This window comes from Sander lucioperca, chromosome 13, assembly GCF_008315115.2.
Source record: "Sander lucioperca isolate FBNREF2018 chromosome 13, SLUC_FBN_1.2, whole genome shotgun sequence".
NCBI lineage: Eukaryota > Metazoa > Chordata > Actinopteri > Perciformes > Percidae > Sander > Sander lucioperca.
This window is the reverse complement of record NC_050185.1, coordinates 23400603-23544781: the sequence shown is the minus strand read 5'-3', so window position 1 is coordinate 23544781 and position 144179 is coordinate 23400603. Positions and strand designations below refer to the sequence as shown.

Here is a 144179-nt window from a genome sequence, read left to right as displayed (position 1 = left end):
ACCCTGATAGGCCTAGTGGGACGCCGGGTGGCGACCGTTGAGGGGGGGGTACTGTCATGGACAGCTGTCCTGGGAATGTTTGTTTTGTCTGTTTTTCCCTCTCCCCTTCTTGTTTTTTCTCTGTTTGTGTGTCTGTCTGGATGAGGAGCGGAATCTGGGTCAAGGGGCGTGGTCGGGCGAGCGACCTACCTGCACGGCTGCTGGCTGTTCTCCATCGCCGCCGCTCAGCTGTGACGGATTCACTTGATTGCGGCTGCAGCTTTTTATTCCGGTTGGAATCTGCATTCGGCGCCAGATCGTTTCATTTACCTAAGTGGTAATTTGGCTCTCAGCAATCTCCTCGTGTTATTCTAATGTGTAATCTTAGCCTGTGTTTGTTCCTCGAGCTCTGTACTCACCTGCTCCCTTTGTTCAACTCCAGATTGCAGCAACTCCTGCTCGCCGTTTGCCGCAGCCCTCGCCTCGCAGCCGTGCCACCATTCTCCTGGATTCCCGTGAGCCTGCTACAGCTCCTCGCCCCTCTGCAGTGCTACCCTCAGCCTGGATCCCTGTGAGCATTCGGACACGACATCCTTCTTCGTCCGCTGCTATCCGGACCTCATCGCCAGCCCAGCTAGCTGACCTTCCTTTGTTGTCCTGTTATCTCAGATTAAAGACTCTATAAACTTTCCACTTGAGTTCGTGTTTGTGTGCCTCTGTGTTCTGGGTCTCAGACAAAGCCATAACAGTCTTGGTGGGGACTACTATAGAGTTGTCAATTGTTATAGTCAGGTCTTGGGTAGGAGAGCCCTTCCCTGGAAGGAAAAGGAGCTCAGTCTTGTCGAGGTTGAGTTTCAGATGGTGTGTGGACATCCAAGAAGAGATGTTAGTCAGACAGGCCGAGATACGTGCTGCTACCTGAGTTTCAGACTCAGGAAAGGAGAGAATTAGTTGGGTGTCATCTGCCTAGCTGTGATAAGAAAAGCCGTGCGACTGAATGACAGACCCGAGAGAGTTGGTGTACAGAGAGAAGAGGAGGGGACCCAGGACTGATCCCTGAGGAACCCCAGTTTTAAGTGGGCAAGGTTCTGAGCTAGACCCTCTCCAGGTTACCCGGTAGGTTCGGTCTGCCAGGTAAGATGTGAGTAATGAGAGCGCAGAGCCTGAGACACCCAGATTTCGGAGTGTCGAAATGAGGATCTGGTGGTTCACTGTGTCAAAGGCAGCAGAAAGATCCAGAAGGATGATAATGGAAGAGAGAGAGGTTGTTCTAGCGATGTGAAGCTGCTCAGTGACAGCAAGGAGGGCAGTTTCTGTTGAGTGGCCAGCCTTGAAGCCAGACTGGTGGGGATCAAGAAGGTTGTTCTGGTGGAGATAGGTAGAGAGTTGATTATAAATGGCACGCTCAAGAGTTTTAGATAGAAATGGAAGAAGGGAGACGGGTCTATAGTTATTTACATCAGAGGAGTCGAGTGTTGGTTTTTTGAGCAGTGGGGTCACACTTGCCTCTTTGAGAGCATCGGGGAAACAGCCAGTTGACAAGGAGATGTTGATGAGATGGGTGAGGAAAGGAAGGAGGTCCGGAGCAATGGACTGGAGAAGGTGAGAAGGGATAGGATCCAGGGGGCAGGTGGTTGGGCGGGCAGAGGTAATCAAAGTAAGAATTTGGTTTGGAGATAAAGGGGTGAAAGAGGAAAGAGTACTGGAAGTGATGGATGGTAAGGTGATTTCAGGAGGTGTGGTTGAAAATGAAGAGCGTATGTCATCTATCTTTTTTACAAAGTAGTTGACAAAGTGGGTTGGTAGGAGGGAGGAGGGAGGAGGTGGACTGGGGGAATCTAGGAGGTTAGAGAAGATGTAAAAAAGTTTTTTGGGGTTCGAGAAAGAGGATTCAATTTTGGTTTGATAAAAAGAGCTTTTGGCTGCAGAAATAGAGGCAGCGAAGGAGGAAAGAAGAGACTGATAGGTAAGTAGATCATCTGGGTGTTTAGATTTCTGCCATTTCCTTTCCGCTGCCCGTATAGTTGATCTTTCAGCACGTACTGAGTTAGATAACCACGGAGCTGGGGAGGATTTGCGAGCCTGTCGTGAAGTAAGAGGGCAGAGAGAGTCGAGAGAGGAGGATAGAGTAGAGAAGAGAGTGTCTGTGGCATCATTGGGAGACATGAGTAAGAAAGAGTCGGATGGAGGGAGGGTTGATAAAGTACATGCCGCCAGAGAAGAAGGAGAGAGTGAACGAATATTACGGCGGACAGGTATGGTGTCTCTTGAGATATGGTTGTGAGCTTGGGAGAGCGGGAGAGAGTAAGAGATGAAGAAATGGTCTGAGGTATGGAGTGGAGTAACAGTGAGGTTGGCTGTAGAGCAGTTTCTGGTGAATATGAGATCTAAGTGGTTGCCAGCTTTGTGAGTGGGTGGTGAAGGAGAGAGTGAGAGGGCAAAAGAAGAGAGAAGGTGAGAAAAGGCAGCTAACTTCTCTGTCTGGATGTTGAAGTCGCCCAGAAGTACCAGCGGAGGGCCAGTTTCAGGGATGTTTGAAAGAAGGACATCCAGCTCCTCCAAAAACTCTCCCAGAGGACCTGGTGGGCGGTAGATAACAATGATGACTAGTTGTACCGGATGGGTTATGGTGACAGCATGAAGTTCAAAAGATTGTGGAGTGAACTGTGGCAATGGGTAGAGAGAAAATCTCCACTTGGGGTTAATGAGTAGGCCTGTCCCCCCACCTCTACCAGTGGGTCTTGGTGTGTGGGTGAAAGAGTAGGCAGAAGAAAGGGCAGCAGGGGTGGATGTGTTGGTCGGTGTAATCCAGGTCTCAGTGAGAGCAAGGAAGTCAAGGGATTTCAGGCTGGCAAAGCCAGAGATGAACTCAGTCTTGCAAGTGGCAGACTGGCAGTTCCACAGGCCACCTGCAACATAGGTAAGAGAGGTGGGGTTGCGGAAATGTTGCGAGCTAATGCGTGGTTTGTAGTATCTCCGAGAGGAAACATGGACAGGAATGGAGAAGCAGCACATTTCCAGATGAAGACACCGAGCAGTTAAGTGAGATAAAGATAAGATAAAGATAAGGTTAAGCCCACTTAGCCCCCCACGAAGACTCCTGCGTAGATTCCTTTGTCTTTGTCCTCCGAGTCTTCGTCCGATGAGGCTGCCGCTTCACGCAATTGCCAACATTAAATCCAAGGAGGTGATTGGTGTTGGCTACAGGTGGGGAGGCCACACCCTGGCTAATCAGTCAAAAGCACCTGAGAGTCGTTAACCTCCACTCCCCAAATTCACACTTTACACTAACTAGTTTCACTTTAAGAAAATCCTCTAAATTATGCCTAACAACACAACCAATCAAGCAAAGAACACACAGCAGCAGTAGAAAGTAGAAAAGTACAAGAAGCAGCAAAAACCCAAATAAAGTCTGTACTTAACTTAATATCTAGCAGTCCAGTAGTCAGTTCCTTCAGAAATCAAATGCACTCTTTGACACTACATTTTTGAAGAAAAGCTGTTGTGCCTGGAACAGCTGAATGAAATAATAGCCAGCTATGATAATGGGTATTCAAAGACAAAAAAAACAAACAAGTCTAATCCTTAACCTGAAATCTGAGACAGCCAAACAAACAGCAGCACAGATGTGGTGTCTCATACAAAACTTGCCTTTTCTTTTGGGGGACATTGTGTGTCTGAAAGTCTGCACTGGCAGTTGCTAATTTTGTTACAAGGGATATGCAGCATTATATTTGCTCCTGTTGTAACCAGAGGTCTTGCAGTGTTCCTGAAACAGTTTATCATAGATCATCATAAGTTGTTCAAAGAACTTTATCCTGATTGACGCCTCATCCCAAAACACCACTTCATGACACATTACCCAACTATGTTGATTCAATTTGGACCTTTGTCAAAACTTTGGTGTATAAGGTTTGAAGCTAAGCATAATCCCCTCAAACAGCAAGCACATGCTGTGTGCAATTTCAGGAATATATCAAAAACTCTGGCTTATAAAAACCAGGTGCAGCAAATGTATTGTTGGAAATGTGGGGACCCACTAGATGTTCAACTATGTGTACCAAATGCACATCCTATTGTTGTTTGTTCTTTGGAACATGGCGGCCAAATAAGTGAAGAACTTAGCTCCTTTGCAGATGAGGCAACAGAGATGGTTTATGTGTCCAACACAGTCAGTGTAGGTGGACATACATACAGAACAGGGAGCATTCTGATGTTGTCAGCTAGTTCAGAAAAGGAACCAATCTTTGGAGAAGTTTTTCATTTATTTCCAAAGGTAGACAGAAACATTGTGTTGGCTTTTTTAAGGACAGTTAATGTTAAATATTTTGATGATTACTTTTACTCATATGCTGTGGAAAAGACAGAGGAGTACAAACTTGTAAAAATTCCTTCTGGTGTGTCAGTTTCCCGACCCCTTGATATTCACACCCATTTTTGGGATGATCAGATCTACATCATTCCAAGATACATAGTTTTGAAGTGAAATGATGTAGAAGGTGTGGTTATGTGTCATGTTGCCCAATGAAATTGGAAAAATATCTGTTCTGTCAGACATTTCTTTTACTGCTGTTGTGTGGGTTCAATTATGTGAATCTTTTTGCCAATATGTAATGATAAATGTATTGATATTAAATGTGTTGAAGTCATAAATTGTGTATTCCTTTTTCATTAACTAATTTTGTGTCAAATAACACTTTTTGTGTAGGGGTTTAGGTATGTTTCTTTTTGTGTATGTGTGTAGCCAAGGACAGCACATTATGTGTTAATATTACACATGTTTACACATCTTTGTGTTCACCTTCCTGACACCAGTGTTGGGCAAGTTACTTCCAAAATGTAATACATTATAGATTACTAGTTACTGTCATTTGAGTGTAATTAGTTATATTACAATATTACTGTCTCTGAATTGTAATGCGTTACACTACTTTTGCATTACTTTTGAGTTACTTTCACCAAAATAACAGGGGAAGTTTGATTTGGCAGCTAGCTTGTGAATTTCACCACCGGATCAATAAAGTCTCCTATTTATCCACTTTAATACATCATAGATTATTCATATTTTGTATAATTAATATAAATATGCAAAGTAACTAAATCTATAAAAAACAGATAAGTAAAACGTATAATAGGCAAGTAGGAGAAAATGAAAATACTCAATTAAAAGTATGGCATTGTTGTAAAATGTTTGTTTATAGCACTTGAATAAGAAATTCATGTTGTTTAGTTTAAAACACTCTAAAGAAAATGTTCAATTATAGTGTGATTAAAACTTACTATTTACATTATTTACAGTACTTGATTGAGTGTAGTGAGTACAGCTGGTTTGTGAAAAGGTAGCCTACACAACCTTATTTAACAGTAATTTAGTTTTACTGCGAATAGTCACAGGAAGTGCTTTTATTTTGAAGTAGGCTACACGGAAGTTATCTGTTGTGTAGCCTACTCTTGCTAGCTTACTGAGATGCAACCAGGATGCAACATGTCCGTCAGGCTCAAGTTGTTCACTTTCTTGTTTGTAAAACTGCAACATATTGAACAGTAAATGGTTACAGTAAAAGACAAGCGCTTTTGGTCGTCATTCGAAGCCATTCCACTACAGGCATAGTTACTCTCCACGGCTGATAAAATGCAATGATATTTATGTGTAGCAAGCCTCATCATTAATTCCCGACATGTTTATATCTGTCAGCCGCTGACGTACAGTCACCTGTTGGGACATACATGCTGTCCGTACTGTCTGGTTCTGACCACGGGAACAGAAACAGGACAGCTCACTTCAACGCAGCGTAATAACTCCTGAAAATAATATCCATCTCGCAAATGTATTTGTCTCTGCAGTCATCTCAACCATCGAATACAGCGACAGGAAAATAATACAGCTTTTTTTTTCCTGTGAAGAAATGTGTCGCGGTGTTGGTGAATTCTTAAAAAAAACAATGCACCACTAAATGTTGCGTTAAAATGCGTTGTAACTCGCGTTACTGAGATTGTAACGAGTATAATATTACCGAAATTTAATTAGTAATGCGTTATATTACTGCGTTACAGCAAAAAGGAATACATTACTGTAATTGCGTTACTTTTGTAACGCGTTACTTTTGTAACGCGTTACTCCCAACACTGCCTGACACAGTGAATGTGTCAAAATTAACACAAGGGTTGTCCCAAAACTCACCCATTGATGTGTAAGAATTTAACAGTTTGTTTAAGTTTTAACACATCTTTTCTAAGAGCATGGGCCGCTTTGGCAAGGACCGAGCTTTGGGGTGTACGCTCAACAAGGTGAGCTATCCAGGCGCCCTGAGTTTCATATTTCTATTGGTAAGTCATCAAGAAAACGGAGTTCTCAAACTAGTAAATGTGACACACTTTACAGATGTGTGTTGTCTCCATAACAACCAACAACAATTGCCATTTTCTCTTAAACTAGTCAAATGACCACGGCACACAGTGTGATGTCTGTTCTACTCATTCTATTTCTATGAGGGAAACAGCTAAAAAGCTAAATTATATGAAACAACAATGTAGCTGATGAAACACTGGCCAATCATAGTGGCCAGTAATTTAATGTACCTTGAGCAACAACATATTCCATTTGTAAATTGAAACCATTTTAAGGACTATTTCTACATATAACGGTCCAGTTAAATATAGGATATGTGAGCTGACCCTCATGGCCAGTAGGTGGCATGCTTAGCTTTAAGTCTACACAGCCTGCTGTACGTGTCTCTCCTAAAACTTAAGAGAAGTAGCATTTATTGTTTATGGTTCACATCTGTGAGCGTTTAACATCATTATCATCATCATTATCATCGGCACATTTCCTGCTCACTGTACACACTGTGCTGAATGTGGCGCTTCTGTGCTGCGACCCGGGCTACCTTGTGCTGTTGCCTCGGTGTTAAGTGTTCGTTCTGTGTGTTTGTATGTTGCACCTTTTTAACTTTTGGTGGCTTATCTCAACACGGTGCTCAACAAGTGCAGCACACTGCTGTTTTTTTTTTAATTGCGAGGACTGCTCGTGATCCCTATTGTCTGTCTGGTAACATGCCACTCCACGCCAGCGGGCCAGGGCACTATGCCGGCCACGCTGGCATAACAAAGGCAGCAGTACCTGTGTTTATGTCACGACAAGCATAACCCCGACATTGAGCTGGCATGTTTAAGCCTAAGACCCTTTATTATATAAACACACACTGTGTACACAAGTAATTGAAACACACTCCTGAATTTTAATCGTTGTAAACTTCAGTCTGCTTTATCGGGGTTCAACCAATATGTGGATTGTAAGACCAGACTTAAAAATATTATGGACCAATGGTATGGGAATGTCAAGAATGCGTACACAGCTAAGCTATGGTTAAACCCCCTTTAGGGTCTTCTGATCACAATGCTGTCCATTTAATTCCCATGTATAAATCCCTGCTTAAAAGCAGCACACCACAGGTTAAAAGTGTATATTATATATATATATATATATATATATATATATATATATATATATATATATATATATACGGATAATGATGGTATTGAAACTTTAAAAGGCTGCTTCTCCTGTAACAACTGGGAACTCTTTCATAGTCTGGAGTTAGAGGAGGCCACAAATACCATCACTGATCACATTAACTTTTGTAAAGATAATGTGATACCCCAAAAATTTATCACTGGGTACCCAAATAATAAATCTTCTATTTCCAAGTAAATCAAAGAGTGCATTGTAGAAAAAAATTGCATTTAAGAGTGGGTACCTTGTAAGTATGAAAAATATGCAGAAAGACATTAAAGGAGAATTCCGGTCGATTTCAACCCGTAGCTCTGTTGTCTGTAAATTTGGAGTGCTGTCAGTAGCGAGAAAAACGAAAATAATCGGTGCTGCCTACACCGTGTTATCCTCCTGCTAGCTTTCGCACCCAGGAGACTAAAACGGGGCAAGTTTTAAACATGCTTTTAGCCTCTTAACATGTTGGAGATGTCATTACAAGTGCCTACCCATGTGAAGTGATTCCTTCAGAGTGAACACAGTGAATCTGACTGCAGTAGATGTGAAAGAAATGCATAAAAGTTGACCGTCTACCAGTGGCGGATGCAGAACATGACAGATGGGTGGGCCTGGATTAAGTCGAGGTGGGCCTGAATCTAGGCAGTTGTCCCGAATCATCCACATAATTCCCGAATCCTGGAAATTATACTAGAGCAGCAGTCTTGAGTTGCCTGATGAAATATTTTTCACAGGGCTTAAAGGAGAAAAAGGGAATTCATTATAGATGGATTATCATTTTCGTTGTTCAAGATACTGCTCGTTCACCTTCCAATTATGATTAACTATCTCATATTTTTGACTAGGCTAAATAAGCCAACATATCAACAAACTAGCTACTATTTTCAACATACTAGGTCATAGTTTTGACCTTAACCAAAACATTATTTTGTCTCATGTATTGTTTTCTTGTCCCTGTAGAAATGTGTTTCTTTATGTTGAATGGACGCATTTGAGCAGAAGAGGACCATAAAGTGCTCTGATATTGGCGAATTTGCGTTTCTAGGATGGCGAAGGAATGTCCCGCCCTTATCCACCTCTGATTGGCTGGTACCCGCTGCCTTCGTTTGTTGGATTGGTTAGGTTTAGGCATGAGGAAGGAGATTGGTTAAAGTTCGGGTGAGAATACCAGAGTAAGCCAATCAGAGGCAGGGTAGGGCGGGACATGGCTTTGCCCTCCTAGGAAACATAAATTTGCCTCCATTTGCCGCGTCTTCTTCTGGACTGGTTTAAACCGACAGAAAGCTGCCGGAGCTTCTGACCTGCGGGGAGAAACACAGCCTTCACCCGCACACAGTGAGAGTTTACACACACACACCCAGCTGCAGACATTCACTCCCAGTAGGCTACTATGTCCACTTTCTGTGTGCTGAGCCTCAGCAAAAATGAGTGACATCAAGATACCATGACACTTCTAGCGAACGTTACCGTTGTTCGTGCCTATTTAATAGAGCTACATTGATGTTACATTGACCACTGAAAACACCAACACACTTAACTTTTTAAATAGTTGTCAGGCTTACTTATAATTTTACTGTTTTTAACATGTTATAGATAAAATACACCACATACAGTACTTATATCCATGTTTAACTATACAGAGTAGTATTTTTATGTTATGAATTTCTGGGCGGGCCAGCTGTCAATGTTCAAACACCGAAAAGAGATACAACAAAAATATTTTCAAAAATAGGCATATGCTTATTTTTTAAAGCGAAGCTTAATATTTCATTCAATAAAATTATGGTACAAAAGGAGCACTAACGCCACAGGTCTTATGTTGACAACGTAGACGCAGATATAAGAAACTCCAAAGGCATTCATAACATTTACCTAGCGGCTAGGCTAACGCTGTTGCGCTAACGTTAGCAAAACATCGGCGTAGCTTTAGCTAGCAGTCTAAACGTATCTCGAGTCCGGACCTTTAACTGTCTATGGTCCGGACTCGAGTACTACAGCCCTGACAGGTAGCTATCACTTAGCTGAACAACTGAATAAGCTGCAACAAGCTGACTGATCCAATGGGAGCCTGACTCTTGCATATGACCCCAATCTGCCCTTCTTATAGCTTGAAGCCATAACCTCTGCCGGTTTTTGGCAAAAACATGCTTCCCCCTAGGTATGTTAAACATCAGGCACCCATCACTGGCTCTGTTTTTACAATTAACCACGCAACACCTCCTTGTCATTTTGACTTACGCTATGCTACTACTGCTAGCTACACGAAACCGCACGAAACACGTCTTCTTTCTGCCTCCCGGTTGCGTGCGCAAGCAGTGATGACGTTGCCGAGAAATCCATGTATAGCATTGTTAGTGACACGTCTCATGTTATGCACACAGAATATGAGCTGCTGCCCTCCAGCAGGAGGTTTAGAGTTCCCCGCTGAAGACTAAACCGATTCAATAACTCATTTATTCCTGTGTTTATTAAGATTCTAAATAGCTGCAGAAAAAGCCAGGCCCAGGTTGATGATGGAGATTGTTGCGCTTGTGATCCCTGCACTGATATTTATTAATTTTTATTATTTATTTCTTGAGTAATGTTTAACTATATGCACTGTGTGCCACCAGGTTGTTTTACACACCATTAGGGTCATATTATGGTTTGTTGTATTGTATTGTATCATGTTGTACATGTTGTTTGTGTTTGTATGGCTGCAGCATTGGTTAAGTGGCCAAGACAAATTTCCCACCTTGTGGGACAATAAAGTTGATCTTGGTAAATCCTTTGCCACAGGTAAGTGGACTATGTACTGTGTATGAATGTAAAGTATGTACGTATAGAATATCTACAGTATGTTCTGTATCCCATTACACATACCAGCCTGTGCCTCTGATGTGTCCTCGTTAGTCTATACACAGCAAATATATGAGTGTTAAAATGTTAGGGACAGTGTTGAATAAAGAGTGTTGGTGTTATTTTAACACCAGACAGTTATAAAATAGCCTGTGACTTATTTACGTTGTCAAATCGGAGTGTTAAGCTTTTTTATACAGCCAACGGTGTTAAGGCAGATCTAAGCCACGCCCTCACGTAACTGTTGTCCAGGACGTGACCAAGACGATAAAGCTTTCTCCTGCGCCATTTTCTTTCACATGGGGAATACGCAAGACGGTAGAAGGTAAGTTCTTTATTTGACTGTCTGACTGGGTAATCAAGACTTAGTCACACTCATTATATTTTATGATAATTTATATTTGCTTCATAACTTGTGCTTATTTAAGTTGTAACTGTCTGTTTTGTATTGAATTCCACTTCCAGCTAGGGCAAAGTACTATCCGGTAACGTTAGGTATAGAGGGTTTTCACCAACGTCACGTTCTGGGCGGTAACCTGGATGCGCGGCCATATTGGAGGCACTCGATGTAAACAACTGAATGGAGTAATGGAGTATTGTGCGCTTTGGATACTTTAATACTTTATGTCTAAACAACAGAAAAGCTCATCAAAACACGTCCAAGATGCAAAGGCATATAGGGAAGGACTTGGACCACAAGAAAAGGTTTGATATTTCGAGAAATTACAGTTTACTGGCGGTGCAGATCCCTACAAGTTGGCTCCCTCTTCTTGGATCCATGGCGACCCGGTGATTCTTCCTTCAGTTGCATATCCCGGTATAGTCAACTACCTGGTTTTCTCGCTGAGCCCATACACAGCGGAAGACCTTAAATCCTACAAAAGTTTGCAGGCTTATAACCAGATGGTGTGTGGATGGGTGAGGGAGATGCATTAACGACCGTTGTTGTTGTGAAGGCCAAAGTAAGTAATGCAATAACGTCTTTAATCAACCTAACCTTAACTGTATGACATCATTGCGATACTCAAGGTGTAGCCAAGTGACTCTCAATCATTTTTTTTCATTTCAAAGACCAAACAAGACAGATTTTTCCCTCGTAGATCCTGGTTGAGCTTTGCCAACCACAAGCGCCTCCTTTCCTCCCTGTTTTTTTACTGTACAAGAAATAAATAACAGATAATAATAACAGATAGTAAATACAGATTAAACCAAACACAATTAAGTCAGAGTCTCTGCAGGAAGGAATGCAGTGGTCTCCAAAGACTCCGAAACCTTTCGGAGTTATGATTGAGGTCATAAGTCAGTTTCTCTAAAGGGAGAAGAGACGATATCTGTGACAACCACATACCGACCGTTGGGACTTGTGGGGCAGACCACTTCAGTAAAATATAACAATTTTTGTCCAAAGTATAGTTTAACAGATACAATGATGGGGATAATGTAAACTGTTTACCGATGACCTCCTGAACCACAGAATGAACCTCTTTCCAAAATGTCTGGATATGATCACATGCCCAGAACAGATGAATAAATGTACCCTTATGTGTTTTACACTTATAACAAAGATTTGAACTGTAGGGAAACATTTTCTGGAGGCGAACAGGTGTAAAATAAGTCCTATGAAAAAACTTGAAATTTTGTTCATGTATAGAAATCGAAATACATTTTGGGAATATTCCATTGCAAATCTTGGTCCAATCTGCAGAGCTAAATGTGACCTCCAGATCACGCTCCCACAGCAGCTTCAGTGAGTCATAGGCTGAAGAGTCAGAATAGAGCAGTAGAGAATGAATCTTTGAAATCAGCCCTTTAAGAGATTTGGCCGAAACCATAGCACTTTCCAACTCTGATAGCTCTAAGCATATCCTATTCTTCCTAACCAAAGATTCCACAAAGTGGCGAATTTGGAGATATTTGAAAAAGTCCTTACGGGGAATGTCAAAATCCTTTCTAATTTGCTCAAACGGCTTTACAGTGTTGGAAGTCAATAGGCCTGTGACATCAGGTAGGCCCTTGGATGCCCACTCCAGCAAACCAATACTCCTTATCTGCACCAGGAGGTCAGGGTTCAATGCCAGGGGGGACCAAGCAGAGATAACCGAGGGAATATTTAAATATTTTCTCACATCCCTCCAGACCTGTAGTGTGTTGTAAATAATGATATTTTTTTGAGAGAGTTCATCTGGTCTATATCATCAATAAATCATCAATTCAAGCCTTCTAGGATGACATGCCAGCGACTCAAGACTAATCCATAAAGAGTCCCTCTTCTTTATAAGCCAATTTGTCATCATTTTGAGTTGAGCCGACCAATAATAAAGGTTTGAATAATAAAGTTGTAGGTTGGGGAGGGATAAACCTCCCAATTCCCTCGGTTTGGTAAGTTTAGAAAATCGAACCCTCTGATGTTTATTATTCCAAATATATTGAGAAATATAGGAATTTAGCGACTGAAAGAGCGCTGGGGTCAAGTAACACGGAAGATTTTGAAATAAGTAGTTTAACCATGGGAGGATGTTCATTTTTATAGTGTTTATTTAGAGAAGGAAGTCGGCAGGGAGGTCCACTTCTTCAAATCATTTCTGATTTTATGAATCAGAGGTGAATAATTAGCTCAAATAGATTATTCAAATCAGGAGTGAGAAAAATACCCAGATATTGTAAGCCATTCTTCGATACCCGAAAAGGAGATTGTACGGTTTGGGGAATATTGAAAGCCAGCACGACAGATTTTCCTAGGTTAATTTTATAACCTGAAAGAGCACTGAATGAGGCTATAGAGTCCAGAACTGCTGGAACTGATTTCTCAGGATCACTAAATACAGGAGGACATCATCAGCAAATAATGAAATAACATGTTTTTTTTCACCTGCAGTAATACCAGTTATGTCCAGGTTAGTCCTGATGGCCTCAGCCAGAGGCTCAATAAACAGTGTAAACAGTAAGGGTGACAGCCTACAACCTCTACGCACTGCGAAACCCTCCGACATCAGTCCATTTGTATTAACACTTGCTATTGGGTCAGAGTAAAGAGTTTTAATCACATTGATAAAACTGGAACCAAATCAAATTTTTCTAAGACTGAGAACAAAAAAGGCCATTCCACGCGGTCAAATGCCTTTTCGGCATCCAATGAAATTATAAACGCTGGGGTTTTATAGGTATTAAGATAATGAATGACATTAAGTGCTCGCCGTACATTGTCTGTGCCATATATAGATTTCACAAATCCTGCCTGATCAGGATTAATAATATTAAGAAGAACCTTTTCAAGCCTGCGGGCCAGTACTTTTGCTACTATTTTATAGTCTACATTAAGTAGACTGATAGGTCTGTATGATGAACAGTCCAAGGGATTTTTGTCTTTTTTTTAAGATTAGGCTAATTGGGGCATATCTCCAAGAGGGAGGAATATCACCCTTCAGGATATTATTAATAGCAGGCATAAGAATTGGGTGGATTTCTGGCCAAAATTTCTTGTAATATTCTAGTGGAAACCCATCAGGCCCTGGACATTTCCCATTCGGCATGGCCTGGATTGCAGACCAGACTTCCTCTGGTGTAAATGTTGCATTTAAGATGGAGCGTTCCTCCTCCGCAACAGTAGGCAATGAAATATTGTTTAAATAAGAGGTAATATTGGAGTCAATCTTCTCTGAACTGTAAAGGGATTTATAAAAATCTCTAAATGTACTATTGATAGTCAATGGGTCACAGGAATCATCACCACAGGGAGTTCTAATCACATGGATTGAGCGGTCATTGTTCTGATTCTTCAGTTGGTGGGCAAGTAAGCGGCTGGACTTATTACCAAATTCATAATACTTCTGCTTTGTGAAAAGTAGTAGCTTCTGAACGTGGCAAGTGTGGTCGATATTGAGTTTGGTCTTTGCAGTTACCAGCGCTTTTAGATTCACAACTGTGGGTGATTGTTTGTGTATTTGTTCTAACCTAGTAACTTCCTTCACAAGATTCTTCCTATTGCTCTCTAGAACCTTCTTTTGATGGGAAGTGTAGGAGATAAGATGCCCGCGTAAAGTGGCTTTAGCCGCATCCCAGATCATAGCAGAGGACACCTGGGGGTTATTATTATCAAGTCAAAATTACGTTGTTGCGCTGTTGTTGCTGTCTGTGCAACATCGTTTTAAAAAAGAAAACACCTGTGTTGGCAGTAGCCAACACCTGTTGTATTCCAAACTCAACAACAATGGATACGCAAAGGTGTCTTCCACATTGCGTGAAATGCCATCTAACCCACGCCATGGGCTCGTTCAACTCACCATACTACTACTTCTTGCTGGTGATGTAGAACGCAATCCCGGACCGCAACCAACAGTGAAAACACAAACCGGCGTCCTTCAAAGCGCCCTGTTTGCAACTCTCCTCAACAACCTGCTCGTAGCCAATGCTGGGCCTGGACTACCGCTGCCCTACACCCCCCTGGCGCTGCCAGGGCAGCCTCCGTTCGGTACTCGATCACTGGCCTATTTCCACTCACCCCCTGTGCTGCCGTGGCTGTCGGTCGCTCGGATGGGGGCCTTTGCTGGCAGCGGTTTGGCGGAGTTCGCTCGGATGGCGCCGTTGGTGGCCATTGGCCCTGGGCTGCAGGCTGTGGTGGAGTCCTCTGGGGTGGCGTTGGCTCGGAGCGTCTGCAGTGGAGGGCTGTGTCAAGCGCAACGGACTTCGGCGGCAGTGTTAGGGAGGTCTATCTGATGTATCAAATGTATGTCTCTATCTTAGAGAGACATACATTTTTAAGTTTTGAAAATTTTAAACATTTCAGGTATGCATGTTTGATATATAAAGTGTTATATAATCTTGCCCCCCCTCCACTGCATGGCTTCATTCGAAGACTTGAAAGCGGAGGAAGTACACCTGCCTCTGTAAAAGGGGACTGTGTGATACCATTTAGACACACCACTTTTGGACAAAACGTATTATCAATAATAGGAGGAAAACTCTGGAATAGCTTGCCCCTCCCAATAAGAGAGTGTCCTACATTCAACACTTTTAAAACTAATTTAAAACAGTGGCTTCTAGAAAACCAGAGATGCACTCACTTTTAACAGTCACACATTTTTCTTTTTTTTTTTTTTTTTTTAATCCCATACACTTTCACTAGTAAATTGAATGCAGTATAGAAGTGGATGAATAATGTCTTTGCCATGTATCATGCATCATGTATTTTTGTTTTGTTTTGCTTGTTTGTTTTGTCAATGTCACTATTATGTGTACCTTTTAATGTACAGTGAATGAGCGCTGTATGATTGCTGGTTGTCTCTGTTAGTCTTATGTTACCTGCCTAGGGACTGCAGATGGAAAGTAGTTATTCTAACTAATTCTGGCATATTTACATGGTGTTTTTATACAACAATGTTCATAAATATGCATGGTCCCTATCAAATAAACCAATAAAAAAAAAAAAAAAAAAAAAAAAAGGGACACTGTTCAAAAGCGACGCATTTCCAGATTGGAGTTCTTGGAATGGTAAATGCTGGGTCAATATGCAAAAGCACTGGAGCGTGGTCCGATAGGACAATAGAGTCTATACGGCAAGCCTGGACTGCATGTAAAAATTGTTTGGGAATAAAAAAGTAGTCAAGTCTGGAGTATGACTTGTGTGGATGCGAGTAGAACGTATAATCTCTCACTTTAGGGTTAACCTGTCGCCATATATCAATTAGCCTGGTGTCTTTACATAAATCGTTGAGAGCGGCAGATGACCTTGGATTTGATACATTTGCGGAGGAGGATTTATCCAGGGAAGCATTCATAATACAATTAAAGTCACCAGCTAGGAAGCCCAGGCCTTTGCAATAATGATTAAACAGTAAAACAATTTGAGATATAAAATGAGGTGAATCAGAGTTCGGAGCATAAACATTAAGAATAGTTATGTGTTGTTTAAGAATTGAGCCTGTAATTAAAATGAATCTCCCCTCCGGATCTTTTTCTTCGTGTTCTAAAATGAAAGGGATGTTCTTATGTATAAGAATGGCTGTACCTCTTTTATTCTGCGAGTGGGAAGAGAAGTAGACTCGACCCACCCAGTCTCTCCTAAGCTTCAAGTGTTCCGTGTCAGATAATTTAGTTTCTTGAAGTAGTACTATGTCGGATTTTTGTTTCTTCAGATGCGTTAAAATCTTCTTCCTCTTTATTACATGGCCAATCCCCTGGACGTTCCAAGTAACAAGTTTAAGTGACCCAGACATAGGAATTGTTAAGTTGTAAAATAACTAGGTAATAAAAGCTGAATGAAGAGAAGCTGACTACAGTACATGAAAGCAACCTAGAGCTCCAGTCGCATGACATAGCGGAAAAATAAATAATAAATAAATAAATAAATAAAAGTACAAAAGACCGGGATTGCAGCCTCTACCCACCCCTATCCTGTCCCCAAATGACAGGGTAAAAATACCCCGAAAGAAGTCACCAAGCACACTGAGCTTAAACATGTCCTAATTTAACAGATAGACCACAGTAACAACTCAGGCGCTTAAGACAACATCACAACTCCAGGCCAAGTAAGTGACACCACTATGAGCTACCCCAAAACAAAAAATTACTGAATCGTATGTGAACCCGAACGTGGGCCAGTCACTTTGTAAATATGAAATACCAGGGTGGTTATAAGAATAAGTCGGTGAGAAAAAAAAAAAAAAAATTCAAAGTGCTGCAGAAACAACAGGTTATAGAAAGCATTGTAGTGAGGTGTAAAACTCCTTTGAAACTAAAATATATCATTTTTTTACAATAAGCAAAATAAAGCAAACAATCAATGCAACAAAAAATCAAAAAAATACCCTGTTACCAAGGAGAAAAGATGCATGTAGATTCAGCTCTGCTGTTTACTCAGTCTGTCAGCAGTGTCTATAACAACCAAACAGCAGAAATAATGTTTGATAGGGGCTCAGTGGAGGTTATGTCCATCTTACTCCAACATTACTGGTGGACAACAATGTTACCTTATTTAAGAGTGTCCAGGAATGCAGCAGCAGACTCAGGGTCGTCAAAAAAGCGGATCCAACTTTCGTGGAGGCACCGCAGATAAGCAAACCCACGGTACATGTTGTGACGGGCCAAGGCTTTTCCCACGGCATCAAACTCTCGCCGCTTTCGCAGAACCTCCGAAGATAAATCAGGGTAGAAGCGTAGCTGAGAACCATCATGGCAAATATCACGCTTCTTCAAGGCAGCTCTGAGTACAACCTCTCTTTGGGAGAATCGTAGAAAACGCACCAAGACGCTTCTCGGGGGCTTATTCGGGGCCGGGACTGAAGCCAGGGCTCTGTGGACGCGTTCAATCTCCAGCGGAGGGTGGTCAGCGGGTAAGCCGACTAAAGTCGGTAGTACAGATTGGAGAAAGTCCGCAAGAGGAGTACCGCCTTCGGCTTTCTCTGGGAGGTTAACGATCTTCAAATTCTTACGGCGGCCACGATTTTCCAAGTCATCATCCTCCCTGGTTTTTAATAACTTTTGGAAGTCGATAATATTCCAAATGTTTTTCTCGGTCTGACTTATTGGTACAACCTAAAACATGGCAATAATTAACCATTTTCCTTGACGGCGTTCGGGATCTACTTCAGTGCCTGTGCTTTGTTGTGATGTGGAGTACCTCCAATATGGCGACTTGTGGTCTGATGACGTGTCGTGAAAACCCTCTATAGTTAGGTTATAGCAAAGATTTTAGCATGACTCAATACTCTCAGGTTATAACATTAGCGAACAGTTTACTCCCTGATAATGAACCTACTGTGTAATGAACCTACTGTGTAAGCGGGAATATATCGTTGGACTTTTTAAAAAGTGAAGTTATTAGGCTGTACTAATTATGTCAGAGTTGAAAGTTGCAATGTGCAGTGGGCGGGAGTAGCACGTTATTGCTAGCTAACTAAGCAAACTGGCTAACGTTAAGCTAACGTTAACATAGCCACATTTGGTTGCTGCAAGCTGAGATGGTGAAAACATGTATGCTAGGGTTGTCTTATGACATGGACTTCTAACCATGTCCATATTTGTCTACAAAAATACGCCGCAACATCGAAAAGCATTACTGGTGCGAATTGTAGAAAGACGTTGCGAATGCAGCATTAAACTACACCTCCAATCAACGTTAGCGGTTTCACGCTATTTCGCACACTCGCTAGTCTCTGAAAGTCAAGGGCCCGCGGAAAAAGTGGAATGTTCTTCCAACCACCGAATGCATCGAGTTCATCAAGTAAATATACCAACAACGAAGAAAGATAAAGGAATAACAGGATGGCATGCTGAGATTGTAGTGAGAGAAGGAATGGTAATATGCATTTAGCCCAGTTGAGGCTGAAATAGGCTATGCAAAATATACAGTGTTTCCCAGAGATTAAAGCAATTTGTGGTGGCGGGGGGGACATGGAGACAGACGCGGTGTGCACGGAGGGGCAGTGTGTGTGTGTGTGTGTGTGTGTGTGTGTGTGTGTGTGTGTGTGTGTGTTCTTGTTTAACTATATTTGTGGGGTCCAAAAACCGGGAATACAGTATACTTGTGGGGTCCGGACAGCTTTGTGGGACCAAAATGCTGGACTTTACTACTACTACACTACACTACTTTAAAGGGTTGTTTGAGGGTTAAGACTTGGTTATAGGATTAGGGTTAGAATTAGGTTATGGTTATGGTGAGGGTAAGGGTTAAGGTTAGGCATTTAGTTGTGATGGTTAAGGTTAGGGTAAGAGGGCTAGGGAATGCATTATGTCAATGACGGGTCCCCACAAAGATAGTGAAACGCTCCTAAGTGTGTGTGTGTGTGTGTGTGTGTGTGTGTGTGTGTGTGTGTGTGTGAGAGAGAGAGAGAGAGAGACGCATTAGTGACAGAGACAGAGGGAGAGCAGGGAAAGGAAAAGCTCTGAACGAATACGCTGCATGTTTTAATAGCGTTAACAAATTAGTCTGTGTGGGAAACACTGATATAGCTGTGGTGAACAGGGAAAAAATGTACGTTAGCCTCCCGTACTACTCCTGTTTTCTCCAATACAAAGAGTTGCTACCAACAGCTCGACTTGCATGCATGCTCATTTTCACAGAATACAATCTAAAGTACAAAACGAAAATAACATTTGCTCACTGACCATCAGTCAGATATTTAAAATAAATATAAATATATTTGATTAGGCTATGCTGGGTTTCATGGAAGTGCAAATGGGCTGTTTCAGTAGTATGTATTTCAGTTCATTCATGAAGGTAAGTAAAAGGGTAACCCACCGATTTTTCACATCACACCTATTATTGCATGCCAATATGAGGTTGTTCTTGATTATTAACAGCAAAGTGTATAAACCTCATGATTATTTTATGTAATCTTCTAAAACAGAACCGTACCGACAGTTTATCCAAAGTTATTTCATCATGGCATAGGTTAAAACTTAATGGCATGTGGTTGTGGTGCTGTTGCCAAACAGCTTTTAAGTGCATTACTGCCACCTTCTCTCGGTAGTGCATTACTTAAAACCAGGTGTCTTATAGTCCAATGAGACAAAAAGGCATTTCTGTGTATAGTGTATTAGTTGCAGGGATGCAGGAATTTTACAAAATTACTGTATCAACTGCCGTTAATAGTTGGGAAATTACAGTAAGTGTTTTGGATCTCAGTTTCAGCTAAATTCAACCTGCCAAATGAACCTGATGTGAACCTGCAGGACTCTTTTTGATGAGTTAGTGAGATCTGCTGCAGTATCTTTCAAGGTGTCTACTGAGGACTCTGGTAAGACACAGAAACGGCCCTCCCATTGCATTTACATTTAGGGCATTTAGCAGACGCTTTTGTCCAGAGTGACTTAAAATTAGTCAATAGGAACAGAAACAACAATTGCTATTGGTACAACTGCAGATGTTAGAGAGCAAATATGCAAGATCGGGGCACTGTGGTGATGTTGCCTTATGCAAAATATATTTTCCAACTAAAGTTAAATATTATAAAACTGCCCCCCCCCTCCCCCCTTTTCTTCCCTTCCCTCCTTCTGCTCAGATGAGGGGTCATTCTCATCCATTGAGTCATAGGTAAGTGACCAATAAAATACAACCCCAATCCAAGAAAAGTTAAGACGCTGTGTAAAATGTTAATGAAAACAGAATGCTATGATTTACAAATTATGTTGACCCTTTAATTGTGAATAGTGCAAGACCAACATATCAACTGTTGACGAGAAAAAAGTTTATTGTTTTTTGGAAAATAGATTTCATTTTGAATTTGATGCCAACAACACATCTCAAAAAAGTTGAGACATGGGCATCTGTTTTCAAAGATTTTTCTGGATTCCCAAATTCTTCACAATTTCATGTTAAGAAACACTCTTATATTGTTTCATTATTTGCCCACACAAAAGGTTAACCTTTACCTCCACATCTTCACTTCTGAGAGACTCAGATGCTTTTTTGGTCCTGATACAGATATCAGCTTTGATGGATTTTAATATTGACAGTGCGTCTTGCCTGTTTTCTTGTCTGACAGGAACATTACTACGATCCTCACAGTGGCCAAGGTTACCTGGCCTACAGATTGAAAACGGTTCAGCGCAATACCACAACATAGACTGTATATGTACCACAAGTGACTTCAAGAGGAGCTCCAAGTTTCCTGATCAACATGGCCCTAAGACCCTGGGTGAGACATCAACATCTGAGCAGCTGTCAGGTGATGATTGCAGAGAAGTGATGTCCGTGATGAAGCATTCAGCGGACCAACCAGTTGTTAAGGAGAAAATGAAGGCAACCTTCAAACACCGTCAGAGTGTGCTACACGATCCAGACCAGTCTTCAGGCATCCTTGATTGCTTCCCCCGATTCTTGGATACACCAGGCTTGGTAAGAAAAATAGGGACTAGCTTGATGTACCAATTATTAAATGTGTTGTGTACCATGTTTTAACATGGTTTCTGTCTGTGTTAGATTAACCAAGACTTCACAATGCTATTTGGAGAAGACGTCTCGGGCAAGTTTATTGCAAAATGGCCAACGTTCTACAAACCTAGGATTATCACTGTCTGCAAAGGCCTTCGCCCTGGTATTCAAGTGGATGACCTTTTGTCCGAACAAGAGCAATCGAATGATTATGGTAAGTGTACACGGATTGTGTTTGCCAGTGTTCTTCATATGCGCCTATGAGCTATGACTGTATATACTCATGGGATGTGGGTGTTGCCATACTAATCCACTAGGATGGGACAGTGACTTGGCAGCTATCCTCCTGCTCGTTCATTTCTTGCCTCCAACCACAAAAGGACAAAGACATGGGAAAATCAGTGCCACTGAAACTACTGACCATGTGGTCAAGTTCATGAAGCTACGTTCAGGACAGATGGTGACTGAATGTTGCTTCACCTCTTTTAAAACTTAATTGACCTATTATTTGTCACTTTCTTGGTCAGCTGTGTGTATCTCCCCCTCACAGCAGTTAAAGGGACACGGCAACATTTAGGTGAATTAGCTTATTCATCCCCCAGAGTTAGATAAGATGATACCCCTCTTGTCTCTGTGTGTGCAGTAACTCAGTTTGACACACCCACTATTAGCCTAGTTTAGTATGGCTCATTGAGGTGGGCAGAAGAAACAAGCCTATAGCTCTCAAAAATAACAAAAGAACACAACATAAACATAGGCATCCAGCTAAAGGAAGGTGGAAAATGATTTTTCTGCCTCTTTGGTGTGTAAACAAACACAAAATACTGTTCCTAATTTCCCCTCCAACACTAGGTGGGGACGAGCATGGTGACATTCCTTGACAGAGTTGGATCAGCACAGCCCTTCCTCCTCTGTGTTGGAGAAAAGAAGAGTAGTATCCAGAAGTTTACGTCATCCTCGATCAGAAGGCCATTCCCTGCGTGGCGCAGCTGTGGCTGCCTTTGACGAACTGTTTAAGGCCCACTTCGTCTTTGCTGTATCCTGCGATGAGGCCTTGTGCAACTTCTTCACCTTCATTCAGACTACCGTGTATGGGATTGACGTCGGCACTACAAAATAGAGTCCACGGGTCAAGGAAATCTGGGCAAAAGTTGATCATATTGAGGTTTGAAAATGTTCACTTGTTACATTTGCAAGGTACAGCACAAAAGTTGCTCCGTTTTTTTTCAACATTTGAAGTTGTGCTTTGTACATTGCGTTTGAAATGTGGCGAGAATGGGTGTTCTTCTGTTTTTTACACATATTGTGGATTCAAGAAACATTTATTGAGAGTAGCCTACATGGAGGGAGCTTCAAGTTCTGTTGATCCTTTGGACAATGTTGACAGTAATGTTAGTGTTCCTGATCCACTGCCAAGTGCAGTTTCTCTCGTCAGTTACCCAGCTCCTCTTGAAAAAAGACAGTTACTGGATATGTGTAGCTCTATTGTCGCTCAAGTACAAGCATCTGGAGTCTCTGAAAGTACTGTGCAGTCTTTAGTTGGTTCAGTGGAGGAATTTGTAAATGTAAATATTATGGAGCTAAAAGAGACTCAATAAAGATAAGCGTACTTTTTTAGCTCCTACTTCAGAGCAAGGTCTTTTCCCTTTTCCTAGGTGTACTTGATTGGTCAAACTTATAAGTCCACTGCCAACTCGGAACTTGCAGACGGAGCAACAACCAACAATGGGACATTTTTCAATTTTCACCATCTTATTCATCATTAAATTCACTTCTGACAACATTTTAGGCGAGAAATCAACTATGTAGAGGTCAAATATGGGCCGTTTTGGGACTGTGTGTCGGGAGTTCAGCGGCCGGTGCTGCCTGTGTTGCTGCCTCGCTGCCCGACCTGCTGGGAGGTATATGGAGCTCCGTCACGGCTGGCAGCCCACGGCATTCCATACCCGCGCAAAGTCACCGTTTTTTTGCGTTAATGGACTACCAAACGCCGCTGCCCTGACAGAGCTCCAGGGCTCTCATTGATAGAGCTGCGGCTGGATGGAGCTCTATCAATGAGAGCTAGCTAGCCTCCTCTTAGACCTCTGAAACGAAACCCGAAAAAATGCATTAAATTGAAATCGGACACCATAGTTAGCTTTATAAGACCTTGGGGTAGATGTTCTATAAGTGGCATGACGAAATTCAAACTGTAAATATACGAAAATTATGCCGAAAGTGTAGCAACGATCTTTCCCATAGGATTAAATGGGAAGAAGAGCGAGAAGAACATGGAGAGTATATGGAAGCTGAGAGGGAGAGGGAGCAGACCATTGAGGAAGAAGAAGCAGAGATAGAGCAGCATGAGGGCCAGCAAGCCGAAGTATCAGTGTCTGCTGATATGTCTTTTGATTTAGGGGACAAGGACACTGGTCCTAAACAGATAAAGCTCTCTAAGTACCCACAGGATCAGTTTGGCTTACAAATGAGAGCCTTTCAGCATCAGTGGTTTAACAGTTTTAAATGGCTGGAATACTCCTCTAGGAGGAATGCTGCATTCTGCTTTGCTTGTAGGGTGTTTGGCAAATATTTAAAACAGGAAGTATTTGTGAGTGGTGGTGTAAAGAACTGGAGAAAGGGGGACTAGCGGGACTAAAATCTGCAACGGAAAACGGACGATGTGTGTCGAGTCGAGTCGAGCAGGTACCATGTAATGGAAAAACGCCACATAACTCATGTTGTAGCTAGCTAGCTAACTGCCTCTCCTCTAGCTAACGTTAGCTAGAAAATCTCTAGTTTTTCTATATTGCTATTTTTGGTTCCTAACTGTAAACGGACATTACTCCTTACACGGAATTAATTACCTATATAACGTTACCGTTATGAGTATTTTTTAGCATCCTGCACGTCATGATTGATTGACGCACTTGACAGTGAAGATGACAGAGGCAAATAGGAACGTTAGTGTTATGGATTGAGTTCTCGAACTTTTTATAAAACCTGATAATAACGCAAAAGAGGACAATGATAAAGTAAAGAGAATTGCCCCCTCTTAAGTGTTAGGCAGTCTAACAGTTACGAGGTATGTTTGTGTTTAGGTTTATTTCTGTATTGTTAATAAGTAGCTAAGGTAATGTTAGCTAACGTTAGCCTCAGCATATAATCAAGCTAGCGTTATTTTACAATAATTAGCTAGAAGTATAATGAGACGGTTGTGTTTCTATAATATTAGCGCATATTTGAATGTAAGTGTATTGTGTAACGTGACGCTTAATATGAATAAGCTGTAGCTACATTTTCATAATGTAGAATGTGGACGGTCTGGCAAGAAAGACTAATTGATGAACTAAAGTTAGCAGTAGCAGCTAGTATTGTCTGCTTGTACTCAAATTCAGTCGTTTTAACAGTTGATTAGCATTCCTAGACTTTGTAACCTGTGGTCTGAAGAAAATGCTGTACTTTGGAAATATGTATTAGAGTATCTTGGGTGACACATGCTTAAATAGGATGGACAAAGTTGCGTTTTCAGATTTTTTACTGAATATTTTTTTTGCTGTTTTTGTGTTGATTTGTAGTCTTAAACGTGACAAATCATTTCAGGGATGCTACAGTCTGTACTGCACATACTCCACTATGCTGGGCTACTAAGGCTGTGCATTAGTTCTGTTATAGATTATGTAAAATAGTTATATTCTTTGCTAGGTTAATCTAAAAATGCAATGGTTATTACCCTACAGAAAAATAATGATGTGAATGTACACTATTATTACAGTTTACTATATGCAGTAGTATCCTTATTAATGAATACTTAATTAGACTTGTTAAAATGTACATCTTGGACTCATTTTGTTCATCCTAGATATCCTAAGAAAACAGACAAGTTGTTCTCTCATTTGGGTATTTAGCATGCAAGATTACACAGTGTTGAATCTAAACAGTCAACATGAGTGCTTATGGAAATTCTAGTGGTTATGATAGTACTTCTTGTGCTACTGCTACTATTTTGGTCAAAATGGCCAATGAGATATAGGCCTATAGAATAAGTGCAAATTCATATGTTACCCTAAAAATGTCTCTATTCATTTCTAAAAGATGGATGATTTTGTGAAGGAGAAACTTCTTGAATGGAACCTGGCTGAGCTGCTCCCTGCTTTTAAACGTATGTAAGCTCACTTTAGTTGGGCTCTGGGGGTTTTAAAACAAATACATTAATGAAATTTAGGTAAAGACCATCATGCAGCTGGTAATAAATACAGTGTAGCTTGCTTTATGCATGTTTATATGTGTTGTCAACCTGATAAAAAATGTTCTGTAACTATTGGTAATAAATACAATAATGTTGTGTTTTGCAGCTGAGCAGATTGATAGAGAGTGCTTCTATCTCTTGGACGGAAACAGCTTGACCTCCCTGATACCTCTCCTTGGGCCACGGCTAAAATTTCAACGCCAGCTCAAAAAGTTGCTTGAGGTACGCATTGAGTCATAGTTCTTCACAAATGGGTTACGTGTGCTTCAAGTGTAGAAGATCTTTAGGCAATGACATAAGACATTTTTTCGGCCATCTGAGAGTGATACATAATGTATACTCCACGTCAACATATTTCCAGTGCGCTCAAGTTGGGTGCCATCGCTCATTTAATCACATGAGATTGTTTAAGAGACACCTATTGGGGCATGCTGTTGAGTTTGAAGTTGGAACAGAGGAAGAAAATTCTTCAGTTGAACTTCCTGAAAGGTTTGCAGATCCACAAAGTGATGTGGATCTGTCAACCTGTGAGGTAGATTGCAGTGAGACTTCAGTGAAGGAATGGGATGAATTAGAGGATGACAACATAAAAGAAAGTTGCACTCTTCTTAGCTAGGTTGAAGTCCAAGTCATCACAGACATTTAGTGGGATTAGGGATGTTGTTGAACACACATCTAGTCTAATCAGAGATGTAGTTGGTAGTCTAAAGAGAAAAACTGTCTCTTTTTTGAGAGAGATAGGCCACTCTGAGACTCCTAAAGCAGAGGAACTGCTAGAGCAATTTGCATTAGCCGCTGAACCATTTCAGGGCTTTGAATCAGAGTACAGGCAAATTAAGTATTTCACCCAGTCTGGATACTTTGTACAGCCAGAAACAGTACCTCTCCCTGGCTTTTCCTACATGCAAGAAACTGATCGTGAGAAGGGAATTGTGAAACAAGTTGCAGTTCGGGACAACTTCCAGTATGTTCCACTAAAACCTATGCTGAAGCTTGTCTTGGAAAGTCAGGGAACAATGGAGAAAATCTTGGATTGGAAAAAGCGTGAAACTTCAGCCATTCAGGATTTTAGAGATGGCACAGTCTTTTGTACCAATCCTCTTTTTTCCAAAGAGTTCTCTATTCCACTGATACTTTACAATGATGATTGTGAGATGGTGAATCCACTTGGTTCTAAAACTTCAGTCCACAAGCTTGGTTTTATCTATTTCACCATTAAATGCTTGCCACCAGAGTATCTGTCCAGCCTGAAGTCTCACTTCTTGTTGGCAGTGTACAAGACTGATGATGTGAAAACGTATGGAATGAACGCTGTTCTAGAGCCAATTGTGAATGAGATTAGGGACATGGAACTGAATGGTATTCAGATTGAAACCACACTTTTCAAAGGCACTGTGAAGGCTGGAGTGGCACAACTTTGTGGGGATAACCTTAGACTTAATAGCATCCTTGGTTACTCAGAAAGCTTTTCAGCCAATAGTGTGTGCTGATGGTGTCGGTCACACAGAGCGGTTTTGAGGACGCAAACTGTTGAGGATCCCTCATCAATGCGTGATAAGGTGAACTACAACTCAGACTCCCTTCTTAACAACCCAACTGAAACTGGCATCAAAAGAGAGTGTGCCCTGAACAAGTTGCAGTTTTACCATGTAACTGACAACATAGCTCCTGATGTAATGCACGACATCCTTGAGGGAGTTGGTGGTTTTGAAATGAAGCTTGTGCTCAATTCATTAATAGAGCAAAAAGTCATAACCCTTGAGCAGCTGAACTATAGACTGACCAGCTTTGACTATGGGTTTTGCGATGGCTGCAACAAGCCGTCTGTCATCAAACCCCAGGACTTAAAAAATCCTGATGGGGCCCTTAGGCAAACGGCATCCCAAACTTGGTGTCTACTGAGACTGCTGCCCCTGATGATAGGGGATTTGGTTCCAGAGGGTAACCAACACTGAGAATTGTTCCTTTCATTACTGTGCTGTATGGAGTTGATCTTTTCTCCTGCACTGACACAAGGGGCAATCATCTTTTTGGGGTATCTTATTCAGGAACACCATTGTCTTTTTTTAGACCTCTACCCCGCCAGACACTTGAAGCCTAAACATCATTTCATGCTTCATTATCCCAGAGCTATCAGGAAATTGGGGCCCATAGTTCACTTCTGGTCCATGCGTTTTGAAGAAAAGCATGGGTTTTTCAAACGAGTAAGCCACGTGACCTGCAATTTTAGGAATATTTGCAAAACCCAGGCCTACAGACATCAGATAATGATGTGCTACACTCTGCTGTCTGGTCAAATGTTCTCCCATGAGTTTGAAGTTGGGCCAGGATGCGCCACACTGCTTGGTACCATAGAGGATTTTGAGAAGGTGAAAAGTGAGTTTGAGGGAATTCCTGCTCTTACAGAGGTGTATGTGCCATCTTGGGTTAGGTACAAGGGTACTAGCTACAGGCCAGGAATGACACTTCTGGTATCTCACTCTCCTGATGGTGAGCCTAATTTTGGAACCATTCAGAGAATTGTAGTAATGTAGAACTCAAAAGTCAGAGTCATTGTGAAGAACTGGGAAACGACAGGCTTTGAAAGGCATTATTTTGCCTTCACCGTGTTTCCTACATCAGCAATTGAGGCAGTTGACATTGATTCCACTGACAACTATCACCCCCTCCATGTTGTAAGGTCCCACAATGAAAACAACAGTGACCATTACATTTCGTTGAAATACAGACTATTTTGAACGTAGAATGTATTATAGGGACTGTATATAGTTGGTAATGTTCTCTAGGTAATTGTCTAGAACTATGACATATGCTACTTTATTTATTGCAACTCATCTTAGTAATATGATATATAATCCGACTTGATATTGCTGTGGAAAAGTTACATTAACTAGTAAGCATACTAAGCAATAAAAAATATTGATTTTATGGAATGGAACCTGGTAATAAAGCTATAATTTCTTTGATATAATTTTAAGGATTCAAGCCCCAGCCCCGAGCCGGCTGCCTGCACACCAGCCCCAGAATTGCCTACAGAGCAACACAGAGTTTCTGTGGAACAAGGAGCAACATTTGTAAGTTCAGTGAAGCTTTTTTAAAAGCTTCACTTTGATTGGGGGACAATTTTGATGTAAGTCAGAGGCATAGTCATGATATTCATATATATGTGTATACTTTCTTTCTCTGTTCATTGATAATTTTAATAGAATATCCGTGAGATCCTTAACAAGACAGCTGATGGAAAATGCATGGTTAGCAGTCTTGAGGAACAGAATCACATATCAATTAATGAAAGACGTTCCATGGTCCGGATACTTGTGTCCCACTTAATTGAACGCTTTGGAGAGAAGTAAGTATTTCTCACACAGATTATTATTATTATTTTACATAATTTTTTACTAGTGTGGGCCAGTTCTTCACTAATGTGAACTGCATCTAAACTGCTTATCTCATCCTTTTGATCTGGGATCAGTTAGTGCAATTTTGGATAATTTTTTTATTTTATATTATTTTTTTGATGATTACTGTAAAAAACAACATATTGTGTTTTGTGTGTTAAATGCTAATAAAATGCATATTGTTGTAAAGTCTATCTTCAGGTGCAAAGGCTATGCTGGCATCATCAATTGTGGATCAGTTTCCATGCCTGAGGGACTGTCAAGGCACAGGCTATGTAAGTTTTTAACCACACAATAATGAACTGACCTAAAGCAGGGCTGTGACGGTTGGTGAAAAAGCAATGTATCACGCAATATGGGGGTTAATCGCAACCCCCTCCTGTTATGAGAGTAGCATGGCAGGTGCCTAAAATCAGTGATAATGTGGCCGCAGAAGGAAAGCGAGCGGTGAGAGTAGCATATATGAGTGCAAGAGGAAAAAGAGATAGCAAAGATAATGCAAAGTGAGTTAAAAGTGAACAACAAAACAACAAGCTTCTCAAGACAGGGTGGCTTCAATGTGTTGATGCAAAGTAAAGTGAAGGGAGTTACCCTAAAAAACATCGGCTTAAACCTTACAACATATGTTGCAACACAATACGATCATCTTTAGAAAGACAACATCACCCAAGTTTGAGCTTTTTGTGCAGAATCAGGCAGGACATGTAAGGCAAGTGCTAAGCTGTTCCATCGTTGGCTCAGCTTTATCCTAATATTAACTTCAGCTCTTAATTTTAGAGTTGCTTCTGGCTTAGTTATTACCTAATGTGTTTGAATTATTATTTTTTTTAAATCATTTTTGTTTACTTCTAAACTTTAGGACGCATGGTTCACCCCAGGGAGAAGGCATAAACCCGCAACAGGCTTTCTGGAAGATCGTCTCCGCAATGTCCGAAAAAGGCTCCACTCTGGCAGACGAGTAAATTTAACATCACGTGCCACAAGACACCCAAGTCATTTTACCAGGTACAGCAAGATGTCTTGCTAAGTACATGGGCCAGTTTCATATACAGAGACTAAACTTTTTACTTCATTTAATTTTTTTTGTTTTTTGTAGTCTAGGGCTAGGCTTGATTCTTGTATGGGAAACCGGCCCTCTCTATTAAAAAATTAGATGTCTTAATATGTCACAGCTTGGTAGAACTTATTAATTTCTCTGCTCATCACAGAACCAACTATAACTCCATCCAATTGACGGAGTGGCTGAAAAATAACATCTGGCCACAGTCCCAGGTTGGCCAATACATGTTGGAGACTGCCATCCATAGGGCACAGTGGATCTGAGCAAATGGGACTACATCAATGCTAGACATTATCACAGAGTTTCCACGTTTAGTGGACACTCCAGGCATGGTGAGCTAGAATCTTACAAAATTACTTTGACTCAGTCAGTCATTGTTTGTGTCTTACATATATACCTGAAGGTGGTTAGGGTTAGGAAATGACATGCGCCAAAAACATACAGGACGCAGAAGTGCCATGAACTGGAGCCATTTTCATTTCGGTGCCCATGTTATCCAATCTGTCAGTTGATACCGGCTTTGAGCGGAGTGGCCTCACAGGCCCAAAGTGAGCTACGGACAACGCAGTGTGTGCGCTGCAAATGTAGCCTGGTAAAAGATATATTCCAGGGCACATCTGCTCTGCTAAAATGTCTGCATACATTACGCGTGCAATGTAGCCAAAGCATTAGACCTTTGCACTTCACAGTAGAGCCCTGTGCAGGACTGTTTTTTTATTCCTGTTTCTGCCCGCTCCCGCAGTGTGTGTGTTGGATCCCGACCACACCGCAAAAGTTAGATTGACTGTCAAAAGATTGACCATTGATTTTGAGTCTTCTCCTGTCCCCCAGGGACAAACGCTTTACTGTGTAGTATTATTAAAAATATGCCTACCTGTCGGTAATTAGCAAAATTACGTTCTTCAATAATCAGTTTTTCTAGTGCAATAAGGGCAAAGTGACATTGTATTCATTTATTTCACGTTTTTATTTTATAATGTTGGCTGTGGTTTGTTTTACTTATGCGATTGCGTTTCCCAGTCAAAATGCACTGAAACCGATTTTATGTCAGTTCCGGTTGATTGTATCCCTAAGCGTAGGAGAGCCCCGGTAAGGAAAGAGAGAGAGAATAGGAGTGTTAAGTGTTTGCTTGGTGTTTTAACTGGATGCTCCGTGCGTTCAGTGTTTTCTTATAAAACCTAGATAGGCAAACCTATTCTGCCCTACAAAGGCAAAACGCCATAACATCATGTTTGGGCAAAAATTAGTTAATGTCATTTTTGGGGTATTTGAGACCTCCTTTATCATGTGAATAAATATCGTGAGTCAATTTGATTGTTTTAATGAGAAAATAAAGGGCTATGACAAGCGTAACATCCAAAACCATACGAGAAACCACAGCAGAACGCCCTAACAGCTGTTACGGCTCTTTGCCTTTGTTCCGGCACGCTGAAGTTGAGTTAAGGTGTTTTGACTTTGTTTAGTTTAGCCAGGCATCAAGAGAGACGTTACTGTGATGTTACTGTACTCTGGCTTTGTCATACTGTCAAAGTTTGCCGCTTTCAATTGTCACCAAACTATGTAACATACACACGACACATCTTAAAATAAAGTGGCGATGGTTCAGATCTGTCACATTTAATCTGTGTCACATAGCACTAACGGTGATGCTGACACACCTCCTCACTTGGCGGAGCCTCACATCAGACGCCAAAAACCAATTATTGAATACACAGCTGGCATCCTACCTTTCCATGCAATCCGATATAATCCATGGAAGATATAATCCATAGCAATGCACGTCATCTGCTGTATCCACAACAATCCATACGTGTTTGAGCCATATTTCCTTCTTGCAGGTGTTCATGTCAAATCTTACACAAATCCATAATAGCACTAAGCTAGTTATCGTCCGTACAAAGTAGGCTAACCTAAATGTTGAATATGACTATGTTCACTGTTGCATTTGGAAGATATATAACACATTTTAATTTTTACAGACAAACAAGGCGATATAGCCTTGCAGCTGCTGACGGTACTACTCCCAACTGCACCTTACAAACTGGGGAAAAGAGTTTTCCGTCCCAGCAGCCTGGAGATGCGCAGGGCCTTCATTGATGTCAAGCCTGTGAGTTCAGACAGTCACTTTTAATATCCTTCATATCCAAAGTAGCATTTACTGTTTTCATATCCAGTAATGTGATTATTGGATATCAGCTCATATAATGAGGTTCTATATCATATTAATCAAGTTTCCTTGGATTTTGTTTCATGTTGATATATCTTCTGTTCTTGAAATCTAGGACTAGGCTTAGGCTAGGCTAACTAGGCTTGTTAAGAATCTTGTACTTTTATTTATTCATTCTTTTTGTTTTTTTTGTTTGTTTTTTGCTCAGATTGCGACCAACATGGCAGAGTACCTGATGAGATCCACCACAGAGCACCCATACGTTCTAATGCTGGGGGAAGGACATCAGTGTTCACAAGCTTTTGTCATTGTAAATGGGGCAGCCTTGGAGCAACCATCTCTTTTGGCTGCTGTGGATGTCTGCTTCAAGGCATTTTTTGTGTTTGATGTCAGTTATCCGAAACCTTGTGCTAAAGTTTGGGAGTTCATCCAGACTACTGTCTTTCAGATACCAGGACATGAATCAAACGCTGTCAAATTAATAAGAGCTCAGATTGCTACTATGTAGTTTTTATGACACACGGTTGAGTTAAAGGTCCTATGACATGCTGCTTTTTGGATGCTTTTATATAGGCCTTAGTAGTCCCTAATACTGTATCTGAAGTCTCTTTTATATAGGCCTTAGTGGTCCCCTAATACTATATCTGAAGTCTCTTTTATATAGGCCTTAGTGGTCCCCTAATACTGTATCTGAAGTCTCTTTTATATAGACCTTAGTGGTCCCCTAATACTGTATCTGAAGTCTCTTTTATATAGGCCTTAGTGGTCCCCTAATACTGTATCTGAAGTAATTTTCTCAAAGGCAGAGCAGGATACCCAGGGCTCGGTTTACACCTATCGCCATTTCTAGCCACTGGGGGACCATAGGCAGCCTGGGGGAACTCATATTAATGTGCAAATACCTCATAAAGTGACATTTTCATGCCATGGGACCTTTAAGATTTAAAAGTTGGTTCGATAGTTCAATGCATGAAGAGAAATTGTGACTATTTTGTCCGTTTGATGATGTAATAAGTGAATGCACACATGACGTTTTAAATCAGAAAATGTAAAATAACTTTTGTATTCTTTTATACAACTTTTAATATTAACTGAAATGAATTGTAATGTTTAATTTTGTCTTAAGTGATATATTTGGCTTGTAGCAATAAAAACAAAATGCTGGGATGTTATGTGCTTGATTATTTCATAATTTCATCAATACATTTCTTAATGCAAAAAATGTAGTGAAAAAAAAAATACAGATAACCCAGAATGTGGGTTGTATTTTTCCAACCCATTTTAGGTAGTATTAACCCAACAACATGGTCATTTTAACCCATTTTTGGGTAGAAAATATAACCCAACATGCTGGGTCAAAGCCATAACCCAAGCCTGTTGGGTTAAAACAACCCAGGGTTGGATCGGTCCATATTGGACCCAGCACTGGGTTACCAAGATAACCCAAGTTGGGTTATTTTTAACCCAGCAGTTTTAAGAGTGTAACTAGAACTGCAAGCAGTTATCACGGGGTCCAAGCTTCCGATGCCAGTCGCCCCCGACGCCCCGGAAGCTGCGCCACTCGCCCCCGATGACCCGGGGAGCTGCGCCAAAGTGGGACCTAAAGCATTATGTGGGGGGGCAAACATCAGTGAATATCGAGAGGTTTGATCCGCAAGGTCTGCGGTACGGTGTGAGCCGCGACGTCTGCGGTACATTGCTGTTGCAAATGTAGTGGTTAACAGTTCATCTCCATGTATACACCGACTACCTTTAACAATTCTCTACAATTAACAAACTTCTTAACCCCTCTGACCACAGGGGACAGCAGAGAGAAATGAGAGAGTGACTGAGAGGGTGGAGGGGGAGGCAGGTGTGGTGGTTGAAGGAGCATGCGAGATGGTCAGGTTGTTGTAAATGGTGTCATAGGCGCTGATTTATGTTTTCCTCCATGGGTGCTCACAGGCGCACGCACTTTAAAAAAAAGTAGTCAAAAATGGATTGCATTTCAGAACCTTAGGAAATGGACAGCAGCTGACGCAACCACACACGCCTATTAACTCGATAATTAAGCCGTAAAGTAGGTTTCATCTCAGGACAGCGCCACTTCTCACAGATACAGATAGCATTGGAGATGAAAAGTTTAACTGACACGTAACCGCGATCAGCTTCGTGGGAAATTAAGAATCACTGTCACCGACATAACCAGTCACACTATGACAGAAGCTCCACTTAGCACCAACTGCAATGTTTAATTTTAAATGAATGTAGCCTACTGGCAGTCTGGCACACGTGGCTGCTCAGTATTTTCCGTGGGTGCTCGAACTCCGGAGCACCCACGGCATCGGCGCCTATGAATGGTGTTGATTTTTGATTGAAAAAGTGAGAGAAAAGAGTTGCATTTGTCCACTGTGAAGGTTGTAGAAACTTTGTCAGGTGGGTTAAGAAGTTTGTTTATTGTAGAAAACTAGGGGAGCAAAAACCAAAATGTAACGGTAGGAGGAAAATATCAGTAAATATTGAGAAGTGTGAGCTGCAAGGTCTGTGGCACAATCCCATTGTAAATATGTCATTAACAGTGATTGAGTTAAAGTGCCAAAACATTTCTACGTTGATTATAGCGCCCCCTAATGGCCGATCTTCGCCAAATTTGGTACAGCGCCTCAGAGCCGCATGCCGAACGAGCACCACAAGTTTCGTGGTGATTGCTTTTACCGTGGCAGAGATATTGCATATGCAAATTTCCCATTTAAATGCATTGTCATTGGCCAAAACAAATAAACGTTGCTTATAGCGCCCCCTAAAGGCCGATCTTCGCCAAATTTGGTACAGAGCATCATAGTGGCATGCTGAACAAGGATCCCAAGTTCCTTGCTGATAACTTTTAATTTGACCGAGATATGATATGATACGTGTGTGGTAGCTAGCTATGAAAATTTGTTTGGTCGTCAAATGTGCATACTTTAACGTAGCAAAATTCCTTGAGTAACTTTTGGTCAGGTCGATCTGATGATGCTACGTACCAGTTTTCGTGCTGATCCGTCGCACGGCCTAGGACGAGTTCGAAAAAGTTGGTTTTGCGCATTGGCCAATATTGCGAAAACAATTTTAAGCAAAAATGGGCCTGGCCTATATCATGTGATTTAGCTTGATTCAAGGAACACGTGGATGTAAGGATTTCTAATGTGCGATGTGTAATGCGGGAGTTAAAGGTAAAAAAAACATTATAGCGCCACCTAGTGGTCCACATGTGTAATTTTTGGTAGGTGTGGTCCATGACTCATTGTCTATCTACCCTGCAAATTTAAAGTTGTTCACATTAGTGTAAGTGGTGAATCTAGACTTGGGTCCCATAGGCCACGCCCACTTTGACCCCTCAGTACCCTACTCTAGAGATGGCCTCAGGAGTCACCGTAGATGGCACCCATCAAATTTTGTAAAAATCGGATAAGCCGTTCATGAGATATAAACTTTTTGTAATTGTAGCGCCCCCTAGTGACCAATTTTCATAAAAAGCAAAGGAGTCCTCCAGTGGGTCATGTCAAACAAGAATCTAAAGTTTGGCGTTGATATCATTTATTTTGGCTGAGATATGGCAAAGTTGGTGTTTTCATAGTTAGCTACACAAATTTGTTCATGCGTAATATGCGCAATTTTTATCCTATAAAAATTCTTTTTAGTAACTTTTTGTCAGGTCAGTCTGGAGATGCTACGGTCCAAGTTTCGTGCAGATCGGTCGCACGGTCTAGGAGGAGTTCGAAAAAGTCGATTTTTGATAAATCGCGATTTTTCACGCATAAAAGTCTAGGCGGAAATGGGCGTGGCCTATATCACGTGACTCAGTTGGATCCAGGGAACACGTGGATATATGGATTTTAAATGTCAGGTGTACGGTGTGGGAGTTATAGGGTCAATTGCGTTTTTTCTGCTATAGCGCCACCTAGTGGTGGAAGTGGGTCAATTTTTGCGCCTGAGGTCCGTGCGGAGTTTGGGACCAGTCCTGAAAACGGCAACTCCCCACCATGTACGGTTTAGGTTGTAGTCGGAGTTTTAGGCGGAGAAGAATAATAACTAGAACTGCAAGCAGTTATGACGGGGCCCAAGCCACCCACGCCAGTCGCCCCCGACGCCCGGGGGAGCGCGCGAAAGCGGAACCCGAAGTCGAGCGGCGGGGAGGCAAACGTCGCTAAACATCGAGAGGCGCGAGCCGCGACGTCTGCAGTACGTCGCCGTTGCAAACGTAGCGGTCAACAGTTCACCTGCACGCATATACGGACTACCTTTAAGAATTCTCTACAATAAACAAACTTCTTAACCCCTCTGACCGCAGGGTACAGCAGAGAAAAATGAGAGTGACCGAGAGGGTGGAGGCAGGTGTGGTTGTTGAAGGAGCAGGGGAGGTGGTCAAGTTGTTGTAAATGGCGTCAAAGGCGCCGATTTATGTTTTCTTCCGTGGGTGCTTCGTGGGAAATTAAGCATCAATGCCACCGACATAACCAATCACGCTATGACAGGTGCTCCACTTAGCACCAACTGCAATGTTTAATTGCACGGTATCGCCGCCTATGAATGGTGTTGATATTGGATTTAAAAAGTGAGAGAAAAGAGTTGCATTTGTCCACTGTGAAGGTTGTAGAAACTTTGTCAGGTGGGTTAAGAAGTTTGTTTATTGTAAAAAACCAAAGGAGCACGCAAAAATGAAAACCAAAACCTAACGGTAGGAGGCAAACATCAGTAAATATTGAGAAGTGTGAGCTGCAAGGTCTGTGGTATATTTCCATTGCAAATATCCCATTAAAATTGAGTAAAAGGGCCAAAACTGGTCTACGTTGATTATAGCGCCCCCTAATGGCCGATCTTCGCCAAATTTGGTACAGCGCCTCAGAGCCGCATGCCGAACGAGCACCACAAGTTTCGTGGTGATTGCTTTTACCGTGGCAGAGATATTGCATATGCAAATTTCCCATTTAAATGCATTGACTCATTGGCCAAAACAAATAAACGTTGCTTATAGCGCCCCCTAAAGGCCGATCTTCGCCAAGTTCCTTGCTGATAACTTTTAATTTGGCCGAGATATGATATGATACGTGTGTGGTAGCTAGCTATGAAAATTTGTTTGGTCGTCAAATGCGCATACTTTAACGTAGCAAAATTCCTTGAGTAACTTTGGTCAGGTGCATCTGGAGATGCTATGTACCAGGTTTCGAGCTGATCCGTCGCACGGCCTAGGACGAGTTCGAAAAAGTTGGTTTTGTGCATTGCGTGATTTTGCGAAAAAGATTTTAAGCAACAATGGGCGTGGCCTATATCATGTGATTCAGCTTGATTCAAGGAACATGTGGATATATCGTTTTCTAATGTGCGATGTGTAATGTGGGAGTTAAAGGCAAAAAACCATTATAGCGCCACCTAGTGGTCCACATGTGTAATTTTTGGTAGGTGTGGTCCATGACCCATTGTCTATCTACCCTGTAAATTTAAAGTTGTTCACATTAGTGTAAGTGGTGAATCTAGACTTGGGTCCCATTGGCCACGCCCACTTTGACCCCTCAGTACGCAACTCTAGACATGGCCTCAGGAGTGTCCCTAGATGGTGCCCATCAAATTATGTAAAACTCGGATGAGCCGTTCATGAGATATAAACTTTTTGTACTTGTAGAGCCCCCTAGTGACCAATCTTCGTAAAACGCGTGGGGCACCTCCAGAGGGTCATGTCAAACAAGAATCTAAAGTTTGGTGTTGATAGCCTTTATTTTGGCTGAGATATGGCAAAGTTGGTGTTTTAATTGTTAGCTACACAAATTTGTTTGTGCGTAGTATGCGCAATTTTTATCCTATAAAAAATCTTTTTATTAACTTTTTGTCAGGTCGGTCTGGAGATGCTACGGTCCAAGTTTCGTGCAGATCGGTCGCACGGTCTAGGAGGAGTTCGAAAAAGTAGGTTTTTGGCGTGGCCTATATCACGTGATTCAGTTGGATCCAGGGAACGTGTGGATATATGGTTTTTAAATGTGCGGTGTACGGTGTGGGAGTTATAGGGTCAAACGTGTTTTTTCTGCTATAGCGCCACCTAGTGGTGGAAGTGGGTCAATTGTTGCGACTGAGGTCCTTGCGGAGTTTGGGACCAGTCCGGAAAACGGCAACCCCCCACCATGTACGGTTTAGGCTATAGTCTGAGTTTTAGGCGGAGAAGAATAATAAAAACAATGAAGAGGAATCAGTAGAAAAACAATAGGGTTCTACAGCCCTGCTGTATGAACGGCATAGCTTTGCTATTGCCCGTTCTTACAGACTCGGGCTTGGACCCCTAATGAAGAAGAAGAAAAATCAGTAGAAAAACAATAGGGTTCTACAGCCCTGCTGTATGAACGGCATAGCTTTGCTATTGCCCGTTCTTACAGACTCGGGCTTGGACCCCTAATAAGGCAAGTCTGTCAAAGGGCAATGTTGTGGAGCAAATAGAGAATGCAAGTTCCTCTGACATAAGTGAACAAAGGGAGTACTTGAAACGTGTTGTGGCAGTGATCTGTATGCTGGGGAAACAGAGTGTCCCATTTAGAGGCCACAATGAATCGCTTGAAAGCAACAACAAAGGCAATTTCTTGGAGTGCATGGCAGTCCTGAAAGAGTTTGACCCTTTCTAGCAAACAGCACCTACCTCTCATCTACAAGTCAGAATGAAATAATAGAGTGCTGCTCACTGGAGGTAACAGCAGCTATTGTAAGTGAGATGAGGGAGTTAAAGATGTATGCCATTATGGCTGATGAGGTTGGCACTCTGTGTGAGGTATGTTTCAGAGGGTACTGTGAGGGAAAGGTTCCTAGCCCTTACAGAGATGGTCAATTTTGATGCTGCATCAATAACCACTGCAATTGAGGGGCAGTTGGTAGCAAAAGGTGTTGAAGACTTGATATGTGTGCATGGCACAGACCTACGACAGGGCAGCTGTCACGAGTGGGGCAGTAGTGCAAGCCCATTTTCAAAAGAAGCACCCCGAAGCAATCTATGTGCATTGCTATGCTCATGAGTTGAATCTGGTCTTATGTTACACATGCAAAGCGGTTTCTGAGGCCACAGTTTTTTGGCATGCTGGAAAGTGTCTATTCTTTCTTTAGTACTTCGCTTGTGAATCACCACAAGTTTTTAGATACTCAAAGAAAATTCGGATTGCAACTCTCTGAACTTGTCCAGTTGTCCAACACACATTGGGCATGCCAGCTTTGTTCAGTGAATGCCATACTGAACAACTTCCCTGCCATCGTTCAGTGTCTCTCTACCATTGACACACCTACTGTATGTCTGTAGGATTGAAGGCAAAACTCTGCAAATTCTCCTCAGTGTATTTGCTGTTTGTTTTCCAAGATCTCCTGTCTGTACCAGCATGTTTACATAGGTACCTGCAGAAGGAAACCATTCATCTTGCCCAAGCAGTGACATATAAAAATGCAGTGACTGACTCCCTCAAGGAGAAGCGCAGTGATGGCACTGCTGCAGATCTTCATGCTAGAGCTATGGCCTTGTGTGAGACAAACCAGATAGCATTGCCATCTCCTGTACAGAGGCGTAAGACAAAGCAAATGCTTCAACATTTGTTGTTGAATCGGCTTGTGGGGCGGGCAGTGATGTTAGTGGTTCCTCAAACAAGGAAGACCTTAAACAGACATTATTATTTCCTTGTTTGGACAGAATGGTGGCTGAACATGAGAAGCAATTTTCTGATGTCAATGAAGAATTGCTGAATGGAATTCAGGCATGCAGCCTGACATCAGACCAATTTTTGTCTGAGCCACATTTGTCAGCACTGGCACTTCACTACCATATTGACCTTAAGTCAGAGGAAGTGATAGTTGCCAAAAACTATCTGAGACGCAAGAGAGAAGCTTGTGCTGTTGAAGACATGCTCAGTATGTACAACTTACTGGAAATTGATATGTTCCCTACATTAAAAGCACTTTTTCAGGTTGCATTGACCATACCAGTTAGAAGCTGTAGCTGTGAGAGGTCTTTTAGTGCCTTGTGTCGTCTTCATACCTGGCTCAGGGGAACCATGAGGCAAAACAGACTTAATCACCTGGCTGTGATTAGACTGAGAAGGAGGTACTTGAGAAAGTCAAACGATAGATTTGCTACCCTTAAGATCAGGCGAAACAGCTTAGTTCTCCCAAAGTAGAAGGGATGTTTTAAGCCAGAAGGGTTTAGTAACATTGTATTTCAGAATGAATAGGTGTTGTATTTTTATTATACAACTGAATTTAGGTTGTATTCATTCATTATTCGTTTATTGCTTATTGTTATATTCAACTTCCATTGACTGCCACATATTATTCATTGACCTCTGATTTATTTCCTAAATTGCATAATATTGTTTTTGGCTCATCATTAAAGTTGGCCTACTCAGATTTATTGATGTCTTACTTATCATATAATGTAGTTGTATTAGAGTAAATGCTTTTATTATCAGGCCCAGGCTCTTAAGAAAAAGAGATGTTGGATTCTCCCCATCTGGTTCAGAGGCATTAAGTAGATTATTCATCATTTAGCTGTATAACCATATCAGTTTCTATCAATGATGTAAATGAAAAAGTTGAAAATTAACAGCAGAAAAAAACATGAATAATCCTGTCTAAAAATTTGTTAAGGCTTATTTTACCAGTTCAAGGTATGTGCTGCAATAATCATGCTTTGTAGTTGCCATCTTTTTTCACAGCAGATGCCTTGAATCTGTTGATAGTTTGTCATAATTGCATGTCTCAATCTATTTCTTTCCCCAAAACTCACCAGAAGTCATGATTTAAGGGTTTAAAAAAAAAAAAAATCTTACGGGGGAGCATGCCCCCTGACCCCCCTAGCTTAACTGCTATCAACTGCTCATTAGGGGCTGAGCCCCCCCCAAAGGTCAGATCCTAGAATCGCCCCTGTTATTGACAAAGATAGGACGGTGTGTTGCAAATGCCAGGGCCATTTTTTGATCCTAGTCTGTCACTGCGGGTGTCTGACAGAGCTGACAAAAGGCTGCATGCCTTCACAGGCTCCAACAACAGCTGTCCAACTGAGACTACAGTCTGAGACCTTGGGGAAGTTAGTTTGAAGTTGGGTATTCTACAGACAGAGCCTATGGCACAGCCATTGTAAGTGGCCTATGCTGTTGTTAAGATTTATACTTGTGCACTGATGTGTCTGCGTCCTTCTAGCGTAGAGCTGGTATATGTGTGTGTGTGTGTGTGTGTGTGTGTGTGTGTGTGTGTGTCACTCTGTTTGTCCTTCCGTCAGCCTCTCTCTCCATGTGCCTGTGTCTCGCTGTAGACACAGCTGAGAAGTCAATGTAGCCAAAATCACCATACCCCTGGGTGTTTTCTTTGAAAACTGGTTTATGTTGTAAAGTATCTGGCTGAAATTTGGCCTTCCTGTATGTGATTACCTGCTCCGTGCCTGATCGCAGCCGTTGACGGTGTGGCCGGACAGATTGAATAACATGGTTGGCAAAATGAAAAGAAGATCATATTGCCTCATGGTTACATAATGACTGTTGAAATGAATTACGGAAGTTGAATGTAATATCACATAACAATCGATACTAATCAAATGCTGAAATTACTATTCAAATGTGTATTTTTTATAAATTGTTGGCCAGCGTTAGTAAATCTCGCCCTTCTCACGCCTATCTGCATGTCAAAACAAAATTCTTTTGTCACGTCACTTCTGATGAACAATAAAGTTAGCGGGAGTGAGTAACACAAGATTCAACATTACTTTATTTGTCATTTTTATGCACCAGCACCATATATAAACAAAATTGTGTTTCATACATCCACTAGTCAATAAAGTCAACACAAGGCATTGTCATATCTTAGGGCACGGAGCTAACTTAATGGTAGAAAGATTGAATAACGTTAGTAGTACTGTTTTAACATGAATTTAAAATTGACATCCACCAAGTCAAAATGCTTCTGTTGTCATTAATTAGCTCGTTCTTGTTTCGCGGCTTAACGTTAACGTTATAGGACCTCAGCTGGGAGCTTCATGTAACGTTAGACAGCTAACGTTAATGTTAAATCCAGCTGTCAGAATCCGCATCGACTTCATATATTAACATCTGTATTCTCATTAACGGGACAACGTGCAAGAAACAGGCTGCTAAATAGTAGTGACGAAGAAGAAAAGGAAGGAGCTCCTGAACTTCTACACCTGGCAGCACAGAAACACACAGAAAGAACATATTGCTGACCTACAGAAAAAATTCGAGGAGGATAAACAGAGAATAGCTCTGCTGAGGGCACAGAGAAAGTTCAAATCTTACTGAGTCAACTACCCTGATTTTTCATTTTAGTCCAGTAGCACCATGTGGTTTGGTTATCAATGCCGTTAGCATCGTGGCTAACACTATGTTACTCTGTTTATGACATATCGTTTCGGCTGTGCTGTCATTGTGCTAACCTAACAGCCTACACTTGGGTTCTGTGTTGATTTGTCGCTGAGTGCTCTTGGTGGAAAATGAATGTAAACAAAGTCAGAATTGTTTACGTAGCTGACCCCAGGGGGGCTTACCGAAAGTAAGTCCCCTTTCGGTGTAGGCCTACCATTGTGTGTATTTTCAGTTGTAGCTCAAAAGCAAGTTTAGTAAAGTAATTTTTTACAAAAAACGGACTGTTAGCTGAAGCCGGCTGGCACCGCCGCGTACGTGTAGTTACCATAGTTACACATCTGGTCTGAGGCATGTGATTAGTGAGAAGCCAGGTTCAACCTGGCCTCCCTGTTTTTTTTTGTTATTTACGATGAGTTGTCGAGTTCGGTCAAACCTGGCCTCAATCTGATTGGCTGAAAATGTTAACTTTTTCTCTTAGGGATGCCAGGAAAAGCTGGCCTCCTTTGATTGTCGTAGCATTTTACTGACCACTAGACAGAGCTCAGACAGGACTGCACCACGCACGCAGAGGCAGGGGGGCGCTGTTTCGCTCTACAAGCTAAAGAAGAAAATGATAATGATGCAAAACATCATTATCATTTTCTTCTTTAGCTTGTAAGGGAAATGGCAAAATCAGTAAAACACACAACTGTGGGAATCATTTTATATTTTAAATGATGTTTTAAATTTTTATGGGGAGGCCAGGCTTTCTTTGGCCTCCAAGAGAAACCGCCACTGGTAGCATGTTCCATGCTTCCATGTAACGTGGTGCAGTGACTACGCACCACACAGGGACACATCTGTTCATACGGGATTTTATACTTCTTCAGTTATATAAATACCTTTATGGAAAATGTATGATTTCTACGGAGCAGGTCAGCTGAGAAAGAAAAAAAATGAAACCGTGCGCACAGAATAAAAATCTGTTCCCTCGGTTTCATAAACTGTTCGCACGGGTTCATAATCCGTGCCCTCGGTTTTATAAACGTGCGCAAAGTTAGAAAGATATTCAGAGATTCAAACTTCCGGGATCAATTACTCTATAGCGAAATGTTATTAAATCACAAACGACGCATCTTTCCTACCGTAGTAAGGTAAACAACGAGCTACAAACTCATTTTCATCTAAACCAACCTGGAGAAATAACATTGGTCTCTACGAGCAGCTGGCGTCAGTAAGACGAGTGCTTAGGGACCGTCTACAAACTACAACACAGAAAAGAGATACAACAACAATATTTATTAATTAAATTATTAAATAAGGTAGTGTCTCCAAACTTACCTCAATTATAACTTGTCTCCTGCTAGTTGTACTACAGCACTTACTTTAAAAAAAATAAGCATATTCATAATTTTGGTAAATATTTTATAAAAAACTTAATATGTCATAATTGCAGAGAGTCATGTCTCCAAAAGTACTCCGCACATCAAATTCCACATTCCTGCTGGTTGTACTACAGCACTTACCTTTCAAAAATAAGCATAATAGAATTTTGGGGAATATTCTTTTGCCAAAAACATTTAATATTTTAATAATTAAATAGAGTTGTGTCTCTAAATTTACCTCACAGATAATTACTCTTCTGCTGGTTGTACTACATCACTTACATTTTTAAAAAACAGGCATATGGGGGCAGCCTCTAGCTCACCCAGTAAGAGCGTTCGCCCCATGTTGGCTGAGTCCTGCAGCGGTGCAGGGTTTGAGTCCGACCTGCTGCCCTTTGCTGCGTGTCGTCCCCCATCTCTCTCCCCCTTTCATGTCTATCCACTTTCAAATAAAGGGAAAAAGCCCCAAAAAATAATCTTAAAAAAAAAAAATAGACATGCATAATTTTGGGGAATATTTTTTGCCAAAACCTTTAATATTTTAATAATTAAATAGTCATGTCTCTAAACTTACCTCACACATAATTAGTATTCTGCTAGTTGCACTACATCACTTACTTTTTAAAAACAGGCATATGTATAATTTTGGGGAATATTTTTTGCTAAAAAAAAATGTAATATATAATAATATATATATAACATAATTACAGAGAGTCATATCTCCAAAACTACTCCACACATAGAAGGCCCCCTGCTGGTTGTACTACAACAAGTAGTTTTCAAAAATAATCATATGCATAATTTTAGGGATTATTTATTGCAAGAAATATGTTATAATTACATAGAGAAATGTCTCACAAAATACTCCAGAGAAGGAGGTTGTACTACAACTAATATTTACAGTGTAATATATATATATATATATATATATATATATATATATATATATATATATATATATATATATATATATATATAAATGTTTTTTTTCTTAAAAGACTGAACATTTAGTAAGTAAAAATTAAGTAAAATTTTATGCAAACTGAAACAAAAAAGGTGGCAGAACAAACTTAAATATCAATATCACACAGTCATTCATAATGAACACAGCCACAATGTTAATTTTCACATAGAAAATTATTTCAGATCTGTATTAATAATACAAATAATGGAAAAGCACAAATTAAATACACATTTTCTAGCTTTTGTTTACTTTTCTGGGTGGGGTTAATGTTCCCTTATATGCTGTTTGTGTACAATTACCATCGTGGCAGTAGTTGAAATTTTGGATCCTTTAGTTATCCAGACCTAAACCCCAGACTCACCTACAGCCTCTTTAGCTAGGGCTGTTACACAACACACAATCCCAAGGGGGATTTTGGTTTGGTATTGGTGCTGCTGTCATTCCAAGGTACTGCGTGTGAAACCATCTTGTGCAAGTTCCACACTGAAACCACACAGGTATTAAATGTTTTTGGCAAAAGATATTCCCCAAAATTATGCATATGCCTATTTTTGAACAGTTAGTGCTGTAGTACAATCAGCAGAAGACTAATTATGTGTGAGGTAAGTTTAGAGACAGGACTCTATTTAATTATTAAAATATGAAATGTTTTTGGCAAGAAATGTTCCCCAAAATTATGATTATGCTTATTTTAGTAGTACAACCAGCAGGGTGGGGCTTCTATGTGTGGAATAGTTTTGGAGACATGACTCTCTGTAATTATGGCTTATACATTTTTTGGGCAAAACATATTTACCAAAATTATGAATATGCTTATTTTTTGTGTACAAGTGCTGTAGTACAACTAGCAGGAGACAAGTTATAATTGAGGTAAGTTTGTAGACACTACCTTATTTAATCATTAAATTAATAAATATTGTTGTTGTATCTCTTTTCGGTGTTGTAGTTTGTAGACGGTCCCTAAGGTGTTGTAGTTTGTAGACGGTCCCTAAGGTGTTGTAGTTTGTAGACGGTCCCTAAGCACTCGTCTCACCGCCAGCTGCTCGTAGAGACCAATGTTATTTCTCCAGGTTAGAGGACGGCTCGTTTTGATGAAAATGAGTTTGTAGCTCGTTGTTAACCTTACTACGGTAGAAAAGGTGCGTCGTTTGTGATTTAATAACATTTCGCTATGGAGTAATTGATCTTGGAAGTTTGAATCTGTGAATATCTTTCTAACTTTACTGAAGTGCATTACATAACATGACACATCTGTTCATACAGGATTTTATTCTTCTTCAATTATATAAATACCTTCATGGAATATGTATGATTTCTTTTCTTTTTCAATAATATGATGCACAGTGAATCATAATTTTCACCAATATAGGAGAGCTAGCATGAAGTAAACATTAATATTGGCCATTCCTAAACCAGCCCCAGCAGTTAAACCGACCGAGAGGTGAGCTAACCGTAAAATCTCATATTTTACCTGCTTTTATATTTGTTACTGTTTTTAACTGCTCTTTAATGTTTAATTTCCTATACTGCACTGTAACTTTTATTCTCATATTTTATCTGTTTTTATCTGTATCTGCTATACAAATAAAGCCTTACCTTCCCTAACCGTCCTCCTACTGCCAACACGGGGGAAGAGCGTGAGAAGAGCCCGCTGGGCCGGAGGAAGGTCTGTCCAACTTCAAACTAACTTCACCGCAGTACGGAGGAGCTCAGGCGAGAGGAGGGGAACGGGTCTGAGTCCGACAGCGGTGAGTCCAGCAGCTGAAACCACTGGGGCTAACAGTGAATCAAGACTTCAGCGGGTTTTTTTAGCCTCCCTTTGTTGGGAAACAGTAAAGAGAAAACGGGAAGCTAGGATGTCTTTACAAAAGCTCCCAGGCTCTTTTGGAGCCATGTTCCCAGCGTTCTCTCTGCCCATTAAAGCGGAGCGCAGTCGGAATAAGGAGCGGCTGGAGGCCATTCTGGCCGGCCTGTGTGAGCTGGAGCTGCTCAAACAGAGGCAGGAATGCCGGGTGCTGAGCGCTCTCTGCCTCGGGGACTCTCCGGCTCCCCGCCGTCCGCCTTGGGGAGCTCTACGCTCGGCACGCTGCGCCCTGGACGCATCAAACGGCGACGCGTCGGATGTCTACAGCCTCAGGCTCCAAACTGTAAGTTTTGTTTACCGGATGATGTTTTTGTTTTTGATTGATTGAGAGCAGTATGATGGATTGATGTAAAAAAACTTATAAATGTGATGTTGACTAAAGTGTAGTGGGATCTGTTTCTAAACCTTAGCAGATGAAGTACGTGTGCGCAGTGGGATCCTTCAGTGATTACAGAGCAATAACTTGATAAGGTCTTATCAGACCGCTTTTTGTTGTCAGAGGTGACTGGCCCATGAGTCTACTGCAGATGTGTGCACAGTGGGGGGTCATTTTATACATTTATGCACACTTTGAAGGATGAAATGTGCCATGGGTTTGAATCATTTTCCTGTTCTGAATCTCTGAAGGTCCCTGGACCCTTCCGTGGAAACTGGGTCAGATTACCGAGCAGTGAGTGTAGGCTATGTGAAAATGAAAAGAACCTCAGTGTGCAGATATGGAAACGCAATGTCAGGAGGGCCCCTGAAGTCACACGTTACCATTTAAGGGCACATTTTGGGGAGCTTCATTACTTTAACCATTTCATGCTAAAGTCAATGGATTACCCAGACATTAATTCATGAGTCATTTCTCAAATAGGATAAATAATCACATTCATGAAGATTGCCCTTACTCTTCCAGATTGGGTCTAGATTGCATCAAACTTTTTGGAACTCTTTGAAATAGCCAACATCAGCATTCTCAGCTACATTAGCCAGTGGATAGGGCCTGTTCTGCTTAAAATACAAGACAGCAGTTTGGATTATCAGGCAAATGCAAAATATATAGTTTCCAAAATTGCAACATAATATCTGTATAATTCACAATGTACTGGTTTCAGACAAACGTAAAGCATGGATGCACTGAGAAATGTAAGACTGTCCACAAGAAACAAGATTGATTTTGTCTGACTCTTGACAAAGACATTTTTAGGTATCATATTTTAGTTTTTTTTTTTTTTTTACTTACTGAGATTTGGATGTGACCCAGCTCTCTAATTGGTCAGTAGACCCCAAAGAGGTCCAAAAACACAGACACTATAGAAACAACAAGGAGGCTGACTCTGTGCTATCATCAGACTCAGTTTAGGACTTTTCATCTGTCTACCGAATTTAGAAACATTCCCAAGCAAGTGCAGAGGAGTAATGTATAATGTAATAATATATATAATAAAATGTTGCTCCCTGGATGCTGTACGTATAGCTGTCCACTGCTTCTACTGCTTAGGATGGGTTAAATGCAGTACACTTTACTGTGTGTATGTTACAAATTACAAATAAAAGTTTAGTTAAAAAAAAAAAGTTTTGTTATAAAGAACTATAGCAGTAACGGTGAGCAGCTGGAAGAATGACAGGACGTCATTGCTTGCGACGTCATGGCAACCAAATAAACAACAGTGCAAGTCTCAGAGTGACAAACAGCGAGGAAAGCCTTGACAGCTCACTTACCATGAAAACAGCGCTCACACGGTTCCCATGGAACACGACAGCACAGTAGCTTGGAAAATAGAGTTATGGACACAGAATTTGATGATTGTTCTGTTTATCAGACCCGAGGTGGGACAAGAGGCTAACGAGGTTGCTCTGACTCCCCCGCTGCAGGAGACATTGTATTCACCCGACGCGCTGTATTTATGTTAACTTTACTGTTCAAAAACGTTTTCCAGGTTAGCGCTCACAACCAACATCAGCATTTTTAGTTTTTGCTAAACTGTGTGTAAAATGATTAAGTCACCTGTTTCACTTATCGTAAGGTGTAGTGTATTTGCTGGATTTTCCCTTAGCGGTTGATAACTTGCAAATAAGCCCACTGACGCAATGTCATTGATCATATTTTGGCATGATAAGTTAGTGATGACAGCAGTGGTCATAGGAAGTGAAAATGGGATCTGAGATGCACATTGCAAAATGTGTTATGTAACGTTATCTGGAATTGTTCATTAGCTGTGTGTGATATCTAAAACTGAATGGACTCAAACTGATTTTATTCTGATTCTGATCTGATCTTCTGATCTGTGGACACTATATACATGAGACACTATAAGACATTATATGGACACTATATCCTGGAATGTAATTATAAGACATTATGCTTTTATGAAATTATTGCAAATAAAGCCTGCTACTGGAAAAAATCTTAACAGAAACACTATATAGTATGAACATGCTGTGATATTGTTTGAGGAAACCAGTGCTAGTGAGTAATCTACCCACTCCCAACTTTTCCCTCCCTTATACGTAGACTATTGTTTAATCCCTTAACCATGACACAAGATCTCTGGTGTGCACGGCTGCAGGCTTGTTAACTGTCGACTGATGAATACTTGAAATGGCAGGAATTCCTTCTGTGAGGACTTGACTCCACCAGTGTTTAGACTATAAATGAACTATAATCTGATTAAGAAAATTTCATTTGCCGCATATTTCTTGGACATAAATTCTGAAAAACAACAAACAAATCTAACAGGCATAAGCACAAAACAACTGAAGCACAGGACTGACCTCTAATCATCACCAGCTGAATATTTGTTTAGAGAGAATGATTTGAAACCAAGGTTACAATATTGTAACCCTTCAAATGGCATGTTATCAACGTTTGACTTTCCCTGACCCTTCAGTATTGAAACCCTAGATTGTGAAGTCAGTAACAACACTACCAACCAACTGAATGCTCTTCCTTCTTTCCTCAATTATTTATCAATGCCTCCACTAATATCCTCCACTTGACCAAAAGAGTTAATGGACAACATAATCACTGCTGGGTTAATAGAAATATTGTGTAATAACCTGATTCACATCAGTTATTTTGTATTTTTCTCTGTTCTTAAATATGTGGGTTATTGATAAGATGCATAACTTTTCTTTGGTTTATGTCAATGTGCATTACATTACAAGTAGTATCATTCTGTTTGTACAGTTATTTGCAGGTAATGATATTTTCATGATGTACCTCGGTGTAGTCACGCGAAGAAGAAGGAGAGGAAGAGAAAAAAAGGAGAAACACGAGGGTGTAGAGTAGAGCAGAGTTGAGCACATAGTGAGAGACAAAATGTATAGCCTAGCGTTTTAATGTGTATTTTAAATACATAGGACTGTGAACTGTTTTCCTTATTGCTCTATGAGTGTGAGTCGGCACTGTTTGCTGCTGGCCAAGTGTGGTTTCGTCGGATTGAAGCAGCTAGCCAGCTTAGCTAACACGCCACCATCGCTGGAGAGACGATGGCCGCATCCTTCGTCTGCACGCCCGCATGGACCGGAGCGGAGACTGTGGTTGGGAGAGGTTTTGGAGGTCGACGCTGAGGTGTTACGACGGAAGTTCTGCTGCTCATCGCTTCTGTGCGGACTGAAACGGGTCTGGAGAGAGGACGTGGTAGGAATTGTTCTCAGTCTACAGAGGTAGGCCTACTGGTGGCCTCGCTTTTCTTTTCTTCCTGAGCTCCAACTTTAAGCGCGCCAACGAAACTTAATGCAAGCTTGCTAAAAGAACAAACTAAAACAAAGAGTGCACTCAGGTAAAACAAAAATAATAAAAACTAAATGGCCCGGGACTTTCTATTTACTATTTTATTTTCGTATTGTGATTTCTCTGTATTAATGTGAATTGAATCCTGCATTCCGTGAATACGAAGTTGAACAGAGATACTGTATTTGCGTTGTTTCTCATTATACTGTAAAACTAGATGGGTTAATTCATATATATTGAGTATTAAGTTAATATTGTTTTTTGTTATTAAATCAGGATTGTTCCTCTCATTAGTTACTAAAGTCATAACGAGAGTCATAGCTACCCTAGACAGATTTATTATACACTGAGATGTCTCTTTCACCATTTTATCAAGTATGTAGTCCAAGGGTGTAACACTGTGATTGCTGCATAAAGTGTTTATTTCATATTACAAGCCTATGGTGAAAGGGTTACAATTGGTAACACTTAAACCAATATGAATTCATTAACATTACTACTTCTTAATTAAGGTATTAACTAATGTCTGTATATAGTTGATAAAGATCTGTCCCAGAGAGGAAGACCTGCTCAGAGATTCATTCTGCAACACAGCCAGGCCATATGGCCCACCACATCATTTAAATATACCACTACACCCACACTGAAGACGGTTAGGCTACTGCTGACTTAATGTAACGTTAGCTGACAGACACATCACAACAACAAACCTTCTATCATCTTTTGAAGTTTAATGTGCTGGCTATAACATTAACATTAGAGCTCCTAGAAATACTGCAGCGTCATGCTACTTCACTCGGGAGCAGCTGAGACAAGTGCGACACCTAGTGGTAATATTGGCTATACTGGATTAGTCTCTTATCAAACCAAAAAGTATCCTAAAGTATATTTCTGAAACTTTACTTATATACCTTTGTCAAACCTGTGATCTATTCACAAAGTAAACTAAAAACCACTCAAGTTGCAGCCTTACTGTGCTTCAGGACATGCTGAAAGGTATGGTAAGTGATGTTAATCCAATACACGTTTTTGTCAAATTCAGCGAATACCTCCTCGCAGCCACCTAGCTCTCTGTTTTATGTGTGTGCTGAAAAGAAATCTGGTGTTCCTACACAATGACCAACCACAAACACATAGGGTCCAAGTTGAAAAAAACGGTAGTTACCCTTTAAAACTGCTCCAGGCTACAGTGTACATTTGTAGCTACTTAATATAAAATGTCACCTTTTACCAGGCAACAACAACAAATGTCTTGTGTATACACCTACCATAAAGGCTTATAGATTCCCAAATTTAATTTGTAAACCTATACAAATACTGACATAAAGGAACAGTTTGGCGCGTATGGAACTAGTGCCAGGAGGTGCTAGTTTAGCAAGACAATCGCAAACTGAAATGTAAAAGCACCGTTGGCTGGGCACAATACCTTTCACCAGTGGAGACTGCAGGAAGTCACTGTACCCTGATAGAATCATTCTACATCTAGTAGTAAAGGTTCTGAGTGTCCACAGTCAGACAGTGTGAAACAAGATGTGGTCTTCTCCCTCTGAGACCCTCTGTGGTGTCCAAGGCACTCCAAGGCCATGGCTGCACATCCTAAATCATTTCATTTCTAAGGCCAGTTTGTGTTTTAGATGCTTATGCTCTGTGTTTCTCAGCTCATGCTAAGCTCACAGCCTCTTCACCACATTCTCCCTCTGCAATTGTTGCAGGTCACCAGTGGACCTGTTTGAATGTTGGGTTTCCAGTAGTGGATCTTTTCATCCCCTCTTGTTCATCATTTGTTTCTGAGGAAAGTATCTAAATTACAAAACATTGTCAATTCCTAATTTTATTTTATTTTCAAGAGCACCATATTTTATAATCTCTTCTGTCAGAGTTGCTTTCTCCATTCTATCTACATACTTATGTCAGTCCCCTCAAAATCTGCAATGTCAAAAACATTTCCCTTCCCATAATCCTGAAGGACCACAATTATTATTCATCACTGTTGTTCTGAGGCTTCCATAAGGTCTCCATCATCATAGGAGTATGCTCAAGTGTAAATAACTTGATTCTTTTAAAGCAGATTTTGGTCTGTGCGTATATATATACAGTGTATGAGCTGTATACAAAGCTGGTTTTGTCCCCTTGTTGATATTGCTGCATATGGCATGTGCTTCCAATTGCTTGTCTGAGGGTTTCATGTGACTTATTAATCAGGAACCTTGGAGACCAGTTGAAATGTGTTGAAAATGTTCATTACGATAAAGTATGATATTCTTTATTGAGTACCAGTTCATCTTAGCCTGTGTATGTTCATTCTTGTGTGTGGATGAGCCCTGAGGCTGTAACGCAGCAGACACAGAGTCCTGCAGAGAAGGAATGTGTGTTTGTTTGAGTCTATGAGAGAGAGTGTGTTTATGTATTCCTCAGCTGACAGCCATGTGACAGCTGATAGCAGCTGGGGAGGCGTGGGGGGAAGGGGGGGAGGGGCTCTGTATGGTGGTGAAATCTTAAAGGCATAATATACAGTATTTTACTGAAAAGCAATTGTAGACTAATCCAAAAGTAATCATTCTCAATCATCAGGGTGCTGGTGTCTGTATCTGCAGAGACACTGCCCTCTACCTGCATTTTCTCTTTTCTTCTAATATTTCTTAATGTGGGACGTTTATGGGTGTCAGCTAAGCCCCACGTGGGTGTGTAACTCCTAGTAAATAACAGTGTGCAGGGTGCGCAGCCCATTGTCATTACCAGTTACTGCTGCTTTGTCCCGCCCCCAACGTCTCATACAGACGAACACGTTTAACCAACACAGACAGGATGAAGCTCTGCTTTCACTCAGAATCCAACAATACTGCACCTTCCATACAACGTGTGTGTTTATTTGTGCTTTAAAACATAACCGCTGTGAAACAATCAGATTCAGATTCACTGCTTTGTTCCACGCTCCCTATCTTCATTCACTATCTAGCTCGCTCGACCACCACTGCTCTACCTCTCTCTTTCTGGCCGTTGAGGAGGGGCCAACTTTAAACGCAGTGTGTGTACATACAGTTAGCGATACTCGCTACATATTCTACCTTTAAAGGTTTTTAAATATATTTGGTCCATATGTGTTTGTGTTATGTCGTGAATGTGAAAATGAACTGCTACCTCCTCTGTCAGCTCTAGCCACTGAAAAGAAATAAGTGGAGAAATCAGGCCAATTACAAAAGCTGGTCAATTTGACATCATGTTGCCTGAGCTCATTACTATTCATGAGCTCACCCAGTTGCGCTGGGTAAAGGATGCTGATAGCCAGGTTCTCATTGGCTAGCTGTTAGCCAATCAGAGTCAAGCAGCTTAGATGGTTGAAAATTAATGAGAACTGGCACAAATCGAGCTCAGTCTTCCTGCAGGCTCTATACCACGCTAGAATGGCTTGAAACAAGGTAACCAAGGCATTTTTTTCACAAAAAATGTTACAGAGTCCATGGTAGAACTTCAGACATTACCACAAAGTAATGAAATGCGTGTGGCAGGGCACCTTTAAAGGAATTCGAATGAATGATGTGTTGGCTGATAGTGATGTGATAACGGAGGCAGGATTAGTGCAACAGAGTTGCTTCGTTAAACAGCAGAGCGGCTGACAAAACATGAGAGTAAGCAGAAACTCTCTCCCTTGAACAACAGCTGCTGGTGAATTGCCCTTGAGCAAGACACCAATCCATCAACTGCTCCAGTAGCCAACAGTTGTGTGAACACTGTGGCTTTCCTAAAATGAGTGCATGTGTACATTTAGTTTGGTGGCGGTGGTGTGTGTGTGTGTCCAGTGGAGACCTTTGCAGCTGTGTGACCAACTTGTCACTAAGGCCAACACAAACATTCTCCACTGTAATGGATGTGTTTTGCTTCAGTTTGACACCTCCTTGTGTTGGCAAACACAGCAGCATGGCTGTAGCTGTTTGAGGTCCTGGTAGGGTACAGAAATGGGACTAAGGGGTCTTCATTGAAGGGGCTGCTCACTTGTGAGGTCTCCAAAAGAAAAATTACTATTTGATTACTTTAAGTCACAGCTGTGCAGCTTCAGTTGTGTCATAGAAAAGAGCATGAGTGCAAACGAGGACACAATCGCCAGAGAGCCTATCCTATGTGTCACGATTACCACCTAAACAGCTCTTCAATAAAACAGAAATGTTGCAAGCTTTCATGACAAACCATTCTCATATTACTGTTGGAAGTTAAGATGGTAATCATGCAGTCATACAATATACAATTCAAACTGTTGAGATTAAAAACAATATGCTTATTTCCACAGTGGTCCTCATCGAAAATGACAAATTTTCAAGTCAGGAATAATGTACTCTTCTTCTCCTTGCTATGGTTGGTGGGTGGCGCTGAAAGGAATGTAAAGAAATTATAGGAAAACAGATCATTCAAAATGAAACATGGCATACAGCAGATTGCTTGGCCCAGCAACCGGTTCTAAATGAGTAAAAACTGGAGAATTGATTCTTGTATCGGTACTAAATGAATTATGGAATAAGATTTCAATAGCGGAAAATAAGGTTGACAAGAAATGAATGGCAGCGTCGCAGACCTGTCTCTCAAATCAATTCATTTCAGAGGGGCTTTATTGGCATGAAAGTTTCAATAACAATATTTCCAGAGCATCAAAATACAACTTGTATTTTGGACAGAACAAAATAAACAGAAATATGAACATTAACACAATATTAGGATTGATTTAAATAAATTATATATATACAGTATATATTGCATTGTGCTATAATTTGCTTTACTCTGATTGGTGTTTGGAGAGCAGTGTTGTTGTGAGGCTGCTCAGACTGTGTCTGAGGGGGGGCTGTTAGCCTTACTACCAACTGACATTGGGGACTCTTCTGAGCTCAGCTCTTAATTTCGGAGGGCTTTGGAGTGGAGGGGGGTCATGGGGGCTGAATTTCAGGTGGTTAAAAAAGTTGAGTGTTTTCTTTTGAATGTTAATTATCAGTGGGTATCTGCCTAATTCTGTTCTGTATGCATGGCGTGTTTCTGTGTACACATGTAAAATGTATCTGCAGAATTCTGCATGTAAAGATTCTGTTGGATGTTTGTCCCATCAGGTATAGCTCTGATGACTGAGTGGACCCCATACTTCACTACCTACAGTACAGTGCAATGGGCTGGATGACACTATCAAATATTTTAAGCCAGATTTTATTTGTAATTTGTAATGTAGGGCTCTTCAAACTTTTTCTTTTAGTGCATTCACTGCCATGTTGAAACTCCCTGATGCTGATATGGTTATACTAACTAAATGCTATGTTCAATGATATGATTTGTTATGGTAAATTGGTATTGGTTCTCCTGACATCTGGGGCATTTTTGAAAGATCACAACATTAGTTTTCTTCATATTTACTGGCAGGGCCCAGGTTTGACAGTTCTCTACTATGTCCAGTTGTTGCTGTAGTCCTTGTTCAGTAGGAGACAGTAGAACAAAGTCATCAGCATAAAACAGAGACTTTACCTTTTTATCTAGGAGGGAGTGGCCAGGAGCAGCCCATTGATCCAGCTCAACAGCAAGCTCATTAGTATACTGCAGGGTTTTTCCTGGCTCAGAATGGGCCTTTGGCGGGGACACATTAGGTGGGGGGTCTGGGGGTCCTCCCCCAGGACGTTTTAAGTGTCAAAGACTTTATTTGCATTCTGATACATTTTTAGGCACCAATTTATGATGAAAGCATCTTTATTGATGTCAAGTAAAACACAAGATTCTGGTGGCAGGTAACTGAAAATATAAAATATAATAAATAAATAAATATAATGTCGCCTCTGCAGCTTGTTCAGGGAGTCAGGGCAGTGCCGATAAAGCGGTCGCAACTGGTTTTCATGCATACTCCTGTACGGCTCGCATCAGGTGTTAAAACCAACTGTACGAAAACACGGAACTGGAATACTATTTAACGCAACTACGAGATGTTTTTAATCGCTTATGAAACTGTCTCAATTTAATACTGATGCCATCGAGTCAAGATTGTTCCGATGGGTGATGGTTGGTGTGGTAAACAGGGGGGCTTGACCAAATACATGGTTGTTGCCTTGTGGGTCGATGACATTATGTGTCCTAGGGCCGTGTCTTGAGGGTCTTCGCAAAGATCTTCACCTTCTCTTTGTGGAGATGGAATCCAGCATAGAGCTCCCAGTTGCCAATGGTTGGGTGGAGGGCCAGGTGGACGTTGGGCACATCCTAAGCTGATCTCCATATTGATGTCATGGATGACATGAGAGGGGGGTGTCTGTCCTAGCAGATTGGAGATCACAATGTGGGTTTCAGGGAATTCCTTGCTTGCCTGCTCCGCCATCTTCTTCACTGCCTTGGAAGTGTCCTTTTGGAGGCTGTGCAAGTCAATTGTTCCTGTGTGGATCACCAGGCATTAAGGGGTTCTGATGGTCTACTTTTTTTTTTTTTTTTTTTACTTTTAACAGCTTAATTGCTTGGCCTGTGGTGCTGCAGCGTTTAGATAGCACTTTCTCACCAGGAAAAAATTGCAGGAATTTCCCATTTGAGTCAGCCAGCAGAACCACTTGTAGTGCAGCAGATTAGTAAAAAAATCGTTCACTTTGGTATACAAGCATGAAATTTGGCACTGATACTCTCTAAGGGCCACTATTTTGGGAAAAGGCGTTGGCCACTTAAAAATTAAATATGGCGGCCATTTTTCAAGATGGCCGCCATTGCTATTCAATGCTTATTATATCAATTATTCAAACAGTGATCCAAGCATAACATTTGATACAAATACTCTCTAAAGCTTGTCCCTCAAAAATTCAAGATGGCCACCATTTTTAAAGATGGCCACCGTTCCTGTAAAATATTAATTATTTCAATTGTTCAAATGGTGATGCAATCATAAAATTAGGCAGAAATACTCTTCAAGGAACACTCTTTTGGAAAAAGGATATGTGCCACTCAAAAATTCAGGATGGTCGACCATTTTCAAGATGGCCACCATTTCTGTCAAATAGTCATAATGTCTGCTTTGTCTGCCTCCTCTCCTTTGACCTGTCCGGCTTAGTTAAACTTGCCAGGGATATAAAATCCCCACCGGCATAGCTATCAGGTTCATTGGAGTACACAAGCCTCTCCACCACGGCAAGGTGCAGTCCACAGAGAGGAAGGGCCACTGTTAGAAAAAGGAAGTGGCCAGTAAAAATTCAGGATGGAAACCATTTTTCAAGATGGCTGCCATTCCTGTCCTATGTTCATTGCCACTGTTTCCAAATAGTGATACAGAAAATATGCCACAAATACTCTGTTAAGGCCACTTTTTGGAAAAATTGGATGGGCAATAAAAAATTCAAAAGTGCTTGTTTTGCCGCTGACAGACTCAGATTAATATTCTAAGTGTCTGACAAGTGTCTGACAACATTATGGAAAGGATTTCTAAGAAGGTCGACCTTTCTGTTAAAGAGTATGATCCTTTTTTTAAACATAAAAACATCCGCGAAATTGCATTCGCTAAACCCACCAGACTCCATATAAATAAACAGTGATTTTAGCATCGTAAAATACACTTCATTCAAAGTCGACAGAAACAAAATAAAACTATCAAAAGCCGTTTTGGGTCATCTTTCCACTTTTCCAACCATCACAACTCTAGTTTTGGTTGAAATAAACACATAGTTTACCAATTTACATGTGAAAATATGTTGGCTCTATACACACTAAAAGTATTGCTTTTTTAAATGGAGTCTGGTGGGTTTAGTGCTGGCGACTTCAGAGCTGTTTCTGGTTAAACAGAAAGGTCTCAAAGAGGTTTTAAAGGTCTATCTCTGAAGGGATCCTTTCATAATGTTGTCAGACACTTAGAATATTAATCTGAGTCTGTCAGTTGCAAAACAAGATTTACCTTGTTTGTAAGTAAGTTAACAGGACAATTGTCCAGCTTGTATTTACAAGCTGGACAATTGTCCTGTTAACTTACATTGTAGCTTGTTTCGCCGCTGCTGACTGCAGCAATCTTCCTTAATACTGGACCAATGTCAAAGACTGTTGTTCCCATCAGTCACTTAGGTTGAAAAAAACAGTAGTTACCCTGTAAGGTTCACAAGCGCACACATACGCAGTCTAATTAGCGAACGAGTATGTGAGAGTTGATTCATGTTTTTTGCAGTAACATTAGCAATACAACACCACCATAACACAAGTACCAGCCAACAGGCCGGGTTTACACAATCATAATTGCAGCTCTCAGTAGCTCATATTTGCAGAAGAGAGAAGGCCCAATCCACCACACACAAACAGCCACACACTCTGGGCTAAAAATAAACCAATGTCCAGTGCGCTGTATAACTTTGGATTCAGCGATCCATTTATTCACAGTTACATACACATGCTCACTGTAACCCGCAATTTCCACCAAATGTGGAACGGCTGTGGATTGGCTCTGCTGCGTGTCGGCTCCGTGCTCTGCCGTCCTTCAATACCCACTAGGTCCGTATTTGTTGCGGAACGGCTGCGGCCATGACTGACAGCTGAAGTCACGAGGACCCACGAGATCTCGCAAATTCACGTATGATCACGCGATTTAACAGGATGTAGTTTCTATAAACAACCACAAAACCAACAACAGTTTGTTTCCATCCAGAGGAGTAGAGGGGAAACATGATGATCCGCCGTGACCACGGTGCATTTTATTTTGAAAATTAACCGGATGTTTTATTTTGTTTCTGTGCTCGACTTCCTGTCCCGCACTATCTGCCCTGTGCTGAATTGCTGCGGAGCTCTCCGGCATCCGTCAAAAATAGAAGCTCTGCGTATCTGCTCCGGAGGGCTGCGGATCGCCGGAGCTGGGACGGAGTCAGAAGGTAGCCGTTCTGCAGTGGAAATACACACATTGACTTTAATGGAAACCTGATGAGTCCGCCGCCGTTCCGGAGCAGATCCGCAGCCGTTCCGCAGTTGGTGGAAATTGGGGGTAATGTTTCATTACAAGTTGGAGAGAAGTGTAAAGATTTCACATTAACCGGTTAATTAAAGCATTTCAAACAGTGTGGCAATATCTCACAGAAAACCAAGCTTCCAATTAACAACCAAGGTAACAACAGAGATTACGCTAAGAGGTTGCAGACAGATAGATTTTGGAATACCGTAGGCTACAGCAGACTACTAAACTATGAAGCGGTGGACAGAATGTTTTCACACAGGCTTAATCTACACATCTACACATTTAATGAAGATTTTCTGCAAAAAGCAAAGTAATAGGCTACAATAGCCCAGAGAAACACAAAAGTCGGCATATACAAAAACAATGCCATCCCCTCATTTAGCACCATCATTACAAGAACAGGCCTAGCTAGTAACAACAAAATGCAACAGCAAAACCAAACCAAATTGCTACAATAAATAATCCTTAATAGCCAGATAAAATGAAATACATGAAATACTATCTCTAATCTACAATCTCTGAAGCTGGCAGATTGATGGGAGGTGTGTGCCTATTGTGCTGCCTTCATAGTTCAAGCTCCACATCTGTAGTTTCAACATTGGGCATCAAAGCACCATATTATCTCCTGCCAAAAACTGAGCAAGTAATTGTATGTTTTGAGAACTACAGTATATTTTGCAAGCACATCACATAACATTTTGAACAGAAATAAACACTCGCTAAAATAATTTCGTTTGAGCAAACAAAAACCTATTCCGTGCTCAATAAATGTATTTGCATGTTTGCTATTATCCATATTAACGTGCAATAATAACCCCTCTCACGCAGTTTAATTCAATTCAATTCAATTTTATTTATAGTATCAAATCATAACAAGAGTTATCTCGAGACAGATAGAGTAAGTCTAGACCACACTATAATTTATAAAGTCTAAAGTTTACTCATGTGCCCTCTCAAAACCTCTTTCTCTGCGCGCAGGTAATGTCTCCCTCGCGCTCAACCTCTTCACTCTGCGCGTTCAACTCTAGACACACTCGCTCACATTTTCACAGTGTTAAAGTGTGCCACAAAACCAACCAATCTGAAAATTAAAGGTCAGTTCTGATTGGCTGTTCGTCTCCAATTAGATCGCAAGTAGCAGGAAACACAAATCTAGGAGGAACAGTCTTTATCAGTCAACACCTGTTGGTCAGCATACTGGAACAGCATATACTGACTACAGTGGAGCTGTTCGACTAACGTTACTGGATTAAAACACATTTCGGTCAGTATTTTGTATTATTGACTTATATCAAAGACATGTCTTAATATTTGTGTGTACTATAATGCCGTTGGTTTTTTTTACTCATATCTCCTTGTGTGACTAACGTAGGTTGACCAGACATCCCCGTTTTCCGGGGACAGTCCCCGGTTTCGGTGACCTGTCCCCGGCTGGAGCTGTCCCCGGAAATGTCCACGGTTTTCACTGTGACTGACAGACCCGAAATTGGAATGAAAGAAATAAAACATTGACCAAATGTATAGTCGCGCACCTACACGCGCAGGCTCAAGACAGCCAGAGCAAGCGCTGCTCAGGGCTCAACTTCGGTAAAGTTAGAAAGATATTCATAGATTCGAACTTCAGGGATCAATTAATCTGCAGCGAAATGTTATTAAATCACAAACGACACATCTTTCCTACCATAGTAAGGTAAACAACGAGCTACAAACTCATTTTCATCAAAACGAGCCGTCCTCCAACCTGGAGAAATAACATTGGTCTCTACGAGCAGCCGGCGGTGGGACAGTAGTAAGACAAGTGCTTAGGGACGGTCTACAAACTACAACACCAACAAGAGATAGCTTACAACAAAAATATTTATTAATTTAATGATTAAATAAGGTAGTGTCTCCAAACTTACCTAATTATAACTTGTCTCCTGCTAGTTGTACTACAGCACTTACTTTTCAAAAATAGGCATATGCCTAATTTTGGGGAATATTTTTTGGCAAAAAAAATTTATATCTCAAAATTACAGTCATGTCTCCAAAACTACTCCACACATAGAAGCCCCCCTGCTGGTTGTACTTACAGCACTTACCTTTCAAAAAATAAGCATCTTCATAATTTTGGGCAATATTCTTTTGCCAAAAACATTTAATACAAAATTAAATAGTATATATATATATATATATATATATACTTATACTACATCACTTACTTTTCAAAAATAGGCATATGCATAATTTGGGGGAGTATTTTTTGCCATAATTTTTTTTTTTATATATGTCATAATTACAAGGAGGCATGTCTCCAAAACTACTCCACACATAGAACACCTCCTGCTTGTTGTCTGAATTTCTTTTCAAAGTGCACCAGACTAACATTAGTTTGACTCATCCTTCACAAGCAATCTAGCACACAGCAGCGGAGCAAAACATCCAGTCTATGCAGCCGTCATTGAACAGGCCTTGCAGCACTGTAACGTTAGCTAACCCCCAATTTCCACCAACTGCGGAACATCTGCGGATCCGCTCCGGAACGGCGGTGGAGTCGTTAGGTTTCCATTAAAGTCAATGTGTGTATTTTCACTGACTGCAGAACGGCTGCCTTCTGACTCCATCACAGCTCCGGCGATCCGCAGCCCTCCGGTGCAGATACGCAGAGCTTCTATTTTTGACGGATGCCGGCGAGCTCCGCAGCAATTAGGCACATGGCAGATAGTGCGGGACAGGAAGTCGAGCACAGAAACAAAATAAAACATCCGGTTAATTTTCAAAATAAAATGCACCGTGGTCACGGCGGATCATCATGTTTCCCCTCTACTCCTCTGGATGGAAACAAACTGTTGTTGGTTTTGTGGTTGTTTATAGAAACTACATCCTGTTAAATCGCGTGATCATACGTGAATTTGCGAGATCTCGTGGGTCCTCGTGACTTCAGCTGTCAGTCATGGCCGCAGCAGTAGGCCTACCTAACTAAATGTCACACTATAGCCACATATAAGTAGTTTTTAATTATTTGGTTACATTACCATGTTTAATTAACCTTTATTCTGTTGATATATTAGCTTGTGAAGGAGCTATCCGTTGCTAACACTAATTTATCTCAAAAAGCAGAAACGTTAGCTAACTACTGCCAAGATATGGTTTCACTGGAGACCAGAGAGGTGTTGTAAGACTCGTCAAGTGTTGCCAAGTGGCTTGGCAACGTTAGTATATCCTTATTTATTTTTAAATGTATTTCAAATGAAACCATAGCTTGGCAGTAACGTTAGTTAGCTTCTGCTTTTTGACATAAATTAGCTAACTTTAGCGTTAGCAATGGATAGCTGCTTTACAAGCCAATAAAATATAGCCTCAGCAAACAGAATTAATGTTATAAAACAATAACTATGTAACCAGTATTACAAACTTCTTACATGTGGCTGTATTTTGACATTTTAGGTGTGTTCGGATTAGAGGTGCAACGATGAATCGATTACTCGATTAGTTGTCAACTATTAAATTAATCGCCAACTATTTTAATAATCGATTAATCGTTTGAGTAATTTTTTTATTAAAAAAAATAAGATTTCTCTGATTCCAGCTTGCTAAATGTGAATATCTTCTAGTTTCTTCTCTCCTTTGTGACAGTAAACTGAATATCTTTGAGTTTTGGACAAAACATCTGTGTTGAGCTGTTTTAGCTGATATATTGTTTTAAATAAATCATAATTTCAATTATTATTTTGATTAGTTAACAATCTTTCCAAGTACCCCTGGCAAAAGCAGAAATACCCCTTGGGGATCACTGCAGGTGTTGTTTCAAAGACTGTTCCCCCGTAGATTTGTGTTTCCTGCTACTTGCGATCTAATTGGAGATGAACAGCCAATCAGAATTGACCTTTACTTCTCCGATTGGTAGGTTTTGTGGCACACTTGTAATGCTGTGAAAATTTGAGCGAGTGTGTCTAGATTTGAGCGCGCACAGAGTGAAGAGGTTGAGAGCGAGGGAGACATGACTGGAGCGCAGCAGCATCTACCAGAGCGCAGAGAAAGAGGTTTTGAGAGGGCACATGAGTAAACTGCGTGAAAGGGGTTATTATTGCACGTTAATATGGATAATAGCAAACATGCAAATACATTTATTGAGCACGGAATAGATTTTTGTTTGCTCAAACGAAATTATTCTTTGCGAGTGTTAATTTCTGTTCAAAATGTTATGTAATGTGCTTGCAAAATATAGTTCTCAAAACATACAATTACTCGCTCAGGAATGAGGCACATATAAAGCCATACTTTTACTAAATGTAAATGCTCTCATCATCAATTCATGAATTGAATTGAAATTTATTTGAAATCCAAAAACTCCCCTGGAATTTTGCTTGCCTTCCACAGATGCTTCCGGATGGGGCTGTCCACCCTCGAGGAGGCTTGAATCTAGACTGTAGAAAGTCACTCAAAGCAGGAGCCAGGCAGTCAATCAACTAAATCATACAAATATATACGCAGAATCAGAGTGGTGCAAGGCCCTGCGCGAACTTAACGTGCGAGGCCCTGCTCATTAAACCGTAATGCACGCGCAAGAATCACTGTCAACCCGCACGGGGACTGCCTTTATTCAGACAGGTGTGTGTGTGTGTGTGTGTGTGTGTGTGTGTGTGTGTGTGTGTGTGTGTTAAATGTGTTAAATGTGGACATACGCCCTCTGTCCATGTTGCTGAAATACGTGCCAAAATAGATAGGATGAAAGGCATTGCCACAGAGATAGTTGTATTTGTATTTTGGTGTTAAGAGACACTAGTGCAGTGCCCGTTGAAAATGTGCCTGTTTGAAACGGGCCGATTGCTTGGCCTGTGGTATTGCTGCTTGTAGAATTCATCAAAACCAAATTGTACCCCAAAATTACTTACAGAAGGACCCCAAACCACTTCATATGCAACTCCCCTGTATAGCCTACTACTAATTTACTGTTTTACCGGACAGAGAACGTTGCAGATTCAGAATGTAATCACAAAATATCACAATGAAAAATTAGCGTCATGGACTCATGGCAGTGCGCTACCCACCTGGCCCGTTATGAGAGCTAATCATCACATATCTGCATTAATCAACCACCAGAACCGGACTGTGTGTGTGTGTGTGTGTGTGCGCGCAGAGAGAGAGAGAGAGAGAGAGAGAGAGAGACAGTGTTGTCTTGTGTTGGATCATTAACGAATTTAACACTTCAGCAGAGTAGGTTTTCTTCGACCCTCTTTGTCTCTGGTCCTGCGCTGTGCTGTGCAGTGTGAGAGGGGGAGTGGCCAGCGACTAGAGCAGCAAAAGCCAATTTGTGCTTCTTTTACGATATATATTTAACGATATCTTTTGCATTTCTAATCCAAACAACGTCAAACTTGGCACTGCACTTAATCGTGCCCGTAGCAAGACACCTGTCAAGTTTGAAATCCATTGGACTATTGTTCAAGAGATATGCGCGAAACACAGACAGACAGACAGATGTTCCTGCAATTTATAGATAGATAACTTGCTTGTCAAACCGAATTTTTATTTTATTTTTTATTTAACCTTTATTTAACCAGGTAGGCTGTTGAGAACATAGTTTCACATTCAATACAGTACAAGAATACAGAATACAAAATGCTACATAAAGTGCAAAATAAGTGGGTAATTACAAATGCTGGCACGTAGTGAGGTGCAAGTAAGTCGATGGATATGCAATATACATGAACAGAGAGTCTATATCACTGCTGAGATGGTGTAAAGAGTTGATGGTGTAAAGAGTCAGTACCGAATCGTTCTTTGTTCCCAAGAACTTGAGGAGTTTGTTCAGGTCGACAGTTTTTCAATAAGTTCTCCCTTATGATGGGGTCAGGGAGGCAAAATTGCACCTGCTTTGCCCAGCTTGTGCGTTGGCATGTCATTTGGAATGCATGGCCCCATCAGAAGCAATGAACGGCTATTCGGGGATGTTGTGGTAGGTAGAGTCTTGTCCCCAAAGTGCCTTGCAGGATGGCTTTGTAAGTGCATCTCTGGCTTGGGTTTTTCAGAAGGTGGGCTGCGACGACTAGCCTTCAGTCGGTCAGGATCAGTGTGGTTAGGTCGGTGTTTCGTCGCGACAGGGCGTTCATTCACTCAGCCTGGGTGAGATGAACGAAGGTTACTATATTGTAACCCTAGTTGTATAAGCATAGGCGGAGCCCTCTACCTAGGGGCCCATCACTCCTATGCCGCTCGCTAAAGAGGGTGTAAGACAGCACACAGCGATGTGCTGCCTTATATACTGTGGTGTCTGGATGTATTCATGTAGGCAGTCCTGATTGGCCAGCCATTTGGATTGGTGAGGATTGGAGGACATTATTACCCATTTAGTCCGTTAGAGGGCTCGTCCTGTGCTTATCGAACTAGGGTTACAATATCATAACCTTTGTTCATACCAAGCATTAACCACCTGATCCACATAATGTAAGCAACCATATCCAATAACAATCACAGTAACAAATAGAATACATATAGAACCAATCCCAAGGTTTGTTTACAAGGACTTTTGGGTAGAAAAGCCCTGTGTCACACTTACAGGTTTGCACATTTCATTCATGATAACATTTTCACTAATGAGACCTTATGTACCTGTTGAGCCACAGGCTGAAGAAAATGACGAGATGAAGTTTGAGATGTCGCTGTAGGGAAGATTTGGTTTATTAAAGCAAAGCAGCACAGTACAGAAAATAACCAGAGCAGAAAGGACAGATAGGTTAGACCTCCGTGTTTACCTATATTTCTTTAAATGTTACAGTTACGGTTGAAAATGACAACAGAAATAAACAAATTTGCAGATTTCACGAATCTCCACAATTGAAATAAAATGTCAGTTGTCTACCCAGGAGAGATAATTGTTGTTAGTGCAGAATGGATCCTGAGCTTTACAGCTGGCAGCAGATACTGATGTCTGCTCACTTCTGACTGTGCCTCAGTAGTTCCAGTTCAAATGCAAAAACTGAGGAGACAAATTGGTTTTCTGTACAGAAATAAGTCTTGTTTTTCATTTTTCAGTAAGAAAGATGTCTGTTTTTGATTATGGGGACAATGTTTACATGCATGCTTCATCTGCCACATTCTGCCGCTTGATGCGGTATAACAGCGCTCTGCGTTTTATTACTGGTGATGGGTTTCTCACCCATTATTGTATTTTGTATCAAAAAGTGGGCTGGCTGGGGGTTCCGCTTCCGGCTGAGATGACCTAGACGAAGGTACCGACCACTTGCGTATTTTATTTTTATTTTCGCACATAACTGCCATTTCTTTTTCAAAAGACTGTGTTGCAAAGTTGTCTATATTGAATATTAGCTTGATACGAGTCACAGTCGTGCCTGAATAGTCAGGGAATGACAGAGAAAAAAAAAGTTAAGCGTGGCTGCGAAATCAGACAAGATGGCGGAGCGCGAACAATTATCAAATCTTTAAGAGAAGAGTTGACGCTTTCTTGTAATGCTGCATTAGCAGCCTTCAGTGCTGAAATATCTACCCTGAGAGAAGAAATTAAACAAGAAATGGAAGCCATACGTTCTGAGACGTCCTCCAGCCTGCAAGGACTGCGCCACGAAGTCGAGGAGGAAATACACAAACTTCGCCAAGGCCACACTCAAATGACCACCGAGCAAGCTGACATGGCACAGCATCTCAATGATGCAATAGAGCGAATCCAAAAGCTCGAAAACGAGAACGAGGTGAAGTCCAAAGAGGTGAAACGGCTATTGGATAAGTGCACGGACCTAGAAAGCAGAAGTCGACGGCAGAACCTGAGATTTATCGGGATCCCTGAAGGCGCTGAGGGAACCAACCCCACCAAGTTCATGACGGAGCTTATACATGAGGTCCTGGGCACTGAAGACTTCACCTCTCCAGTAGTTATTGACCGAGCTCACCGATCACTAGCCTCCAAACCCAAGATAGGAGACCGACTAAGACTGGTGCTAGTTCGGATGCATTATTATACACAGAAAGAGAAAATCCTGGGTCTTGCTAAAGGCAAGGAGCGCCTTCTGTACCGGGGTTCACCCATCCATATCTATCCCGACCTCCCAGTGAAAGTGAGCAAGCTCCGTGCCACCTTTAATCCGGTGAAAGTAAAACTACGTGAGGCGAAAATCATCTGGCCGTCACCCTGAATGGCATTCGCCACACATTTAACTCTCTGGGCACTGCTGAGGAGTTTTACCGTACCAAGATTTCCCCGGAGATGGGTGTGTAAACCTGAGTCCACCTTAGAGGATTAAGACCGACTGTCCCTGGGTCTCTGAAAAACGTTCTGCTCGTGGGACGGATATGAACAAAGCAACCGCTAATTCAAGAACTATTTTTCTTTTTCTTTCTCTCTCTTTTTCCTTTTTACTTGCTTTAATAAAAGCCACAACGGGAGAGTAAAGTATGACTTAGTCAGTTTATAATGCAATGCCTGCTATGTTCAATGTCTCTTTCATAAGTCACTACGGTATGTTGAAAGCGTTGTGTTATTACTCTTGTGAGGGATTGGGCACTAACGTTAACACTGTAGATTATAGTCTTACTACTGGTAACTACCAGTAAACATGCCGGCTGGTTTTTTTGGTAACGCCGGGCTCGTATTAGAATGAATGGTGAAGATCCTCAGAGAGTAACCGTTCCGTTAAAGGACAGATAAGACGGCTGATCAGACTGTAAGGTATTCAGCACTTTGTATTGGTATTTTGTTTCAAAACTATTTGAGATTAAGTTGAGCATTCTAGTTCTGCAAGTCAAGGAGCAAAGTGTATACGTTCATAACCTGCGACTGCCTCCTACTGACTACAGTGGTCCCATAAGCCAAAAAGCACACGGACAATTATCATAAGGTGCGGATTTGTAGAAACAATGTGCTTTTGTCTTCTTTTCTTTTTTTTTCTCTATTTCTTTTCTATTCCGAATGGCATGTATTATGCCCATTATGGTGCGTTTGATTATCACAACACATTACTGTTTGCATGTTACTGTTCAGCGGTTATGTGCAATATAATATACATATTCTTTCTTTTTGTTGAAAGGGAGCTAAGCTTAACAGAAGGTTTAGTTAAGCTGTTGTAGTGTGATAACACTATGTTGAGGTTTATGCAAGAATGGGTTTTCTTCCACCTTTCATTTGGGGAAAGGGGTGGGGGGTGGGTGGGTGTGTTTGGTTTTCTGATTGTTTTGCTGTTTTTTAGTTTGTTTTATGTTATCCCCGCCTTTAGAAAGGTGCTACATGAGTCCCCTATTGATGCGAGTAAAACTACAAGGAGACTTCTCAGCTTAGAGATTGACTAATAAAAATGTTAGAGGAGAAAGCTTGGTGCAGTACACCAGCTGGAACACTAAAGGCCTAAATAGTGCAATCAAAAGAGGTAGAGTATTGGCCCATTTAAAGAAACTGAAAGCAGATATTATGTTCCTGCAAGAGACCCACCTAAGAAATCAGGATCACGTTTGCCTGCGCAGAGGCTGGATAGGCCAAATATTTCATTCTCACTTTCAATTTAGATCCAGGGGTGCTGCCATCCTAATAAGTAAGAGAATCCCTTTCATTTCAACTCATGTCTCTGCTGATCCCCAGGGCAGATTTGTTATAGTAACAGGCCATCTCTTCAATGTTCCACTGATTTTGGCTAGTATTTACGCTCCAAACTGTGACGATGAGTGCTTTTTCTCAAAATATTTTGCCCCCATTCCTGATTTAAATTCACACAGTTTGATCCTGGGAGGCGATTTTAATTGTGTTCTCAATCCCCAATTGGATATATCATCTAAGACAGCTCAACCATTAACTAAATCAGCTAAATTAATAGACACTTTTCTACAGACTGTAGACAATGGCTGACAATGGCTGACAACTGGCGATTTAGAAACCCAGTCACTCGCTCATATTCTTTTTTTTCTCCTGTGCATCGCTCATATTCACGGATAGACTATTTTATCATTGATAGTAAATTTCTCTCTGCAATCAAGTATTGTGATTACGAGGCAATTGTCCTATCGGACCATGCTCCTCACCTACTGCAACTTGCCTTCCAAAGCAAAAACATGTCCCCAACATGGCGTTTTAATAATTATATTACAGGCCACTATTTCCATCCTGTTGAAAGGGGGAAAGGACCTCTTTTAAATGTCAATACAAAATTGTTAGCTAAAATACTTGCTTCTCGCCTTGAAATAGTTATTCCTACAGTCATCTCACCCGATCAAGCCGGCTTCATAAAAAACAGGTTTTTGTTTTCTAATCTTCATAGACTTTATAATATAATATATTCCTCGAACAAGTTCCCGCATTCTCCAGAAGTCCTCCTCCTGCTAGACGCCGAAAAGGCTTTTGATTGGGTCGAGTGGGACTTTCTTTTCTCTGCTCTCCAAAGATTTGGATTTGGTGAAAAATTTATTTCATGGACTAAATTATTATACGCAGTGGGGAGCCACTTGCGTCGGTCCAAACCAATTCCCTCAGATCAATGTATTTTCCCTTACAACGGGGGACGAGGCAGGGTTGCCCCCTCTCCCCCCTATTACTTGCACTCGCTATCGAGCCCTTCGCTATTGCCTTACGATCTTTGGAAGGCTATGACGGGGTGCATAGGGGGGAGGGAGTACACAAAGTCTCTTTGTATGCCAATGATTTATTGTTGTTTGTAACAAATCCACTAAAATCAATACCTAATATTATGTCTGTCCTGGGGGAATATGGTAAAGTGTCCGGCTATAAACTAAATTTGTCAAAGAGCGAGCTATTCCCTATTAATTCAATTTCAATTCAATTTTATTTATAGTATCAAATCATAACAAGAGTTATCTCGAGACACTTTACAGATAGAGTAGGTCTAGACCACACTCTATGATTTACAAAGCCCCAACAATTCCAATAGTTCCCCCAAGAGCAAGCATTAGCAGTGGCTATTGCAACTGTGGCGAGGAAAAACTCCCTTTTAGGAAGAAACCTCGGCAGACCCAGACTCTTGGTGGGCGGTGTCTGACGGTTGGGGTTATGACGGTACGGGATGTAGCGTGGCACAGCAGAGCATGGGTGGACGCGGTAGACGCGGCAGGACGCAGCAGGACGTAGCCAGATATTGCAGGGAATCGCAGAGCGTAGCAGGGTGTAGCAGGTCCATAGCAACAGCTGCACCCAAGACCCAGATCTTGGTGTCACCCTAATCCGAGGCGATGTTCTGGGTGAAGAAGAAACATAAGGACTCCCCAGAGCTAGGTTAGTAACAAGCACTTCTGGGACAGGATGTGCATAAAAGGAAACAAAAGAAAAGAGCGTGTCATAAGAAGGAAGGAACTTCCTCGGCAGTCTAGACTTATAATAGCATAACTAGGAGAGGCACTATTGATTATACGATAGGTAAATCTGATGACTGTAAAGAGAAGCAGAGAAAAGCAGGGTGCTGTGTCTGCAGCTATATACCCTGCCCCGCCGGTCTAGGCGTTCACTGCAACTCCTCACTCCCTAACTATAAGCTTTATCAAAGAGGAGAGTTTTCAGTTTAGTCTTAAATGTAGCGTGTCATATAGGAAATGTCTGCCCCCCGAACCCAGATTGGGAGCTGGTTCCACAGGAGAGGAGCCTGATAGCTGAAGGCTCTGCCTCCCATTCTACTTTTAGAGACTCTAGGAACCACAAGTAACTCTGCATTCTGGGAGCGTAGTGCTCTAGTGGGACAATAAGGTACTAAGAGGTCCTCAAGATATGAAGGAGATTGACCATTTAGAGCTTTGTAGGTCAGAAGAAGGATTTTAAATTCAATCCTGGATTTTACAGGAAGCTAATGGAGAGAAGCTAATACAGGAGAAATATGATCTCTTTTCTTAGTTCTTGTCAGAACACGTGCTGCAGCATTCTGGATCAGCTGGAGAGTCCTAAGGGTTTTATTTGAGCATCCTGATAGTAAGGAATTACAGTAGTTCAGCCTGGAAGTAACGAATGCATGGACTAGTTTTTCAGCATCGTTTTGAGACAGGATGTCCATAATTTTAGCAATGTTACGAAGGTGAAAAAAGGCTGTTCTAGAGGTTTGTTTTAGATGGGCATTGAATTTGATATCCTGATCAAAAATAACTCCTAGATTTCTGACAGTAGTGCTGGATACCAGGGCAATACCATCCAGAGTAATTATATCTTCGGCTAATGAGGTTCGTAGGTGTTTCGGGCCCAGCACAATAACTTCGGTTTTGTTAGAGTTTAACATCAGGAAATTGTAGGCCATCCATGATTTTATATCTTTAATGCATGCTTCAAGTTTAGCCAACTGACTGGTTTCGTCTGGCTTAATTGACAGATATAATTGGGTGTCATCCGCATAATAGTGAAAGTTAATTGAGTGTTTCCTAATAATATTGCCTAGAGGAAGCATATATAAGGAGAATAGAATTGGTCCAAGCACTGAGCCTTGAGGAACGCCATGGTTCATTTTAGCGTAATTGGAGGGTTTATTGTTAACATTAACAAATTGCGATCGATCAGAGAAGTAGGACTTAAACCAGCTTAGTGCGATTCCTTTAATGCCAACTAAATGTTCCAATCTCTGTAACATGATGGTATGGTCAATAGTATCGAATGCAGCACTAAGATCTAATAAGACAAGTACGGAGACAAGTCCTTTGTCTGAAGCACTTAGAAGGTCGTTAGTAATTTTCACCAGTGCCGTCTCTGTGCTATGATGCTTTCTAAATCCTGACTGAAAGTCCTCAAATATGCTATTGCTATGTAGAAAATCACATAACTGATTAGCGACTACTTTCTCAAGGATCTTGGAGAGAAAGGGAAGGTTAGATATAGGTCTATAGTTGGCTAAGACCTCAGGATCGAGGGTGGGTTTTTTCAGTAGAGGTTTTATCACAGCTACTTTAAATGACTGCGGTACATAACCTGTCAATAAAGACATATTTATCATATCTAGCAATGAAGTGTTAACCACGGGTAACGCTTCTTTAAGTAGCCTCGTTGGGATGGGGTCTAAGAGACAGGTAGATGGCTTTGCTGAAGAGACCTTTAGCATTAATTGTTGAGGGTTTATAGCAGGGGTGTCAAACTCATTTTCACCGAGGGCCACATCAGCATAATGGCTGCCCTCAAAGGGCCAGATGTAACTTATAAATGTAACTAAATGTAACCAAATGTAATGTAAAATAAATGTAACTACTCCTTAATGTTAAATAACTGAATTTATTACTTATTCAAGTTACAAATATTAAATATATATTTGCATAGAAAGAAAATATGTTTGCTTGTTGCTCTGTTATAACATAAATCCTTTAAATTTGTCAGGTTATGAAACCCACATAACTCCATCAATCAAGGATCAAACTATCCAAGTGAATAAAGAAAAATAACCTCAAACATTTAAGTTATGACATTAACTTTGTTCAAAACTTGTTTGTCATAGTTGAGAGGGGCATAACTACTGTAAAACCAACAATTGTGAGCTGCTAAGAACATGTGTGACAGATGTAGCATTTTACAAAAAAATAATAAAAATGGCTGCACACAGCCTTACATGTGGCATACATCCAACTAATGAGATGGTTTGATTACAATAAACATTTGTCTGCATAAACACATAAAACCTGCAAACACTAAATACATTGCTCCACATTTATACAAGTATATGTAATAAACTCAAAAAAAAAAAAGTTTTTTGGTTAGTTTTTGATGAGGAGATGCTGCCTCACCACCAAGTGATACCAAGTGGATCCCCTCTCCACCATCCATTGATCATGTTCTGAAAATAACAAACACAAAACAAAATGCAAGCACAATCATTAAATTGCACACAGTTTAACTATTCTTCTTCTTGGTTGAATTACATTTTATTATATTCTAATTAGGTTTTTAAAAATGCTTACCTATGTGTTTTCTGACCAGATGTCTGACACCGTTTTCCCGTTGCCAGTGTGTCAATGTCTGGTTTTAGGTCCTGTGCTGAGGCAATCCGTAGAACAGCATGGAGGTTATCATCAGTGATGCAAGATCTGTGCTTGTTTTTGTTTAGATTCATTATTGAAAACATCTGTTCGCACAGGTATATGCTCCCAAACATGGACAGAATACAGGCAGCATGAAGTCGAAGCTGTGGCATCAAACCAGGGGGCAGCAGACGGTAAAAGTCCTGGATTGCAGCATCCTGGAACTTTGCTCTCAGGCCACTGTCGCTTTGAAGCTCAATTAACTCCATCTGAAGGTGTTGGGGTGCAGTGCAGACGTCAGTGGTGAAAGGATTGGCAAAGATGGCAAAGCCAGAGTGCTGTGCTCTGAAGTCAGAGAACCGCCGATCAAACTCATTCATTAACCGGCTCAGTTTGGTAGCCAACTGAGCACATGAAAAAGTACCGGGAAATGAGGCTGAGATGCTCTGACAAACAGGAAAGTGGGCAAGATTGTCCTGTTTCACTTGACACATCCATAGGTCCAGTTTACGCTGGAAAGCCGTGATCGTGTCGGTCATCTGCGTGATGACTTGTTTGCATCCCTGCAGCTTCTGATTCAGTTGGGCGAGATGCTCGGTTATGTCACACAACACAGCAAAGTCACACAGCCACTTTGGATCTGACAGTTCAGACAAGGGTTTTCCATTACTCTGCATGAAAAGAGCAATGTCTTCCCTGAGCTCAAAAAATCTTTTGAGGACTTTGCTCCTACTCAGTCACCGTACTTCTGTATGGTACGGCACATCTCCGTGCTCCGAGCCCATCTCCTGCAAAAACAGCTGGAACTGACGATGTTTCAGGCCACGCGCCCGAATGAAGTTCACTGTTTTCATGACCGTGGTCACTATGTCATCCATCCCCAGCACCTTCCCACACAAAGCTTCTTGATGGATAATGCAATGATACGTTATCAGAGGCGTGTGGCAGTTAATTTTTTGCATTTTCCCCTTCATTAGTCCAACTAAGCCCACTTTTCCTCCACACATTGCGGGTGCACCGTCTGTAGTTAATCCCACCAAGTTTTCCCAGGGCAATGCATTTTTACTTACGGACTTCTCCACCGCATCAAAAATGTCCTGTCCCGTTGTGGTCCCATGCATAGCAGCCACATCCAACAGCTCCTCAGTGACAGTGAGGTCCGACTTCACGCCTCTGATAAAAATGGATAACTGCGCTGTATCCGTGTCATCTGTGCTTTCATCTACAGCTAATGAAAAAGCTATGTAGCTGCGTGTCTCTTCGGCCAGCTGTGTTGCAAGGTTTTCTGCTAGTTCCTTAACTCGGTCCGTGATGGTGTTTCTTGATAAACTGACATTTTTAAAAGTCTGTATCTGGTCGGGACACACTTGCTCACAGACCTTCAGCATGCACCGCTTCAAAAACGCTCCCTCTGAAAAAGACTTTGAAGCGTGGGCGATGTCTTCAGCCACAATAAAGCTGCCGCATTATTTTTGGTTGTGGCTTTCGTGAACACATTCTGCGGCGCTCGCAGTTTGCCTTTTAATTCTTGGGCAGTTTGTTGTTTTTCTTGAAGGCTAGCTTTGGCATACTTAGCTCCGTGTTTGGTGTCAAAATGCCGCCGTAGATTGTACTCTTTGACAACCGACACCACCTCGTAACACAAAAGACATACCGGTCTTTCTCCTTGAAGCACAAACATGTATTCGCCTTCCCATCTTTCTTGAAACAACGTCTGCATCAACTTTTCTCTTCTTGGACATTTTGCGATCATTATTTGTATTTCTCAATTCCACTTGTTCGCATTGATGTGGGCACACTGCGGTCTAGTGGCGGGATGCAGTCTTTCTTTCTTTCTTTTCTACATTTAATGGCGGGTCGCAACCAACTTATTTAGGTGCATACCGCCACCTACTGTACCGGAGTGTGTAAAATCAAGGCTTAAGTACTTCAGGTTACAGTCATGGGATGCCGTCACTTCGCAGGAAACATAATAGGCATGCATTGTGGGGAAGTGTAGTTTTTGGTCAAAGCATGCTTTTGACCTATTTATTTTTAGAGAATCAGACCTTTTAAGACAAAGCTCTCGCGGGCCACATAAAATGACGTGGCGGGCCACATTTGGCCCGCGGGCCTTGAGTTTGACATGTCTGGTTTATAGGATAAAAGCAATCTAAGTATATGTCAGGTCTAGTCGTTCTTTCTAGCAGTCTGTCAGTTAAAGGTGACCCGTTAGAGGTTGAGGGCAAGAGGTGATGAATAGTATCTCTAATTGTTATAATTTTATCGTTAAAGAAACTCATGAAGTCGTCACTACTAAGAGCTATAGGAATAGATGGTTCAATAGAGCTGTGACTATCTGTCAGCCTGGCTACAGTGCTGAAAAGAAACCTTGGGTTGTTCTTATTTTCTTCTATTAGTGATGAATAATAGTCTTATCTGGCCTTTCTTAGAGTCTTCCTATAGGTTTTCAGACTGTCTTGCCAATCTAAACGAGATTCTTCCAGTTTGGTGGAACGCCATTTACTTTCAAGTTTTCGCGAGATTTGCTTTAATTTACGTTTTTGGGAGTTATACCAAGGTGCTAGTTTCCTTTGCTTCATCGTCTTCTTTTTAAGGGGAGCAACAGAGTCTAAAGTAGTCTGTAGGCAGGCCGTAGCACCGTCTACGAAATTATCAATTTGAGAGGGACTAAAGTTTACATAAAGATCCTCTATTATATTAAAGCACGGTAATGAGTTTAGTGCTGTTGGAATATCTTCCTTAAATTTAGCTATAGCACTGTCAGATAGGCTTCTAGTGTAGAAGCTTTTATCTAATTTCGTATAGTCGGGTAGTAAGAATTCGAAAGTTATTAAGAAGTGGTCTGATAATAAAGGATTTTGCGGGAATACTATTACATCTTCAATTTTGATGCCATATGCCAGCACAAGGTCAAGGGTGTGGTTAAAACAGTGCGTGGCCTCATGCACACTCTGAATGAAACCAATTGAATCTAGTAGTGAGTTGAAAGCAGTACTAAGGCTATTGCTGTCAACGTCCACATGGATATTAAAATCACCTACAATAAGTACTTTGTCTGATTTTAGGACTACACATGATAAAAACTCTGAGAATTCTGATAAAAATTCAGAATATGGACCTGGTGCTCGGTAGACAACAACAAATATAATAGGCTGTACTGTTTTCCATGTTGGATGCTGAAGATTAAGAATGATACTTTCAAAAGAGTTATAATTTAGTTTAGGTTTAGGATTAATTAACAGGTTTGAGTCAAATATGGCTGCAACTCCTCCTCGGCCTGAGCCTCGAGGAATTTGAGTATTAATATGAGTGGGAGGAGTGGCTTCATTTAGACTGACATACTCTTCATGGCCCAGCCAGGTTTCAGTTAGACAGAATAGATCAATTTGATTATCGGATATCAATTTGTTTACTAGCATTGCTTTAGAAGACAGAGATCTGATATTTAGTAGATCGCATCTAATTTTCCTATCCTGTTCTATCATTGCAGTGGTAGTTGTAATTCCAATTAGGTTGTTAAGTATTGCCCCTCTTTTGGTTACCTGTGATTTAACTGATCTGAGTCGAATTACAGACACTGTCTCGTTTTTTGGGGCTGGTTGTGGCTGACGTGAACTGGATGCTAAATTGACTATGTTTGCAGTCAACTTCTTATTACTTAGGGGATTCAACACTTTGTATGGTCTATTGTTGATTATAACTGGAATAGGGCATGAATCTGTGATATTTTCAACAGAATGTCAATACTTAACTTTCAGTGTGGTCGTTATGTTGTCAGATAGCAGCCTGGCTCCATGTCGGTTTGGTCTATTAATACATAGGCCCTGAGTCTCTCATACTCACACCTCCCGTTTAGAATTGTATCAAGCTCTTTTAAATACTTGCGTGTGACTCTTGCAAGGAACATGTCTGACTTATTCAAATTGAATTTTAAGCCCCTCCTTGAGCGCACCATGGCTGACTGTGATAGGTGGTCCCAGCTACCCATTTCATTAGCTTCATTAACTACCTCACTTTCAGTTTTATTATTGGGCATGCTTGGCTGCAGATAGAGCAGGCGTCATGCTGCCCTACTTCCCTGACCGCACTTGCTTTCTCCTCATTACCGTTGCCTTTAAATTTCACAAAGGATAATCCAATAGTTGCGCAATCCCTTAAAATATGGTCCAAAATAAGGCAGCAATTTGGATGCGAGGGTTGTTCGCTTCTCGCATCTCTATCCTCCAACCATTTTTTCCCTCCTTCTATGGTTGATGCCTCATTTGATCTGTGGAAGCGCAAAGGTATTAAATCAATGAAAGATATTTTTATTGATGGAATACTCCCTTCCTTTGAACAATTGCGCATTAAATTTAGTCTGCCACAAAATCGATTCTTCAGATTCCTCCAAATACGTAATTTTATTAAATCCAATACATCATGCTTCCTCACACTACCTAATGTTCCCCCTATGGAATCTCTGTTCACTTTTGATCCTTCAGCTAAAGCAGCAATATCCTTTGTGTAGAATTATATGTCAGGATTGCAGAAAACCTCTCTAGTCCTTCTTAAATCTGCATGGGAGAATGACTTGGGTCTGGTAATACCAGAGGTTCAGTGGGAAAACGCTTTGAAGAAAGTACATACAGCGTCAATATGCATTAGACATGGGCTTGTACAGTTCAAGGTTCTACATCGCCTTCATTATTCAAAAGTAAAACTTGCCAAAATATATCCTAATGTAGATGCTACTTGTGATCGATGTAAACAGTTTCCCGCCACGTTGGCACATACGTTCAGGCTTCTGTCCTAAAATACACAATTATTGGAGGTCTATTTTCCAGACTTTATCTGATGTTGTCGGAAAGACGATAGATCCAGATCCTTTGATTGGTATATGTGGTGTCTTTGGTGATGGAAGTCCTCTCAGGGGAGCTAACGGTATGGTGGCAGCCTTTATAATGTTATTAGCATGAAGATTGGTTCTCCTTAACTGGAAAAACCCACAGCCTCCCTGTTATATTGTCTGGTTAAGAGATGTAATGCAGCACTTGAAAAGTGTATTCAGATATTTATTTATTTTATTCTTTTTTTTTTTTTTACATTGCATCAATTAATCCTTTCATATTGAACTGGTAAGCAACTAATATTATTATTATTATTATTATTATTTTATTTTTATTTTTTTTATTTTTTTTTATTGATTATAATTTATTTATTAATGTATGTATAAATGTGTATGTTCATCTATTTTGTGATTTATTTTCTCAGATTTTCATTATAATTTTTTGTCTCTTGTTTTTTCCACCTTAAAAAAAGAAAAAAAAAGGTTATTTGCATTGTACAGATCTGTAAAACGTAAAACGTATAAAAAAAAAAATTAAAAAAAAGTGGGCTTGCCCTCTCTCAACATCTGGAGAGAGTATCATTGTTTACTGTTTATTTACAAGGCTTTATGTGGCAGGATTCCCCTTCCCTGTGTCTTCGCTGCTAAAATCCACTAACACAACACAACAGACACACATTAGACTTATCACGCCACGCATCAAAAGTAAATTAGGAAAGAGTGCTTTTAACTTTTATGCTCCTGACAGATGGAACTGGCTTCAGCAACTTGTTTCCATTGGGACGTTCTAGATTATGCTTGAAAATGTGTTATGTAAGGGACTGCTCTTGTTTTTAATAGCCCTCTTATTCAACTACATCAGTGATTCTCATTTGATTTTATTGTTTATATGTACTGTAATTTTGTTATTGTTCCTTCATTAATGTCTTTTTACATATTGTAATTTGGGTATTGTTTTAGGATCAGATTATTTTTGTGATCATATTATTTATTTATACTGTAATTCTTGAGATTATTTTTATTTCTTTTTATTTGTGTTGTAATTAGTGCGTCATTGGAAAAGAGAGCTTGGTCTCAATAGCCCTCCCTGCAAAAATAAAGGTTCTAATAATCTAACTGTATAGAGCACACAACAGCTGCCAACTGCCTCCTTAAAGGGTAACTACTGTTTTTCCCAACCTGGACCCTATGTTCCTATGTTTTTGTGTCTAAGTGACTGATGGGAACAACAATCAAGTTGTGATGGTTGGAAAAGTGGAAAGACGACCCAAAACGGCTTTTCATAGTTTTATTTTGTTTCTGTCGACTTTGAATGAAGTGTATTTTACGATGGTAAAATTACTGTTTAAAAAAAGGATCTTACTCTTTAACAGAAAGGTCGACCTCCTTAGAAATCCTTTCCATAATGTGGCCAGACACTTATAATATTAATCTGAGTCTGTCAGTGGCAAAACAAGCACTTTTGTGAAGGTAAATACAAGCTGGACAATTACCATTAACTTACATTGTAGCTTGTTTCTCCACTGCCGACTGCAGTGATCTCGCTTAATACTGGACCAATGTCAAAGATTGTTGTTCTCATCAGTCACTTAGACACAAAAACATAGGAAAATAGGGTCCAGGTTGAAAAAAACGGTAGTTATCCTTTAACGTCGGTGTGAAACTGGAGCTGGACCCATGGATGTTTAATTGTCATGGGTGTTTGATATAATACAAGGAACAGCGAACCAGATTTGGCCCAGTGGTAGGTTGCCTTCACATCTGGTTTAAACGAAGCTGTAGTGGCCAGCAGTCCAAGGTGCCATTCCATTGATCAATCAAACATTTTAAATGGCATTGTATAGCATTTATAATGTTAATTTCAACAGTGTCTAAGTGAACATATTGCAGTCATAATTATATATTGTTACCACTTGTACTATTTAACAGAAAGCTAAATGTAGAGTTGCAATATGTCAGCCAGAACATGATTCGGCACTTACTTGACACTAAAATGTTGTGTCAAAAAGGCGTACTTTTGCGTGTTCAGATTAGTTGTATCTTGGTGTACATAGAAACGAGGCACAGCTTTCTAGTGGGGTTTCCAAAATATAATTTGTCCTCAGTTTAATGCAGAAGAAAAAAATCTTTTTTGGCAAATTTGGTCAGATAGATTCATAACGCCTCGTTAGGTCAGAGCCCTGAGTGAACGAGAGAGTTATTATCACGTCCTCGAAAATCAAGATTTCAAGTATTTTTCTTTCTCTCAAATGTGCTTTCTTCCCTTTTTTCTCCCCATTTTTGTAACACACACACACACACACACACACACACATCCTTATGCACTGATTAGCTGGCCTTGCTGGCCGCTCTAATCGTGTGATAGTGTAACAGAGCTTCACTACCCGTCATTTTAACACCACACCCGGCATGGTGTGTCCCCTTTGTCTGTAACACATACTGAAGTCTTGTGGTTTGTGCAATTTCAGCTCCACGGGTAGCCATTTTGTGCCTTTGTACTAAAACTACAAAAAGCCTCAAATCACGTGGTTTATCTTGGATCTCACGTGGTTAGTCCAACCACGTGAACCCGCTACTCCTTTTTCTCTCGTCCCTCCCCCTGTCCCCCACATACACACACACACACACACACACACACACACACACACACACACACACACACACAGATATACACACACACGGGCAAAAAAAAGCTCCATAATCTCCAAAAGCTTAATACTTTTTGTTGTAATAAACTGAGTGACTTGAGTAAAGAATTCAGTTCTAGGAGAAAAGGTGAACAATTGGCTAGTGATTCAAAACATTTCTGTTTAGTTAATAATTAAATGAATTTGATATTAAAGAGTGCCATTACTGGATAGAAACTGATAATATATCTAATGTTAAAAGAGTAGTAGTAGTTAGTAGGTAAAAAAAAGGACTCAAAATCTTTAGGATATTTCACAATCACAAAATAGGTTAGGAGAAATTGTTTTTATATTCTGCTTACAAAATGTACAGGAAAAGTCCATATTTTGTTGAAATGTGCTCTCTTAGCCTCGTTGGAAATACAGTACTTATAAGGTAAAAGCCAAGCCCTTCTTCAGTTTATGTTCTTAATTTTAGATAAATTTATAGAATAGAAAAACTTGCCTCTCGGTACAATTTTATTCTTTCTTTGAAAAGTTTGGCGAATAAGCTAATTGGTACACTCTACATCAGTTAGTTCAACTCCATCCAACATCAGTAAAGGCTGTAATATATTATACTCACCATAACTTATGTAGCTTTTCATAGGTTGAATTAAACCATTTGGGATAGCACACGTTAAAGAAATACATTCTCTGAAAGGAATTGGAAAACTGTGTGCAATCATAAACCGTTTATAAAACAACATATTACCAAATTCATCAAAGAAATTAACAATGTGATTGATGAGAACCATTTAGAAAGGACAGTCTACAGCTGTTTCCAAGACTGCTGATTCTGACAGAGTTCATAAATTAAAAACATATACCTTGCTCGTGCTACGTGCTATGTGAGTGCTCTCATCAATAAATGTATTCCACAATCGGCTATATATCATGATTTATTCAAGAAACAAAGCAATTCTGTAAAATTGTAATGCAAAAATCGGCACCTGCTCCTTTGTTTTATCACCAACATTTTCAACACAGTTTTAAAAGTAGCGTTTTAGCACGGGTATTGTAAAAATAATAAAAACCCTAATGATGAGTAGGCTGCAATACCAACACTTCAGTGTAGAGTTATTATAATTAGTGGCAGTTGTTATCTCAAAAGGGCAAATTTGTGAATTGTGAACAAGGCCCAGCTTTCCCTGATTTCATGGACGTGAAGATGGTAGATGAGCCACAACTACATAGCAGATGACTACTCTCCTGAAAGTTAAACTGCTGCTCTTCATACTTCAGGGGCGGCTGTGGCTCAGGGGGTAGAGCGGTCGTCCACCAATCAAAAGGTGGGAGTTCCATACCTGGCCCTGCAGTTGCACATGTTCTGCCCCTGCAACTATTCAGCTTTGAGATTGGCAGTAGAGTCAGGTTCCTTAGATCAAATTATTGAAAAGTCGACTATTCAGGGTCACCCCTACTATACAGGGGGTAATTGTCTGAGAACAATGCTTTAGAGTCTGACCCCTGTAGAAGCACTGAAAGCTCACAGCGAAGCTCACAGCGTCAATAGTACAGAAGTGTGTACGTGTGTGCATGCACAAGTGTGTGCATTCATGCATGACTGCGTGTCTGTCTGTGCAGAGACATGAGTGTGTGTGTGTGTAAGCGTGCACTCACATGAGGGAAACAAGCAGCCATTGAGCCAGCGTGGTCAAACATAAGGAACTGCTGAAACACACACACACACACACACACACATACACACAGAATCCTAGCTGGCATGTTTTGAAGTCTTGTGATGCACAGACTAAGTTAGTTAACAGTTTGAATCTTCAGGACAGGGGGGCATGTTTGCCGGTTTGCAGTTACTATTCTTTACATGAAATCTGCAAAAGACAAAAACAGCTTTATTACATTTGTTAGATTCCTATAACTTAAGGTATCTTATGATAAGTGGGTGGAATTTACTTAGATGCAGAAGGTATGGTGGTTGGAGGTATGATGAGCATGGATTTGATCCAACATAACTGCATACTCCTAAAAAAAGGGCTGTGTTTTTCACTTTCAGCTTCCTAGTCCTGTTATATATTATACATATCAGAGAGCACATGTATATATATATATACATGTGCATACTGTATATTTTGTCCGCTCAAATGTTGATGATGTAACTGCGTGTGTGTGTGTGTGTGTGTGTGTGTGTGTGTGTGTGTGTGTGTGAGCTCTCCAACTCAATTGTTTGTGAACTGAATGCCTCAAGTTAAAGGACAATTCTGGTGCAAAAGGAACCTAGGGTTTAATAACACGTGTACCTAGTCGACCGTTCTCTGGGACATGTTTTCATGCTAATCGAATGTTTCTCTAGCTTGAAACAAGCTAACGCTAATTTTATACCACTAACAAGGCTAAAAATAGCACCACACTTCCACGGTAGCATAATGATCAGAGGTGGGTAGTAAGTAGGGCTTTGACTCCGAACTTCGTTATTCGACTATAATTCGATTATTTAAAAAAATAATGATATTCGAACGAATATCATTATTTAATATCATATATGATATCATCTAATATCATATGAATGCTTGTGTTAAAAAATAAATCAGACGTTACTCAACAGTTACTCAGTACTTGAGTAGTTTTTTCACCAAGCACTTTTTTACTCTTACTCAAGTAATTATTTGGATGACTACTTTTTACTTTTACTTGAGTCATATTATTCTGAAGTAACAGTACTTTTACTGAGTACAATTTTTGGCTACTCTACCCACCTCTGATAATGATGCATGTAAACCGAAGCATTGAGAACTTTGTAAGTGTACAGACAGTTTATTAAAAAGATAGATTATAAAGACAGTACCTTCGCGTATACAGGCAATCGCCATCTTGGGAAAACAGTCAAGCGGTGTATGCAGCAGAGCTGTGCACGTGACTCAAGTCAGACTAAAGTCACAGAAATGAGGACTTGAGCCTTGACTTGGACCTGACCTGGTGGGTAGAGTAGCCAAAAAATGTAGAAATAAAAGCATTCATCAAAATGGCTACTTGAGTGAAAGTACAATAGAATTTACGTAAAAATTACTTGAGTGGCGAGTAACTTGTAATTTGTAACTTGTAACTGTAACCAAGAGATATCGCACAGAACTCCACCACCAGAAGAGAAAAGAACCATAATTTTGGTATTGGGCAAGCTTGAACATTAACATTTTAGAAATGGGTTATTGACTGCTTACTTTGTGGAAACAACATGAATTGTGTTAATGGTATGGCCTGAACAGACCGATGTTGGGCTAATTGTGTTTAAAGTTTTGAAAATGTGACTACAGATTGGACAAAAGGATGTAAGCGATTGTAAAATAATGAGGTAAACTTATTTCAGAGAAATTCCCTTGATTAAAAATGTTCAGATTTCCAACTACTACTACAACTACTATGATTGGTCATCTGCTCCAGGTAGGCAGGACTGGAAAGAGCTATTGCATTGTTAACATTGTCGCGTGAAGCTACATGCTAACGGCAGTAAAAGATGTGGTCTTGGTTGCCAGTGTTGTTAAATTCTCCCCAATTCCAAGTCACATTACTCCTAAACATTTCCGGTTATGTAGAATTTGGTTTAAAAGCCTTTATCTGTGATTTTTGACTGTAGAAAATGCTGCTATATTATATTAGTGTCCACTGCTAACTAGGGGTGGAACGGTACATGTATTCGTATTGAACCGAAACGGTTCGGTACATGAATTTATACGGAGAATACACGGTATAAAAATAAATAAAACTCGCGTGCAAATTAATTAATGTAATGTGGAACTACTGTTACATACGCGTTTCTTAGGGACACCTAATCTGTTCCACCCCTACTGCTAACTATAGTAGCTACATGCTAACGGCAGTAAACAATGTCATCTTGGCTGCCAATTTGTTAAATTCTCCCCAATTCCGGGTCACATTACTCCTAAACATTTCCGGTTATGTAGTAGAGCTGTCTTCCTATATAATACCGTTCAAATTTCTTTTTTCTTTTTTTTTTAATATTCGAATAATATTTGAATATTAAGCTCAAATTCAGCCTGTTATAATGTGCCTGTTGTAATATGTACTACATTACTCAGGCTTCTGCATTGTCAATGCCACTATAAGCATGTTGTGGTTGTTAAATGTTCTGTCCACTAGAGGGACTTCCAACATCAGCCTGGCCTTGAAGGGGATTATGTCATAGCACATTGCATTTCTGGCACGCCGCTCTCTGTTTACATTATTTTCCACCACGCACACAGCGACAAACACAAATCAACAGAGAACTCTGTAATGAAACATTATCCAACAAGTGTAGTGAAGCGGCTCTGTTGTAAAGGCTAACGGTGCTCGGTTAGCACAATGACATCACGTTAGAAAGCACAGCCGAAACAATTTGTCATAAACTAAAGTAACAATAGTGTTAGCCATGATGCTAATGGCATTGATAACTAAGCCAAACGGTGCTGCCACTACTATTTTAGTGATTTATAAGCAACCTGTTTCTTGAAGATTGTCACATTACTGAGAATACAGCTGTAAGAATATATGAAGTCGAAGTTAACTCTAACAGCTGTAGGGCAGCTAACATTAACTTTAGCTGTCTCCATGAAGCTCCCAGCTAAGCTAACTCTGACAGCTGTAGGTCAGCTAACATTAACTTTAGCTATATCCATGAAGCTCCCAGCTAAGCTAACTCTGACAGCTGTAGGTCAGCTAACATTAACTTTAGCTGTCTCCATGAAGCTCCCAGCTCCCTATAACTCCCGACGCAGTTAGGAAACAAGAACGAGCTAGCTATTAATAACATAAGCATTTTGGCTCGGTGGATGTCGATTTTTAAAGTCATGTTAATGTCACTCCCCCCTGTACTAACGTTACTTCACTTTGTGAAGTATTTGGTTTAGAAGCCTTTATTTGTGATTTGTAATGGTACAAAGTCCTGCTATATACTATGTTGCAGTAGCTCCAGCTTCAACTAGTGAAACAACAGCAGAGGCTGCGGAGCGGAGCAGAGATTCCAGGAAACACGCTGGCCAATCAGAGCACACTGGTTTTTTTTGGGAGGGGGGCTTAAAGAGACAGGCGCTCCTACAGAGCATCTCTTACAGAGGGTGAACCAAGGGGGTAAGCTTCTCCTCGGACCGCGAACCTCCTATGGCGCCATTTTGATGCTAATAAGCCATCACCTCCCATTAGCATTCCATTGACTGCCATTCATTTTGGCGCCACTTTGACAGCGAATAACTTTACATCTGAAGCGTTTAAAGACTCTATTTGTCCATTGTTTATTTCTAAAGAAACACGACAATGTATAAAAGACTCCATTACCGTGTACCTCACGTTATGGCTCCGTAGCGGACGTTTTTGTAAAAATAGGCTAACGTTTGTGTCATAACCACGCGACTTACTGTCGCATAGTAGAAGAATTACCGTATAGTACAGGAGAAGCAGGCAGTTTCGTCTCACATTAGCTGTTTAAGTGTAATTACTAATGTTAACTAGCATTTTAGTTAGCAATAATTAGCCTGTGCCTATGTTATCTCCTTACATATACCTACGCTCTCCGTCTAATATTCGGAATGATTGAGATTTCTCTTGGCACAGCTACCAGAAGACTTACAACTTTCAGACACGTTGCTCACGGCACATTTACGTCGTCTCTCTCAGTTTGCAGCTGCGCAGTAATGCTCAGCCATCACTGGAAAAGTGCTTCTAATGGCCTTCACTGGTCTCCGTCCAGAGCAACGGGATCTGTTCCTATATACAGTCTATGGGGTGAACACAGGTGCAGCAGCCATGGGCAGTATGAGAACATGTTTTTTGAACATTAAAGCATGTAAACATGTCCTAAACATGTCCTAATACAAAAACAAAATACAAGCATGAACCTGAAAATACTATATACTAGTTCCCGTTTAACAAATCAACAGGCTGTATCATTAAACACTACAAAACACTTCAATGTCCAACAAAAGCATGCTTTTAGGCACATTTTATATTAAGAAAGGGCCTACCAAATCAAAACAAAGGCTGGCCTCACCTGCTCTCTCAGGTGTGTCTTAGTCCCTCCAGCACTTTTATAGACTCTGCCCCTTGCCTGAGTCCTAGTGCTACAAACACTGGCACACTACCTTCTTTTACCACCAAGTTTTTTATTTAATATGGATATTGTTGGGATTTAACCCTATAAATGCTGGATAGGGTGTGTATTGGCCGCTTCAGGGCTCCTATCAAAGAGCACGAGTCACCAGGTGGAGTTCAACTTTTTACTCAGTAGTGCTTTACAGGCAGTCACAAGCTGTACATTGTTCCATGTATGAAAGAAGTTTCTGAAATAAACCCAAAAAAGGTACATTAATGTAACAGCTGTTATAACTACTAATATCTGACATAACAGTGGGTTAGTAATCACTTATAGTAACAAATGCTGAAATAAAACGTGCAATTTCTACCACAATGTAAAAGTAAAATGAACATTCTCTCCAGCAGAGTAATGATTAAAGCCCCAAAAACGTATCACACTAAGATTAAGCAAGCTAGCACATAAAATTAGCAAGCTAGCAAAACACAGTTAACTAGCTAGCAGCTTCACATCACAGGGTAAAAACGGTTAGTATTCAGTACTCATTTCAGACTGAAACAACTGAGGAATAGCTTAATCTGCTGTCAAAATAACTAAATATAAAGAGTACAAACTTACATCGTCTGTGACTTCTGAACAAGCAACTGTTGTAAGAAAAGGAAACTCGAGGCGATCTCGGCGATTTATTACGTAACGTCCATCTCCATCTTCTTCCGCTTATCCGGTAACGGGTCGCGGGGGTAGCAGCTCCAGCAGGGGACCCCAAACTTCCCTTTCCCGAGCCACATTAACCAGCTCCGACTGGGGGATCCCGAGGCGTTCCCAGGCCAGGTTGGAGATATAATCTACTCCGAGCTCCTCACGGATGACTGAGCTTCTCACCCTATCTCTAAGGGAGACGCCAGCCACCCTCCTGAGGAAACCCATTTTGGCCGCTTGTACCCTGGATCTCGTTCTTTCGGTCATGACCCAGCCTTCATGACCATAGGTGAGGGTAGGAACGAAAACTGACCAGTAGATTGAGAGCTTTGCCTTCTGGCTCAGCTCTCTTTTCGTCACAACGGTGCGATAAATTGAGTGTAATACCGCACCCGCTGCGCCGATTCTCCGACCAATCTCCCGCTCCATTGTTCCCTCACTCGCGAACAAGACTCCAAGGTACTTGAACTCCTTCACTTGGGGTAAAGACTCATTCCCTACCTGGAGAAGGCACTCCATCGGTTTCCTGCTGAGAACCATGGCCTCAGATTTAGAGGTGCTGATCCTCATCCCAGCCGCTTCACACTCGGCTGCGAACCGATCCAGTGAGTGCTGAAGGTCACAGGCCGACGATGCCATCAGGACCACATCATCTGCAAAAAGCAGCGATGAGATCCCCAGCTCACCAAACTGCAACCCCTCTCCACCCCGACTACGCCTCGATATCCTGTCCATAAATACTACAAACAGGATTGGTGACAAAGCGCAGCCCTGGCGGAGGCCAACTCTCACCTGAAACGAGTCCGACTTACTGCCGAGAACCCGGACACAGCTCTCGCTTTGGTCGTACAGAGATTGGATGGCCCTGAGAAGGGACCCCCTCACCCCATACTCCCGCAGCACCTCCCACAGTGTCTCCCGGGGGACCCGGTCATACGCCTTCTCCAGATCCACAAAGCACATGTAGACCGGTTGGGCATACTCCCAGGCTCCCTCCAGGATCCTTGCGAGAGTAAAGATCTGGTCCGTTGTTCCACGACCAGGACGGAATCCGCATTGTTCCTCTTCAACCTGAGGTTCGACTATCGACCGAACCCGCCTTTCCAGCACCTTGGAGTAGACTTTACCGGGGAGGCTGAGAAGTGTGATACCCCTGTAATTGGCACACACCCTCTGGTCCCCCTTTTTGAAAAGGGGAACCACCACCCCGGTCTGCCACTCCTTAGGCACCGTCCCCGACTTCCACGCAATGTTGAAGAGGCGTGTCAACCAAGACAACTCCTCCACACCCAGAGCTTTAAGCATTTCTGGATGGATCTCATCAATCCCTGGGGCTTTGCCACTGTGGAGTTGTTTAACTACCTCAGCAACTTCCACCAGGGAAATTGACGACAATCCCCCATCATCCTCCAGCTCTGCCTCTACCATAGAGGGCGTATTAGTCGGATTTAGGAGTTCCTCAAAGTGCTCCTTCCACCGCCCTATTACCTCCTCAGTTGAGGTCAGCAGCGTCCCATCCTTACTGTACACAGCTTGGATGGTTCCCCGCTTCCCCCTCCTGAGGTGGCGAACGGTTTTCCAGAAGCACCTTGGTGCCGACCGAAAGTCCTTTTCCATGTCTTCTCCGAACTACTCCCACACCCGCTGCTTTGCCTCTTTCACGGCAGAGGCTGCAGCCCTTCGGGCCCTTCGGTACCGTGCAACTGCCTCCGGAGTCCCCTGGGATAACATATCCCAGAAAGACTCCTTCTTCAGTCGGACGGCTTCCCTGACCACCGGTGTCCACCACGGTGTTCGTGGGTTGCCGCCCCTTGAGGCACCTAAGACCCTAAGACCACAGCTCCCCGCCGCAGCTTCAGCAATGGAAACTTTGAACATTGTCCACTCGGGTTCAATGCCCCCAGCCTCCACAGGGATACACGAAAAGCTCCGCCGGAGGTGTGAGTTGAAAGTCTGTCGGACAGGGGCCTCCTCCAGACGTTCCCAGTTCACCCGCACTACCCGTTTGGGTTTACCAGGTCTGTCCAGAGTCTTCCCCCACCCTCTGACCCAACTCACCACCAGATGGTGATCAGTTGACAGCTCTGCCCCTCTCTTCACCCGAGTGTCCAAAACATACGGCCTCAGATCAGATGAAACGATTATAAAATCGATCATTGACCTTTGGCCTAGGGTGCTCTGGTACCAAGTACACTTATGAGCATCCCTATGTTCGAACATGGTGTTCGTTATAGACAATCCATGACTAGCACAGAAGTCCAACAACAAACAACCACTCTGGTTTAGATCAGGGAGGCCGTTCCTCCCAATCACGCCTCTCCATGTGTCTCCATCATTGCCCACATGCGCGTTGAAGTCCCCCAGCAGAACTATGGAGTCCCCTACTGGAGCCCCATACAGGACTCCATTCAAGGTCTCCAAGAAGGCCGAATACTCCGAGCTCTTGTTTGGTGCATACGCACAAACAACAGTCAGAGTTTCCCCCCCCACAACCCGCAGGCGTAGGTAGGCGACCCTCTCGTCCACCGGGGTAAACTCCAACGTAGCGGCGCTCAGCCGGGGGCTTGTGAGTATCCCCACACCCGCCCGGCGCCTCACACCCTGGGCAACTCCGGAGAAGAAAAGAGTCCAACCCCTATCCAGGAGTATGGTTCCAGAACCGAGACTGTGCGTAGAGGTAAGCCCCACCAGATCCAACTGGTAGCGCTCCACCTCCTGCACAAGTTCCGGTTCCTTCCCCCACAGAGAGGTGACGTTCCACGTCCCCAGAACCAGCGTCTGCTGCCCGGGTCTGGTCCGTCGAGGCCCCTGACCTTCACTGCCACCCATGTGGCAGCGCACCCGACCCCAGCGGTTCCTCCCACAGGTGGTGGGCCCATGGGTTGTATTACGTAACGTAGCGTACGTAACTAACGTACGTAACTAACGTAGCCGTAACGACAACCACTGTAACCTACATAGTCTCTGTAGGCTGAGGAATTCACAACAGCCGCCCCCACATTTGAGTAGCAAATGTGCAGTCAAGGGAATTCATCAAGTGTCCTGGGTGTCATCCTTGAGAGGGGGGAGTTGGTTCAGACGTGCGACTGGTCTTGTGTAGACTTTACCCTTGACAAGGACCTCTGCTGATCTGATACATCCGTCATGACTTGCCACGGTCTTTGTGACCCTACCGATGGGCCACTGAGCTCTGGGGAACTGTGGATCCAGTGTGATCGATGGAGTCCACACCCAGGTTTCCTGAAGATTTCTGCCACTTCTGTCGAGTTTGAAGAGTGGGCAGGTAATTCCTTGTGAAATGAACCCAGAATTGGTCCACCAGGTTCTGGCTGTGACGCCACCTCCGCCGCCCCATGACAGCTGGGGCGTAAACAGCTTGAGGTAAAGATGCATCCCGCCGTACCATGAGGAGGATGTTTGGAGTGATGGGATCGGGATCGGCGACGTCTGCTGAGGCGTAGCCTAGCGGTTTAGAGTTCAGAATGCCTTCTACCTCGACTAAGACCGTGTATAATGCGTCCTCTGAGACAGCCTGGCTCCTGACTGCCACCTGCAGGGCATTCTTTATTGAGCGGACCTCCCTTTCCCACACACCGCCGAAGTGGGGGGCTCCAGGCGGGTTGAACTTGAAGAGGATTTGGTATTCTGCCAACTGCGATTTCAGCTGTGGCTCCAGAGCCTCAAAGGCTACCTGAAGTTCCCGAGCTGCCCTGCGGAAATTTGTGCCACAGTCCGATAATATCAATGCAAATGCAATGAATCTCCGTAAGGCGAGCAGGAAAGCATCCGTCCATGGACGCTCCAATGTGGACGGCACGAGTGGTGAGACATTTAAAAAGGACACCCCAGCGCTTCTCGTTCCTCCGGCCAATCTTGACCAAGTATGGCCCAAAACAATCAATGCCTGTTGAATAAAAAGGAGGGCAGAGGAGTCTGAGGCGCTCCGGTGGTAAATCTGCCATCTGCGGGACCTTAGGCTGGGCTCTCCATCGCTGACAGGCTGAACAGTTGAGCTGGTGGTGCTTGATAGCCTGACGTGCTCGCAGAATCCAGTACTGCCTCTTGAGCTCTGTATACACTCGCTCCATTCCTGGATGCAACAGCCGATCATCAAACTCCTTAATGAGGAGCTTCGTGGTTGGGTGACGTGGATCCAGTACAATAGGATGGATCTCTTCCAAGTTGGCGTTCTGTAGTCTCCGTAGTCTCCCACCGACCCGAACAATACTGAGTGTAGGATCCCACTCAGGGGCAATGCAAGATAGCCGACTGCGGGAGGACACAGGTTTCTGCGCCCGGAGAGCAGCCACCTCTTCAGGGAAACTTTGGGCTTGGCACTCTCTTAGCAGTAAAGACTCTGCATCTTGATGACTAACGGACTGTTGGTCAGCAGGATTCGTCGCTCTCTCCTGACATGCTCTCAGAGTTGCTTCAACCAGCTCGTTCCATGTATTGAATCCATTGACGTCAGGGACAGTAGAGCCGGTGTCCACTGCCGTTAAGCAGCAGAAGGTAACACCTTTCAATTCAGATGAGCTCACTGCGGGTGTGGGGTCGGGTCTCTTAGGCCAGTGCTCAGTGCCCTGTTTAAGGAAGGGTGGCCCTAGTCTCCATCGACCAAACTCAGCCAGAGCTAGGAGTGGTTTGCCCCGGGTTATGTCGTCAGCTGGGTTGTTCTGTGTGTCGACATAACGCCAATCGCGTGTATCCGACAACTCTTGGATTTCTGACACGCGTGTTCCAACAAATACCTTAAAATGGCAGGAATCTGATTGGAGCCACTCAAGGACTGTCGTGGAATCAGTCCACAGTGTCGTCCGACGTAGGGTAAGCGTCATCTCTGTCTCCACAAGCTTGGCCAGCTGAGCTCCAGCTAGTGCAGCACAGAGCTCCAGGCGGGGAATTGATTGCTGTCGTTTTGGGGCGACCCTTGACCTAGCCATCACGAATGATGTGTCGACGGTACCTTCCCTTTGTACTGTCAGGTAGGCTACTGCACCATAGGCCCGTTCCGATGCGTCGCAGAACACGTGGAGGTCAAACTCCAGATTTGCACCATCATCACGAGTAGGAAAGTAGCAACGTGGGATGGATATTGTGCTGAGCTGCTCTAGCTCGGACTCCCAGGTGCTCCATGCATTTCGGAGATCCAGAGGCAAGTCAGGATCATCCCAGTCTCTTCTCTTTGACCATAGCTGCTGAATGAGCACCTTAGCCCGTGTGGTAAATGGCACCATAAACCCCAGGGGATCATACTGACTGGCTAAAACCTGGTAGGCCTTTCTCATTGTCAGTGCTGAATACTCCATGGGCCGGTGATGATAACCAAGAGTGTCTTCTGCGCAGTTCCACCTGAGGCCTAGAGCAGGTTCCAATGGGTCGGTTCTGTTCTGAACTAGCCATTGGTCTGTAGCGACTGACCTTGCCTTGGTAGGCAGATGAGCTACTACTGCTGGTCGCTTACTGGCCCACTGCCGTAGCTCAAACCCTCCCTCGGCCAGTAGGCTGCGTAGTTGGTCCACTCGATCCTTGGCGGCAGGTATGTTGGGAAGGCTCTCGAGGCAGTTGTCCACATAAAAGCCTTGCTCCACTGATTGTGGAATGTCAGGATGACTGTCCTGGTAATGACGAGCGTGCGTCTGCAAAGCGAAAATGGCACAGCAAGGACTACACGTTGTACCAAATGGCAGCACCTGCCATTCATACACATCAGGTGGGTCCTCGCTGCGCAGGTCTCTCCAGATGAATCTGAGAAGGGGTTTGTCCTCAGGCCGCAGACGGATCTGGTGAAACATTCCCCGGATATCCCCACTGATAGCAACCTGGTGCTGTCGGAATCGCAGGAGGACTCCTAGCAGGGACGGGCCCAAGGTGGGCCCTGGCAGCAGTTGCTCATTTAGCGACATTCCCTGGTGTTGGAATGAGCAGTTGAAGACCAATCTTGGTTTGCTGTTGTGGTGTACCAAATGATGAGGAAGGTACCAAGACTCTTCTGACTGATCTACCTCCTCAGGCTGTAGCTTGGTGATGTATCCTACTCGGCAAGCTTGGCAATCTCTGCTGAATAGACAGCTGCTTTTTGTGGCTCTTTCTTGAGTCTTTTCTCTGTGCTCCTCAAGTTAGCTGTAACCGACTGGATGGAACCTTTCAGTTTGGGTGCACCTGACTTGCGCAGGAGGGGAGTAGCGTAACGTTGAACTCCCCCGACGTCGACCCGCTGGGTTTTATCCTCAAGAAGCTTTATGGCCTCCTGATCCTCTCTGGAGCGGGTAACCACCTTCTCGCTTCGATAAGGGAGGACATCGAGCTGCCATAATCTCTCAACGTTTTGGTAAAGGAGATCCTCCGGACTGGCTACAGAAAGGAAGAGGCACTGAGGCACCGATGTTTGGTTTGGATCACACCCCTCAGCACCTTGTAGAGCCCACCCAAGGGCAGTGTGGATGGCTATGGGGCCGCCTTTGGCACCTTGGCGCACCGGCTCAATGGCAGTGATGAGGTGAACATGATCTGACCCTATTAGCACTAGAGGTTGTGCATTGTGAAAGGGGTGAAGCGGAATCTTCCGTAGATGAGCGTGCTGTCTCTGGAGCGTCTGGACTGGGTAGTTCTGCTCCACCAAGTCCAGGCCTGAAGCAGTGAAGGCTCCCTGGATCTTATAGCGCTTCCCTGGATTATCTTTGGGGGAAATCTCAAAGGTAACCCTGGATCCACTGAGGTGAGTAATGTCAGGTTGTACAGTACGGAGGGCAAGGCTCTCCCGCACGCCAGCTAACTGGAGCTGCTGTACAGCAGTAGGTAGGATCATGGTCCGCTGAGCACCGTCATCCAAGACTGCAAAGGTTTCCATTGACTTGGAGTTGTTATGTAGTAGGACAGGCACAACTTTCAGAAGCACGTTGCCTGACGGGATGGAGAGTGTCAGATAGATCCGACTCTCAGAAGTTCCAGACTCAGGGTTGATGGAACAATTTTGGGCTACACCATGGAGGACTTGAAGGTGAATGCCACCACAGTCACTGCAGGGTTTCTTGAGGTTGCATGTCTCCGGTGGATGGGAACGAGCACACTTCCAGCAGCGCTTCCCTTCAGTTATCCATCCAATCAGTTCCTTTGTAGGTTGCTCTTTAATGCTGTCGCAGCGAGTAATATAGTGCTCATTGCTGTTACAGAAAAGACAGTGCACCTTGAATGGCTTCTTGGGTTTTGACTGCATAGGAGGGCTAGATACCTTGGGCTTTGCTGGTTCTGCACCATGGTAAATGGTAGCACTTTGACTCCTGGTCTTGGCTGGAACCTTCTCCTTGTAATTACTTGGAGGCTTCTCTTGTTGGTAGCGTTGTAGTAACCGACTGGACAGCCGCTGTTGTTGGGCCTTGGATTGGAGCCATCTAGCAAAGTCCTGCAGATTGTAGGGGTTCAGGCTTGTAAGTTAAGCTTCCCCTGTAGCTGTAGGGACTCAATAAATCCATCCCGGAGATATTTTGGTAGCTTGCTGAGCAGACGGTCCACGTGTGAGCAGCAATTAAGCTCAATACCTTGGGGTCCCTCCAGTGAAAGCAGCATGCTAACTAGGAGGTGAACCTGTAAGGAGAAGCTCTGGAAGCTACGGGCATCGTTAGCTTTCACATCAGGTGAAGTGAGGATCGCCGCAATTTCACTCTAAGCCAGCTGGTGTGGTTGGCCATACTGCAGCTGTAGAGCCTGCATAGCGGCTGAGTACGGGTATGGATGGTGGCGGCAAGACTGACCTATCATCTGAGCCTCTGGGAGTTTAAGATGTTCCAGCAGTACATGATACTTGTATTTCTCAGTCAGTCCCAGGTGAGGTTCGAGGAGGTTATCCAAAGCCAGTTTCAGATTGGCGAACTCTCTCTCACTGTCGGATGAGAAATCTGGAATAGTGGGTTTCGGTGCACCATACAATGTGGGAGGTGGCGTGCCGAAGCCAGGTAGTGCTACAGTCGGGGCTGAGGGCAGCTGAGATGGGATGGTTAGTGCTGAGCCATTCAATAGTTGAGCAGAGGTAAGGGTATGAGGCAGTGAGGCTAACAGATATGTAGGACCATAGTGGGCAGGAGCGTAGCCCGCTGAAACAGGGCCGGCCTCTTGTCGCGGCTGCGGTTTTAGCACTTAGTCTGATAGCCTTGAGGCATGTTAGACTGCAGATATAAAGGATCTGAAGCAGGTAACTGCCGTTGCACTGGAGGTGGGGAAGACTGATCGGGAGCAACATAGGGATAGGACGGTCTAGTGGGCTGTGATGGTACAGGTCCTGAGGTAGCGGAGTTATTGTGCCAGCGATTGGTGAAAATAGGGAGCCCTGCTGGTGCTGTGGGGTTGGATGAATTGGTCTGAATCCAATATCATGAAATGAAGGGCTAGAGGACTGTGTGTCCCTTCCTGTTTGATCATTCAATTGTTCAGCCCCTTCACTTGGAACGTGATGTATCGTCTTTGTCCTAACCACCAGGGACTTCTCATGGCGTCTTTCACTGTGTGGCTCTGTATTATGGGACAAGTTTGTCGGCCAAGGTGAGGGTGAATAGACTGGATTTATGTTGTGTTGAATCACTGTGGGAGGTGGTGTTGGTGAGTGTGTTGCGCTCTCCATGCGTGGAGGGGCCTCACCTACTTCTTTACCTACCTACTTCCTCCATTAAGTATGATGTAATACGGTCCATTAACTCTTGGCGTCTGCGCTGTCGTGCCTCGTACTGAGCTAGTTTGCTGGTAAGTTGAGCGATTTCAGCAGCCTCTTGCCTTTCCTTCCCGGAGAGGGACTCAACTAGGTTCTTTAATGAATCCATACTCAGAAGGTCTGTAGCTTTGGATTTGTGTGTGACTGTGTACCTGCCCAGGTTGGATGTTATATCTGCCTGGCTACCACTCACTGCTGCTCCTTTCTGCTCCTCTGGCTCTCTCTCGGGATGGCAGGAGGAAAGGTCAGGTCGGTGATGGACAGCCATCAGTCAAGGACATAATCCTCCAAATACCTGGGGGTGTGATGTTGCCTGGCTGGTCTCCCCCTGGGCTCGGGTTGGGAGAGCGGTGCTGATTCTTCTTCTGATGACATCTTCTGAAGTAGCCAATAAATCCGGCTCGAAGGACCAATGTTGGGATTTAACCCTATAAATGCTGGATAGGGTGTGTATTGGCCGCTTCAGGGCTCCTATCAAAGAGCACGAGTCACCAGGTGGAGTTCAACTTTTTACTCAGTAGTGCTTTACAGGCAATCACAAGCTGTACATTGTTGTATGTATGAAAGAAGTTTCTGAAATAAACCCAAAAAAGGTACATTAATGTAACAGCTGTTATAACTACTAATATCTGACATAACAGTGGGTTAGTAATCACTTATAGTAACAAATGCTGAAATAAAACGTGCAATTTCTACCACAATGTAAAAGTAAAATGAACATTCTCTCCAGCAGAGTAATGATTAAAGCCCCAAAAACGTATCACACTAAGATTAAGCAAGCTAGCACATAAAATTAGCAAGCTAGCAAAACACAGTTAACTAGCTAGCAGCTTCACATCACAGGGTAAAAACGGTTAGTATTCAGTACTCATTTCAGACTGAAACAACTGAGGAATAGCTTAATCTGCTGTCAAAATAACTAAATATAAAGAGTACAAACTTACATCGTCTGTGACTTCTGAACAAGCAACTGTTGTAAGAAAAGGAAACTTGAGGCGATCTCTGCGATTTATGACGTAACTTACGTAGCGTACGTAACTAACGTACGTAACTAACGTAGCCGTAACTACACCCACTGTAACCTACATAGTCTCTGTAGGCTGAGGAAGTCACAACAGATATGACTGGAATTATTTCAACACAGGTGGTCGGTCTTATTTGGGTAACGTTAAAGAAGTAAACCTACGGCTGTATTTATATGTGATGAAATGACAAGTCATTATATCCTGATTGGGTAATGTGCCACATATACACCAGACAATATTCACAGTCTGGAAAGATAGTCTCTATACGATAGAAAATGCTTGGTTACGTTTTAACCTTGGTTATCTGAATGAAGAGACTCTCTCCAGCTGTAGGCCGCTCGGAGACAATATCGATATCAACTGCAGTGACAATAATTGTGCGCCTGGAAATGTTTACAAGTCTCTTAAATCTTTTTTTTTTTTTTTTGGTGCTTCCTGAGCAAGCACAGTCCACCCAGTGGCTTGTTTAAATGTGGTTGATGAATCACAACAGAGTGGCCAGCTGACCAATCAGAGCAGACTGGACTTTATCAGGAAGGCGGGCCAAGATCTCATACTGACTGTTTCAGACAGAGAAGCTGCAGACATGGGCAGTATGAAAAACATAGTATGTTTTTTTAATTAGCATGTAAACGTATTCTAGGAGACCCCAATTGTACAAATATGATGCTGAAAAGGAGCATAACAGGGGCTCTTTAAGCACCGGTATTGTAAAAAACCAAAACGATACCCGGCCCTAATAATAACAACAGTCATTATAGATTATTATTATTAGCAGCAGCAAAAATGTCCAGCTTTCCCTGCTTTCATGGAAGTGAACACGGTAGATGGATTTTGTAGCCACAACTACATAGCAGATGTCTAATGGTGTAATACGACTGAACAGAGTGTGAGGTGAAGTGTTGAAGCATGGAGCACTGGAATGAATGTAGAAAATTCAGGGTTCTCAGAACACGAACGTGTTCCTCTTTTGTGTGCATGGAAGTTGTTATGATCATGCTTTTGAGAGTATTCCCATCTAAGTACCCCTCTTTTGACTGACTCTGTGTGTGTGTGTGTGTGTGTGTGTGTGTGTGCTTGTGTTTGTGTGTGTGTGTGTGTGTGTGTGTGTGTGTGTGTGTGTGTGTGTGTGTGTGTGTGTGTGTGTGTGTTTCAGTGCAGTCTCCAGTGTACGCCCTGGAGTATAAAGGCATCTTTAGAACAGCAGGTGGCAGAGCTCAAGGCAAACACTGAGGCCCAATCAACAGATTCCCCTACAGATCTAAAGGACAGCCAACTCATTTCAGGTAAAATAATCAACTCTGCTTCTCCCAAACAAAAAACTCAGGTGGACACCATGTAAACTATTTTACAACATAAAAGGTTTCAATACTGTTATATCTCAATTCTGTGCATATCTTCATCTTGTTTTTCTTTTTTGCAATTTCTCTTCATGTAACTCAGGCCTGAACAGTTATGACAACAAATATTTTCCCATTTAATGTCTTTATGGCCTCTCCCTTTATAAGGTGTGGGACTGGGACTGGAAGACTCAGGTTTCCAGCTGACTGCTGGGGATGCTGTATCAGTCTTTAATATCTCCTCTTCGGCTCCCTCTCTGACCACAGCAGCACGGGGCCTGCGATCAACCATACCATGGACACCTGAGTGCATGAGACTGGTGACATATGATGCAGCTCACCTGGTGACGGGCAATGTCATGGGCTTGGGCTAGTGTGTGGGGGTGCTGCTCTAAAAGTTTTTGCACAATTACTGCATCCCCCACAGCAGTAGTGAAAACTTCAACTCAATTTGTATCTTGTTTAGCAACAGTCCTGTCATAGTAAACTACTGACATTCTTTCATAAATGTCATCTCTCAAAACATGGAGAGCCTCACCCGGTTTACAGACAGTCTTAGTTCAAAGGCCAGCGCAGCTGCATGCTCTGAAGAAGGGCTCTAAGCTAGGGTGACCAGACGTCCCTGGTTTCCAGGGACAGACCCCGGTTTCGGTGACCTGTCCCCAGCTGGAGCTGTCCCCGGAAATGTCCCCGGTTTTCACTGTGACTGACAGACCTGAAATTGGAATAAAAGAAAGAAAACATTGACCAAACGTATAGTCTGCACGACTATACGTTTGGTCAATGTTTTCATTGCTGTTTCATTGCTCAAGACAGCCAGAGCAAGCGCTGCTCAGAGCTCAGAGATGTTCTAGAATGCCCATATTTTACAATGCTAAAATTACTGTTTATTTATATGGAGTCTGGTGAGTTTAGCGAACGCAATTTTGCTCACTTTTTATGTTTTAAAAAAGGATCTTACTCTTTAACAGAAAGGTCGACCTACTTAGAAATCCTTTCCATAATGTTGTCAGACACTTAGAATATTAAACTGTGCCTTTCAGTGGCAAAACGAGCACTTTTATGAACGTTAATACAAGCTGGACAATTGTCCTATTAACTTACAGTACATTGTAGCTTGTTTCACCGCTGCCGACTGCAGTGATCTCATTTAATACTGGACCAATGTCAAAAGAAAATATTTTCTCAATAGTTTTAATTTTATCCGATACTCAATGAGCTGTTGCAGAAACAAGCCCAGCATGAAGCAATAAAGCAAAAGCTGTCAGATAAATGTAGTGCAGTAACCATTACAACATTTCCCTCTGAGGTGTAGTGGAGTACAAGTATGAAGTAGCAGCAGGGGCGATTCTAGGATCAGACCTTTAGGGGGGCTCAGCCCCTAATGAGAATGTGACATGGATATAGTGCATGCAAAAGTGTTAACCCCCTTGCTGTGACAAATGGTTTGCGAGAAAATTAACATTGAACTTACATGATATGTTATCATATTTGCATTCTGCATAAATCTCTGCACACCCATTACTCTCTGTGAAATATCTCACAAACTCTTCACTCAACACATGCATCGGTACAACAAGCGGTTCCCGGATAATCCGGTTTTGAAATTGCAACAAAATTTCTACATGGTCTCCAACTTTAGGCCAAAATTATAATGTATTCTCATGTAAACTATTTATGTCAGCACAGACATTTTTGTAAATGTCAGTGGCAAAACGAGCACTTATGAACGTTAAAACAAGCTGGACAATTGTCCTATTAACTTACATTGTAGCTTGTTTCGCCGTTGCCGACTGCAGTGATCTCGTTTAATACTGGACCAATGTCAAAGGAAAATATTTCCTCAATAGTTTTAATTGTATCTGATACTCAATGAGCTGTTGCAGAAACAACCAAAATTATGGTGTATCCCACCATAATGGTTATTATATTGCCAGATCCCAGATAATCCCACTTACTTATATATATCCCACTTACAAATATGAATATATATTTCTACTGGTATGCTTCCTAGTGACATTAATGCAAAAATATGAAGAAAAAACTATTCCGCATGGTTAAAATTCTGAAGTCCAAAATAGTTCAGGCTACAGCACAAATATTTCCATCCATAACTAAGAATAATCAAGTCTAACCTCTGAATTTCTTTTCAAAGTGCACCAGATTGATGCATTTAAACATTAAAATAGACAACATTTTCTTACAGGGGAGCATGCCCATGGACCCCCCCTAGGGGGTCTTGTGCCCCAGTGCAGCTCTAGGTCTAGTGACGCCCCTGGGGCAGTGTCCCCATTTTAAGTTTTACAAAGATAAAAACATTGCCTGTTTTGGAGGTATTTACGCTTTCGAGCTGAAAATGTCCCCAGATTTTGTCTCAGAAATCTGGTCACCTTACTGTAGGCAGTTTCCATCTCCTCCACCAGGCGGGCGTAGTCCCACTTGGAGGACCGTGGATTTCTGTTGATGATGGCTCCGGCTGCACCCACCAGGCAGAACTTTAACTGGACAGCCATTGTCTTTGTGGACCAGTAGTTCGCTTTAGCACAGCTCTCAAACCTGTACAGGAACTCTTTCCAGGTCTCAAGGTAGGGACTCTTTCTCGATGATCATAGTCATCCTCACTCTCAGACGCAGGATGATACTGTGCAGAGCGACGCTAGGCTGCATGTGATGTAGGCTGCTCACCTTAGCGTAAAGAGTCCTTTACTTGTACACTCTGTTCATGGCCAAGTTCTAGTAAATGACCACAGTTAGTATCTTTGGTGGAAGAACAGAAGGACATGAGCATGAAGGGGCAACATGACATGGTAGTGCTGTGGGTGCAACTCTCCTTGTGGGCCGAGGAAAACGGGTTTGCATGGGGCGTTGCCACGGCAGCAGTTTGCGTCATAATGTTGTTTAATGGTTGTGCATGAGGTTGGTGATTATGCACGGGGAAACATGGGTTACATTGTCTGTCAGCCACACTGTGCTGAAAGCAGTCACTGTCCTCAGAGTTAGCAAAGGGTTTTGTTCTTGAAAGTTTGGTAATGGGACCATATGGCGCTTCATGCCTTGTTTTACTCATCCTACACCTCATTTTCATATAGGAACGGGTTATAATGTCCATAATTTGTTTCTTTCACTCATACTGTCCGTTTTCACTTCCACATGACCATCGTTTATTGTCACGAAAGGGCTGTGCGTGGAGTAGCCGACATTGTCTGTGCTACGGTTAGCGGCCGCCATCTTAGCTTAGCCTAGCAACGCAGGTAAGCAATTAGCTCCTTCTGACTAACTCTCCAGTTTATTTCACCATTCTTTTCTCACCACTGCCGTTTCGTTTGTGTGAGAGGGTCCCTTTGTGGTCGCCAGTGTTACGCCTTTCCTGTTTCGGGCTTCCAGACCGTGGTTGGGAAGCACAGGGGAGAAGTTCCCTCCAGGGCTGATGCTTTTGGGGGTAACACCCTTCACTTTACCGGCAGAATAAAGAGCAGATGAAGCCACCATCTGAGAAGCTTGTTGTTTATTTTTAACTGTAGGCTCACTTTACAACGTCTCCGCTAAGTTACTCTCACCAACACCGCTGACGCTCGCTCTAGCTTTTCTCGCTCAACCACTCACTCACTGACGTCACTCATATAACGCACCTGGCATTCTCGCTCTAACTTACGCTACTCTCTTAACACCATGCTGCATGAAGGGAGCAGTAGCTCTCGTTGCACCATGTGACACATAATGATTATCAAGAGCAAGGATTCTTTCTCCCTACTCTAGACACTGAAGTCATTAAGGATGCAGTTTGTCTAGCAAACAAACTTACACATCCTCAGTAGTTCAGCATACTCCATTGCACAAGTCTCACCACATCTAAGCCCTTACTTGATGTTTGTAAAGCAGCTAAGACACAAATCTGAGCCCATTGGGATATAAAATAAACTAGAACTGCAAGCAGTTATGACGGGGTCCAAGCCTCCCCGGCGCGAGTCAGTGAAAGTGGAACCCAAACCATGACGACAGCAAGGTAAACGTCAGGAAATACGTGTGAGCTGCAAGGTCTGTAGTAAATTGCATATTTCCCATTTACATGCATTGAGTTATGGGTCAAAATGCGTCTATCTTCATTATAGCACCCCCTAATGGCCGACATGCTAAATTTGGTACAGAGCCTTGGAGTGGCATGTCATACAACAATCTCAAGTTTACGAGATATGCTAAAGTTCGTGTTTGGTATTAACGCTTTCCCGAGCCCCGAGGAATAGCCATCCTCCCACCACTACTACCATGCAGGCGACGGAGGTACGGATAACAGAACAGGGCCTATGAGCTAAGCTACAGAATAACACCTTTAAACCTGCCATGCCAAGTTTATTCCTCGCCAACTCCCAATTCTTGGACTGCTGTGCAATGATAATCTCAAAGACCTGGCTTGACGCCACTACAGCCGACGCTGCTATGGAGCTAGCAGGCCACTCCGTTTAGAGCGGATTGGACGATTGAGAGAAAATTGCGGGTGGAGATGTTGAAAGGCATATGAACCCCGGCGGAGTTGCAGCTGTGACGGGCCAAGATAGTGCTGCTGCGGCACCTGGAGCAGATGTGCAACAGGCTGATATTGTGACGCAGGCAAACATTGGTAAAATATTTGCAGCAATAGAGAAGCTTTTGCTGGTCTGGAGAGTCTGAAGGAAATTTTCCGCTCCTTTGTTTCGATGGGGTCCAAGCTCTCCACCGTAATCACCAGAATGGATGCAGTTGAGAGTCACATGGAAAGTCTTGAGACAGCCGAGAAGGAAAGATGGGATCATCTAACAGCAAGCAAGATAGAGGTGGAAATGCTATGGGGGAAAAAATGAAGATTTTGGAAATCAATCCCGACGCAATAATGTTCATTTTGTGGGCCTTCCCGAGGCCAAAGGAATAAGAGATGCCATAAAGCTTTTAGGGGAGCTGTGATATCCAACATGCACATAGAACCGGCAGCCCCAGGCAGGGGGCAGACCCAGGACCATTCTGTCGAGGTTTCTGAGGTCTTCGAATAGAGACCTCATATTGCGTGAAGCGAGAAATGAGGGCCAGCTGACCTGGCAAAATAACGACATAATGCTATTCCCAGACTTCTCCAGAGCTATGCAGATGAAGGAGTGTAAGAAAAAGCTTCATGAGCGAGAGGTGAGGTTCAAAATCCTGTATCCTGCCAAGCTCCAAATAGACACCAAGAATGGAGTTAAGACATTTAAATGCCCCCTAAAGGCGATGACATTCATAGAAAATTGTCGACAAGGTAGTTATAATGATGTGCAGCCTTGGACTCAACGTGGGATTTGCTATTATGTACTGCTGGTTGCCTTTTTTATTATATAATATTATTATATATACTGTATATATATTTTTTTCTCTTTTGGTTTTGTCCTGGAGCTGATATTGAGAATGAGGAGGTGTAAAAAACTGCTCCAGTGTCTCACACGATTGCCGTGGAAACCGTAGGAACCATGTGTTACTTTTTTTCGTTTCACTACATGGAAAAAGCATGAAGGAGAGCATGTCTCCGATGTAATTTCTTGGGTTGCTGCAATTAGAAGAGAGGACCTTTCTCTGGTCCAGCACAGAGACACCACACTGACTGGAAAGGATCCCTACAGAGATAGAGCTTTTAGTTAAAGAGTAAGATCCTTTTTGTTTAACATGAAACATGAAATGGCCCCGAATTCACCATCACCAAACCCACCAAACTCCATGTAAATAATCAGGACTTTTAGCGTGTATAGAGCCAGCATATTTCCACCAGACTCCATGTAAATAATCAGTACTTTTAACGTGTATAGAGCCAGCATATTTCCACATGTAAATGGGTGAATTAAGGGTTTATTTCACCAAACCAGAGTGGTGATTGTTGGAACAATGGAAAGATGAACCAAGATGGCTTTTGATAGTTTTATTTAGTTTCTGTCCACTTTGAATGAAGTGTGTTTTACGCTGATAAAAGTCCTGATTATTTACATGGAGTCTGGTGGGTTTGGTGATGGTGATTTTGAGGCTGTTTCATGTTAAACTAAAATGATCTTACTCTTTAACTAAAAGGTCTATCTCTGTAGGGATCCTTTCCATAATGTTGTCAGACACTTAGAATAATAATCTGAGTCTGTCAGCAGCAACAACAGAACTTTTAGTCGACGCTAACTGATTAATACTGGACCAGTTTCAGAGATTGTTGTTCCTATCAGTTTCTCCCTGTAAGGGGCCTTTTCTTTTGCCGCCTTCTTCTCATTTCTTCTTAATTTTCTTGTAATTTCTCCGTTTAAACGCCGTGATGATAATTCCTCGAGCCATCTTGTCTTTCCTGCTCCGTCTCTGTGTCGCTCTGACACTGTTGCCCCTGGCAACCGATAGCGTAGGATCCCAAAATGATGGACGGGCTCAGACACCTCCCAAATCGTCACGTGACAGCAAGCTACCATGACGTATATCCTCATTCTCAATAGGCTTGGACTCTGGTTGGACACAGAGCGTGTGGAGCGACTACGGATCACGGACTGTCGTGTTTTAGCAAGATTGACTTTTAAGGGAGTTGAACTGTGCATTGTTCAGGTTGAGGTGAACATGGACTGTTCTATGAGTATTTGGGAGTTAGTTGTCACTGCTATGTATTTGGTATGTGCTTAGAAGATGGCTTTGATATTTTAATATATAGTTATGTCGTACTAACTTAAGCTCCACCTGGAATGTTAATGGAATGGGGAATCCCATCAGGAAGGTTATGTCTAGTCTTTAAAAAAAACAAACATAATGTGGTATTTTCGCATATGTCGATTGTGGATTCTGAAAGTTGTGTGGAGGATGGGTTGGATATGTGTTTCATAGTATTGGGTCTAGCATGAGTAGGAGGGCCTTTACACTGCAGCAAGCATCTGCACTTTAAATGAATTAAATTAATTAAGGATAATTCTGGAAGAGTTATAGTTCTGGCCTAATGTAGATGATCACACATTTTTTTTTATAGATTTGGAAAATAAATTACAAGCTGTAGGGAACCTCAGTGTTATTCGAGGGGGCAGTTTTAATTTGATAATGGATCCAGTTCTGGACTACAGTGGGGTTGCAGCACACAGTGCCCCCAGAGCCTCTCTCACATTACTGAGGATTTGTAAGATTCTAGGCTTGGTTGATATTTGGAGAATTTTGAACCCAGCTGGGAGAGACTAAACAAAAAATGTTTTCGACAATGCACAAGACATATTCTAGATAGACTTTTTTTTAATGTCCAAATCACTGGCTCCCTTTGCTATAGGGTGTGTGATCGGAAATACCATAATCTCTGACCATGCATGGGTGTGCTTAGACCTGCTTCCTTGTGAGAGAAGATGCTCTTATAGATAGATAGATAGATACTTTATTGATCCCCAAGGGGAAATTCAAGAAAGGGGAAATTCAAGGTGACTATAGGTGATGCCTTAATAAAAGAAAATAAATATATACAAATAAAGATAAAGAAAGATAAGTGATATATACAATAAAAAAAAAGATAAGTAGTGCAAATATAAGGCAAAATCAAACAGTACAGAAAACTAAAGATGAAGATACTGAAATGTGCAATATAAAGGAAGAGTTCCTGAGTGTCTGAGCAGGATCTTATGGAGGCAGTGCAGCTCCCGTACCACACAGTGATGCAGCTGGACAGGATGCTCTGAATGGTGCCCCTGTAGAAGGAACACATGATGGGTGGGGGGGCTCTCGCTCTCTTCAGTTTGTGGAGGAAGTAGAGGCGCTGCTGGGACTTCTTGGCCAGTGATGCAGTGTTTGTTGTCCAGGAGAGGTCCTCACTGATGTGCACCCTCAGGATTTTGGTGCTGCTCACTCTCTCCACAGCAGCAGCGTTATTTTCTATGTTTTAATATCTTCTTATCCCATGTCATGTATGACCCTATTTTTTAAGTACATTGAGCCTGTTATGAAATGTTCTATATAAATAAACTTGATTTGACTAATGTTATCCTCTCTTTGTCTTCTCCCTCTATAATATAATTTTAACTTCACTCCTAAATAACTATATGAGATTGTGTTTCAATGTATTTATATGTGATTTTGTTACAGCTTGATTTTCCTTTTGAAATGCTTCAAGGAGGTTAATTAACTATCACGCTTACCACAATATAGAAACCTGGAATACAGGACCTATGTAGTAATAATATAGCTCTTTTGGAAGACACTCCCCTGACTAGGTTTTCATATATTTAGTAGCAATGTTAGTGTAAGTAAAATGTGTTTTTCAAAGATGTGGGTCTTTTAGCAACATTGTTTTTTTGCTTGTTAATGGGAATGAGTATTTGTCAGCACAAACACCTTTTTGTTAAGCTAAAGATGTGTGACTCTCTTGTTTATGCACCCACACCGTAGTGTATAATATACAGTACAGTAAGTAAGTAAGAAGGATATTAAGGCTCTTTGTACATTCATTTTACTGAAGTGGTAACAGCAAGACTAATTCTGATCACTTTCTTTGTCTTTTCTCTGTTCATCAGGAGAGGTCTTTGTCGCCAGGAAAAATGGATCTCCTGAATTAAATGAACACCTTTTGGTCCCTTGTTCCCTCTCAGCACCTGAAGAGACAGGGAAGACAGAGACAGGAGATACATGGCTGTCAGACCCAACAAGATGGGCTACGGTTACTGATGCTTTGGGTGAGATGAGGGATGTTGACCCCAGTCAGGAAGAAGATCAACAAGCCCAAAAGCTTGAAACTTATATATTTGGATTGATCCAACGTCGAGCTCTACCCACACGCTCCTCAAAGCCCCGCACCAGCCTGGCACATGATGCCCGAGCTGTCAATGTGGTGAGGCAGAGTAGTTTATGCCGCAAGGAGGAGCAACGTTCTCCTAAGCAGGTGTCTGTTCAAGAGATCTCTACTCCATCCCAGTGTTCAGAGGGAACTGTTCCACAGGCTTGCCATAACCTCGATCAGCAGCCTTACCTGGGGTCAGGTTTTACTGAAGATGTCCCACGCCAGTACCACCACAATCTCCAGCAAGGTATCCAGCATCAACCAGGGCTTTATTGCAGGCCCAGGCAGGCTCCCATGATTAACACCTCCTGCTCAACATTGCTGGACTATCCATCTTGCAGAGTGCTGCAAGCCCAACCAGACTCTAGCAATAGTGAGTCTGATTCACCCCAACATTTCCACAACTACCCTTCACCTCCAGCTATGTCAAAACCTCATCAACCACTTACAATTGATGAGCAGCTGGTCAACGCAGAGTATATTCCAGCCCAGCCTTGCCGAGCCTCCACCAGAGCTTATGCACATCACCAATCCAACCCCCACAAGGGGTCTGGGGTGCCCAAACCCAACCAAAGCACCTATTCTCCGGAAAGAAGCCATCATCAAGAGCAGCAGCCCACAGCATCTCAGATCCAACCCTCCAGATCCCGGGGGGGCCCAAAGAAGTGTCGCTCAAATGAAGACAAAAATGGTGCCGGCAGGAAGCCAGGGAAGAAGGCATGTAGGTCTCAGTCAGAGAACAGCTTGCAAAGGGTTCCAGAACGCAAGTACAATACAGTAGAGAGGGATGGTGGAGGAAGTGGAAGTGGTGGAAGGGGAAGCCGCAGTAGTCAGACCAGGAGCAAGAAACAACAGCAAGGTGGTAGCTGTCGCCGCTGGCAGTCCACCCTGGAGCTCAGTCAAGATGAGGCCGACCAGCCACCTATGCAGATACCCGTGCAAGGCTCTTCAGCTTCAAATCAAAAGGACAATTGTGCAAGGCGCACACGCAAATCTCGCCCTACACATGCACCATATGCCTATCAACACCAGTCCCACCATCATCAGCACATGGAGTACCAGTTAGAGAGGGACCAAGTACCACTGCGTCAGCCTAGTGAGGACTACCCTCACCCACGTCTGGGTGAGTCTGAGTCCAGCATGAGCGAGGCTGACTCTCCAGATTCCAGCTCTTTGTCCAGTGATTCAGATGAGAGTGGTGGTCTGGTTTGGCCCCAACAACTACCCCCTCAACTTTCCCTTCCATCACCTTCTGCCCCACCTGGGGCACCTCTGCAGCCCAAGGCTTTCATCAAGATTAAGGCCTCACATGCCCTTAAGAAGAAGATCCTACGCTTTCGCACTGGTTCACTGAAAGTAATGACCACTGTATAAAGTGGAACACTGGCCAAACTGAAAGAACATGAACTGCAGAGCTTTGGTATATGATGGAGCACGAACTATAGAGAATATAAAAATTACTGTGTACATTTAAGTTCTATGATCTTGGTCGTCTGAATGGATTGGATGGTTTTAGAATAGCCTTAACAAGAAATGAAGGGCCCTGTTTGGTAGTATCTTCGGATATAAAGTAAATGATTCAAAATCATCACTAATGCTTCCTAACGGAAATGAAAGACAATATAAAAACCAATACTTATTTAGTTTCAAGCTCTCATCTAATTTTACATAGTTGGGCATCAAAATAACACCTCATTTAGAATACTATACTACAGTAAAAACTATAAAACTATAGCACCAATAAACTATAAAGAAATAATAAACTCAGTACATAAATCTATAGAAAGGTGTAATACCTTACCTATATCCATGATAGTGAGAATAAATATATAAAAAAATAACATATTGTCTAAATTCATGTATTTATTTCAAAATATCCCTCTCGCGCCACCTGTAGGAATGTTTAATAAACTCACAGCGCTCTTCAGGAAATTTGTATTAAAAAAGAAATGTCCTTGAATCTGCTTATCTCCGCTGTATCTTCCATTTGCTACTGAGGGGCTGAAATGTCCAAATCTTTATTGGTACTATTTAGCAACACAATTGAGAACTATAATCTATTTTTCTTCTGGAGATGCTCTGTCATGGATGTACACAGAGTCATGCTCCTTTAAGGTACCATTGCATTTGTACCTGTATTCAGCTAAGCTAAAGTACATAAGAACACATACTGCTCACCCTATAGTTCTTAATATGATTCCTGTATGGTACAGTATGAGGTAAAGGTATATATGAATATTTAAAACATTGAAAATTGTAATTGCAATGAAAATTTAATAAAAACATTGTTAAAAAAAAGCAGGCAATGAAGGAAATGACCATCACCATATTAGCTGTTGTTTCAAAATTGGGATGTAAAATTATTAGGGCTGTCAAAATATATTTTTTTAACACGTTATTTTTTCTCAGATTAATTAATCGAAATTAACGCGTTAAAAAAAATAACAGATGAATCCATTCCATATTGAACTTTGACCCAGAGCCATTCTAGCCACCATTCAACTGTAAAATGAAGGAGGGAGACGAGAATGTGCTGCCTGGATCATTGATTGGAACATTTACTTAATAAAAATCTTCTTCCTGAATAGGGTTGGGTACCGAAATCCGGTGCTAATACGGCAGGTAACGCAGATTTCAGCGCCTCATTTCGGTGCCACTGATATGTCTGAGCTTCTCTCTGATGCTCTGAAACAGACGTTACAGGAAATAGAAACATCGCTGCATGTGATGCTAGTTAACACTATACTCTACAGCAGCTAACGTTAGCCTACCGCTAGCTAGTAGCTGGATTAAACACGGTTACAATGCTGACAGCTAACGCTAAACGGTGTAAAGTGTGTCTGTATTTTACTGTAGAGGATTCGACACCGGGATGCAACAGTCTGCAGCTGCCGTTGTCAGAAAAGCACAGACGGTGCGTTCAATGAAACTGGTAACCTACAGTCTCGTGGTGCATTCAAAGTTGTTGTTAAATGCCCTTTTCCTATCTGGTGGTTGTTGTTCTCATTCAACAGCAATTTACTAGTGAAATAAGTTATTGTTATAGTTATTACATTATTATTAAATCATTTAATTTTGACCATATGGCCTAGCAATAAACAAGCTGTTCTTTAATTTTGACGACTGTTGTTTAGTGCCCTTCTTTTTTTTTCTTTTTTTTTACTTTCTTAAAAAGTATTGGTTAAGGCACCGGGGAAAAATTATGTATGCAATTAATTTAGATGAATTAATCACAGAGTATGTAATTAATTAGCTTTATATGGATGACTCATGTTTTGTCAATGGGCACCATCTTTGGCCACATTGGCTCCTAAATATCCCCACCCATCTACATGCACACCTACTGATAGAGTATGTCAGAGTCCACACTGGCATTGTCTTTAAGGTCACGGTGAACTGTATTTCATGGTTTTAATTTCCGACCGGGTACAGATTAATCCCCAATGTACCTATCATTGTAAGGGAAAATGGGCTTCATGCAAGAATATTTTCTTATATTCTTATCCTAAACTCTTCTTACTTTTGTGTGGCTTGTTCATAGGGGTTTTCAAAGTCAGATTCACCAAACTGTCTTAACCGCACAAATCCTTTGTTTTAACCTGACAAATGCCACCTGTTCATGAGTAGCTGTGTATTTGTTGGATTTTATCATGAGCATAACCAACACTTTGCTATGTAGAGATATCTGTTCTTTAAAAAGTATGTTTTGGTTGACACATTGTCAGCCTTTAAAAATGGAGCCTTTGTCTCAATGTTTTTCATACCTTTTTTTATCCTATTTTAAGCAAATTCTCCAACAAACAGTTACACGTGCACATTGGAAACTTATGTTGAAAAATATCGTAGCTTACCATGCTAAAGCAGGCCACAGTTTCCTTATATTTGGAATGTGAAATCCTCTTTTGTTGCTGAATTGTTGCATACCAGTTATTTTATGATTTTTTTGAAAGAGATATTTTGCTGTTTTAAATCCAGCTCTGTGGCATGGTAGTGTGGGCAGTGTGTGTCGATGAACAGTGTTTAGCTTTCCTCTGTGGTGCCAGTGTTTTAAACACACTGCCCACACAAAGATGACAGAGCTGGTTAAAAATCAACAAAGTATCCCTTTACGTCATGCTTTAATTAAACAGTAAGATAACTTAAGGCAAACCACGAAAAGCGAATGTTTTCTACATATTTTCTTCATAACATACAGCTATCACATATGTTGTGGGTGGAAGTAAATGTATCTGTTGGACATGGGGAAATGTGACCAACGTATATAAAAGGAGTAGATTGTTTTTACAGTACAACATGCTTGCGAGACATTTTGTCTGGAATTTTTGGTTGAGATAGTAAATCTCACTGTAAAAAGAATTGACTTTCAGCTGAAAAGAAGTATGTGAATCTTTGTCAAATTACTTAAGGACCCACAGTAGCAAGATATGAATCGTCTTCAAAATATTTTGGAGAAATCAAATGTCTCACTCCCAGTCAAATATTCTTAAAAGAACTTGTTTAAACTCTTAAGTAAATTACAGTTTCCAGTGTTGTAATGTTAACAGTGGGCTACTGGCAGACTAATATAAATGTGCCTGCCCAAAGAATTCAACAATACAATGTCACTTTAACTATATGACAGTATTATCATTTAAAGTGCACTTGCCAACTATATGCTTTTTGTATGAAATGTATATGAGAAAATGTATTAATGAAATAAAAGTGTTTGTTTTGAATATACCAAAACATCCCATGTGTTGTTTTTTCTAACTTATCCATCTTCATCCGCTTATCCGGTATCGGGTCGCGGGGGTAGCAGCTCCAGCAGGGGACCCCAAACTTCCCTTTCCCAAGCCACATTATCCAGCTCTGACTGGGGGATCCCGAGGCGTTCCCAGGCCAGGGTGGAGGTATAATCCCTCCACCTAGTCCTGGGTCTTCCCCAAGGCCTCCTCCCAGCTGGATGTGCCTGGAACACCTCCCTAGAGAGGCGCCCAAGGGGCATTCTTACCAGATGCCCGAACCACCTCAACTGGCTTCCTTAGACGCAGAGGAGCAGCGGCTCTACTCCGAGTTCCTCACAGATGACTCCTTCACTTGGGGTAAATCCATCGGTAGGCACTCCATCTGTTTCCTGCTGAGAACCATGGCCTCAGATTTAGAGATGCTGATCCCAGCTGCTTCACACTCGGCTGCGAACCGATCCAGCAGGGACGTGCACAGAAATTTTGGGCAGCAGAGGCTCAAGAGAAAAAAAGGCCTAATAGGTAATAAATAATTATTTATTTGAAATTTGGACAAAACGTTGAATATATTAACACAACTCTGACTACCTTACCAATTTATTTTATTATGCAATTGTTTAATAGATTTAATAAATACTCAACAAAATAATCCATTCACGCAGAGACTTTTTACAATTTCCCCGGTTAATCACAAACAGCAAAAGAAACTGTCACAATGTTTTCTATGCTACTAGTTTCAAGTTTATATTTAGAATAAGTGACTGCACCAAGGAGAGGGACATCCTTTTACTAAGAATGTGTTTATTTTGCTAATGGCAATACATCATTTTAATTCTTTTGGTGTTATTGGAATACATACCACTTTAAATCAAAATGTTTGTGTTTCTTGTTTGTTCTGAAGAAACCAATAAAAATAATTGAATAAAGGTATCTGCATGTACTGTCGATGTGAACTGAGTATTATACGCACCATGATTACTTCTTCTAGTGCTACTCTTAACCCTTTAACCCTGTTGTCTTCGGGTCAAATTTGACCCATTTTCAAAAAGTTTCTACATCAGAAATTTAGGTTTCTTTCAACCAAATTGTCAAAGAAAATAACGTGTATGGTTGCATACAACGCTCTTCACAAGTAAGTACACTCTTCATTGAATTTGGGTGTTTCATTCTATTTCAGCATTTGAAAAAAACAATGTCAGAAAAAGCTTCAGAAAAAGTGATAAAAACGTCGGAAAAAGTGACGTGTCAAAACGAAAAAAGAAACAAAAATAAAGTTTTAATTTAAACGATGGGAAGACAACACAATGGTTAATTATAAAACTACCAGTGGAGTTCTAGTACCAATGAACTATGTATACATTATCAACCTTTTTCTGTCTGTAAAAGTAATTGAGCTCCTACACTGCGTGTGCGTATGTGTAAGGGGATTTCATTGGGCTGGGCTGTTTTATGACATTAGGATTGAGTTCCAGCTGCCTTAGTTCATTTAGGTGGAAACGAGAGATCGAGAGAAAGGAGAGCAAAAGAAGATGGAAAAAAGAGGAGGAATGCTCATATAACCTCTGCTTCGATGGGAAATAACAAAACCTCCTCTCACTTCTGCAACATGTGAAGCTCTTTATAATCTCACTATCTATGTCATTATTTCCAACATTTTCACTCTCATATCCATTCCTTCCCTCTTCATCCCTCCATCTGTTAGTGGTTAGAAGAAACATGCTCCCTTCAGGGCCAGGAACCTGTAGTATTTCCTGCTTTGCCAGAGAGCAAGGGGGAGAGAGGCAAGGGAGGAGGAGACAAAGGGGAGAACAGAGAGGCACTGAGTCTGAGGAGGAAACCCACACAGAGAAAAAGAAACAGAGAGACATTGAGAGGGAGAGGGAGGGGAAAAAAGAAGGAGGTTGAATGAAGGCCTCATGCGCATACATCTGGCTTTGATTTGCCAGACAGAGAGGGTGATGGTGAGAGAGAGGAGACAGAGGGGCTTTTATTTTTGGCACTTTGGGGGATACAGAGTGATTGACCTATTTTTTTTCTCCTTCATCCTCTTAGATTTTTCCTTCTACACAGTTCATTCACATTTCATATCTCTGGAAGCAACTAGCAATCTAGGCGCGGCCCATTTTATTCTCTATCTTTCTTCTCGCTCCACTCACCTCTGTTAGCCTCAAGTGTCAATGAATATCCAGTACCTCCCTGTCACTGTCTTCCTCCTTTGAAAAATACAACTGATAAGTGAGCATGGTGGTGTGTCAGTTACTCCTCCTTTTTCTGGACACACATGTTGGGATGTTGCTTTTAGGTTTCTGTTCGTAATGAACAGAAACCTAAAAGCAGCTGTGTACATTTGAGGCCCAAAGTTAAAAAAAAAAAAAAATCTAATCCTGGTGCTTGTAGGCATGTATCCTGTAAATGAAGATCCTTTACCATTACAGCTCTTAAACTACTGACTTTTCCACAAGGTTTTAAGCAGCAGTCTTCCAATTGCTTTGCATTGTATAGACTGCAGCAGTTGATATTTAGTCTAGGATTAATAGAAAAAACGGTCTTGAGGACATCAGAGTAGACAACGTTCAAAAAAAGAGAAAACTGAGTGTTGTTCCCTCTTCAATTCAATTCAAACCTGCAATTTGCATTCACTAAAAGTTCTGTTGTTGCTGCTGACAGACTCAGATTATTATTCTAAGTGTCTGACAACATTATGAAAGGATCCCTACAGAGATAGACCTTTTAGTGAAAGAGTAAGATCCTTTTAGTTTAACATGAAACGGCCATTTCTAAACCCATAAGGCTCCATGTAAATAATCACTACTTTTAGCGTGTATAGAGCCAGCATTTTGTAAATGGATTAATTAAGTCAACTGGTTCAGGCGGCGTATTGGTGAGATCTGTTTTTGACTGACAGAGGATTGTAAGCCTCTGATGGCCATCACTAGTATACATGAAGCACAGGACATCATACTGGTATGTGTGGCTCTGCTTCCCTCTAGAGGTTAGGTGCTGTAATCACATGGTCACTTGGCCCTAGCGAACACTGGGGTGAAATGAGTAGCTACAGACCTGTTTGACTTGTTGTCAATCAGTGGAAACATCCAGAGTGAGTCATGGTATTAGTGGTGTGCTGCTGCAGTGTATTAAGCTGTTTATATTAGGGCTGTCAAGCGATTAAAAAAATGAATCTAATTTATTATTATTGTTATTGTACCAGAGCTTCATTTAGAAGAGATATAGAGATCACGCGTAGAAAAACTACCTTTGGACAAACTGTTGTGTCTATCAGAGGAGGTCATTTTTGGAACAGCATCCCAACAAACATTAGAGAATGTCCAACTTACTGCACATTTAAAAAGCACCTTAAACAACTTCTTAAAAGTTCCCAGTCATGTCATCATTTTGACTAATCTTATTGATGTTTTGTAACCTGCCTGAATGTGTGCTAATGTGTTTCTTGTTTGATATTGTATATTGTCATATTCTTTTGTGTTGCATTATTTTGTATTTTGTTGTTTTCCTGCCTCGGGACTACAGGTGAAAATTAGCATTAATGCTAAAACCTGGCTCATTTACAGTCTTTACAGAAATGTTAGATTGTTCATTAATGTGCACTGTCCCGAATAAATAAATAAATAAAATAAATTAATTAATTACAGGCTTTGTAATTAATCAAAATTAATCACACATACACATATTTGCTTTGGGGAAGCACTTGAAAAAGTTTGAATGAAAATGGATATTGTTTGATGAGTGAATGAATGAAAAGATAAACATTATTAACTTGAAAAGATCAACATCTTTATTTTCCAGACATTCAAATATCTTGGTCACATTATAACATGTATAAGACATACACAGACAGTTCTGTAAGCTGGATGCTCAGGCCAACATATTGCTTCGTAAAGTTTGTATGTGTTTTGTATGTTCTTATTTAGAGCTTTCTGTACTCCGCTGTATACAGCTCATCTCTGGTGGAGCTACAGGTAAAGTAGTCTGCGCAGACTCACTGTGGCATATAATGATGCAATGAGGCTGCTGCTTCGAGTCCCCAGACGGCATAGTGCCAGCCAATTGTTTGTAAATGCTGGTGTTTCTACATGTGAGGCACTACTGAGGCAGTTAATATATGCATTTATGTGTTGTTTGGATGAGTCATAAAATAGCATCATAGAGGCTCTAATAAGCCCTAGGAAGAGCTGCTTTCGATTCTCATTTGAACTCAGAAAACATTAGCATGACAGCTTACAAACAAATTCTTAAAATGATAGATGTATTGTATTTTGTATATATATGTATATTTGTATATAAACCTAGCACAAAAAGTAAGGAAATTTGTGTTTGGTAGATTATTTCTCTGTGTTAACTATGCTTTTTGGCAATACATCTTATACCGTTGGAAAGCCTGTTTAGTTCTCTTTCAAATGGTGCCCAATTTGTAAGGAACATGCATTTGTGGGATGAGCAGCAGTGCTGAGTATGTGGGTTGCGCCCATGAAAAAATTGCCAAATCTTCTCTGCCAATGTCAAACAGCTTATTCTGCCATTGACTCGTTTGGTGTTTGGTGGATTGGATGGGAACCTGAAATGGGAGGAAAACAGTTCCTCTATTATTAAGAGGGCTCACAGTGGAATGTTTTTCCTAAGGCAGTTAACCAAACTGAACATCTCCAGCTCTGTTCGGTCTAGGTTTTACAGAGCCACTGTGGAAAGCCTTCTGTCAACATCCATTTCTGTATGGTTTGCATCAGCATTGGCCCAGGCGAAGAACAGACTGCAGCGCATTGTGCGCACAGCAGAGAGGCTGACTGGACAGAGGCAGCTGTCAATCAGTGACCTGTATGAGGCCAAAGTCAGGAGGAGGGCAGCTAAAATTGCTGCTGATCAGTCCCATCCAGCAAGTGACATTTTTAGGCTGCTTCCCTCAGGAAGAAGGTACAGGGCGATGAGGACAAGGACCTCACGCCACCACAATAGTTTTTTTCCAAGAGCCATTTCCCTTTTGAATAGCTGATCAGTGTGCCCCCCCCCCCCAACGTTACTATTTTATCTTTGGACTATTATTGATTGTTTTTAAGCATGTCCATGCAGCTATGCACATATACTGTTTGTCAAGCTCTGCGTTACTGATTGCCATGTCAAATTCCTGTGTGTCTGCTGATGCATTTGACGAATAAAGTGATTCTGATTCTGATTCTGATGATTTAAGTTGAAGAAACAAGACATATTGGGAATTTAACAATTTATTCATTTCACAAACAGGAGCCTCAGTAGCATGTGGAAGAACCGTACACAGCCACAATAGCCTGGTACCTCCTCCTCACGCTGGTCACCAGCCTGGTCACACACTGCTGTGGGATGGCATCCCATTCTTCAACCAGCATTTGTCACAAGTCAGCCAACGTGGTTGTGTTGGTCACTCTGGCATGAACAGCACACCAAGCTGATCCCACAAGTGTTCAATGGGGTTGAGGTCAGGACTGCTGGCAGGCCATTCCATCCTCTCCACTCCCACATTCTGGAGGTAGACTGTGGAGATATGGGATTGCCACTGGTTGCAGAATCTCTATATCTCTCTGCATTGAGATTGCCTCCAATGATGACAAGCCTCGTTTTTCCAGTGAGGGAGATGCCGCCCCACACCATCACACTGCCTCCACCAAAAGGTGTTACTCTATCGGTGCAGCAATCAGCATAGCGTTCTCCGCATCTTTGCCACACTTTGACCCTACAATCCATCTGCCGTAGGCAGAATCATCCAATCCACCAAACAAGTCAATGGCAGAATAAGCTATTTGGCATTGGCAGAGAAGATTTGGCAAATTTTTCATGAGGGCAACTCACATACTCAGCACTGCTGCTCATCCCACAAATGCATGTTCCTTACAAATGAAAGAGAACTAAACAGACTTTCCAACGGTATAAGATTTATTGCCAAAAAGCATAGTTACCACAGAGAAATAATCTACCAAACACAAATGTCCTTACTTTTTGTGCTAAATTCAGATGGAGGCCATAATCTGGAATGCCACAAATGTTACAGAGAAGAGAAGACAAGAGACGGGACTCTGGCCTTAATACACAAGGCAGTCACATGATCTCATGGCTGCCTTGTGTATTAAGGCCAGAGTTACTTCCTGTGCACACTAAACAACTGATGAAGGTCTTTGGATGAACACTGAAACATCTTGTATTTTATATTTTTTTAATCCAGTGTTTTTAAATTAAAGCTTTGTTGAAACCAGAAAAGAAGCTGGTAGTTCTCCCAGGAGAGGGGACAGCAGCTCCACTGACAGCTAAATATGTATCTGTCTGCCAGAACCTGACTCACAACCACTTTAGGATCCCAAAAATGACAGATTTGTTTAGTATTGTACAGTAATTATATTATACAAAAACTGTAACTGTTGTGTAATGTAATTGTTTTGTAATATAGTGTGTTGTATCGCGATCAGTAAAGTATAGTATATATGTGACACCTATATATTTAATATATGACATGTAGGCTATGAATTTCTGTAAACTGCTGAAAGAGAGAGAGAGAGAGAGAGAGTTTCCATACCTGTTACTCTTCTTTGGTGTCTCTGATACGTTTTAACATGAAGGCCAGGAATCCCCAACACTTTGCTGATTTTTTTGAGAGCTGCATATCCCAAGCCTAACTCGTGCACTAACAGCACCATTCACACATTCACATCAAACGCTACATTGTTCCTCGATACGTCTTGAAGACATGTAGGTGTATAGACACTTGCCTGTACACATCTTCTTTGCAGAGACTGCACTCTAGTAGTAAACTGCAACAGAACCCATGGTTCTGCGGATCAATACTAACTGTCCCTGTGCAATTAGAACAAATTAAACCACCGATCAGTTCATTCAAACGCGCTACATGAACTATCAGCCACTGCTGTGTGTCGCTCTGTCTGAACACACCTTTCTGAACGACGGGTGTCAGAAAGACGATGTGATGGCATTTCATCATCCGCTGTCTTAGTTTGTAATCCCATGTGTCTCCTTGTTAATGACAACTGTTTTCGTCTTCTCTGAGATGATTTTCGACGCACTTCTTTCGACATTTTTAACTCCCGTGGAAATGTCAGAGCACGTCACGTGACGAATCTGAACAAATCACTTTGTCAGAAATTGGCATCAGCCAATGAGATTGCGCATTTAGAGTTAAATCCCCCCATTGTACTGTCAAATGACCATATTTGGATCTGACAACATTACACTTTACACATTACACGTTAGAGCTTTCTAACGGTATATGTGATGACAGGGTGCAGACAGCGATCGTGGAGCAGCATGTTGATTTAGAACGCCAACTTTTGTTGAATTTAGGAGAAATCTACAGACGCAAATAGACAAAGTGTATTAAAATAAAGACCTAAATGTGTATTTTTCACCACAAGTATGAAAGAAGACATGTTAGTGAAGACAAATAGCCCAAAATCTCAAAATTGACCAGTGAAAAAAAAACAATGTTTTTGCCTGCCGTGTCAAGCAGTGGTTAAGTGACAACTAATTGCTGCTGAACCCAGATAAGACGGAAACACTAATTATTGCCCCTGAAAGTAGCGTCCCGCTGATTAAGCAGCATATTGGTGCTTTAGGCCCGTCTGTCCAACCGAGTCTAAGGAATTTAGGTGTTTTTGATTCTGCGATGTCCTTGGAGAATCACTCCAAACAGTTAATTAGAAACTGCTACTTTCAACTGAGGAACATATCAAAACTCTCAACTTTGGTGTCAAAGGTTGAATTGGAAATGATCATCCATGCTTTTATCTCGTCTCTTTTAGATTGTTGTAACAGTCTTTTTATAGTTTGAACAAGAAAGAGCTTTTCCGTCTGCAGGTTGTTCAGAACTCTGCTGGGAGACTTTTAACTCACACAAGCAAAAGAGCGCCACATTAGAGTTAGAGTTTTCTTCATCACGCTCCCTCCACTCCCGGTGGATTTCTGACCATTACTGCCTTCACCCGCAATGTGTGTATTACACTCCCGCCCGCTCCCGCAATGTGTATGTCCACTCCCGCCCGCACCTGCAAAACTCTGAGAATTTATGCCCGCACAATAATAGAGATGCATTGATTTTGTGTCTTCTCCCGTCCCGCATGAGAAAATACGTAATTTTATAGGTTAATAGGGAGAATTGTAATGAACACGTTATTTTGACAGCCCTAGTTTAAATACAGATTCAGTACAACATTAGCAAGAGTTTAAAATAACTAGTTGGATTAGCCTTAGTTGTCCTATAATGTATTATATTATATTATATTATGTTAATGAATGTGTTGTATTAATCTTTGGTGTCAGGGCATGTAGCATGTAGCATGCAGTTCTGTGTGTGTGTGTGTGTGTGTGTGTGTCTGTCAGGGTAGAGGTGTCTGTTGTAACAGCAAACGTCCACTTTGCGCTAGCCAGAAGCCACCCAGACGACCTGGTAGTACATAAGGGAAAGGTGCATATAGAAGAATTACACAGAAACATAACACAAGAGTTCTACATTGGTCTCTTCTCTTTACTGTACATTTCTCATATCAACTCTCACTCAGTGTAATCCATCTGGGATTGTAGCAGCATGTACTATTTAATGATGTTTCATCATATCAGTCAAGTCAACAAAGCAGGCATGACAAGGACATGATGGAAATTAATTTGCGAGAAATTATCACTGAAGTTCTCGACAAATAGTAGTCATACAGCTATTCTTCGTTTCTTTTATGAAATAGGAGTACCTACAGTATATATATATATATATATATATATATATATATATATATATAAAGTTGTTGATATATCCAGCAGCATTTCAGTAAACACATGGATATCCAGTAATCACTGTTACTGTTGATGTACAGTATGTTATACCAGTGATCAGGTTATATAATATGACTTTCCTGTATGGATTTTAATAATTTGAAGAGACTGCAGACAGGTGTATTCAAGAAAAAAGATAATTATAACTGCTGCAGTAAATATTTTCAATGAAGAGCGTTTGTTTTAATTTTAATTTAGAGCTGTGTCCCAAAATGGTCTAAATTCCATACCTTGCCCCAAAATTTGGTGATGTAAGTTAACAATATTCAATGCTGGCACAAAATGTGGTCTATCAAGACCTCATAACCCATTCTGATCAGACCTTAGTTCAAACATTTCATCAGAGGATTCAGAGTCGATATTCTCACCCCTGAACTTTCCCATTGGGACTATCTTCCTAAAGTCCTTTAGGCCACTACAACTGGGTCTGGGCCGGCCTTTCATGCTAATATTTTGTAAATTGTCCCTAAAAGTCATTCATCACATGCTTATTTGCTGTGGGATGAGATTTGCATCACAAAGGAAAGAGTCCTGAAGGTTGTTGCTACAATCTGTGGTTGCCCACAGTGTCACATAAAGTAGCAGCAAACTGCAGCAGTTACTCAAACATTATCAATCCAAAAAGCAGTACTGGAATCAGCTTAGTATTAGTTATTTGGTGGACCTTATTTAGTCCAAATACACTACACATTTAAATACATGTGTAGTTGTCTAAACCTTTCCAAGGGGTTCTCTATAATTGGGAAAGTCCAACATGCAGGGGTTACACATTATAAAAGTGACACAGTGCTGTCAGTTCGTACTGGTTGTACTGGCTCAGCTCCTCAGGCAGGGTGGGGCAGCCTCAGGGGGGGTGGGGGAGGCAGGTGGGGTCAGCCGAGAGAGGGACAGTTGACTTTGGGACGGTCCAATAGAAGACTTCCTCGCAACCAAGCTGCAACAGTGGAAATGTAAAGACACAATCAGGTAGAACATTGGATACTGTGGGAATTATGTCCAAAATAAGGCCCTAAGGCGCCTCCTTTATATCGGACTTAAGTTTACTAAAACACAACGATCAATCTGAGACGAAGAGTTCAGTTCAGCAATGTTTACTGAGTCCAGCATCTAAGAGTCTAAGTTTCCGTAGCAACAGACATGAAGTCAGAGCCCGGTCCACCAGGATCTCGGTTCGAATGAGCTCTGATCTATTGTCTCCCTTAAGCTTTTATCCTCCCCTCACAGGGGGGTGTCTCCTTGTTTCTAGGCAGAAACTGTTATCTTCACAAACACACACGCCAAGGTTGGGGCCTCTGTGTGGTGCAACTTCCTCTCCTAATCTCGTAACTTTAACTGTCTTTCCTGTTTTTCTGCTTATCAGTCCGGTACACAATGAACTTTTATGCCATATAAGGCTTAACCTATAGTTAAAGGCTTAAGCTTAACATTCTTGTGCATCAGAGTTCACCCGGAGTACTTTTAACCACTTCCTCAATGCCTGCACACAGCTCTTTTGTAACGAACACAAATACAACTTTAACTGCTAATATTCTACAATACATAGGATATTTTAAACATGTAAACCATTTAGAATTCTAACTTCATTTTAATTCAAGGCAATTTTTGCACTGATGCCTTAAAGTCCCTGACAGTGGAAATACGATAATTAGCCAAAACCTCTCTGAAAGGCAATTGTCTTTTTCTGTAACAAATTCTGTGTTTCACTGCAACACAAAATAATATCAGCATCAACAAATTATTCAAAAAGTCTTCAAAAAGCCATAATTTCAACCCTGGCAGACTGTACTTGAAGTGCGGGGACATATTCTGTGGTCCTTACCCTTCTTCCATCCCCATGTCGTCCTGCTGCTCCCCTTCCACAGGGCTGTCTGTGTGCTCAGCACTGCTGTCCTCCCCCTCCTCCTCCTCCTCTACATTGTTGTTCATTAGGCATCGAGGAGGCCGGTGTGGATCTCCGCTGTCCGGCTCTCTGTGCTCCATGGGCTCCACAACTATAGAGGGAAGACGCTCCCTCCTATAAAGAAAGTCTTCAGGATAGGAACTGGAATCTGAGTCTTCATTCATGTTGGCTTCAGGGAAGATCTGCTCCAAGGAGGAGATTTGTAATGATTTAGATTAGCATTCCAAAAAAACACCTTTGTATGATTATTTAAGTTATGCCTAGTACAGTATAAAGATCATGGGGTAAAAAAACAATACCAACTGACCATACTAAATGTTAACATTTGAGACAGTGCTATCACCAGGGGTCATGTCACACCTTTGTTAAAGCACCAATCTGCACATTATACTGAGATGTCATATTTAAAACAAACAAATCATCCAGATTTGATGACAAGGGATGCTATTAAACAGTGTGAAATAAAGCAGGACACTAGAGTGAAACTAGAGTAAAGACGTCTGCAGCACCTGGTAGGCTTTGCTTCCTCTTCTCTCAACTGGACTCTCCTCCATCTGAGATTCCACTTGGCTGAGAATGGTGCTCAAACTGCAAACACACAACACATTTTGGGTTAATTTTGGTAAATTCTGTCTGTGACATTTCAATACAGAATCAAAAGATGCCTTCTGTGCTCCAAGTCTTCAGCAATGAATAGAAGCTACAAAAATGGCATCTTTACTGAAACTAGAAGCCATTTTACAATAAAAAACAAAACACAAGTTAGACTGGAGCCAAGATCTGTTGTCAGAGCAAGGTGAGATCTACTATCAAGTAAAGTACTGTAAAGCTTGATTTATGGTTCTGCGGAGGCTCCACGCAGTAGCCTACGCAAGTGGCCTGAAGTTTATACTTATGCGTTGGTGTGTGCATCGAGCCGGCATGTGTGTGTGGGGATTGTGTGGTAGAGCGAGTGAGAGAGTGACAGCGATTAGCTTTGGAGTGAGTAGTGACTCCAGAGTCATAGTGAGAGAAACAAAGTGTCTTCCCTGTGTTTTCTGACCAAGGTGTGCCAATCTGTAGCAGGAAAGGTTAACCCTCTCCTTGATTTCATGTTGTTTATGGAGAAGGAGAACTAGGAAATGAGTCAGGGGAAATGAGACGCTGCCAATCCACGGCCAAGTGGCATGCGTCGCCACAATGTGTAGTTACATTTTTCGAGAGGTGCACATCAGGGTCCGGCGTAGGGTACGTGTCTCCACGTACCTACGTACGTAGCCACGCTTTGTGACTAAATATTACAAGTTCACATAGGACAAAAGTAATCTTCATCTAAATGTGTTCACAGTACACACAGCCTCACAAATCTGTTCAACAGAAGAAACCCAGGCATTATATATAATGCCTGGGTTTCTTCTGTTGAACAGATTTGCAAAGGTTCTTTTAAGGTTTCTTTTAAACAGTGTATACACTGTTTAAAAGAAACCTTTGCATAGCAGATGTACATATGTGAAAGTCTGATATGACCTAAGATCAAACATGTTCATCTCAAGGATTTCCAACTCGGGTACCGTATGTTTCCCTGAGACATTTTCTGCTGCAAAACAATGGGCAACTTGGACAGCAAGTGTAGGGATGATGGTGGTGGTGGGGGGGAGTTTCTCCTGCTGTGTTAATCTGCAGGTAAGCACATAACAGGCTTAAACAACTCAAAGGATGGGGGAGGAGTGAGAGAACGTGGATTAAAAAGGAAGGCCTTAGATAGAATAATAATAATGAAGAATAAATTCAGAGAACATTTGGTTCCACTAGTGATTGTCCAGTTGATTACTAATATGATAAGAGAAAGTCTAGAGCTGGCCATTCCATATTTTCACTTACAGGTACGCATAAATACACATGCATGAATGAAAAGTATGTATTATACTATATATGTATACTGATGTTGATGATGTTAGCATGAAGCATCTGAATAAAAAAAGGGACACATGGGCAATTTCAGTGTTGGTGTTGGTTTGTTTATTTCATCTAAATGGACTTCAATGTCACTGCATTGCACAGTTCTATTACAATACTAATTTAACATACTGTATAGTGAGCTGTTGAAATTATTAACATGATGATTATCCCAGGGTGTTGGTGTGTATCCCATTTACACTTCAAGGTTTCGATTCATTTCATTTTAGGTATAAGAAACCTCTGGAATCAATGATGTTCTGTTGTTAAATCTACAGTGTGGTCTCATTTTTACCACTGTACTCTGTACAACACACATCATTTCTCACAGCTAGGGACATTTGAGCAGGCAGTTACATTATGTAAAATGTCTCTTTAGAAAATATTTGGAGTATTTTAGTCGTGTAGCTTACCTGTGTGAGGCAGGAATACAGCTCATCTTCACTGGGACATAATGGACCTCAAGTATTCCGATGTCTTCTCTTACAAAAATGACAAAAAAACTAGACTGTTTCTTTTGAAAGACGGTCACACTCCGCTGTCACTCACTTTCCAGTCTTTCTTCCTGCCAGGCACAGGTTCAGCTTCCTTTCTTCCATCACCCTCAGCCCTCCCCTAATGTTTCTCCTCCCCTTCCTTTATTTTCCTATGGCATCCCATTCAGTGACGCATGCAACACTGCACATTCAGGCTTAGTGTCACCTTGAATTACAAACAAAGCCTTGATGTTACATGTGAGTGTACAGCAACACAGGGCCACGTACATACAGATTAGCAGGTGAGCTGTCCTGGCTGTACACATTTATTTATTTTACATCATGATTAATGCTAGAGGCTTTCCCCCACACAACCCCAAGTATTAATTTTTCAGCAGATGGGAAGATTTTAAAGGGAAGACATATCTTTTGTGATATTTCGAGATCATTTATACACCTACACGGATACTTTCATTAAACAGAGTCATTTTCTAGTCTAACCAGCGGGAGGTGCTAGCACATTTGGGGCAGTGCTGTCTGTAACTTGCCATCAGCTTCTGCATGGAATACATGAAAAGGCAGAAACACTTTTCAAATAATGTGTTATTTTTTAAATTACATGAATTAGATAAAACATAAAACTTTTCAAATAACTCTGTCACAGTAGGTAACATTCAACAGGGAGGGCACAAACCCAGAGCATCTGTATTCACATGGCAATTAGTTTCGGTATTGCAGGAGGATTTAAGCCACACTGGACTATGCCCAGGTAAACCAGAAAAAAATATCATGCAGCTTTGAGCATAATTCATTTGGATACAAGCTTTGCATTTTTGCAAGGGTGACATTCTGAACGCCGATGTCCACGCTCTACACACAGCAGAGCAGAGAGGTTTAGTGTGTTCAACATGCAGCACATGTACCTAACTTGGAACGATACAGAGAGGATTATCAACGGCGAGGTATGCCCCATTATAATCTGCTGCATGTTTTGCTTAAATGTTATAAATGATTGATGATGCCTTTCTTTGCCATTACTCGCATTATTTACATATTAGGGCAAAGATTTAGAGTTAGACCGTTGGTTTCGACATTATCAGCAAAGAAAGAAAAAAAGTTGTAAGCTTGCTGGCTGGCTAATGATAGCTTTAACCAACATAAGCTAACACTAGCTAACGTTATAGTTGGCTAGTTTTATCAGACAACATTCATCACTATGTCTTCAAACACATTTGGATGTATCGGTTAACAGTGAGCTCCACTAGACGTCGTTTTCTCTGTCACTTTGGTTCATGCACACAGTAATGTATGAGTAATAACATTACTAGACCTACCACACAGACCTTTAAAGTGTAACTACCATTTTTTACAACCCCATTTCCCCATGCATTTGTGTCTGATAGACTGATGTGACCAAAAATCTTTGAAATTGGTCCAGTATTGAGCAAGATCGCAGTGAAGTTTTTTTTTTTGCTACTGACAGGCTCCGATTGTTACTAAAAGGGTCTGACAATATTATTGATCTCAGGACGTGACTTTTTGCCTGAAGACAGCAGTGTGGAGTTAGGAACTCAAGTCAGGGAGTCTGTTGTTTCGGAGTATACTACAGAAATTATAGGTTTGTGTTATCTAAAAAAATGTCAGTGCCATGGCTCAATATTTAAAGGATTTCGACAATGTGGATGACCACCTGTATTCATTTAGTTTAAATATATTCCAATTTCTTAAAATACATTATAGAAAACTAGACTAAAAATATTTCTGTAACACTCTAGTATTAGACTTGGTAATCCAAGTTGTTAACAGGAATATATTAAGTCTGATTTATAAATTGTTAATCAGCAATGACAATATTTTACCTAACAATAATCTTCTATGTACTGTTTTCCAGTCTCACATACCCCGGCTGACAGAGTTATCCAATGTGGAGGTTCCGCTTACTGTACCCTCAGAACAACTAAATCCTCAAGAGGAATTTGGTACATCTCAGTGATGGAGTTTAAATCTAAAATAGGGAGAGTGGGGACAGTTGCAACGTGTGGCAGTTGCAACATTGCTGATTTCTCCAATCAGGAATGAGCTAGATTCTTGACACATACTGCACATGCTCAGCCATTCCTTCTTTCTGGAAGTTAACAGCCACATGTCATCATTCCTTCTGGGAGAACTGAAATTCAAGGTAAAAAAGTAACTTTTTTATGACCAGATTTTTTGTCATACTGTCTAAACTATTTAAGTATTGATCTTTATAGTTATATAGTTTGAATGTGCAGTTTCTTAGCTCTTAACTGACTTAGGTACCATGTGTTAAAACTAATGTGTTAGGCTAGCATCGCTAGTTTTAAGATGGCTGCCAGGGTGGGCACATAGTGTTGCAACTGTCCCTCATGACAACAATAATGACAATTAGATACAAATGATATAAAAGGCAATTCAGTGGTTTGATAAAAAAAAAAAACATATTTCAATAGCCAGGTGTCTCCTCTTTGTATTTTAGCAAATTACTTTTTTAAAAGTCAAACTAGGCTGCAGTGTATCCTACATTTTCTTTGCCATGAGACAGAAAAAGGACAACAGATAGGGGTGTCCCTCTACCTATTCTGTCCTTAGCTGCTGCTGTAGTGAGCAATGAAGGCAGGACAGTGAGGTCTGTGGCAAAACAGTATTCAATTTGCCACACAACCCTCTACCGCTTTATTAAAAAGAGAGAGAGGCTAGGTCCAGGAGAGGAGATGAAGACAGGTTACTGGACTCCCAGGAGGGTCTTCCCAGCCCAACAGGAAGATAGCCTGGCAGAATACCTATAAAGAGTAGCTGATCTTTTCTATGGTCTCGCACTAAAGAGGTTAGCATGAGGAAGGTATTAAAGCAGAGTGTAGGTCTAAAGGGAGGGCTGGTAGGGAGAATTATATAAGAATACGAGACCGTGAAATAATAAGATAAGAGAAATTACCTTTCTACCTCCATTTTCATTTACCATCCATTTCGCAGGTTCATCGATTGGCCTTCCAACTGGCTGTCTATTATAAGTGCTCCTACCCTGAAACCTGGAATGAGTGCTCCCTGGCTGGCCGGGATTGGTTTATGGGGTTCATAAAAAGACAGCCCCGTCTGTCTATACGGTGCCTTCAAGCTACCAGTCTCACACAGAACACGAACTTCACCTGTCACAATGTATCCTTGTTTTACAACAATCTTGCCAATGTGCTTGACAAAAACAAATTTGAAGGGAAGGACATCTGGAATATGGATGAGACCGGGGTCACAACTGAACCAGAAAATGTTGCCGGGTGCGGCGTCAGACAGGTGGGGGCAGTAACCTCCAGAGAGAGGAACACTGGTAACAGTTGCATGTGCAGGCAATGCATTGGGGTACATGATTCCACTGTCATGGGTCTGTGTCTGTTTCCCTGTACTGCCGGTTATCATCTCCCTGTTTCCCTGTGTTTGTTGTCTGTGTGTTTGTCTCCACTTGCTGTGGAGAGAGGCGTGTTCTAGTGAAATCTAGGTCAAGAGGCGTGGTCATTCTCTCCTGCTCCGTTCCAGCTCAGCTGCAGCACATCTCCACTAATCACATAACTACCCAGGATGTTCACCTCTTCAGCGCCAGTTCGTTTCAACCATTCCTGTGGTAACTTGGCTCAGTAACCTACTAGCGATTCCACTCCTAGTATCTCAGCTTTCTAGCTCTGTGTTTTGTGCTTCCTAGTTCTTTAGTTCACATGTTATCTCCTGTGTTCAGATCCCGTGTCTGGACCTGCTGCTCGCCTGCTGATACCTGCTTTCCTTCCGCCTGCTCGCCTCTCCGCCCTGCTCTCATCGCTGCCTGCCTCTCCACTCAGCTCTCCTCGCCGCTTACCTCGTCACCCATCTCCCCGTACAAACACCTGGGTGAGTCAGGACTGGACTTTTCCCACAACCTCTGTCGAGTCTCAGTCTGTCCAGCCACACACCTGTCTGCCTGCCTCCAGCTGCGCCCCCACCTGGAGCAACTCCACCTGCACCATTCCTCTCTGCTTATTCCAAGTTGGTTCAAATAAACATCTAAACTGCTCCCCTGTTGTCTGTGTGTCTGTCTCTGAGTTCTGGGTCAAAATATGAAAACCTAACATCCACCCATGTTCATATTCCCGCGGGTTCACTTCAAGGACCATTTCATCCGTGATGGCCCGCCTGGATGCATTGGAGCCGCCAATAAATCAGGCTGGATGTTGGAGGACCATTTCCTTCAGTTCCTTAAACATTTCCACCACCACACGAGGGCCTCATTGGATGCCAAAGTCCTCTTGATCCTTGGTAATCATTCCTCCCATCTTTCTCCAAGAGGAATAGACTTCTGCAGAGAAAATGGGATTGTCATGCTATCTTTCCCACTGGAGCCACTGGATCGTACCGTTTATGGCCCCCTAAAACGTCATGTCAACACATTTTTCGATACCTGGATGAGAAGTCACCCAGGCCTGACGATGTCCATCTGCGACATTCCTGGAATTGTTAGGTTGGCCCTCCCATTGGCTGGAACACCAGTCAATGTGCAAAATGGCTTCAGCAGCACTGGAATTTGGCCTTATAACCGTGATAAATTCAAAGACAGTGACTTTGCACCATCTTTGGTGACAGACCGGCGCCACCACCAGTTCTTCCAGAGCAAGCTGGGACATCTGCTCCTTTGGAAGTTTCTCCAGTGCACACTGGGACTTTCTGCTTCTTCTGCAGTCCCTCCAGTGCAAGCTGGGAGTTCTGCTTCTTCTGCAGTTTCTCCAGTGCACGTTGGGACTTCTGCTTCTTCTGCAGTTCCTCCAGTGCAAGCTGGGAGTTCTGCTTCTTCTGCAGTTCCTCCAGTGCATGCTAGGACTTCTGCTTCTTCTGCAGTTCCTCCAGTGCATGCTAGGACTTCTGCTTCTTCTGCAGTTCCTCCAGTGCAAGTTGGGAGTTCTGCTTCTTCTTCCTCACTTCAGAGCAGGACCTTGGAAGATAACGGTAGGAAAAAATGCAAATTGGCCATCTTGACAGACACCCCCGAAAAGGAGGCTTTGGAGAGGGAGAAAGCAAAAGTTAAGAGAAAGCCAACAAAAGTTAAGAGAAAACTGACAAAGAACACACTGGAAACAAGCCAACAAACCAAGGTAGGCCTAAAGAAAACCGAGAAGAAAAAGCATACAGAGGACAGTGGCTCTGAGAAAGAAGAACATTTTTGCATTTTCTGTTTGGAGAGCTACTCCAGACCGAGAGAGGTGTGGCTGCAATGTTGGCAGTGCAAGGCATGGGCTCATTAAGCCTGCACTGATGGTGGTTCCATTTACATTTGCCACAATTGTGAATCAGATAGGGAATTGTGAATACTTGATGCTATGATTCTTTACTTAAAATAATCAGTTTGTGTGCTTTTGGTGGTGTTATGAAATAGTTATTGCTTGTTACTACAGTTGTAAACTTTAATATTTTGCCGTTTAAATATTGTTATTAAGTAGTGCTGTCAGTTAAACACGTTATTAACGGCGTAAACGCAAACCCATTTTAACGGCGTCAATTTTTTTATCGCGAGATTAACGTTCTTTTTGGCCTAGCAAACTTTGTAGTTTTTTCACATGCTGTTGCAAGAACTAGTAACATTAGAAAAACTACAACACCACACTGGATCTAGCTAGACTGGAAACAAAACAACAGGCACACACTTGTTTGCATGCGAGCCGGCCAAAATGTAGTAGGCTAACGTTTGCTAACGTTACGTTTTGAGTGGATGGTGAGCGCGAGACGCCGAAATGGATGCCAATACGATTCTGAATGGAAAGTTTACTTTTAAAAGTTGCCAAATGGTTCCATTGAGCAATGTCTGCAGTGCTACAGGGCAGAGCCTCTTACTGGCATGGATGGCTGTCCCCAGGAGTGGTGGTCCACACATGAAGGGGCACACAGTGAAATGGCCTGCCTTGCACGCAAGTACCAACACCGGCCACATCAGCACCTTCTGAAAGGTTGTTTTCACTGTCTGGGCATGTTATATAAAAGAAGTGATTCCCTGTTGTCTGAAAATGTCAGCAGGCTTGTCTGTTTGAGTAACTGGCTCAAAGCAATGAAGTAATAGGCTTACTTTTTATTGCTAACCGTTACTGTTCATTCTTTCTGAAATAAGAGGCTGGGTCGATGAGACTCCGGTGAATAAAGAGCAGTAGCCTGACTGCTATGTTCAAAGCAAACTTGAGAAAAAGAAAGTATTAAGCCATGGTTTAACTGCACTATAGGCTGAGTCCTAGTTTACCTTACAACTGCACTTTGTAATTTTATTTTGTATCACCCTGTTTTGATCCCTCAGAAAGGGCTGTTGAAGTGACAAAGTATTTTTTTTTTTCACCCTTTTATTGATGGACAGAGATTATTTGCTCCAAGTGAGAATGTTAGTGTGAAATAGAACACTACAGTATGCCAATGTTGTTTTCAATAAAAAAAACATTTGTTTGTTACATGGTTGTGTACTTGTTTTTTTACTTTAATAAGTTAACTCAATGAACTGGTCTCAAAAAAACTAAAGAAATATTTGAAAAATTATGCCAAAGTATGAGTTTAATTACATCTAAATGACTGTTGCAACTGTCACCATATACAGTCCCCACCAAAAGTATTGGAACTGCAAGGAAAATTCCGTTGTTTTTGTTGTTCACTGAAGATATTTGGGTTTAAGATCAAAAGATGTGTATGAGACAAGAGTTCAGAATTTCAGCTTTTATTTCCTGGTATTTACATTTAGATGTGTTAAACAACTCAGGACATACCACCCTTTGTTTGAACCCACCCATTTTTCAAGTGAGCAAACCTATTGGAACATGTGACTGACAGATGTTTCTTGTTGCCCAGGTGTTGCCTTTTAGGTTTATTGTTTAACCGGCAATTTCCACTGGATGCGGAACGTCTGCGGAACGTCTCCGGAACGTCGACAGAGTCATTAGGTTTCCATTAAAGTCAATGTGGTATTAATGCATGTTATATGGGTAGGAGCCTTTAAGGGGATTGGTGTAGTAGCACCCCTACTACATGTTTTGGGGACGGAATGTCAAGTGTAATGTGGCTACTCAATAAAGCGGTTACGGCCAGATAACATCCAGTTATTTATCAATAACACAACATGGTGTCAGAAGTGCTGTTGTTCTGAGCCGAAGACGGAGGTAACAGTCTGCTGGGAAAGAGAGGAAAAGGAGAGATCGGTGAGCAAGTCCAATGAGTGAAAGTGAAGACGAGCAGAGCGGGAACGGAGCTAGCACAACGGCTAACACACCTGGTGCTTCGTTTAGCATCCAGCCACCGGAGCCCTTTGATTTTTCCAAACCACACAAGTGAACAAAGTGGATACGCAGATGCGAGAGATTCCGGCAAGCAAGCAATTTAGCAGCAAGCTCGGAAGATAATCAGGTGAACACTTTGATATACTCTATGGGAGACGAAGCTGACGATGTGTTAGGAGGGTTGAAACTGAGTGATGCAGATCTGCGCTTGTACTCCAAAGTGCGGGATGGTTTTCAGTCGTTCTTCATTGTGAAAAAGAACGTTGTTTATGAACGTGCACGATTTAATATGCGCAAGCAAGAAGCAAATGAGACTGTAGATGCATTTGTTACTGCCCTGTATGCCTTAGCAGAGCGCTGCAATTATGGGACGCTGCATGATGAGCTAATTAGAGACAGGATAGTGGTCGGGCTGGCGGATACGCGTCTCTCTGAACGTATGCAGTTGGAAAAAGACCTGGACCTGGAAAAAGCCATTAACATGGCAAGACAATCCGAGGAGATCAAAAAGCAGGAAAACACACTGAGGAGCGAAGTCAGTGGTGCAAAGCAGACGGATGCCAGCTCTGTGGACGGAGTGTTTAAAGGCAGACAGCACAAGGAAAAGGCTAAATTCAAATCCAAAAGCTATGGAGCAATGCCCCACAATGGTCAGAGCAAAACCCCAAAACGCTCTCAGTGCTACAAGGCACTTTCAAAGCAGAGGCAGAATAATCCTCTGAGTTCTGGCGAGACAAAGGCAGTCTACCCTTTGTTCTCTAAAAAAGGGGAGATGTGGTATTAATGCATGTTATATGGGTAGGAGCCTTTAAGGGGATTGGTGTAGTAGGGGGGACATGTTTTGGGGACGGAACGTCAAGTGTAATGTGGCTACTCAATAAAGCGGTTACGGCCAGATAACAGTGAACAGTGAATCACGCTCGTTATTTATCAATAACACAACAGTCAATGTGTGTATTTCCACTGACTGCGGAACGTCTGCGTCCCTACTCCGTCCCAGCTCCGTCAGTCCGCAGCCCTCCGGAGCAGATACGCAGAGCTTCTATTTTTGCCGGACGCCGGAGAGCTCCGCAGCAATTCAGCATGCCTGCATGACTAGTCTATGTTTTTATCCTTGGTTTAAACCTGTAAAGACTGCATTTCTTGTTAAAGAGGATAAACCAACATGAACACCAGAGAGCTGTCTATGGGAGAAAAGCAAGCCATTTTCAAGCTGAGAAAAGAAGGAAAATCGACCAGCGCCATAGGACAAACATTGGGCATAGCAAGCACAACAATTTGGAATGTCCTGAAAAAGAAAGAAACTACTGGTGTACTGAGCAACAGACGTCGAACAGGTCAGCCAAGGAAAACAACAGTAGTTGATGACAGAAATATTGTGAAAGCTGTGAAAAACCACAAATCCACTGTTCAAAGAAGACTCTAAGAGCAGAAATACCACAAGATGCAAACCACTCATCAGCAGTAAGAATCGGAAGGCCAGATTGGAATTTGCAAAGAAGTACAGAGATAAGCTGCAAAAGTTCTGGAACACAATCTTATGGACTGATGAGACCAAGATTAATCTCTACCAAAGTGATGGAAAGGCCAAAGTGTGGAGAAAGAAAGGAACTGCTTATGATCCGAAGCAACTGCTTATGATGCGAAGCATACAAGCTCATCTGTGAAGCATGGTGGAGGTAATGTCATGGCTTGGGCGTGCATTGCTGCTTCTGGAACAGGCTCATAAATATGTATTGATGATGTAACTGATCATGGTAGCAGCAGAATGAATTCAGAAGTGTACAGCAACATTTTGTCTGCCAATTTACAAAGAAATGCATTCAAACTAATCGGCACGAGAACTTAAAAAAAAAAAAAATCCTCTGCGCCATAAAGTGGTTTTCGGTTATCTATCATTTCACTGTGTGGTGGAGAATTGGCAAATCGGCGCCCCCTGCAGCTGCAGGCGCCCTGCTTGCTGAGAGAGGAGCAGCTCGCTGCAGCCCGCGGGATGGGGGATGTCAAGCCCCGCCTTCCCGTGGGCTGCAGCGAGACGTAACCTACTTGTGCACAGAAGCTGTGTGAGAAAGGAAAAGGGGAGGGGGGTGCAGGACAGTTCACCTATGGGTCTTGCAAATGGAATGGTCAGGACAAGGGGGGGGGACAGGGGACCACGAGCCTCCTTGAGCTCATCACTTTTATGCATGATAAGGATCTATCTACCCCAACTTTTGGACTGCTCTTTTTGGATTGCACTTACTCTGCCAGTCACTGTGGCTCAAGCAGAGAGGAGCTTTTCAAAAGTTGATCAAGTCATACCTGAGGTCAACCATGTCCCAGGAACGGCTCACTGGCCTTTCCGTCAGTATCAATCATTCAATAGGGGAGCAGATTTCATACGATGACATCATTGATGATTTTGCATCAAGGAGGCCAGAAAGGTCAGGTTTTAGTTTTAGTTTGTGTTTTCTGTTTTTAGTGCTATAGTGTAATAATTATATTCTCTTTAGTGTGTTTTCACATTTGTGCTATTTAGAATAGGCCTATTTATTCTATATTTTATTTGTATATTATTCTTAACATTTTATATTATTGTTGCTCTCTGCTCTTGTTAAATTTTTTATATATCTAATTGTATATAGTTTTGGCACATTTATATATATATTTAAGACAACATAAGTGAAAGAGAAAATGATATTTCTCAATTACACAAATCCTTCATTAGAACATTTGAAAAACACACTTAAGAGAATCCAGTTATTTAACTATTGCAATTAAAAACACACTTTTTAAGGTGCACAATCTCCACCTCCAACATTGCCAAAAGACAATAAACACAATTCTGCACAAAATATGACAGTATAAGTTATCTGAACTATACACTATATATGTATATACAAAAGGGGGTCTCACCCTGGGTGTAATTCAATGTAGAACCGCCACTGAATGCAACAGTTTGGTGATGTCGATGGGTCGCAGGTTTGAGGCAGTTATTGCAAGCAAGGGTTATGCCACCAAATATTAAATGTTATTTACTTTAAGATTATTTGTTCCTTTACTTTTGCTCACCTAAAAATGTTGCGGTCTAATGGAGCTCAGCGCAAATTCTTTCAGGAAGACTTCTAAAACATAATCACTTTCTCTCTCCTCTAAACGGATCAGCTGTAGAGGTGTTCGCTTTTATCTTAACCAATCAGAAGCGGCCATGAAAATCACGAGCCAATCACTGCATGACATGTTGTAAACCTGTCTCTCTCTGCTGCTCAGTTGTCATTTCAGGACGGCCCGTGTCTCGCGTTGTAAGCACCTGATGTTTATCCTAGAAGATATTTCTCTCTCGCTCTCGTCCTACAAGCAGTTTTCCGCAGCTCTGGTGCAATCACCGCGGTGCAAATGGTAGCAGCCTGGCAGCGCAATTTCACTCCAGAAGTTACTTTCACTCGACTGCAGTCCCGGGGATTTTGCTCGTTCACAGCATCTGACTCGCTGCTCGGCCCTGCTCCGACCTGCACAGCTGGCCTCCAGCAGCCGACTCTAAGCCGCCGGCGTCGAATGTACTTCGGTCGGGTTCATCGCGGCAGAGGAACCGGCGTGTTCAACTCAGCTGGATCATCCAACCCTTCGAAGTTAAGTTATCTCATCGGGCATATTTTGTTCATTCATGTTTGCCGCCCACCGGTAATTCGAATCAAGTTGCGGCCAATCCTGGAGTTCCGGGCGGTGTCTAAACTCTGGCTTCAGCCGTAGCTTCCTCTGCGTCTCTGGGGCCTATTTACTGTAAATTCTATGATAGAGACAGCCGGAGGCATCGTTTTACTTCTATACATGCATCAAGGTTAATTGTGCACTTAGGCAGGCACTTCTTTTCTCATGGGCTCACTAGGCAAGCTGCTTTTTATCTTTTCCGACATCTTTTTTTTAGCGTGCTCTATCATTTTTACATGTGCATTTACGGTGGTTACGGCTTTCCTGATCCTATTTGCTAACCCCTTTGGCGGTTCTCTCGTATATGTTCGGCATAGACAGTAAAAGTAATAGAACTACAGATCTGTTGCTCTGGACCGTGGATGTAGTAGCTCTGGAAGGTGACAGTGAAGTATGTTAGGGCTGAGCGCTACTGCGCAGCTGCAATCTGAGCTTGCCTACGTAGTTTGATATGAGCAACCTGTCCGAAGTTGCTAGTCTTCTGGTGGCTGTGCAAGAGTAATCTCAATCATTTCAATCTTGCAGAGACGGAGATTGAGTTATATGCTAGGAGATAATGTAGGCAAGGGGTAATTATTGCTAACTAGAATGCTAGTTAACATTAGTTATTAATCTTACCAGCTAACGTAAATCGTACCTGCCTGCGAGCTTCTTCTGTACTATTCGCTTATCTCTCTATGCGTCAGTAGTCGCGGGTATACACAATCGGTAGCCTTCTTACAATAAAACGGCTGCTACGGAGCACACCGTGTGATACAAGGTAATGGAGCATTTATACAGTGTTGTGTTCTTCAGAATATATGTATGTCTTCTACACTTCAGATGTCAGTTATTCGTGTCAAGTGACGTCAAATGATGGCAGTCAATGGAATGCTACGGCGAGTGAGTGATTGTTAGCATCAAATGGGCATTGGAGGTACATTCCATATTCCATATTCGTGACATTTCTGTCACTCAGGTTTGCGGGTCTTTTCTGTAAACGTTTAGGGTTTCTTCAGCTTCAGGTTTTGTTTTTACTTTGGTTTGTAGTACTTACTTATTAACCAGTAGAGTTCTGGTAAACGTGGGGTTTGTTCAGACGTGGTGCTTGGTAGAATGCGACTCGCGTTGCGTCTCTGCCTGTCGGAGATTTTTTTTCTTTTTTAAACCATCAGCTGGCTCTAAACAGATCTGAAAAACAGCGTCGGACTATTTGATCCGTAGAACACAGTCCCCCCCGCCCCCCTCTCTCTCTCTCTCTCTCTCTCTCTCTCTCTCTGTCTCTCTCTTACTCACTCACACACACTCACACACACACATACCTGGTGTGGAAATAAAAAAAAATACTACATACATACACTGATCATAAAAAAATTAAAAGTTAAAAAAAGAAAGTTATGTTGAGTATGAAAACTCTTGTTCATTACATTTTACTTCATAATTGCAACCGCATGTGTTGTATTCATTGTTGCAAAACTTGTTCTGTATATAGTTTGTTATTGTGATCAAATCCATTGATCGTTTTCTAATCAGCAATAAATATAACAATTTCTGATCAACCCATATCAATTGCATGCTTAAAATAACATACCGGTTAAAGCCATAGACTGTATATAAGAATGGACCAACAGATCCCGTTGCTCTGGACGGAGACCAGTGAAGGCCGTTAGAAGCACTTTTCCGGTGAGTGCTGAGCGTTACTGCGCAGCCTCCAACTGAGAGAGACGATGTAAATGTGCCGTGAGCAACGTGTCTGAAAGTTGTAAGTCTTCTGGTAGCTGTGCCAAGAGAAATCTCAATCATTCCCAATCTTGCAGAGACGGAGAGCGTAGGTATATGTAAGGAGATAACATAGGCACAGGCTAATTGTTGACAAATAGAGTCTTTAAACTCTTCAGATGTAAAGTTATTCTCTGTCAAAGTGACGTTAAAATGAATGGCAGTCAATGGGATGCTAACGGGGGGTGATCGCTTTGTAGCATTAAAATGGCGCCATAGGAGGTTCGCGGTCCGAGGAGAAGCTTACCCCCTTGGTTAAAGCCCCGCCCATTTCAAGACAACCCGCCCACTTCCGGGTTAGGCCCCGCCCAGTCCAAGTACAGATACAGATACAGATAATTCATATGGTTAACAGATACAGATACAGATAATGCTGTACTCGCTCATCCCTACTTTCGGCATATCGACACAATTCATTTTCCGTTTGTAGTATCCAATGGTTTATCTATATGAATTATGATTATGTTTCTGCTATAAAGCTTTCATGTGAGACACTGTAAAATATGCTGAGTCTTCAGAAGAGTATAGCAGTGCAGTGGTTTAATGATTAACCTCCTACTGGCGTGAGTCGCTGGGAACTAACCATACTATGTCAACTTATGTTACCTAACGCATGGCCAGGGAGCCTCCCAAGGACAGTAAGCTATGCTATGTCAACTTATATGTTCACGTGATTATCTAACTTGTTACCTAAGCTACCCAATATAAGCTGCGAAATGTAAAGCCAAACTCAGAATGCATATTGGCGGTGTATTCTGCAGACCTTCCATGGAGTCTGTAAATGGATGCTGAAATCTTTGATGTAATAAACCTTTTTATAATCAAAATCAGTGTCAGCGGATTCCTCTTCATACAGCATCACAGCATTAAAGACACTGCACGTTTTTGGTTGATATTCACTTGCTTCGCATAATCGTCACGTGCAGAGGGCTTCTCTGTCTTAAACACGCTAGCGTCAGTTGGTATCTGGGTACTACTAAGGCTCTATATTTAATAATACATGCGTGGCACTCGTTTTCTTCTGCCGAGTTAAGTTCTGGGGGAATCCCTATCCTAAGTATGGAGGTGGTAGTCCATCTTACCGGGCAAACAGCGGTCGTTATTGTCTTACGTCATTGATCGAATTTTAGCAGCAAGTTGAAAAGTTTATCTCTGCATTATGTTTAAACAGAATTCATCTTGGCAATGGGATCTCATATTTGCTGCACCTTACGGATATCATATCAACATCTCATTATGAGCATGTTTTACACGAAGTCTTTGCAGCACGGCCAGCTAGACTTCATATTCAGCACGTTCAACTTGCCTCTTCTTTGCAGCATGTTTAACCCGTCTTTTCTCGCAGCATGGATATAATGACCTCTATCGTAACTCGTCATCTATGCAGTGCATTAAGTGACGTTATCACTGACCTTGAACGCAGCTAACTATGACATTCGGCCTCATTCAAGTTGTACTGCTTACAACACTGACCTTCTAAAACGCAGAGACGCTGCTTCTTTTCATTTGCACGCAGACTCTCTTCTGCGCTTTTAATCTAAGATTAACTACTCATTGCCCAGGCTCCTACTAGAGGTTTTCCCGGCTAAATTTCGGTTTAGCATCATCTAAGTATTAAAATATTTTTTTTTTCTTCACCTCAGCTATTCGGGTCATTCATTCAGAATAGGGGCGGCTACCAATGTGGCATATCAAGGCATTCATGTACGTCCCTGCAACAACTCGGCAGATGGTCTTCCTCTGCTTAGTCTCTTAGATTCATCCCATTGTCAGCGACATCCTCGCAACCCCAGAGATCTCTCAGGCATAATCCTGGTACGCATGCATATAACTGGTGGTGGCATGTTTTCATGTTCTCTGATTCATTCTCACATTCATTGAGTGATTTTGCAAAATTATACGTTGGCATCTCTTCTACATGTATTTTTATTTTTATTTATAACCCGTACGCGTGCGATGGTTAAAAAAAAAAAAAATACCCCGCACGAAGTGCCCTGGTACGACAAGATAGCAAACCCGGACGCAGTGCCGTGGTAAGATAAGATAGCAACCTGTATGCCGTGCAAGGGTTGAAAACAAAAAACCCGGACGCCGTGCCATGGTAAGATACGTTAGCGAACCCGGACGGTTGCCGTGGTAAGTTAAGATAGCGACCTAGATGCAGTGCCTAGGTAAGTATGACAACCTGCAGGCGTGCAGAGGTGAGGTTGTGTATACAAGCAAGCAATCAGGCAACAAGCATACAAGTTAACAAACACCAACCTTAACTATGAATCTCTAAAGCCACATATTTGGTAATCATGCATTAACTGGTGGAGGCGTATTGTCTTGATCTGATATTATATCTCACATCCTACTAAGTTGTTTTTTCACAAATTCATGTTGTCTTTTATTTACATATATTTTGTTCTTTTCATTTCAAACCTGTTCGCCATGCGAGGGTTAAGAACAGGCTAACCCAGACGCTGAGAGTAAGAGTAGTTAACCTGGCCGTCGGGCTGAGAGCAAGCGTAGCCAAACCTGGATGCAGCAGCCGAGGTTCAAGTCGCCATGCCGACAACAAGCGTAGCCAAACCCGGAAGCAGCAGCCAAGGTCAGAATGGCTAACTCGGACGTTGCCGAGGAATCAACAAAACAAATCAATGCAATCATCATCATCATCATCATCATCATCATCTATATATTCATTTACTATTGTTATTATTTTCTTGTTTGGCAAATCATAACGGCCTCAATTGCAGAGTTTTCTTTTCCGTCTTTTTTTAAAAAATAATTTCTCAGTTTCATCATGGCAGCAGTTAGGTACGTTCTGTTCACCAGGTTCTCGTCACGTTCCTTTTTTGGGGGATTATCTTTCGGCTTTCTACCCCTTTAAAAAATTTATATTTTTTAAATAACGATGGAGTCTAATCTATATTATAATAGCGTGCATGTCTTTATGGTGGGAAGAAACCGGAGGACACCCACGCAAACACGGGGAGAACATGCAAACTCCACACAGAAAGGCCCAGAACGACCTGGATTCGAACCCAGAACCTTCTTGCTGTGAGGCAGAAGTGCTAACCACTGAGCCAGTAGCTGCCACTGGTCCTCCCGTAACGTTAGCAGTTAGCAGGGTTAGCATGGCATCCCTGGGTCACCGAAACCGGGGATTGTCCCCGGAAATGTCCCCGGTTTTCACTGTGACTGACAGACCCAAAATTGGAATGAAAGATAGAAAACATTGACCAAACGTATAGTCGTGCACCCTACACAGACAGCCAGAGATGTTCTAGAATGCCCATACAGGGCATCTGGTGGGTTCAGCGAACGCAATTTCGCGGACCTTTTTATTTTTTAAAAAAGGATCTTACTCTTTAACAGAAAGGTTGACCTCCTTAGAAATCCTTTCCATAATGTTGTCTGACACTTAGAATATTAATCTGAGCCTGTCAGTGGCAAAACGAGCACTGTTATGAACGTAAATACAAGCTGTACAATTGACGTCCTATTAACTTACATTGTAGCTTGTTTCACCGTTGCCTAATGCAGCGATGTCGTAATACTGGATCAATGTCAAAGGAAAATATTTCCTCAATAGTTTTAATTTTATCCGATACTCAATGAGCTGTTGCAGAAACAAGCCCAGCCTGAAGCAATAAAGCAAAAACTGTCAGATAAATGTAGTGCAGTAAACATTACATTTCCCTCTGAGAGAGAGAGTACAAGTATGAAGTAGCAGCAGGGGCGATTCTAGGATCAGACCTTTAGGGGGGCTCAGCCCCTAATGAGAATGTGACATGGATATAGTGCATGCAAAAGTGTTGACCCCCTTGCTGTGACAAATGGTTTGTCAGAAAATTAACATTGAACTTACATGAAATGTTATCATATTTGCATTCTGCATAAATCTCTGCACACCCATTACTCTCTGTGAAATATCTCACAAACTCTTTACTTAACACATGCATCGGTACAACAAGTGGTTCCTGGATAATCCGGTTTTGAAATTGTAAACTATTTATGTCAGCACAGATATTTTTTTGTAAATTGCTTAGCCAGTGTATCCCACCATAATGATTATTATATTGCCAGATTCCAGACAATCCCACTTACTTATATATATATATCCCACTTACAAATATGAATATGTATTTCTACTGGTATGTTTCCTAGGGACATTAATGCAAAAGTATGAAGAAAATAGTTCAGGCTACAGCAAAAATATTTCGAGACCAGACCCGGGCGGCAGAGGCTGGCTCTCGGGACATGGAATGTCACCTCTCTGTGGGGGAAGGAGCCGGAACTTGTGCGGGAGGTGGAGCGCTACCAGTTGGATCTGGTGGGGCTTACCTCTACGCACAGTCTCGGTTCTGGAACCATACTCCTGGATAGGGGTTGGACTCTTTTCTTCTCCAGAGTTGCCCAGGGTGTGAGGCGCCGGGCGGGTGTGGGGATACTCACAAGCCTCTGGCTGAACGCCGCTACGTTGGAGTTTACCCCGGTGGACGAGAGGGTCGTCTCCCTACGCCTGCGGGTTGTGGAGGGAAAAACTCTGACTGTTTTTTGTGCATATGCACCAAACAAGAGTTTGGAGTATTCAGCCTTCTTGGAGACCTTGAATGGAGTCCTGTATGGGGCTCCAGTGGGGGACTCCATAGTTCTGCTGAGGGACTTCAACGCGCATGTGGAGATACATGGAGAGGCGTGATTGGGTGGAACGGCCTCCCTGATCTAAACCAGAGTGGTTGTCTGTTGTTGGACTTCTGTGCTAGTCATGGATTGTCTATAACAAACACCATGTTCGAACATAGGGATGCTCATAAGTGTACCTGGTACCAGAGCACCCTAGGCCAAAGGTCAATGATTGATTTTATAATCGTTTCATCTGATCTGAGGCTGTATGTTTTGGACACTCGGGTGAAGAGAGGGGCGGAGCTGTCAACCAATCACCATCTGGTGGTGAGTTGGGTCAGGGGGTGGGGGAAGACTCTGGACAGACCTGGTAAGCCCAAACGGGTAGTGCAGGTAAATTGGGAATGTCTGGAAGAGGCCCCTGTCCGACAGACTTTCAACTCACACCTCCGGCGGAGCTTTTCGTGCATCCCTGTGGAGGCTGGGGGTATTGAACCTGAGTGGACAATGTTCAAAGTTTCCATTGCTGAAGCTGCGGTGGGGAGTTGTGGTCTTAGGGTCCAAGGTGCCTCAGAGGGCGGTAACCCTCGAACACCGTGGTGGACACCAGTGGTCAGGGAAGCTGTCCGACTGAAGAAGGAGTTTTTCCGGGATATGTTATCCCAGAGGACTCCGGAGGCAGTAGCAAGGTACCGAAGGGCCCGAAGGGCTGCAGCCTCTGCTGTGAAAGAGGCAAAGCAGCGGGTGTGGGAAAAGTTCGGAGACATGGAGAAGGACTTTCGGTCGGCACCAAGGTGCTTCTGGAAAACCGTTCGCCACCTCAGGAGGGGGAAGCGGGAAACCATCCAAGCTGTGTACAGTAAGGATGGGACGCTGTTGACTTAAACTGAGGAGGTAATAGGGCGGTGGAAGGAGCACTTTGAGGAACTCCTAAATCCAGCTAATACGCCCTCTATGGTAGAGGCAGAGTTGGAGGATGATGGGGGATTGTCGTCAATTTCCCTGGTGGAAGTTGCTGAGGTAGTTAAACAACTCCACAGTGGCAAAGCCCCAGGGATTGATGAGATCCATCCAGAAGTCTGGGACGGTGCATAAGGAGTGGCAGACCGGGGTGGTGCTTCCCCTGTTCAAAAAGGGGGACCAGAGGGTGTGTGCCAATTACAGGGGTATCACACTTCTCAGCCTCCCCAGTAAAGTCTACTCCAAGGTGCTGGAAAGGAGGGTTCGGCCGATAGAACCTCGGGTTGAAGAGGACCAATGCGGATTCCGTCCTGGTCAATCAGATCTTCACTCTTGCAAGGATCCTGGAGGGAGCCTGGGAGTATGCCCAACCGGTCTACATGTGCTTTGTGGATCTGGAGAAGGCGAATGACCGGGTCCCCCGGAAGATACTGTGGAAGGTGCTGCGGGAGTATGGGGTGAGGGGGTCCCTTCTCAGAGCCATCCAATCTCTGTATGACCAAAGCGAGAGCTGTGTCCGGGTTCTCGGCAGTAAGTCGGACTCGTTTCAGGTGAGGGTTGGCCTCCGCCAGGGCTGCACTTTGTCACCAATCCTGTTTGTAGTATTTATGGACAGGATATCGAGGCGTAGTCGGGGTGGGGAGGGGTTGCAGTTCGGTGGGCTGGGGATCTCATTGCTGCTTTTTGCAGATGATGTGGTCCTGATGGCATCATCGGCCTGTGACCTTCAGCACTAACTGGATCGGTTCGCAGCCGAGTGTGAAGCTGCTGGGATGAGGATCAGCACCTCTAAATCTGAGGCCATGGTTCTCAGCAGGAAACCGATGGAGTGCCTTCTCCAGGTAGGGAATG

General features: G+C 42.1%; 3 protein-coding genes across 4 annotated transcripts; 2 read left to right on the top strand and 1 right to left on the bottom strand.

Moving 5' to 3' along the window:
* The first annotated feature begins 24124 nt into the window (after positions 1-24124).
* On the top strand, positions 24125-32619 carry LOC116052877. Its single transcript, XM_035991068.1, has 9 exons — positions 24125-24255; positions 25266-25332; positions 25526-25641; positions 28398-28493; positions 28626-28768; positions 29008-29092; positions 29677-29822; positions 30026-30209; positions 32253-32619. Exons 2-8 carry the CDS (start codon positions 25266-25268, stop codon positions 30138-30140), a joined length of 768 nt encoding a protein of 255 aa, XP_035846961.1. The 5' UTR covers positions 24125-24255; the 3' UTR covers positions 30141-30209; positions 32253-32619.
* A 13703-nt stretch (positions 32620-46322) lies between these two features.
* Positions 46323-108670, top strand: LOC116052880 (dapper homolog 3-like). Its single transcript, XM_031303711.2, has 3 exons — positions 46323-46862; positions 98238-98367; positions 106920-108670. Exons 1-3 carry the CDS (start codon positions 46572-46574, stop codon positions 108554-108556), a joined length of 2058 nt encoding a protein of 685 aa, XP_031159571.1. The 5' UTR covers positions 46323-46571; the 3' UTR covers positions 108557-108670.
* Positions 108671-121157: 12487 nt separating this feature from the next.
* LOC116052889 (protein LBH-like) lies at positions 121158-125183 on the bottom strand. 2 transcript variants are annotated; one of them, XM_035991026.1, is made up of 5 exons: positions 124969-125183; positions 123286-123347; positions 123130-123208; positions 122540-122802; positions 121158-121654 (listed from the first exon to the last, which is right to left on the bottom strand). In XM_035991026.1, exons 3-5 carry the CDS (start codon positions 123172-123174, stop codon positions 121537-121539), a joined length of 426 nt encoding a protein of 141 aa, XP_035846919.1. In that variant the 5' UTR covers positions 123175-123208; positions 123286-123347; positions 124969-125183; the 3' UTR covers positions 121158-121536. The 2 variants fall into 2 exon arrangements, with proteins under 2 accessions (XP_035846919.1, XP_031159576.1); XM_031303716.2 differs by lacking the exon at positions 123286-123347.
* Between the last annotated feature and the right edge of the window lie 18996 nt (positions 125184-144179).

Bases quoted from the DNA above. Each gene is read 5' to 3' on its own strand.
- LOC116052880 (XM_031303711.2), top strand. From the start codon at position 46,572: ATGTCTTTACAAAAGCTCCCAGGCTCTTTTGGAGCCATGTTCCCAGCG. The intron at 46,863-98,237 runs GTAAGTTTTGTT...TGTGTGTTTCAG, and splicing joins ACAGCCTCAGGCTCCAAACT to TGCAGTCTCCAGTGTACGCC. The intron at 98,368-106,919 runs GTAAAATAATCA...TCTGTTCATCAG, and splicing joins GGACAGCCAACTCATTTCAG to GAGAGGTCTTTGTCGCCAGG.
- LOC116052889 (XM_031303716.2), bottom strand. From the start codon at position 124,994: ATGAGCTGTATTCCTGCCTCACACAG. The intron at 123,209-124,968 runs GTAAGCTACACG...GTGTGTTTGCAG, and splicing joins TGTATTCCTGCCTCACACAG to TTTGAGCACCATTCTCAGCC. The intron at 122,803-123,129 runs GTGCTGCAGACG...TCCTTGGAGCAG, and splicing joins GAGGAAGCAAAGCCTACCAG to ATCTTCCCTGAAGCCAACAT.
- LOC116052877 (XM_035991068.1), top strand. From the start codon at position 25,266: ATGGATGATTTTGTGAAGGAGAAACTTCTTGAATGGAACCTGGCTGAG. The intron at 28,494-28,625 runs GTAAGTTCAGTG...TAATTTTAATAG, and splicing joins TGGAACAAGGAGCAACATTT to AATATCCGTGAGATCCTTAA. The intron at 29,823-30,025 runs GTACAGCAAGAT...TGCTCATCACAG, and splicing joins CACCCAAGTCATTTTACCAG to AACCAACTATAACTCCATCC.